The sequence below is a fragment of the Dromiciops gliroides genome, chromosome 2, assembly GCF_019393635.1.
Source record: "Dromiciops gliroides isolate mDroGli1 chromosome 2, mDroGli1.pri, whole genome shotgun sequence".
In the NCBI taxonomy this organism is placed as follows: domain Eukaryota; kingdom Metazoa; phylum Chordata; class Mammalia; order Microbiotheria; family Microbiotheriidae; genus Dromiciops; species Dromiciops gliroides.
The window spans coordinates 148519352-148663056 of record NC_057862.1 but is presented as its reverse complement, the minus strand read 5'-3'; the positions used below and the strand labels follow the sequence as shown (position 1 = coordinate 148663056).

The window sequence follows — 143705 nt, the reverse complement described above, 5'->3', positions numbered from 1 at the left end:
TAGAGATCATATTTAATCTAGAAATCAATTCCCTAAGGACTCATGACATCACTGAATGAGTATAGAGAGAAGGAAAAAGGAGAGGTCCCAGAACAAAGCCATGGGATATGCCCAAACATGGGAATGGATATGAATTACATTATGTGAATACATGAATATTAAAACTTCTGAGAGGAAAAACTATGGGAATTGGGAGAGAGAGATAAGGGTCATGAAGTGATGCTTAGGAAGCCTGCCTGAGAAGTATTTAGAACAAACATAGTATGAGAGTGCTTCTGAAGAGGCAGCACCCTTCCAAGGAAGGATCTTAAGCTAAGTTTTCATGTAAAATGTCAGAAGGGGACCTGAAATGAGGCGATGGAGGAACTAAGATAAAACACCAGAAAACTACAAGGAATGGGGATTTGGGTCCTTCCTATTTAAGGTTGGAAATGGCTTTGGGACAAGTGTGGTTAGGTCTCAAAATTATCATTATTGCTCAAGATGTGAGGGATTTCTGGTCCATCCCTGCCCCAAACTTCAAAGCACCTTCTTTTTTTTCCCCTTTCTTCTCCATCTGTCTCCCAAACCTCTTTCTTCTTCCTCTTCCCATTCTCCTTCTGCTTCTTCCCCTCTCTCTTCCTCCTCCCCATTCCCCTCTTTTTCTGTCCCCTTCTTTTTCCCCATAAGCCACTCTCTTTGTCTTCCCCTTCCCCTTCCTTTTCCCTCCCCCTTCTTCTCCAATGTCTGTCTTCTTCCCTACACCTCTCATTCCTCCCTTTTTCCTTCCAGGAAAGCTCTTCCTTTACTTTTTCCCTCCCTTCTCTCTTCTCCTTATACCTCTTAGGATGTAAAATGAAGTCTTCCAGCTTGGGAGAACAAAGGTAGCAAGGGATGCTGGGGGTTGGGGAGGGAAGTGATGCAATTGTCACCACCCCATCTTTCTTTGGCATTGCATCATCTCTGTCCTTGTATGCCACCTTTGCTATTGATGTCTTCAACAAAATAGCTATTATCATCACTGGCCCCAATCCTGCTCCTCTTCTTGTCGTCACTATGATCATTACTCATCATTATGGTCATTGCTATCATCAAGATCAATAACAATATTCTCTGCTGCTGCCATGACTACCCTCACCCCTGAGATGCCATGAGGGAAGGGCAAATCTCAACTTCAGCAGAGGCATTTCCCAGTTCTCCTCCTCCCACCACCCTCCATGGCTCCAGGAAGGGAGGGAGGGAGGAAGGAAGGAAGGAAGGAAGGAAAGAAGGAAGGAAGGAAGGAAGGAAGGAAGGAAGGAAGGAAGGAAGGAAGGAAGGAAGGAAGGAAGGAAGGAAGGAAGGAAGGAAGGAAGGAAGGAAGGAGGAAGGGAAGAAAGTTTCATGGGGGAAAAGATGGGGGTCCTTAGGTATTCCTCTGTAAAGAATTACACTCTCGAACACAGTCCAATTAGGATTGAAATAGTCTTTTATTTGTCACTAGAGAAAGTGACTGAGGGGTAAGTCAAAAACTTCACCCCTAGGGAGGAGGTGAATTAGAAACATCCTCCTCTCTGAACAGAAGGAAGGCAAAAGCTTTTATAGAGGATAGATGGGGTGCCCACCTGAAAGTGGAAACTTCTGGGAGGGAAATAGGATGGAGAGAAACACAGTTAGCAGTAGTAAATGTGAAAAAAAATTTGAAGCAGAGGCAAGAGCAATGGATGGTGGTGGTGGTGGTGATGATGATGATTGACTGATTAATTGATTGATGATGATTGGATGAAGATGAGGATTGATTGAATGGTACTTTGCTGGACTATTGTGAAGAAAATTGTCAGGTATAAGGTACTATATAAATGTTAACTATTACTGTTGTTGCAATCATCAACCTCATGGGTTTATTGTAAGGACATCTCTCATTAAAATACTATATGAATGTACTATAAAAAATGATGACCAGGATGCTATCAGAAAAACTTAAAAAGACTTACATGAGCTAATACAAAGTGAAATGTACTGTATACAAAATAACAGCAATATCATAAGATGATCTGTGAATGACTTAGTTGCTTTCAGCAATACAATGATCCAAGACAACTCTGAAGGACTTAAGAAAAATATAATCCATCTACAGAGAAAGAACTGATGGTTTCTGAATACAGATTGAAACATAATTTTTTTGTTAGTTCCTTTATCTGACGTTTTGTTTTTGTTTGTTTTCTTTCACAACCTGGCAAATGTGAAAATGTTTTGCAAGACTACACATGTATAAATTATACTGAATTGCTTGAGTTTTTAAGAGGAGGTGGGGAGGGAGGGAGGAAGAGAATTTGGAACACAAAATTATAAAAAAATCGATGCAAAATTTGTTTTTACATGTAATTTGGGAAAATAAAATCCTAAATAAATTATAAGACTTAAAAAAAAGAAAGCAGGAAGTTCCTTTTTGGGGTGGAGTGGGTAAAGCTTGGATACTTGTCATATTTCTGAGAGTCAAGGGCACTTTTTTTTGGAATGATGGTCCTGACTTTTGGGGTTATCTCCATCTACAAGCTCAGATCAGGTAATAGCCACACCTAAGTGACTTTCCTGCTATAGAATTTCATCTCCCCTTACTTTTTTTTGTGGGGCAGTGAGGGTTAAGTGACTTGCCCAGGGTTATAAAGCTAGTGTCAAGTGTCTGAGGGTGGATTTGAACTCAGGTCCTCCTGAATCCAGGACCCATGCTTATCCACTGTGCTACCTAGCTGCCCTCATCCCCTTACTTCTTAGGTATGTCTGTACTGATATCTAGTGGCCAATCTAAATTTTAATAATCCCTTGATTCCTCGATATGTCTGTCCTGTTATCTGGTCATCTTTGGTTTTGCTTCTCACAGGAGAAACATCTTTTGAGTTATACTAAACTCCATGCCAAAAGGAAGGAAAGAAAGAAGGAAGAAAAGAAGGAAACAAGTATTAAGTAGCTTACCATGCACCAGGCACTTTACAAATATTATCTCATTTGATCCTCATCATAACAAGCATTACAATTGAAGAAACTGAAGCAGAGGTTAAGTAATTTGTCTGAGGCTAGATTTGAACTCAGGTCTTCCTGACTCCTCACTATCCCCTGGGGTACTCTTACACCTATAGCATTATCCCTGCTGTTGCTGTTGGTTAAAAGGAGGATGAGTAAATTACCACACCTAGTCAACAAAGTTCGGACCCTCCCTGCATCCAGTAGGAGTGGGGAGGATGGGAGATGGCCCCACTCACAGAGCTGAGAATGATCATCAGGGCCACTCAGTAACCCCAGCCCCACCATGCAAAAGTCAAACAGCTGGACTTTGGAAGTCTGGGACACCAGCTGGGCTTTTCCAGCTGGGGCCCGGGTCTTGAATATATGCTCTGAAAAAAAAAATCTGAAGTCTCATTCCCTGGAGTGAATGTCCCAAGAGCAATATTTGGCTCTGTTTCTGTTTCTATTTCCAACTGCTCATCTTAGGTTTTGTAAATGCCAGATTTAAAAAAAAAAATTCAAATGGTTTCTAAGACATGGACCCCCCCCCCCACACCTTTCCTCTCCCCTTGATCTCTCAGATATCTGATAAGCCATTCCTCTCCATTCCCCATCATTGTGCAATCAGACTATGAAGATGGGGCCAAAACTGACATTTTCCCTAGTGCCCTGAGTTGTCCCCGCATGCAGCTTCATCTCTTCATGATCCTTATCTTTCTCTCCCAGTAATACCTAGGAGGAGACTAACTTTTTTTTCCCTCTCTGAGGATGCCTCTAATTGGCCTTTTAAAACAATATTAGCCCAGGCTTCTGGGCAGGTGTTGCTAAAAGGGCCCTCCCTCCTACTGGAGAGTTGACTGTGCTCGTCAAGAGAGAGCAGGAGAGAAGCAGGTGAGAGCTTTCTGGCAAAGCAGTGCATCTCTGGAGACCACCCTAATTGAGTGTTTTTTCCTCTGTTGTGTTGTTCTGTGTGTGTGTGTGTGTGTGTGTGTGTGTGTGTGTGTGTGTGTGTGTGAGAGAGAGAGAGAGAGAGAGAGAGAGAGAGAGAGAGAGAGAGAGAGAGAGAGAGAGAGAGATTGAGAGAGAGACTGACCAAGTGTCTGAGTGCTTTGTTATCAGCTGCTAGGCATCTTAAGGTGTCTTAAGAGAACACCAATGGGGGCAGCTAGGTGTCGAAGTGGATAGAGCACCAGCCCTGGATTCAGGAGGACCTGAGTTCAAATCCAGCCTCAGACACTTAACACTTACTAGCTGTGTGACCCTGGCCAAGTCACTTAACCCCAATTGCCTCACCAAAAAAAAAAGAAAGAAAAAAAAAAGAACACTGATGATGCTGTTGTCACATAGTCAGCAATGTCTGTATCCTGAACAAAACCTTCTGATCCCCTTCCCCATTTCCTAAGATCTGGGAAGGATTATGGATGCCATTTGGTTCAACCCCTTCTGTTTTTTACAGATGAGGAAACTGAGGCCCAGGAAGGTTAAGTGATCTGTCCAAGATCACACAGGTTAAAAAGTATGAGAGGCAAGGGGCAGCTAGGTGGTGCAGTGGATAGAGCACCGGCCCTGGAGTCAGGAGGACCTGAGTTCAAATCCAGCCTCAGACACTTAACATTTACTAGCTGTGTGACCCTGGGCAAGTCACTTAACCCCAATTGCCTCACTAAAAAAAAAAGTATGAGAGGTAGAATTTGAATTCAAGTCCTCTTACTCAAGTGAGTGATTTTTTTTTAATCTCAAATTTATGGTTTCAACAATATAAGGAACTGCTGGGAAGAAAGGCTTTCTACCAATACAGATCTGCCGCTGATTTATAGCCTCAGAGAGCTGTCTGGGGCACTAAGAGGTTAAGTGGTGTGCCCAGGGTCTCACTGTGTCTGAGGCAGGAACTTAGGCCTTACACATAGGCCTTCTTGTCTCCTAAGCTAAAGCTCGCTTGGTCATTGTTTTTTCCACTGTATCATGTGACAGCAGCTGTAAGACCCTGGCAATTAATTCTTGTTGTGTTCCTATGTCTTTCATTTGTCATTCCTCCTCCTCTCCCCCATTCTGTCAGGCTGACTCATTACCATCTTTATTAATGATAGGAAAACTAATTTGCCTGGCCTACCTCAGCAATGTTGTGAGGATTAAACGAGACAAATGAATATGAGAGTGCCTTGTAATGAGTCCTGCCCTATCCAAATGGAAAGAATTGTCATTTCAGCTCTTGACTAACATCGCTGTGCCTCCCCCACGGGACTAGGTCACTTTAGATGTGTTTAAATGTACTGACACAGTCTGATGGGAACCAGTCTGACCTTTTGGGGATGTACTGTGTTAAGGGTCTCATGTTATGGAGCCCCTGTTATGCAAGGACCCTAGGACATCTGTCTTTCTTTCTTCAGGGAGAAAAAAAAATAGTCCTTCTTCTAGAAACAATGGTTTAGGAAATTATAGACTGCTAAAGCATTAGCAGCTAGGTGGTACAGTGGAGAGAGTGCCGGGCCTGGGGTCAGGAAGACTGGAATTCCAATCTGGCCTCAGACGTCTGATCCTGGACAAATCATTTAACCCTGTTGGCCTCAGTTTCCTCATCTGAAGAATAAGCTGGAGAAGGAAATGGCAAATCACTCCAGTATCTTTCCCAAGAAAACAACAAATGGAATCATGAAGAGTGGGACACGATTGAACGACCGAAAAAACACTGAAAGGGACCTTAATTATCATTTAAGCAGACCACCTAATTATACGTTTGAGCCAGCAGAGAGCCCCAGAGAGATCCAGTGACTTGCCCAACGTTACAGAGTGAGTTCCTGGGCCTGTTTCCCATTAAATCACCCAAGCCTTCAGGCCCCACTTTTCTGCTCTCCAGTCTCCCTAACACAACAGGAGTCTGTCTGCTCTGCAGCCTGTCTGAGCTCTACCCAAGAGCAGGGATAGGAAGGACAGAGGGATTTCACATATAGCATCTCAAATAAAGATGTTTCAGAATGGGACCATAAATGCAAATGTTGGGGCTCACCCCCGCCCCAAGTAGAAATCTCTGACAACAAAGACACTATGATGTAAGGAACAGAAGATGTCTAGTGATTATCAGGACACTTGAATTTCAGCTCCAGATCCACCACTGGCTAGCTTGTGAGATCTTGGCCGAGTCCCCCTATAGGTCTCAGTTTCTATTTCTATAAAATGACTGGGTTGGCCTAGAAGAAGGGGAATCAGCCTTTTTCATATCATTAACCCCTTTGGCAATCTGGTTGAGCCTATGGAGTTCTCAGGATAACATTTTTAAATGTAAAAAATAAAATGCAGAGGATTACAAAGGAAACCAATTATAATAGAAGTTTTTTGGAGTTGTTTATTTTTGGTGAGGCAATTGGGGTTAAGTGACTTGCCCAGGGTCACACAGCTAGTACATGTTAAGTGTCTGAGGCCAGATTTGAACTCAGGTCCTCCTGAATCCAGGGCCTGTGCTCTATCCACTGTACCACTTAGCTGCCTCGGAAGTTATTTATTAAAAATGTTTTTTAATGTGGTCTTGGACCCCAGGTTAAGAACCTCTGGACTAAATGATCTTTAAGGCCCCTCCAAACTGGCATGGTGAAAAAAAAAAGGTAGCCCTCTTGCCCTTTGCAAATTCAAAAAGCACTAAGCACTTCTTTGAAGATAGACTCCCTTTTTTTCATGTCCCCCCCCCCACTTCAGCAATGTCAATGGTACTAGGTTGGGGGGGATTCAGATGGGCACAACAGATACTGCCTGATTGACATCCCCAGTTGGTATGTCTGCCACGTGGGCTGGGCACGAGTGTGTGTGTTTGCAGGTTCGTGCATCCCATGTTCTCCAGGCTCCAAGATGATTCAGCCAGAGAGGGTGACAAATGGAGTCTTGGCAGGCTGGTGGCTGAATTTCCTACTGCAGTTAATTTCCCTTGGCTTCTAAGAAGTGACAGCAATTTATAACAATGTGGTTAAGATGTAAAAAGAAAAAAGACCAGCAACTCAGAGCAGGAAAGAAAATAAGCAGAGCTGGTCTGTGTCTGTATCATCCCCACAGCAATACTTCACAAGGAATAATGAATATATAGGAGGAAAACTTTTCAGTCCTAGGTCTTCCTGTCTCCCACCCACTAGGAGAGAGGATCCATTTAGTTCTGAGTTTCCTGGTTCCCTATGTTCCCTGAGTTTGCTGATAATGAGATAGTTGGAGTTTCTCATTAAGGACCTTCTAGGGACCTCCCAAGCTGTCAAGATTCTCTGAGTAGGTCCCTCACAAGTGTTCTGGGTGGACATTTGGGTTAAAGACCCAAGATGCTTTGTGTCCATCTTTGGTAAATGAAAGTGCTGTTAATACAGAGATGCATTGGAGAAGCCCCCATCAGGCAGGTTGGCTAAACCATTGATAGAATTATGTCATGCAGAGCTGGAAAGGTTCTTTGAGGATAGGGCCTTATTTTATAGATGAAGAAACCAGGAATCAGAGATATTAAATGATTCCCCTCCCCCAAAGTCATATAATTAATAATAGACCCAGGGCCAGGACATAGCCACCCTTGCTTGAGGCCCCTATCTCTTCTTGCTTTGAAGATTGCAATAGCCTCCTTAATTGTTCTCCATTTCTTTAGTCTCTTCCCTCTTCAATTCATCCTCTACTGCACAACTTTCCAAGTGATATCCCTCAAGCACAATTATGACCATGTCATTCCTCTGCTCAAGAAGTTTCAGTAGCTCTCTATTGCTCCTGGGATATGACACAAATTCCTGTTTTGCATTTAAAGCTTTTCACAATCCTTGTGTCAGTCTACCTTTCTAGACCAATGATAGGGTCTCAAGAAAGGGCTAAGATAGCACGAGGCCACTGGAAGCTTGTGGGCATCAGGACAAAATCACTTTCAAACTCCAATCTAATTACTCTTGAGTCATCTTTGGACCTAGTCAGGTGGGTTCAGTTTTGTCCTGCTAATTAAGCTCTCTACTCTCTGGAGTAGAGAAACTCAAATGCCTTTTAGCAAGGCATTTCTTTCCTTCTCCTCAGTACATAAATGCTAAAAACCAAATGTGTGAAGACTTTCCCTGGTTGAATGGGCAGATGAGAAAAATTTGTTCCAACGGCCATGAAGGCGGTAAAGCAGTCGCTGTGTGACCAAGCTTAGAGCCTGGTCAGGCATCGAAGATGACAAGGTCACCCACTGAATCCCAGGCCATTGCCAGTCATCCTGACTTTTGTCTTACCCCTTGACTTCAATGGAAGCAAGAGTGAGGCTGACAACTTGTGCAACTCTGCCTCACTTAAATCCAATTCATGCACGCATCAAGACATCACCCACCACATTGGGGTCATTGGTCCTCTTCAAAAACAAAGGATGAACAACGACAACCAAAAGCTTTGTATGGGCATATATATTACTACATGTGACCAGAGCTGTTCCTCTTCCCTATGTGTCTCTTCTGATCTTCCTGGGGAGACATTAAATGGAATCAGGAGAAGTTGATACATGTAGACAAATGCACATCACTATGGTGGAAGAAGATACTGGAGACAGATTTCACCCACATCAGAATTTTCCAGAGGACTTATCTTCAGATGGTAACCCAAATGGATTTATTTTGTTTTGGTTTTGGGTTTTTTTGGCGGGGCAATGGGGGTTAAGTGACTTGCCCAGGGTCACACAGCTAGTAAGTGTCAAGTGTCTGAGGCTGGATTTGAACTCAGGTACTCCTGAATCCAGGGCCAGTGCTTTATCCACTGCGCCACCTAGCTGCTGCCCCAAATGGATTTATTTTGGACTGAATTTGATCCTATGGAGAATCATCTAGTAGCTATCCTCCCGAGTATTCACAAATTTAAATTAAAGTGAATTAAGATTAATTTTATACTGATAATCTTTGATGGATTTCTCTGTGTACTGTGGGCATGATTGGAAACACCTAGGGTTGTTGTACTACCTAAGCTGGGAGTCCTAAAAGTGGTTGAGAGGGCTCATTGTTTCCAGTGGTCAATGGAGGTCAATCCTAGACCCCAGAGGTGATTTTGGGTGGGAAATACAAAATTATGAGAGTTCTATTGAAAGTTCAAATTGTTGATGAGTTACATGAGATCTTCCAGTATCCTTTCATCCCTCTTTCCATCACCCACAGGAATAATACTCATGTTAGGGTAGAAGGGAGGCCTGACTAATTGGTTTCTTACCACTTGGCAAGAGCCTCCAAATTTCTGGTCAGTGTTTTACTTGACTGAAGGCTCCCAGGTTTCAAGGCCTACTAGACACAAAACTAAGAAATAAATGCATAGGTACATAGATTTATGACTAGAAGAGACCATAGAGGGCATCTATTCCAACTCTCTCATTTTACAAATGAGGAAACTGAGACTAAATGACTTATCTAAGGTTATAGAACTAGTAAGTGGCACATCCAGGATTCTAATCCAGTTTGTCTGATTCCACATCTAACACCCTCTCTAGTACAAAGGCAGCTGGTGGTGCAGTGGATAGATGACTTAGAGTAAGTAAAACCCAAGTTCAAACCCATTCTCAGATACTTACTTAGCTGTGTGACCCTGGGTGAGTCACTTAACTTCTGCCTCCATTTCCTCAGCTGTTGTGGAGACCAAATGAGATAATGTTTTTTTAAAAAAATAAGTGCTTAGGGGCAGCTAGGTGGCACAGTGGATAGAGCACCGGCCCTGGAGTCAGGAGGACCTGAGTTCAAATCCAGCCTCAGACACTTAACACTTACTAGCTGTGTGACCCTAGGCAAGTCACTTAACCCCAATTGCCTCACTAAAAAATAAAAAAAAAAATAAGTGCTTAGCACAGTGCCTGGCTCATATTAGTCACTATATAAAAGCTTATTCCCTTCCTTTCCCCATTTTGCTTTCTGTCTCCTTCTAGTTGGGACTTGGTCCAGGACTTGTAATGATTGGAATGATGCCACCTGCTGGAGACTTACTGTAGAAAAGTTCCGCCATGAAAGGAAGGTCTTTGAGGGCAAGACCATGCATCTTTTCTTTGGTGTCAGGAAGTGACATTGGCTGGTGGGAGGAGGAAGGGGAAGCTGGGTTCTCCGTCTCTCTCTCTTTCCTTTGGACTCTGGTGGAGAGCGGAGCTAGAAATGTGCTCTCCCTTTAATAGATATATAAATGTAGGCCTTTCTCTCTCTCTTTACCAAATTTTTATTCTCCTTAATAAATGCTTAAAAGCCTAACTCTTGCTAAAGCTTATAATTTATTGGTGACCTCTCATTAGATATTTTAGACAGACTAGCTAGAATTTTAGCCCTTAACAGACTCAAAAAAATGTCAATCAGGACAATAAAGAAGAGGGAATGAAAATCTCCCCAGAGAGAGAATGAATCTGTGGATCTTTGTCAACCCATGACTCAAGCTGGTGAACTAGACCAACCCCTATGTTGTTCTAGGGAAGAGGGCCCTGCACATAGACAGAATAAGAGGATGCCTATATGGTATGATTTGATGAGAATCAAAAAACTCTCTCACATGTTTCCAGTAAGACTATAGTCTTCATGGGTATTTTGGAGATGTGTACATTTCAACTGGGTTAGGGCAAGTAAGAGAAGAGAACACATTAGCTAGTTAGCACATTAACTGGGATTCATTTGTTGAATTAATTTGATCTATTATCACTCATTGCCTTTTGGCAGAGAGAAGGGCACTTGAGTGTCTGGGACACAGGACAGAAAAATGTCACTGTCCATGAAGGCACAGACCCTGAGCAGTCTTCAGGGACAGTAAGGTCACTGGATAACTGATGGGGTAGGACCAGGGAAAGGGGCAATGGAGTATTAAACAGATCCTGAAGATTAATTCTGCCCAAGACGCAGTTTTAATTTTGTTAGATGACTCAATGGATAGAAAGCTGGACCTGGAAGCAGGAAGACCTACCTGAGTTCATATCTGACCTAACTGTGTGACCCTGGGCAAGTCACTTACCCTCTGTTTTTCTTAATCCACTGGAAAAAGAAATGGCAGATCATTCTAGTATCTTTGCTTAAAAAAAAAGATGGTCAAAGAGATCACAAAGAGTTGGATACTCAACAATAATAAGTCATGTTTTCCCTGTGCATGCAGAATTCTAGAAAGAGGTGATGGTTCAGGCACCAATGAGTTCCCAGGACACTGAATACCCCATCTAAGGAGACTAGTAGGATCAGGCCAAATCACAACTAAGAAGGGGCTTTTCCCTGACTCATTTAACACTTTTGAAAGCATTAGTCGCCATATATTCAGAATTAATTACAAGACAGTAACATGGATTCTTAAACTTTTTTGTACCATGGACCCCTTTGGCAGTCTAGTGAAGTTTATAGATCAGGATGATACTTAAAAATAGATAAAATAAAACACATGGGATGACAAAGGAAACCATTTGTGTTAAAATATTTTTAAGAAACAAGTGGATGGGGGGGGCAACTAAGTGGCACAGTGGATAAAGCACTGTCTCTGCATTCAGGAGGACCTGAGTTCAAATGGGGCCTCAGACACCTGACACGTACTAGCTGTGTGACCCTGGGCAAGTCACTTAACCCTCATTGCCTCACAAGAAAGAAAGAAAGAAAGAAAGAAAGAAAGAAAGAAAGAAAGAAAGAAAGAAAGAAAGAAAGAAAGAAAGAGAGAAAGAAAGAAAGAAAAAAAGAAAGAAGTGCATGGACTCGAGGTTAAGAAATCTCAAGCATCAAAGGGCGATAAAGCTGTCCATACCCTTTGACCCAGCAATACCACTTTTGGGTCTTTTTTCCCAAAGAAATCATGGAAAGGGGAAAGGGACCCACATGTACAAAAATATTTATAGCTGCTCTTTATGTGGTGGCAAGGAATTGGAAGTTGAGGGGATGCCCATCAATTGGGGAATGGCTGGACAAGTTGTGGTATATGAATACAATGGGATACTATTGTGCTGTAAGAAACGATGAGCAGGAGGAGTTCAGAGAAACCTGGAGGGTCTTGCCTGGGCTGATGATGAGTGAGATGAGCAGAACCAGAAGAACATTGTACACAGTATCAACATTGAGTGTTGATCTACTGTGATGGACTATATTCTTCTCACCAATGCAATGGTACAGAAGAGTTCCAGGGAACTCATGATAGAAGAGGATCTCCAAATCCAGGGGGAAAAAAAAAAGAACTGTGGAGTATAGATGCTGAATGAACCATACTATTTCTTTTGGTTTTGTTGCAGATGTTTTTCTATTTTGAGGTTTTTAGTCATTGCTCTGATTTTTCTCTAATAACATGACTAATGCAGAAATATGTTTAATGTTATTAAGTGTGTGTATATATATATATGTATATATATGTATATATATAAAACCTATATCAGATTACCTGCTGTCTAGGGGAGGGGGGAGGGAGGGGAGGGAGGGAGAAAAATCTGAAATTGGAAAGCCTGAATAAACAAAAGTTGAGAACTATCTTTACATGTAACAGGAAAAAAATAAAATATTTTATTACTTTATTAATTTTTTTAAAAGCCTATTTCCTGCTACTGCAGAGTCTGGGGCTGACTAATCAGTGGAATTCAGAAGTCCTGAATGACCGTTGGTAGCCGCACTAAATCCTACATCAATATGACAGCTCCTGGAGTCTCTAGGCTGCCTAATGACGGATGAACTGGCCCAGATCAGAAACAGAGCAAGTCAAAAGGGGGGCATCAAAGCCAGAATTGACCACAGTGTATCCAGCCTGCTGAGACGGGCAAATCTAGTTGCAAAAAATCAAAAATCAAAAATCAAACTAAAAAAACAAAAAAAACCCAAAAACTTCAGGCATGAAAAAGCCCTAGTAGGAGTTCAACCTAGGAAAATGGGGTGCTGGTCCCTCTTTTGCCACTCCTTTGCCTCAGTTTCCTTATCTGTTAAATCCTATCCTCTTTATTGATCCGTTGGGGTGGGGGAATCCAATGAGATAATGAAACATGAAAGCATTTTGAAAACCACAATAAGCACAGAAATATTATGAGTCTTTTATTCATCAGACCAAGATACCCTGAATTCTGAAGGCCCCAGGACCATTTTTAAAAACTGCTTTGGAGTGATTGTTCAGCATTTCATTTTCCTGGTGCCTTCCCATCAACATCACTCAAGTTTTACTTGGTCTTAATCCCCGGCCACTCTCAACTCTCCCCCCATCTCCTGACTCCTACTCTGCCTCCACTCTACACACGTACAGCCTCTAAGGGAAGAGATCCATTGTGGCTGGCTCCCCAACAGGTGAGAGGCCAGAGGGGCCACTGGCAGGAGGTGCAGGTAATCAGAGAAAAAGCAAATCCTGCCATCTAGAAAAGCAACCACCTGCAGATCCCCAAGGGTTTATGAAGTCACCATCTGGAGACAGGATCCTGGATCTACAGGATTCAGATTCCTAATATAATTGTCCATATAATTCACAGGATCATAGATAGACCTAAAGCTGGAAGGAGGAACCCCAGAGGTCATTTAATCTATTCCCCTCATTTCACAGATGAGGAAACTGAGGCCCAGAGAGGTTCAGTGACTTGCCTAAAGCCACACAGGAAATAATTATCAGAGGCAGGATTTGAACCCAGGTCCTCTGACTCTAGTGAGTGGTCCTTCTACTGGTTCATTCATTCACCACTTGCTACCTTCGTAACCTTGGGCAAATAACTTCCATTCCTCTAAGTTTCCTCATCTGCAGAAAGGGGGAGTTAGATGAGATGATCACTGAAGTCCCCTCCAATCCTAAAAGTCTATGATAAAAAGCGAGTAGGGGGAAGGGTGCCTCATTAGGGATAGGGCAGAGTTGGCTGGAATGAAGGTGCTGGAGCAGGAAAGAGCCTGGCTAATAAGGGGACAATGAGAAGACCATCCTGGCTGGATTGGGGGGTTTATGTCAGCAATGACAGGGAGAACAGAGAGAAGGTTGGAAAGACAAGATGAACAAAGGTAAACGCTTCCCTTGACCCGTATGACTTGAAAACAAATGGCAAAGTGCTGGTTCTGCCCCAACTGGAATCTAGTACAATAACCAAGGCTGAGCCATGACCAACCACATGAGACTGGGCTTGGGGAGGAAGGGAAATGACGGTGGGGTGAGTCGGGGCAGAGCCTCTGATGGTACAGGGGACAGAGAACTAGACTGGGGATCAGGCAGACCCGAGGATGAATCCTGCCTCAGTCAGGTATTACAGGCAACACAGTCGGCATTTAATAAATGTTTGTTGCCTTAAATAATAGCACCTACCTTTAGGTTTACAAAGAGTAGCTATTATTATTGGGTGATTCTATAGCTAATGGAGGAAAACATTTTCAAAGACTAAAGATCCCTGTACTCAAGCATGCCCAGTGATGATAAGAGTCTTCTTTCCCTTCCTACCTGGGCAAGAGTGGAGTGGAGGGAGGGGGGAGAGAGACCCTGAAACATCTGGGTCACAGGGGAGGAGCTCCTGGGGATAGCTAGGCTATTATCTAACTAGTCCTCTAGATTAGCACAGCAAGCTCATTCCCAAATCCATGCTTCCCTTCAGGTTATTCCCCATACTGCCAACCCCTTCTACTACATTCTCTGTCCTACTACCCCCAGGACCACTCCAGCCCATAGTGAGCTCCTTTCCTTCTAAACTCCTACAGCCCTTTATCCACACTGCCCAATTCAACACTTAATTGGATACTGCCTTGCGTGGCTCTCCAGTTTTTTCCTTTAATGTTAGCTTCTTCTCCTCTCCTAGACTGTAAGCTCCTGGTGGTCAGCAATTGTCTTCTCCAATACTCACAGAGCATGCAATACAGCACTATACTTCCAGTAGGTGCTCAGTAAAACACTGATTAGTACCAGGCAGTCATTGCTTTCCAAGGATGTCAGAGTCCTTGACTCCATCACCCCACACGACGTCCTGCAGTGCCACTCCATGGGTCAAGGTGGCCATCTTCATTACTCAGTAATGTTAAACAACTTGCCCAGTAGACCAAATGTAAGGCAGTGATCCTCAAAACCTCCCTAAATTTAGAGCTAAAAGTATCCTCAGGGGTCACCAAGGCTAACCTCCTTATCTTTGGAAATGAGGAAATTGATACATATGAACAATAAGCCTCAGCATCCCTTCTTTGTAGACAAAATGGAGACAAAACCCCTGAGGAGGAGAGGAAAGAAGGGTACGTCACAACAACAGCTATAGGCAGACCCAGTCCAGGCAGGAGAGGTTTCAAGGTGGTATGTGGCCACAATGGAACTAGATGAAAAGAAAACTCCATTTATGGCTGCGGGCACCCCCAAGCCACGGCAGATAATGAAAAGTGGCCTTGAGTTCCAGCACAGGCCCCTTCTTAAACTCAAGCCTGCTGACTGCTCAGAGTTCAGTCCCATGGATTTCTCCTCAATTCCAACGTGTCATGGCTCTGGGGAGGAGACCGCAGGGGCCAGGGTCACATCAGGCAGCCGGAGGAGAAAGGTTTGCAGTGAGCCCGGCCTGGGGAACCCAGCCTTCTCCCTGAGCAGCTTCCAGGAGCCATTGCCAACACTGTAGAGCATGGTGGTCATCCGGTTGACAGTGTAGATGGTGTCCCCTCTCACCACAGCTGTGAAAAGCGCCCCCTTGCTATTGACGAACTGGCCCGGCAGGGCCGTCCACTGCCCCGTGGTCAGGTTCAAGCAGTCGATGGCGCAGTGGAGGAAGTCATCAGAGGGTCCGTTCCGGACCACATAGAGGTTGTCTCGATGCGCCACCATGCAGTGCCCATAGCTCTGGGGCCTCCTCAGCGATGCCACAGGAAGCCAGGCATCAGCCTGGGTCTTGTACTCGTACACGGCCGTGGTGTCTGCAGGCTGCCACAGACAGATGAAGAGGCGACCTAAGGTCTGGGCATAAGGGACCCCAGCGGCAGGCTGGGGGAGGTCTGCAATGAAGTTCCAGCAGCCAGAGACAAAGTCATATCGCTCCACTGACCTCAGAGGCACCCTCTGGAATTCTCCTCCAATAGCATAGAGGCTGCCCTCATAGCCCACCAATGCCACATCATAGCGAGCCTGGTGGGGGCTGGGGAACTCCTGCCAGGTGCCCCGGTCTGCATCATAGCAGAAGCCAGGCTCCACAACTTCCTTGTTGGCCCCCCGGACACCACCCACAATATAGAGTTTGTTATCCAGCGTGGTGACTCCGGCCAGCAAAGTGCTGGCCTCCACCGGCAGGGACACCAGAGTCCGCCACATGTCCTCCTTCTCATCCAGGTAGCACAGGGTTCGAGTCACATCCTCCAGGTACTGAGGAGTGGGTGTGTGGGTACCAACAGCCACGAAGCTGCTGGGTCTCAGGGCCTCCACATAGGCCCGCACTTCTGGGGACAGTTCATCAGCCATCTCAGGGGCACCATCCCGAATGAAGAGTGCCGCCCGGTGGAACACATCCCATAGGCCGAAGACAAAGGCGGCCTCGCACAATGCCCCACAGTTGTCTGAGGTGAGACTGTGGATAAGGTAGCGGGCCAGTGGGGGGGCCTGCAGGAAGGCAGCACATTCCACAGCTTGAAGCAGCTCCTCCTCATCCCCCAGGGCTGGTCGCTGACCACCCAAGACCTGCAATGTTGTCTGGAAGCCACTAGCGCTCAGCACCCCAAGGTGGATCTCACCTTGGGTGACCTCTTGCATCCCTGACCGGAACAGGCCACAGAAGAAGCCGCTGTTTTCCACCAACAAGGCCTTGTCAGCTGCAAAAAGCCGTCCCCCTACCCAGACTTGGACGCAGCCTGGAAGAAGCGACTGCATCGTGGGGGCTGCAGACGAGGGGCTGGGGTGAAGTCAGGACCCAGTGAGGAGGGCTAGGATAGGCAGGGTCTCAATCTGACTTGGTCACTTCTCACCCCTCTCCCAGGGATTTCCAGGCAATGAAGTAACTTCCCTGGGGGAATATAAATAGCTTCTTGACTAAAGATAGACCCTGCTCATGTGACCCCACAAACCCAGGAGGCCAAGAGCGAGCACGGGAACCTGGAGAAGAACAATCAGACAGTCCTGTCAAGCTGGTCACTCACAAATGGGGAAGATCGAAGCAAACTCTCCCTCCTCAGACAGCAGAGGGTCTAGAAAGTGCATGGAGTCGGATCCCAAGGCCCAGCTTGTTTTCTGGGAGAGAAGGCAGGAAGAATGAGAGGATCTGGCTAAATAAAAGAAGTCCTGTGATTCTCTCTTCTATAAAATAAGGGGGTTGAACAGTGGTCGTCGCACTCCAAAAATGGGGGCCACTGAACCACACTTAAGGACCCTGGCGGGCCCCATATTGTATCTTTATTTCTTTTGTCAAATATTTCCCACTTACATTTGAATCTGGTACAGGCCACTCAGAAGTGTTGCAGGTGACCTATCCTGCATTTGACACCTCTGAATTAGATGACTTTTAAGGTCCCTTACAGTTCTAAATCTATTGTCCTATAAACCTGTGTGATGGAAAGAACATTGGGCTGGGAATCAAGAGACTTAGATTCTGTTCAAAAGGTGGGAGGCTCGGGGGCTGCTAGTTGGCACAGTGGATAAAGCACCGGCCCTGGATTCAGGAGGACCTGAGTTCAAATCCAGCCTCAGACACTTAACACTTACTAGCTGTGTGACCCTGGGCAAGTCACTTAACCCTCGTTGCCCCGTCCCCCCCAAAAAAGGTGGGAGGCTATGGGTGTGGAATGTTACATAGACTGTCAGACTTGGTCTATTCTCAGTTAGTTTGGCTTAACTTTTTCCCCTTTTGTTACAAGGAAAGGTGGGGGAGAGACCAGGGAGGAGTATTTTTGGAAATTGACTACGCATGTGTAAGAGCCACCTCTACTGGAAGAGGAAAAGGACAGAGCAGGAGGTGAACACCATTCCAGGCTCAGGCACGAAAGGCTGTTGGTTGGTGAGCACTTTCCTCTTAAAACAGGGTATATATGGCATTGTGGAGTTTTCAGCTTGGTTTACCTGCCACTGGGTCAATGCTCTACTAACATTAAATGTACTCTACTACTACTACTACTACTAATAATAATAATAATGCTTACTGCCAAAAAAAAAAGGAAATTGAGTATGCATCTGTAAAATTGAATAAGCAAGGGACAGCTAGATGGCACAGTGTATAGAGCACCGGTCCTGGAGTCAGGAGGACCTGAGTTCAAATCCAGCCTTAGACACTTAACACTTACTAGCTGTGTGACCCTGGGCAAGTCACTTAACCACAACTGCCTCACCAAAAAAAAAAAAAGAAAAGAAAAGAAAAATTGAATAAGCATCCATATAACAGATTTTTTTTTTTAAATGAAGATAGGTTTGAGTGTTGATTCTGATTGAGACGATCTTGAACAAGTCACCACCTCTCTGATGAGGCTCTTCATGAAAAAGGACTAATAACCTGCCTCCTGAGACTACTGTGAGGATTAAATGATTACTAGATGTGAAGAGCTTCAAAAAAACGTGCTACCAAAGTGGTAAATCATTACTATCATCGAGCACATAAATTCAGCCCTTGCGATGTGTTTTCTCCTCATTATCTCATTTGCTGGGTGCCTTGATTACTGTCATTGCACAGATGAGGAGGCTGACATGATCCTGGGCAAGTCACTTTTCCCTGGGCCTCAGTTTCCTCGTCCATAAAATGGGGAGGTTGGACCAGATTGTGTCTAATGTCCCTTACAATTCTAAATCTATGATCCTAGAATTCATCCAGGGTCATACAGCTTCTGAGGCAAGATTTGAATTTAGGTCTTTCCGACTCCAAATCCAGAGTTAAATTCATGACATCAGTTATGATCGATGAAGGAGGGACAGGACCCAGCTCCATTCATTGCTCCTCACTGACTGGCCCAGCAGTGGCTAAGGCAGATGGAATCTAGGGAGAGTTTCAGAGAAGGAGCAGGCCTGGGGACCCCAAGTCAGAGACATCTCTTCACTGAACCAGTGTGCATGTTCATCATTGGCTCCAATATGGAAATAGGGGCAGCCACTGAGCTTCCAGGCTGCCCACCCCCACTGCAAACACAACAGTAAGGAAGGGCAGCTGGGGCTGGGAGTGGGAGTGGGGGTGGAGAGGAGGGCATAAGTCAGATACATGAGCCTGGGAAGACAGATTCCCAGAGGAAGGGAGCCAGGAATAGAAAGGATAATGGAGAGACCCCGGGGGACAAAGACAGAAGGAGGAGGATCTACAGAATGGCTGGAGGCCAGATTTGTCAGCCATTAACCATTCCTCCAGCATCCCTATATCTTAATAATGGTTGTAGTTTTGGACGCCATTTCCTTATTAGCTGTAAGGGCCCCAGTTCAGGTCTCACACTGGAAGCTCCAACATATTTTCTCTATTCAGCCCCAACCTGGAAGTCAAGATTCTCAGCCTCTAACCATTATCCCCATCTCTAACTCATAACTCCAGGGCAGAGCACACCCCTGAGCATTTTCTGGACTCAAGGCAGAGTGGAACTCCCCTAGAAACACTGGGGATTTGTGAATATTTGGTAGGGGGTCCTAGGGGGAAAAACAAAGATCTGGGAACCAGAGATTGGGGAAGAGCCAAAGTTAAACCCCTCCTCATATTCTCAGTCAGTCAACAAGCATTTATTAAGCACCAGGCACTGTGCTAAGCCCTGAGAATACAAAAAAAAAAAAAAAAGGCACAAACTAGCCCCTGCTTTCAAGGAGCTTATAACATAATGAGAATATTCTCTGCATGGAGGCAGATAGCAGTGGATAGAGTTTGGAGTCAGGAAGACCTAAGTTCAAATTGTGCCTTATATACTTACTAGTTGTATGACCTTGGGCAGGTCACTGAACCTGTCTGCCTCAGTTTCCTCAATTTCAGAATATGGATAATAATAGCACTTTACATCCCAGGGTTGTTGTGGGGATCAAATGGCTAATATTCGTAAAATACAATGTGTAAAGTGCTTAACACACAGCCTCCTGGCCTGTGCTGTAAGTGACTACATAGTAATGGTAGTTGTGGGTTTTTTGGGTTTTGGGGGTTTTTTGTGGGGCAATGAGGGTTAAGTGACTTGCCCAGGGTCACACAGCTAGTAAGTGTCAAGTGTCTGAGGCCAAATTTAAACTCAGGTCCTCCTGAATCCAAGGCCAGTGCTTTATCCATTTCACCACCTAGCTGCCCCAATAGTAGTTGTTTTTTAAAGATACCATGACATCGGGGTGATGTCATGACTTGTAACAAATTAGATTTAAGTAAGGGAGGGCTGTGCAAGGTCACCAACCTCACTCTCTTCTCCAGAGCCATCTGGGTCCAGTGGCAAGATATACATCAGGACGACTGGAGATGGCCCCAGATATTTAAGGCAATTGAAGTTAAGTGACTTGCCCATGGTCACACAGCTATTAAGTGTCTGAGGTGAGATTTGAATAAGAAGATACACTTGGATGGAACTATCCCATGGCCGTAGGAGAAATAGGTGGCCATCTACATGATGTGAATGATGTATGTTTAATGCTAAAACCTTATTAAGGTGTATGCTGGAATCCCATTAAGGAAACCTCTTCGTTTCATGATATAGGAATATAAATATATGCATACTATATCTATATATCTATATGTTTAAATGTTCAAAACCACTAAGATCTAGTCAATTGTATTACATTCCCTTAAACATATCCTAGGAAAGGAGTGGGGGGTCTGCACCACTCTGATTTTAATGGCCAAAGGCATTGACAGAGGCAGTAGTGAAATGTGCCTAAAGTCAGGAGAGACAAGGATTTGAATCTGAATCCCAACATCCATTAACTGAGTGACTGTGGATAAGTCACTTCACCTCTCCAAGTCTCAATTTCTCACCTGTAAAATGGAGATAATTCCTTTAGTATGAGCCTCACATGTATATCATGTAAAGTATACTATAGAGATATCAGCAATCATCATCACCATCGACATCTAAAAAGATGCCTAGAGTGGAGAAGGACAAGTCACCAGGTTTACAGAGTTTAATAAGAATCCTTTCAGAAAATCCAGCTTATCTGACTCTAAATTTATGCTCTGGGGATCACTGGTTCAGGAATCAGAAGACCTGGGTTCAAATCTCATCTCTGATGTTTACTAGCTGTGTAACCTTGGGAAAGTCACTTAACCTCTCCATTGGCCTTGTTTTATTCTCCTAAATAAGGGAGTTGGACTGGATGTCCTCTGAAGTCCCTTCTAGCTCTAGGCCTATGAAGCTGAAGGTGGTCTCCTTTAGGAAGGAGTAACAGCAATGGCATATAACCAGGTTGATTTATCCTATTAGATCCAATGCCCATTAAAAAAATTATTAAATTGTCATTCTGGTTTATAAATCAGTCTCTGGCAAACATAGGGGGTGTGAATTAATGCACAATGCCCAAGCACGTCTGGGTGAATTGATAAATACCTAAATCCCACACTTCCATAAGGGTCAGATTTCTATCTGTGGTGATCCTTTGAAAAGGTCCCACCATCCCATGAGTTCTCTAAGCAGCCAGCCTCTTTCTTTCTTGTAACTGAAACAAGTAGCCACAATATGGGGGGCAGGGGGCTTTCTGTGGTAGTGGGCAACATCTGGATCATATTGGGGAGCCCTAAGAGCCTAGAAGTTGGAGCTTGAGCCCAGAACGGGCTTCCCCTTCCCTGTAGCTTGTCACCCCCCCACACACACACATAGCCCCCTCCTTTCCCACTGCCCACTGGGAGCCCCTCCTTCCTGTCATTTGGCATTTTGCCAAAGATTTTCGTGGGGGAAGGGGGAAAGGGCCTCTGCAGCCCACAGGGGCCTCAAGCAGCTGGTTTGAATTTTCTCCCTGTTATTGATACTAGGAATCCCTCAGGGAGGGGCTAACTTTCCAGCTTCCCCCTCCCCTCCCCTCCCCTCTCCTTCTCCCTCCCTCCTGCATAGGGGAAGAAAATAGGAGGACGCCCAGCCTGTGACTCTGGACTGATAAGGAAGACAAGGTCGCTGCTTCCTATGTCAGCTCAACTCCTGGGGGCTGCAAGAATACCCAGGCCCTATCTCAGAGCCCAGAGGCAGCTGGATTTTGCCCGTGCTGGTTCCCATACATTCTTCCTTGGTATGTGTTTCAGACTGATCCTTCCAATTCCTGCAGTTCACAATCCACACCCAGACTCTGCCCACATGTGCTTTTCAAATGACCTTGGGTCCCTGGTGCACTGACCTTTGCTGTGAAATAGGATGCAGGAGTGTTTACTGTCCTTGTCCACCACAATCACAGGCAGACAGGGGCAGCACGTGGAGTCATGGAGAACCCTGGATTTGGAGTCAGAGGCCCTCAGTTAGAATTGGGGTATAGCCACTTACTATCTATAATGTTGGGCAAGTGTCTTCCCTTCTCTGGATCTCAGTGTTGTCATCTGTAAGATGAGGAGATTTTATAAATCAACAAACCAACATTTATTGAGCACCTACTATGTGCCAAGTGCTAATGTACCTGTACTATGTGTACAAGTGCTAAGTGCCAGGGGGATACAAAAAGAGGCAAAAGGCAGTCCCTGCCCTCAAGGAGCTTCTAATCTAATAAAGGAGACGACAAATAAATACAAACAAATTATATAAGGGATAAATATGAAATACTCCATAGTGAGAAAGCACTAGAATTAAGAGGGGTTGGGGCAGGTGGGATTTTAGATGAGTCTTAAAGGAAACCAGGGAGGTCAGTAGTCAGAGGTGAGGAGAGAGAGCCTTCCAGGCATGCGGGACAACCAGAGAAAATGCCTGCCAATGAGAAATGGAGTGCATGGCTCACAGAATAGCCAGTATTATTGGATCAAAGAGTATAAGTTGGGTGTAAGAAGGTGTGAGAAGAGTAGAAAGGTAGGAGGGGGCTAGGTTAGTAAGGGCTTTATTTTATTTTTATTTTTTTTGCAGGGCAATAAGGGTTAAGTGACTTGCCCAGGGTCACACAGCTAGTAAGTGTCAAGTGTCTGAGACAGAGGATCTGGATTCCTTCTGCAAGCAGTTGTGGGATCTTTGACAAGTCACTTTACATTTGTGCGGCTCAATTTTCTCCACTGTAAATGAGGAAGGTCCCCTGTAGCTTTACATCCATCTATGATTCTGTAACTCCTTCATGACAGGGGATTTATTGGGTATTTCTCTCTGTCTATCCAGGCTACAGGGCCATGCTGTCTCTTAGGATCAAGGATGACTGATGGTGCACCCAGCCTGCTTCTCCCCTGAGCACCAGGAGGCTGAGGGTGCACATTCCAGGGAGCTTTCCTGAAGAACTTACTAGGTCCCGTAGCCCATAGCCTGACCCATGGGTGAAGGGGAGTGAGGAGATGAAAGCCCTGGAATTTGCAGAGGGAAGTTAAAAAAAAAAAAAGCCTGTATTCAAAGAAGTCAGTTTGGAGGTAGCAGCAGTGTCTTAAGGTCCTGTTCTCTGCTACCAGCTCCCCACCTATATAACAACAACAACAACAACAATAATGGCTTATATTTATATAGTGCTTACTATGTGCAAGGGCAGGTAGATGGTACAGTTGATAGAACACCCAGCCAGGAGTCAGGAAAACCTTAATTCAAATCTGACCTCAGACTAGCTGTGTGACCCTGGGCAAGTCACTTCATCCTATTTGCCTCAGTTCCCTGGGCTAGAGAAGGAAATGGCAGATCACTGCAGTATCTTTGCCAAGATGGGGTCACAAAGAATCAGATACCACTGAAAGGTGCCAGGCATTGTGCTAAGCAGTTTACAATGATCTCATTTCATCCTCACAACAACCCTGGGAGGTAAGTGCTATTATTATCCCCATTTTTCAGATGAAAAACTGAGGTAGAGGTCAAAGGACTAGTCTAGGTTTATACAGTGTTTGAGGCTGAATTTGAACTCATTTGTAGGTCTTGTCCTCCATCTATTCCCAGTCTCATCAGCAGCCTCATTTTAACATTCTAAGTTTGTATTATTCTTATTTGTGTTTACACTTTGTCAACTCTACTAATAATAGTAATAATATTATCTAACATTTATATAGCACTTTAACATTTAGAAAACACTTTATATACTGTATATTATCTCATTTTATCCTCACAACACTAGGCTGGCTGTCCTAGGTTAAATGCCTTACCTAAGATCATATAGCTAGCACACTAAGTTATAAGTTCTTTGTGGCAGGAACAGTGTCTTATCTATCCGGATATCTCCCCCACACCCCACCCCACTCCAGCTCAAATAATGCATTAATAAAGAATCTGTTACTCTGAAAGTCAGGGTAGTATAGGAGGTGGGAGGCAGGGTGGGGAAGGGAACAGTGTGGGTAGGTAAATGGAAGGAACCAATGTGTATGGTGGAAAGGAATATAAGGAAGGGTCCAGCTTTTTTTCTTTTTTCTTTTTTTTTCCCTTTTTTTGAGGGGCAGTGAGGGTTAAGTGACTTGCCTAGTGTCACACAGCTAGTAAGTGTCAAGTGTCCGAGGTTGGATTTGAACTCAGGTCCTCCTGAATCCAGGGCTGGTGCTTTATCCACTGCGCAACCTAGCTACCCCTAGGATCCAGCTAATGGTAACTGGGTCCCCCAGTCTCTTTGAGCATCATCTGATAGTCACCTCCTCTACCTGCTCCTCCTCCTCCTCCTCTTCCTTCTTCTCTTATATCTCCTCTTCCTCCTCCTTCTTTCTTTTCCTCCCCTTTCTTCTCCTTTCTTCTCTTTTTTCTCCTCTTCCTCTTCCTCCTCCTGCTCCTGTTCCTCCCCCTCCTCCTTTTCCTCTTCCTCTTTCTCCTTTTCCTCCTCCTCCTCCTTTAATCCTATGCCTTCCTAAGAAAACTCATTCTGTTCTTTAACAAAAATGGGGTAGGGACAAAGAAGCACAGTGTGGTTTGTCTCGACCTCTCCACTCCCCAGATTGTGGGGATGAGCCAGCACTGGCTCACTGGGGCCTTGGGGAAGGAGGGATTCAGGTGTGTTTGGTGATCAGCTCACACTCTCGGCTTTTGAATGAGTGGTTTTTGATTGGGAGCTACAACTTTAGCAGCGATTCTCAATGACTCAGATAAAATCATAGGGCAGGTTTAGCTTCCTGGTTCTTGGTCTCAGCACTGGCTCCTCCCTCACTCACACTCACACTCACACACACACACTCATATGGCCCAAGGCAGTTTTTCCCAACTTGCAATGCAACTACCTATTAGAACTGCAAGCAGCTTTTAGAGATCAACTAGAGATTTCCCAACTTTCAGCAAGTGACTCAAGAAACACACAGGTAACAATAACACTAGCTAGCATTTACATACCCTTCAAGTGCTTTACATATGGTATCTTATGTGAGGGTTTCTACAACCCTGGGAGGTAGGTACTATTATTAGCTTCATTTTACATCTTCGTCATTATTATTATTAGCTTCATTTTACAAAGAAAGAAATGGACTGAGAGTTTAAATTACTTGTCCAAGGTCACTCAGCTAATAAGTAGATGAAGTGAGATTTTATCTAAGGTCTTCATGATGCCAGGTCCAGCATGCTCGCTATCCACTAGGCCACCTAGCTGCTTAATGTAAGTAATCCAACCAGGGAGGTAACGAATAACAGAACCAGGACTCAAGCCCAGATTCCTAATATTCCAAGGGATTGTACCATATTGCCTCTGGACTGGCATTCTCTTTGTTTCTCCCTTGTTGGGTCCTCTAAGTTTGTAGGTCCAGGCCTGAGACCATCTATGCTCATGGAGAATTGGTTGAAAGGACAAATGGAAATGGGTTCTCACTTCCCCTCCTCCTTCAACTCAAAAGGAAAATCCCTGGCTATTAGCTTTTTTAAGCAATCCCAGCCAGACAGTGAAATATAAACACATTCCTCCCAACACCTTACAGTCTTAATAACAGGGATAGTTTGTAATGATCTCCCTGAGACACAGTTAGATTCTATAAATATTCATGTAGCTCTGTCCAGGAAAATGGTTTTCCTTTTTGGATGAAAAAGAGGTCTTTACAGGAAACTCAGACAGATTCCCACCCTACCCCCTCCTTTGCCTGTGTCTCAAGATTGGTTTCCTCAGAAATAAAATGGGAGACTTAGACTGGACGATTCTCTCAGATCTCTTACAACTCAAATATGAGAGGGATACATTAGTTATTTGAATTTCCATTCGAAGGGAAGGTGTGTCTGCAATGAGGGAGCCCAGATTTTTATCTTCTTCTCTACCCTCCCTCTCACACCTTGCCACTCTTACCGCATTCCTCACTCTAACCACCCCAAGTTGGAGGAACGCTATCAGGCTAGCGTTACGGAATAAAAACTGGGTGGGGAGTCAAGAGATGTTCTAGTCCTGGTGACTTTGGGCAAGTCTTGTCACCTCAGTTTCTTCACCTGTGAAATGGGAACAATAACTCTCTCCAAGGTTTCCAAAGCCAGGGAGACCCAACGTGACCTCCTCCCCCCCGAACTCACCCAAATGCTTTCTCCGGGAGATGCGCCCCCCGCGGTGGGGGGAGTCTGCAGTCCTTACAAGGAGCTTGGCCACAGCTCAGGGGATGGCTCCGCCTGCCCGGTCCTCCTCCTCTTTCCCCCGAGGGCCCCAGCAACACCAGAGAGGGACGGGTCGGGCCGTATAGAGCTGGAGCTGGAGCCCGGAGCCACGGTGGAGACAAGGTTTGGGGTGGCGGTGAGGGAGATGGGGAGACAGCGAGAGTAAACCTCGGCATACGAGGTCCTGGCGCGGGCCCTTGTGTTCCAGCTCTCCCTCTCGGAACCCGCGCACACCCAGACGGGACGCCCCCGCGGCGCCCCGGGCTCCCAAGAGGCTGGTTCTTGTCCCCGACAGCCACCCGGCTAAACAACGTGGGGACCTGGGCTGGAGCCGAAGAGGGGGCACGAGCGCCGGGGGGTGAGGGGGTGACTTTACCTGCCTGCTCCAGGTGGCACCGAGGGACTCCCCTCGGTGCTAAGGGCATCCCCTCTTTGGCCTCTTTCCTCTCTCCCCACCTTTTCCAGGTGAGCCCGCCGCCCACCGCCCGCCTCTGTTATTCTCCTAGAGGCGACATTCCGCCCCTAGGGGTCCTCTGCCCTCCGGACCTGTCATGTCGTCGGTGTTTGGCAAACCCCGGGCTGGGAGCCTTGGTCCTGAGCGCCTAGTACACAGTTCCATCCCAGAGGTTAACGTGGCCATCCTGGGTTGCAGAGGAGCCGGGAAGTCTGGTGAGTGGGGTGGGGAAAGAGAGCGGGACTGTTGTCCTTCTGCCTCCCAGGGGCGCCCCCCCGCACAGGTATAGATAGAAGTGCCCGTCTGTGTTGTGCTTGATTGGCAGGTCACCTTTGTCCTTCATTCACACTTTTCTCTATACCAGTGGAGACGAGAAGCCTTTTCTCTTTCCTTCTACTCTTCCCTCCTCCTAGGGTCTGAGGGATGACACCTGGAGGTGACACCTACGCAGGCCCAGCCAAGGCCAGACCTCCTAAACGCACAGAGTCAGTCACAGACTGGAGATAAGAGTCCTGGGAAGACAAACAGGGAGTTTGAGTGGAGGCTTTTGGACAATGGGAAAATCAGTCAAAGCCAGAAGGAGGTTCACATACTGGCTGTGTGACCTTGGACAAGAGACTCTCAGTGCTCTAGGCAACTCTGAATTGCAGATAAATTGCTGCCCCATTGGCTTCATCTGTGAGTTCCCTACCACAAGGAAATCATGGGTCCAGTAGCTCTTTGCATTCCCATCCCCATCCCTATGGGAGGTTATAACCTGATTTAGGGCAGATCTGGCCAAGGCGGACACAGACAGTTTCATTTTTTTGTCTGTATCACTATCACTATGACCTAGCACAGTGCCTGGTGCATGAAAACTTAATAATGTTGGTTAATCGATTATTTGAGAGGATAGGGTTGGGTGTAGAGAGGAGGGGAAATCATGGAGGCAAAAAGCCTGAGTCTTGAGAAATCCAAAGCCCTCTCACTCTTGCAGAAGCAGTCTCTCCTTCCAGAGACTTTCCTACCTAACACTTTGTTTTGCTTTCTTGAATGCACTCATCATGTATTATTTACTGAGTATTTTAGTTATCTGGGTTTATCTTATCTCCCTACAGGACTATAAATCTCTGGAGGGCAAGCATCCTATTTTATTTACACTTTTTATCTTCCCAAGCTGTCAGTCAGTCAACAAACATTTGCTAAGCCACGAATATGTGCCAGGCACCGTGTATTAATTTCTAGGAATACAAAGAAAAAGCAAAAACACAATCTTTGCCCTCAAGGAGTTGATACTTAATAAACGTACCTTGAATTGGAATTTGGAAATGGAGCTAAAAGCAACCATGGCCTTGTAAATGACAGCTTGGACTTAGGACTTTGTTCTAATGTCTGTTCCCCCTTACATCCTGGCCAGGCCTAGTCAGCAGGGCTCTTTTTTTTGAGGTCTCTCTGCTTACCTTACAATTTGTGGCTGATTCAACTTAAGCCCGATTGGGTCCTTCCCTGCCCCCTGCCCCCACCCCCATCACATTCTTTTAGGCCTGTGATAGGTGAGCAGACTGCAACTTTAAAACTGGTACCCTGGTATAGAACAGAATTGGTACTCGGTTCTCCTGAAGCACGAAAAGTGGATAGGGAAATAGCATGGTATAATATATGAAGAGCTGGCCTCGGTGCTAATAATAATGATGATGTTGATGATCGCTACCATTTATATAGCACTATCAGATTGCTTTCTGTCTTGGGCAGGGAGAAGGGAGAAAAATTTGCAACTCAAAATCTTATAAAAATAAATGTTGAAAACTATCTTTATGTGTAACTGGAAAAAAATAAAATACTATTAAGAAAGGGGAAAAAACAATTTATATAGCATTTACTATGCTCCAGACACTGTGCTAAATGTTTTTAAATTATCATCTCATTTTATCCTCACAACAAAGCTAGGAGGTAGGTGCTATTTTATCCCCCTTTTACAGATGGGGAAACTGAGGCAGGCAGAGGTTAAGTAACTTGCCCAGGATCATACAGCTAATAAGCATCTGAGGCTACATTTCAATTCAGGTCTTCCTGACTTCAGGCATAGTGCTCTATCCACTCCACCTGGATTAAATGTTTTCTCTACTACCTACAGACTGTGTGACTCTGGATAAGTCATTTAACTTTCCAGTGCTTTTGGCAACTCACTAAGACTATACAAGTTGCAAAGAAAGTGCTACCCTGGGTTGGTAAAGGGAGTTTCATTATCCAAAAGTTTCCTACAACAAAGAAATCACGGGTCAAGTCCCTATCTCTTTCCTGCAGAAAGGGGTTATTCTCCCCCTCATTGGAAGTTTTGCCTGTCTGAGAGAATGTCCTTTATGTATTTGGGGGGAACTGCTCATTGTGTCAAGGCAGAACATATACATTTTTTAAATAGGAAGAGATTGTCTTCTTAGCATTAAAAATCAAGATATTAACTAAAGACAGAATTCAATAGCATCCTTTATTTCGCCAACAGCTATATAAACGAAAGAATTTAAATTTTCAAATATGTATTCCCTAGACAGTAGTTTGCAAAATCACAGAGCCTTCCAACCTTGGGAAAGAGTTTTAAGCAGCACTTAGAAAAGCACTTTTTAGTTAAGAAAATATACTGCTGCTTTTTAGAGACCAGCCTAACATCTGACCTTGCATGACTAATTTCAGTACCCAGAACGAACCTCTGTTGACTTTGCTAACTGATAAATGTGCTTCGTATGTTGAAAAAATCGTTCCAGAATTTTATGTTCCAAAATTTGTTCCAAATATTTTATATTCAATGAAAACACTCCGACAGACAAGAAGCTCTTCCCTTATTATGTTTTCTCTGAGCAAGGGACTGGGGAAACTTACAGCTTCTTGGCTTGTCCAACTTTTGCATAACTCTCACTGTAGCCATCATTTGCACTTGGTGTTTTAATCCCTGGCTTTTTGAAATCCCTGAGTATTACAGGAGGGACATGTGATCTCCTTGTCTCTGATTCCTTTGGAGTGGGCTGAGGATCTTAATGGTGCCAAGCCCTCTCTAGAGGCTTCTATCTCTTTTTTTTTTCCTGGAGAGCTGGGGGGAGGGGGGGCATCAGGGAAGGGTTAGAAGGATCAGAATGGTTGGTCCTTTCTCTAGAACATTTGTGTGCAGGCTTCCAGTGAAAAGAGCCCAAGATGGCAGAAGGAGATTGGAAAAACGATCTTTATTTGTCCTTTGCCTTTTGCAGCTTTGACCGTGAAGTTTCTGACCAAGCGGTTTATCAGTGAATATGATCCCAATTTGGGTAAGATGCTCATTTCTCACTTCCCTGTCCCCTTGTTTCTCTTTACAGTGTCTCCATCCCTGATTGTCCCCACTGAGGCCTGGTTTCCAGCCACCCCCAAGACTTCTCTAAAGCTATGATTAGGGAAGAGGAGAGGTGAATTATCAAGATAAAGTGGGTGTAGGGGAAGGAGTACTGGTTCAGGCATCAAAGGATCTCCATTAAAATCTTGGCTCTCCTGCTTTCTTACTTGTAAGACCTCAATTGATCAACCGCATTTAATGGGTTACTATGTGCCAGGCACTGGGCAAGGCGTGGGAGACACAAAAACAAAAAATGAAGCAATCCTTGTGCTTACAGGTTTTACAAGCAAGTCAGTCATGTTGGCTCTGTCATCCTCAGTCTCCTTACTTTTTAAAATTCCCTTCCAGCTCTAAATCTATAACCCTGTGACCCTGGCTATGACACTTAACAATTTATGTGACTTTGGGCAAGTCATTTCATTTCTCAAGTGGATTACAATTTTCTCATCTGTAACCCAGGGGGGTTAGAGTAGATGGTACTTCCCAGCTATAATATCTTATCAACAGATTAATTCACTAAAATTAATTTTTGAGGAAGGAATAAACTACCTCACAGTCAGTGTTGACTGTGTTGCTTCTCCTTCCCTGTCTGGGGCTGGCCCTCTTTTAAATGCTGAAATACTTTGCTTTAAAATACAAGACAAACTATACAGTAAAAAGAAGGTTGTTGGGTTTGGTTTTTTTTTTAAACCATATCAGAGCTTATCCATCCAAATGAGTGTGGTCTTGGAGAGGCTGATAATAGTATGGTAAAGCCCACTAGACTTGATGCAGAACCATAGGACTTTAAAGTTGGAAGGAACCTTAGAGATCATCTTGTCTAAACCACTCATTTTCCAGATGAGAAAATTGATGCTCAGAAATTCCAGCTATCATCTTATATTTCTGTTGCATTTTATGGCCAAACTTGTAGAGAAGCTGTCTCTATATCCCTAGCTTCTATTTCCTCACCTGCTACTTGCCTCTAAACCCGTCACAATCTGACTTCCAGCCTATAATTCCAAAGAAATTGTTTATATTATCTTAATTGTTAAATCCAATGACTCTTTTTTCTACCTCAGTCCTCATCCTTCTTGACCCCTCTTGAGCTTTTTTTGGGGGGGGGCGGGGGTTCGGCATTGAGGGTTAAGTGACTCACCCAGGGTCACACAGCTAGTAAGTGTCAAGTGTCTGAGGTCGCATTTGAACCCAGGTCCTCCTGAATCTAGGGCTGGTGCTTTATCCACTGCAGCACCACCTAGCCCTCCCCACTGATACTGACTACCCCCTTCTCCAGGATATGATCTCCCTTAGTTCCTATTACACTTCCCCCCTCTTCAGTTCTATGTCTCTGATTGCTCTTTCTCAGTCCCTTTTTCTGAGTCATCTTCCATGCCCTGCTTCTTACCCATGGGTATCCCTAGGGTGTTTCCTGGACCTTCTTCTCTCTCTACCCCCTCTTTTGGTGATTTTATCAGCTCCCATGAATTCAATTGTCATCTCTACACAGATGACTGCCAAATCTACATATCCAGCCCTGATCTTTCTCCTCCTTGCCAACATTGCCAACTCCCTGTTGGACATCTTCACTAGATAGCCCACAGGCATGTCCAAAACAGAGCTTATTTTCTCCTCTCTCCTTCCTAAAATTACCTTTCCTTCAAATGCCCATTTCTGTTGAGGACACTTCCAGTCACCAAGATTTACAGCCTCAGAGTCACCCTTAGCTTTTTACTTTCACTCACCCATCATGTCCAGTCAATTGCCAAGTCTAGTCAATTCAATCTCAACTCCCTTTTTTATATCTTATCTCCTCTTCACCCATAAGGCCATCCCCCTAGTTCAAGCCCTCATCACCTCTCACCTGGACTACTTCAATAAACAGCCTCCTTGCTTTCTCTGCTTCCATCAGACTTTCTCCTCCAATCCATTCTACACACAACTGCTAAAAACAATCTTCCTAAAGCACAGATCTGATTTGAAGACATCACTGCCCTGCTCAGGAATCTTTAGTGGCTTTCCATTGCCTGGAGGATAAAATGCAAATTCAGTTTGGCTTTTGAAACCTTTTATAATCTGATTCCAGTCTACCTTTCCAGATTTATTTCACACAGTCATGTATTCTGTCTTCCAGCCAAAGCGACTGACTTGCAAACTCCTCACTGCTTGTCATTGCATTGGCTTCCTTCAGGCATTCCTTCCTTAGAATCTTTAGTTTCCTTCAAGAGTCAGTTCAGGTGGTATCTCCTACTGGAATCTCTTCTTCTTCTTCTTCTTTCCTTCCTTCCTTCCTTGCTTCCTTACTTCTTCCTTCTTTTTCCTTCTTTTCTTCTTCTTTCTCCTCTGTCTTCTTCCTCTTTCCCCTACCTTATCCTTTCCCCTTTCCCTCTCCCTTTTCTTTCTCCTCCTCTTTCTCTTCTTCTGTCATTTTAGCCATGTCAAACTCTTCATGACCCCATTTGGGGTTTTCTTGGCAAAGATACTGTAATGATTTGCCATTTCCTTCTCCAAATCTTTTCTTAACCCTCCTAATTGTTAGTGCTTTCCTTCCTTTTTTATGTGTTTTAATTGATCTGTTTAACTGTTATACTGGCTGCTGTCCCCCTGGAATGTAAGCTCTCTGAAGGTAGGAACTGTTTTCCATTTTGGTCTTTGTATACTCAGCTCTACCACAGAGCCTCATGAGTAATGGGCTCATTGAAGTCTATGCCCAGCTATTTACTAGCTTGAGCCAGTTATTCAGCATCTGAATCTCCATTTCCTCAAGTGTAAAATGAGGGTATTAGACTGGATGCTGCCAAAGGTATCTTGCAGCTCTAACATTGCATGAATATAGAAATACATCTCAGAGTATTGTTGTCACAATCAAATGAGATGATGAAAATGAAAGCCCTTTATAACTATTATTTATAAGGTATAAGATCAAAGACTTAGAAGTCATCTAGTCTAAATTATGTCAACATATGACCTTCAGGAATCCTTATGTGTGAATTAATAGCTCCTATTTATAACCCCTCATTTTATTTTATTTTTTTAATTTTTTTTTTTTTTGGTGAGGCAATTGGGGTTAAGTGACTTGCCCAGGGTCACACAGCTAGTAAGTGTCAAGTGTCTGAGGCTGGATTTGAATTCAGGTCCTCCCGAATCCAAAGCCAGTGCTTTATCCACTGCGCCACCTAGCTGCCCCACCCCCTCATTTAAGAGATAAGAAAATTGAGACCCAGAAACTTGACTAAAGTCACACAGGTAGTAAATTGCAGAACTGAAATTTGAACCCAGGACCTCTCTCCTATTCTGATGCTCTCTCCATTTATAATCCTAATGGTGCTACCATCATTACTAACATTTTTGCTCTTCCTGTGAAATATCCTCCCAAATGAGTTTCCAAGCCACACAAGGAAATCAGTCATTTGACTTAATAGTCATACCATGGATCTTTTTTAATTGACCCTGAGATTCCCACCATTAAAGTCCTTCCTTCAGGTTATTAAGACATTGTTCACAAATCCCTGAATCTCACAAAGGATCTATGATTTTGTTAGTCCTCTTTGGGTGAAGATTCCCTCCACCAGTGGCAGAATAACCAGTCTTGGAGGGTTTATGACTTAGTAGATAAGTCCTAGGGATTGCTAGGAGATGGGTAGAGATGAAATGGCTTGCCCAAGGGTCACACAGCTAGCCGGTGTTAGAGGTAGGACCTGAACACAGGTCTTTCTGTCTCCAAACTTAAGCACTCCGCCCAACTCTTGGTGCATTTAAAATGAGGCTAAATTACTGGAGAAGGAGAATGTGTGAGCCTAGTGATGGGCGTAATACCTGTAGTGCCACTCTCATTGTTGTGAGGATGGATGGAGTAGTCCTGTTGCAAATTGTTTTTATTATTAGCCACCATTAACAGTAGCCTGAATTAGAAAGTGACAAAAAGGTTTTGTGATGAGAGGTAGTTTAGCAATCATCTCCCAACTCTCTTATTTGACAAGGGAGGAGACAGACTCAGAGATGCTAAATGACTGCTCAAGATTAATCAATAGAGCAGGACTCCAAGGAATGGGACATGGGATAAGCTAGTGTACTTAGCTTGTTGGGGGAGGAGAAGGAAAAGGTCTAGATGTGGGTTGTGGCTTGGAGAGAGCAGGCCAAGGTGGACTGCTGGGAGGTGGGAGGGAGAACAGAGGGAAATGTGAAGACAGTAGAAACCTGGAGTGAGGAGGATGCTGAAAAGGGAGGGGGGAACTCGGGAAGACAAACTGCCCGCTTCATAGTTTCACCCAAGAATAACTATGCCAGGAATGCTTCAATGACCAGGGCCAGTGACACACAGAGAGTTTTCCTTTTCTCCCCACCACAAGTAGGACCCCAGAAGGAGCGCAGTCTCAGAATTAAATTTTCAGCAGGGTTAAGTAAGGGTTTGGGGACTAGGAATGTGTGACCTTTGGGGGGAGTGGGGGGAGGCAAGAAGCGCACCCTGGGATGCTTTGAATTTTCTACCCTGACAAAAGTGTGATCTTGTTATTGCTGCCGGGGTGGACCTGAATAGCAGTGCAAGGGTGCCCAGAGGTGGGGTGGGCAGGGGAGTACAGAGCTGGGCAAGGGAGCAAGGGTGCCAGTGGATTAGCAGAGTAGTACGGTCAACCCTATCTAAATTATCCCCTTTAAGCAAAAGTCCCCCTGCCCCAACTCTAGTTACAGATCTCAGTCCTGCAGGGGTTTATTTGTACTTGGTGGTTTGAGCTTCCTTAAGTCTGTAGTTCTGAATGGAGGATGGAGTGAGTCATTGGAATGTGGGAGGGAATATTGACCTTGGTCCTTGGTCCCCTGACTCCGTGACTTGCTCAGCCTGGGCATGTACTCCTGTGTACTCTGTGAGGTCAGCACCGCACCATGGTGCTTCTGTCTGGCCATGCCAGTGCCGAGAAGGACCTCTGACATTCTCGCCTTCCTTTGCTGCCTAATAGAGCAGGGGGATGCAGGGAGCTGCTCTGGGGTCCTTGCTTCCCATTCCTGGGCAGGAGAGTCTGTGGCTTCAAGAGGAAGAGATGAGCTCTTGGCAGAAGTGAATAATAATAATAATAACAGCAACAACAATAATAATATATGTGTGTATAATAATTATATATACATATACATACATATACATACACATACACTTAGACACATGCACATGCACACATGCTTACACTTAAACACATATACATGCACATACATACATACATACAGGCTCAGACATATGTCATCCATGAAGGGATCCCCCCATGTGGAAACTCCCTCCACCTGTGCATGTCAGTATAGTTTTATAGTCTCACAGTAATTTTATAGTCTTCAAGAGTTGCCTACATAAGAATCTATGAGCCATGTGTTGACTTAATTTTAAAATGTGATGTTATCTATGTTTTGTTATATTTTTATTTACTTTCTTAAATATTTTTCAATTACATTTTAATCTGATTCAGGCCCACTCAAGAGCTATGGGCTGAATGCATAGCTGTTTGACACCTCTGATTCTATGTATTTGAAATGAACTTATACCTATCTCACTGGGTCCTCATACAGTCCCTCTAAGGGAAGGAGGAAGAGGTATTTTTATGCCCACTTCACAGCTAAGGAAACTGTTGATAGGAGAGAGGTTAAGTGATTTGCCCCCAAATCACAGAGAGCCAGAATTAGAGCCTGGTCTTTTTCCACTGAGTCATCTCTGAAGGGCTGTGACTCTTTAGATAACTATCTGCCTTCTGTATCAAAAAAACTTGTGGGAGTTCTCTGCTGGGAAGAGATCATGAAAGTTTGAAAAGCAGTGTTTATGTTACTTCAAGAAACTTTGCTAATATATGATTTTTTCCCCTTTTTTTGTTGTTGTTGAGGTAATTGGGGTTAAGTGACTTGCTCAGGGTCACAGAGCTATTGTCTGAGGCCAGATTTGAACTCAGGTCCTCTTGATTCTGGGGCCAATGTTCTATCTGCTGCACCACCTAGCTTCCCCAATATATGATAAGTAGATAAAGAACCATCCCTGGATTCAGGAGAATCTGAGTTCAAATCTGACCTCAGACACTTACTAGCTGTATGACCCTGGGCAAGTCACTTAACCCTCATTGCCCCACAAAAAAAGAATGAAAAATATATTAATATATGATATGATGGGCAGCTAGGTCATGCAGTAGATAGAGTATCTAGCCTGGAGTCAGGAAGACCTGCATTCAAACCCGGCCTCAGACACTTACTAGCTGTGTGATCCTGGGCAAGTCGGTTAACCTTGTTTGTCTCAATTTCCTCATCTGCAAAATGGCAGACTACTCAAGTATCTTTGCCAAGAAAACCCTAATAGGGTAATGAAGAATCAGACATGACTCAACAACAACAACAAAAATATGATATGAGAACTAAGAAATAGAAGGGCATGTCACTGGCCTCAAAGAACAAAGCAAACACCAAAAAGAAAACCAGAAAACAAGAGATGCCGTGGTATAGGAAAAAACAGTGACTCAGAGTCAGAGAACCTGAGTTCAAATCCTGACTCTGTTCCTCGTATGACCCTGGGCAAATCCCTTTGCCTCTCTATGTCTGTTTCTTCAACCTTAAAATAAAAGAGAAACAGAACATAAACAGGTGCATTGGAAGGAAGGGTAGCTTTAGGGAGGAAAGAGGGAGATAATCATGATGAATTTGAGATCTCAATGGGCTCTCTACATGTCCAGCCAGGACCTAGCAATGTAGGAGGAGAAAGACTAGGGCTGGACATGTGGGCTTGGCGGCCATCTGGGGAGAGATGATCATCAGCTTCGTGGGAGCTGATGGGATCACCAGAAGGGGAGAAGGGGAGAGGGGAGACTTGATCACTTCCAACTCTGAAGTCCATGGTCTTAATCAAAGGCCAAACTGTGTGGGAGAGTCCCTGAGTGTTCTGGGACTTCAGAGGACCCAAGAAAGGAACGGGGACTAGAACTGTCACAAAATGCTTCTTGGCAGACAAGGGATTTGAGTTTGACTTGGGCCTTAGGGGATGCATAGGATTGGAATAGGACAAAGAAAGGAACATCAGAGGGGAGACATTGTCCTTCCAGTGGCCCAGGGTTCTCACATTGCCTGATGTTTGCCTGGCCTCCCCCTTCCCCACCTCCCTTTCACTCTGGCCTTTCTAAAGGAAGGAAACATTTACTAAGCACCTACTATGTGCCAGGCACCGTGCTAAACATTTTACAGATATTATCCCATTTGATCCTTGCAATAATACTGGGAATTATTATTCCTATTTTACAGTTGAGGAAACTGGGGCAAATAGGGTTAAGTGACTTGCCCAGGGTTACACAATTAGTAAGTGTCTGAGGCTAGATTTGAACTCAGGTTCTCCTGACTCCAGGCCCAGTGCTCCATTCACCATGCCTCCTGAGCTGCCCCTGAGGTAGGGGGTCCTTACCCCAGACCTTCCCTTCTTTCCTCCCTACTTCAACACTTACAAGTCTTTTCTGATTTCTAGGGTACCTTCTTAGGTAACCATTCTCCAATCTAAGAAATTAATCAGGGCTTAGGAGTTAATGTGTGCTAATAGGGTCCTCCCTCCCAACATACTTTCTATGATACTATAAAGCTTTTTTTTGGGGGGGGTCTCTAATGGTGGGAACTTCATGCACAGGCCGTTGAAGGAAAACATTTGGCAGGATGTCCCTCAGATCATACTGGGTAAGCAGTTCCTACACAGTTCATACATGAGACTGGGATATCTTCTGGAGAGGAGTGATGAGATAGGAAGCGTTCAGGACTGGGTGATCTGAGTTTATATACCAACTCAGATACATCTTGGCTGTGTGATATTGGGCTACTCCATTAACCTCTCTGAGTCCAAGGTTTTTCATCTATAAAATGGGGTGAGGTGGACTAGATGACCTCTAAGATACTTTCCACCTTAAGATCTACGGTCAGATGCTGGATGCTGGGTCAGGTTCCTCCATGGACTTGTGGTTGGCTCTCCCCATCTCTCTTCTCTCTATCTCTGTCTCTGTCTCTGTCTCTGTCTCTGTCTCTGTCTCTCTCTCTCTCTCTCTCTCTGACTCTGCCTGTCTATCTATTTCTCTCTGCATCCCTGTGTCTGTCCCTGTCTCTGTTTCTGTCTCTCTATCTCTGTCTTTCTCTCTCTTTATCTCTGTCTCTCTCTCTCTCTCTGAATCTGCCTGTCTATCTATTTCTCTCTGCATCCCTGTGTCTGTCCCTGTCTCTGTTTCTGTCTCTCTATCTCTGTCTTTCTCTCTCTTTATCTCTGTCTCTGTCTCTGTCTCTCTCTCTCTGACTCTGCCTATCTATTTCTCTCTGCATCCCTGTGTCTGTCCCTGTCTCTGTTTCTGTCTCTCTATCTGTCTCTCTCTCTCTCTGAACATGTTGGGACAGATAAGGAATAAGCATCTCTGAGCAGGGTTGGCCCAATGTCTTTGCTGAGATTGCACAGGGCACCTTGCCTGTTTGGGAGGCCCCACGAGAGCTCATTGGGCCACTTTGGCAGGGAAATAAAACAAACTGAATGAGATGCGAAAATTTAGGGACAGCTGTTCTTGGACCAAATATAGTGAAGTATTTGGGGGCATTTTTTCCATTGACTTTCTTGTCAGATAATCATAGCTATTTATATAAGCCCCCAAAGCAGGCCACGGGTGAGGATTGTTAATGATTTATGCTGGATGTTAGCAAGGCTTGTCTGTTTTCCAGGGCCTGACTCAGTCCCTCATCACGCAAGTCCAAACAATGGCCTGAAGGATACTTTGCTTGGAGTCTCAGGGGCAGGCAGAGGGGATGGAATCATGGCCATCCTTCCCCTCTACTCACATGGGTAGAATCGATTCCAGCAAGGACTTTGCTCAATGGAAATGAGCCCAGTGTCACATGAAGTGGTTCTCTTGGTGATATGTCTGTGCAGGAGTCTGGAGGCAACGTGAACCTTAAGAGAGGTCCTTGCAGGGCTGGCCTTTTGGTTTGGACTAGGGCCTACCATTTTATTGGTGGAAGGAATGCCTGCTGTGGACATTCCCTTTCTGGCTGACTTGGCTGTTAGGGCCTTTCTGAAGAGCTGCATGTAAGGCAGAACACCTGTTTATGACAAACACGGTGACCATCACAGAAAGCCTTCAGGCCCCAACCGCATAGGCCAGATGACTCAGAGTCCTGGATGGTACCCCAAACCAACCCACAGGCCTCTGCTCAACATATGACAGAAAGTAAGAAGAAGTAAAGGTTTTCTACCTCCTTACAATCCTCTCCCCTCAACTAACATGCTCAATACTTCTGTATTTCAGAAGACACCTATACCTCAGAGGAGACTGTGAACCAACAACCAATCCTGCTGAGAGTGATGGACACTGCAGATCAGGTAATGCTTAAGACCCTCCTCTAAGAACCAGCCCCAGTGTCCTCAGAGTGGCCTGGGACAATAAATTCAGAACAGGAAGGGATCTCAGAATTGATCTAATTCAACCGTATTATTTCACAGGTAAAGAAGCAGGGCCCAGAGCAATCATCAGACCTTTTCTGGACAGCCTCTAGTGAAAGGGAACCCATTATCTCTAGAGGCAGTAGGGTGACTTGCCCAAAGTCACTGAGCAAGGATCTGGTCCCATGCCTTCTTGCCTTGGGCCCTGGATTAGGAGTGGGAGGGAGGAGTATCACAAAATTCATACTCAGGGTGAGGATTTCTTGGCCTAGCAATAGTGGTGGTCAGAGCACAGGATGCTGGTCCTTTTCAGCCTCCATGTGTGTGACCCTGAAAAAAGGACTGACCCTCCCTGAGCCTCGCTCATCTTCAGCAAATGAGGAGAATAGAGAGTTTCCCTCTCCTTTGTCTTCTGGGGATGCCGTGTGACACCATTTACGGGCTTCTGTTTTCACCTTTGTAAAAATGAGATAGCTGGATTACATGGTCTCTAAGGTCCCCTTCCAGCTCGACAGTCTACATTTAAATATGCTGGCCTTTTGACATCTAGCGTTCTAAGTTCTAACATGCGGTGTTCTAAGGACCCTCCCATCTCTACTAGTCTATGTTTAAAGGTCCCTTCGGCTCTAAAATTCTATACCATTTTAAGTGGAACATTGGCTGAATGGTTAGAGATCCCAGGGGTCATCAAGGTGGTGGTTACTGGGATGATGATGATGACATCGCCCGAGTGATTAGTAAGGTGTAAATAGATATTTAAGTTTCTCTTAAACCTCACTTACACATTCCTGTACCCACATACACATGATAATAAATGGCCGTACAGGGTGGGCACACCCACAGATGTGCATACATCCAACAATTACTCCCCTCAGCAAAGGTTGGCTTTCTCTGAATGTCCTTGAGCGATGCCATGAGAATTGAGAATGATTAACCCAAAGAAGAGAAGACTCAAGGGGGTTATGATGGGTGTCTTATAGTATTTGAAGAGCTTTCATGTGGTAGCTAGGTGGCTCAATGGATAGAGCATGGGACTTGGAGTCATGAAGACCCAAGAAGCTCAATGAGTTGGGTGACCTTGGGTGAGTTACTTACTCTCTCTATGCCTCAGTTTCCTCATCTGTAAAATGGGGATAATAATAATACCACCAACCTCTCAGGGTTGTTGTGAATATTTATCAAGGGTGTTGCAAACCTTAACCAGCTTTCTAAATGCTGGCTATTGTTATCATCATCAAATAGTCATACTCTGTTTGACCCCAGAAGGCAGCAGGGCTTGATGGAAATTGCAGAGAGGCAAAATAAGGCTTAACTTAAGGGGAAAATTCCTAACCATTAGAGCAAACCAAAAGTGGCATGGAGTAATTTGGGCATTAGTGGATTCACCTTCACTAGAGGTGAAGGCTGGATTCTACTTGGGTAGGTTGTAGTGCGAATTCTTGGTCAGATATGGGCTAGACTGTGATTCTGTGATTCTGCCGCCACACTCTTTTCCATACCCGTCAGAGGGACTTTTTGAGCAATGCAAGAATCATAAAAACATTCCTAAAACAAGCCAACGTTGCATGTTGTCCTTCCTGAGCAAGATTTCTAAGGGAACAAAGTTACCTACAACAGGGCCACCCGGTGCCGCCCGTGCATGGTCAGGTCTCGGGGTCGGGGACATTAGAGCCTTTGGCTGCTGGCCCTCAGGATCTGGTGTCTGCTCTTCTCTGGCAGGAGAGGGGACAATGGCCCCTTTCATGCCAAGCCAAATCCACATTCAAATGACCCTTTGAAATGGGCTCAGCTGGGGACAATGCACAAAGGCCTAGAGGGAGGAGAGAGAGGAAAGGACGGGGCAGCTCAGGTGAGGGCTGGGGGCTTGGCCTCTTCCAGTCTCAGACTGAAGCCTGAGACCACCTGCAGTCTCATCTGTTTTTCTTTCTGACCCCCAGGATGGTCCCAGAAACTGTAAGCGCTACCTAAGCTGGGCCCAAGCCTTCCTCGTTGTCTACAGTATCGATGACAGGAGAAACTTCGAGGGTTGTAGCCAATACCTGGAGATCATCGCACACCATGCAAAGGAGACCCAGCACGACTACCCTGTGCTGCTTCTGGGGAACAAGCTGGACATGGCCCAGTACCGGTATGGACCCATCATCTGTTTGTCTCTCCCCAGCAGCCAGACGGAAGGACTAGGTGGTAAATCTGATGGACTTCAGACAGAGTTTTACCACTGTTTTGCAGGGGCTACCCTGCCTCCCACCTCCTCATTGCTGGCTAGTTACTATGGGTATCTGAGTCCCTTAAACCCAATTGTCAGATAGGAAAGAGCCCTCTGACTTGGAAAGGACATGCTAAGTAATGTAGCGAACAGACTGCAGGTCAGATAGATATGGAGGTAAGAGATGAGAGCTCCACTTAAGTGAGTTTTTAAGTCCCTGAGCCCAGATGAATTATGTCCTAGGTTATTTCAAGAGCTTGCAAATACTCTCCCAGAACCATGGTAAGTATTCTTTAAGAAATCATTCATAAATTAATAATAATTTTTTTTTAAATCTTAATCAAACTTTAGAGGGAAATCCATAAATTAAAAAATAATCAGACCTTAGGAAAAAAATCCATAAATGAAAATTAACAATCAGACCTTAGGGGAAAAAAAGAAATCATGGCAAATGGGCAGACATGCTAGAAGGGGTGAATATTGTTCCAGTCTGAAAAAGGGGTAGAAGCTACAAATTGGTAAGCTTGAAAATTCAGTGGAACAATTCTTTAAAACTATTTCTATTTAGAAACCTTGCAGACTTTTAGAACATAACACAATGAGCACTGGGTGCCGATGTGAGTTCATGAATTCGCTTCCTTTCCTTTGAAGAGAGGGTCACCCGGTTAGGAGATGAAGGAGGCCGTAGACACAGTGTAACTTGATTTTAGCCAAGCATGTCACAAAGTCTATCATGTTATTCCCCCTGGATGTGAGCTAGATCGTACTATTAGATTTGCTGCCTGTCTTTCTGTGGAGAGGCAGCCACGGGGTACTGGCACAAATACGGAATTTGGAATCAGTAATTGGAGTTTAAATTCCAGGCCTGCTACTTACATAGCCTTGGGCAAGCCCATCTTCTCTGGGCCTGTTTCCTCACATGTAACAAAAGGAGGCAGAGTTAGACCAAGGGTTGGCAAACTCTGGCCTTAGGACGAAATCCATCTTGCCCTCTGATTTTGTACAGCTGGTGAGCTAAGGGTGGTTTTTACATTTTAAAATGTTTCATCATATTTTAAAGGGGCAAAGTGGATAGAGTGCCAGGCCTGGAATCAGAAAGACTCATCTTTTCTGAGTTCAAATCTGGTCTCAAGCTGTGTGACCCTGGGCAAGTAACTTGACCCTATTTGTCTCAGTTTCCTCTTCTGTCAAATGAGCTGGAGAAGGAAACGCCAAATCCCTACAGTAACTTTGCCAAGAAAAACCAAATGGGATCACAAAGCATCGAACACAATTGAACAATGAACAACAATTACATTTTAAAAGGTCAAAACCATCCTCAGGTTACCAGCCGTACAAAATCAGATTGCAGACTGCATCTGGGCTATGGGCTGTACATAGTCTGCCAACATCTGAATTAGAGAGTCTCTAAGAACCCTTCCAGATATAGAGCATATTACTTCCTAACCTGAAAAGAGGTTATTGGTAGAGTGCTGCAAAGCTCTTCTCTGAATAGATACATAGATTTTGAACTGAAAATATAGAAGTTATCTAATCTAAGCCCCTCATTTTACAGAATAGAAACTAAGACCCAATAGAGTAAATTATCCAAGATCACACAGGTAGCAAGTGTCAAAATCTTCCCTATCTTGTTCCTCTCCCATTCAGCAATTTTATCAGTGATTTGGATGAGAACGTAGAAGGCATACCCATTGAATTAAACATTTTATTGCTATTTTTATTTACCTTTATTTCTGAATATATCCTTACCCTTCTACCAGTGAATCTTGTAAAAGAATTAAAAAAAAAAACACAGCTCAGCAAAATTAACACATCAATCAAGCATGCCAGCATGTACATTGCTCCTTCATTTCTGCCAAGAAGGGAAGTCACAGTGGATAAAGCACCAGCTCTGGATTCAGAAGGACCTGAGTTCAAATACGAACTCAGACACTTGACACTTACTAGCTGTGTGACCCTGGGCAAGTCAGTTAATCCTCATTGCCCTGCAAAAAAAAGAAAAAAAAGAAAAGAAAAAAAAGAAAGAAAAGAAAAATATAAGGGAAGTCACACCCATAAAATTTTCAATTGAAAACAAATTTTCTTTTAGATGGCACAGAGCTGTGAAGGACTGCTGATAGAATGGATGTTGGAGTCATGATTAATAGGCTGAAGTTCTTGAATGAAACCAGTGATACAAAGTCCATTAGAGGAAATGTAAAGTTCTGAATTTAGAACCAAAAAGTCAATCGCCCAGGTTTGAGAAAGGGAGAGCTGACTTGGTGCCATGGCCACGCATTCATTACACGTCCCCGGTCCCCCTCCCATCCCAGGCCTTGTTGCTGAACAAGGGTTAGTGGATCAGTCACCCCCATCTCAGGCTCACAGTCCACTCTGTGCCCAGAACTGGCTGAATGTGAAAAAAAGGTTAAGGGGTCTTAGTTAACCTCAAAGTTAACATAACTAGCATTATGATACAGTCACTTAAAAAAAAACTAGGTCTTAGGCTCCATTAATAGAAGTATGGTGTGTTCTGATCATAGATTACAACAACAACAACGATGATGATGATAACATTTATATAGCACATGCCATGTGTCAGGCACTGTGCTAAATACTTTACAAATATCATCTTGTTTGATTCTTACAACAACCTTCCAAGGTAGGTGCTATTGTTATCCTCATTTTATGGATGAGAAAACTGAGGTAAACAGGTTAAGTGACTTGCCCAGGGTCATACAGCTAGCATGTGTTTGAGGCCAGAATTGAACTTGGGTTTTCCTGACACCAGGTCCATGCTCTAGCCATTTTGCCACTTCACATCGCATGATAAAATAGTCCTCTGACACTCTTTTCTGATCAGACCACATCTTAAATATTGTGTTTGGGTCTGGATTCCACCTTTTAGCAAGGACATTAAAAAATAAGCAGGCACCCAGAGGAGGGGAGAAAGATATTTAAAAATCATGTCCTGTGAAAAATGGTTTCTGGAACTAGTGATGTTTAGTTTGGAGGAAGGAAGACCAAAGAAAGGAAGACATTACAGCTCTTTTAAAATATTTGAAAAGGCCGTTTCATATAGAAGACAACTTTGGGAAAGGAAGTGTGGGAGAACACATAGAAACAGACAGAATGCTGGACTTAGACCTGGATTCAAATGCTGCCTCAGACATTTATTAACCATGTGACCCTGGACAAGTCTCAGTTTGGGTTTCCTCATCCCGGCACAAACTTTACAGTGTTGTGATGATCAAAGAAGGAGATATTGTTAACTGTTTTGGAAAGCTTAAAGTGCTGTGTGAATGAGTTATTATTAATCTGGAATAGACTTTTCCTGTCTGGGGAGGCCAAACTTAGAACCAACTGGTGGGAATTCAGGGGAATGAATTTTGGTTCAATATAACAAAGGGTGTTTCAAAAAAAGAAAGAAGGGGAGTAAGGAAGAGGAGTGAGTGGGAAATAGAGAGGAAAATTGAGGAAAGGAATAAAAAGGAAAGAAAAGGGAGACAAAAAAGAGGAAGGAAGGGAGGAAGGAAGGAAGGAAGGGAGGAAGGAAGGAAGGAAGGGAGGAAGGAAGGAAGGGAGGAAGGAAGGGAGGAAGGAAGGAAGGGAGGAAGGAAGGAAGGGAGGAAGGGAGGGAGGGAGGAAGGAAGGAAGGAAGGAAGGGAGGGAGGAAGGAAGGAAGGAAGGAAGGAAGGAAGGAAGGAAGGAAGGAAGGAAGGAAGGAAGGAAGGAAGGAAGGAAGGAAGGAAGGAAGGAAGGAAGGAAGGAAGGAAGGAAGGAAGGAAGGAAGGAATTTCCGATGTCAGGGCATGTTCTTGGCAGAGATCTCTTCAGTCTAACAGCAGGCACTCATTAAATGAACCTCCCTGCCCCGCTCCCATCCCATGTCTTTTTGCTGAACAAGGGTTAGTGGGTCAGCCCGCCAGATCTCAGGCTCCCAATTCCCTTGACATCCCAAATCGGCTGAATTTGATGTCAAGTGATAGAAGACATAAGACTTTTGAGCTGTTCTTTCTTGTTCCTTCTCTTCTCCACAGTCAGGTCTGTATCATTCCCATAGTATTCCTAGGGATCTTTCCCAGGCTGGGCTATGGGGGCTGTGTAGGATGAGCATAAGGAAGTCTTTAGTCATCACTCCGAGGAATTTTAACCTTGAAAACTTGGCTAAAAGACCCTTAGGGGTTTTCTCTTTGCTCACTTCTCTCTCATTTCTCATTCCCTCTTCTCATAGCTCTCGAGGCTCCTCTTCCATGGAAGAAAGAGGGGAGGAAGTTTGAGTTCGGCTCCATATGTTTTAGAGGGAGCAGAACCACTTCCTGTTCTCCAGGGGAAGGTCACCCCCTGGAGATGTGTTAGCCCGCTTATTAGGAGCACATGAGAGCCGTGTACTGTTTCCTCCTCGTCTCCTCCCGCCCTCTCACCCTCCCCACTTTGCCGCTGGTGAGGAGGATTCAGCTCAGACTTGTTCATTGTTCAGTCTGAGTTGATTTTTTTTGTCTTTGCTTTGGTTGTCGGTAATCAATCAATCATTCTCATCCTCCTCTTTCCCTTTTGCCCCATCCTCAGCAACTGCATACAGTAGAGGGACAAATAAGGGCCCAGAGACTGGGAGAAGAAAAATGGTGCAGTGGATCATGTACCAGGCCTGGAGTCAGAGACTCATCTTTCCGAGTTCAAATCTGGCCCCAGACACTTAACTAGCTGTGTGACCCTGGGCAAGTCACTTAACCCCATTTGCCTCAGTTTCCTCATCTGTAAAATGAGCTGGAGAAGGAAATGGCCAACCACCCCAGGACCTTTGCCAAGAAAACCCCAAATGGGGTCACAGAGAGTCAGACACAACTGAAAAATAACTGAACAAGAAGAACAGAACAATTCATAGAGGTTGTGGCACACTCTGCCTCCTCATTCTATTTTTTGCAGATATCTTTTGTTTTTACATCTTCATTTCTAAATATATTGTCCTCTCTTCCCTAGCCAGAAAGCCATCTCTTGTAATAACAACTAAAAAAGAAGACATATAAGGAATAAAAAGAGAGCTGTTCAGCAAAATTGACCAACTCAATGTGGTGGGGCGGGGGTGGGGGGTTGGGGGGGGTCTGACAGCCTTTACAGTATTCCACACAGTCCTTCATCTCTCCACGGAAGCGTGGGAGGTGCACTTTCTCATCTCTTCTTTGGGGACAGGCTTGGTCATCCTAATGACATACTATCTGTATCATTCCTATCTTATTCTTAGGGATCTTTCTCAGACCTGGGGTGGTGGGGATTGTGTCTTTGTTGTTTTTTTCCATTTATATTACTATAGTTATTCACCCTGAATCAGTTCATATAAGCCTTCCCATACATCTCTGAATTGTTTTCTTCTCTCACCATACCCCACTTCATTCATTCACCCCCTGTATATATACATTAGATACTGGTGACTCATCTTTGAACACTAAGAACTTTGTACGTAGCATGTTTAGTGGGAAGGGCATTAGATTTGTGGTCAGAGGTCCCATGACAAAATCCCAACTATGCCGTGTACTCTCCATGGGTCCTTGGACAGGTCACCTCACCTCTTTTGGCCTCAGTTTCCTTAGATGTAAAAAGGAGAGAGTGGACCTAGGTGACTTCTATCTATGATCCACAAATCATCTCTTTTCTCCCTCTTCCTCAACAGACTCAAAGGATCATAGATTTAGAGCCGGAAGGACCTTAGAGATCATTTAGTCCTTCATTTTACAGAAGGAGGAAACTGAGGCCCAGAGAGGTTAAGTAATTTGTCCAAGGTCACGCAGGTAACAAGCAGCAGACCTGGGATTTGGACCCAGGACCTCTGATTATAACTCCAGCACTTTTCCTTTAGGCTCTGTGGCCTCAGGATTCCAGTCTGCACTCACACCAGGGCCATGTAGTTAGGGTCCAGGTTTAGAGTTCTCACTTAAAGTAGAACCCGGACCCCCTCCCCACTGTTCCCCTTTGGGGAGGGTTGTTTGCCCCTGAATATTCTCACTCCTTTCTGTTCTGCTCACTAGGCAGGTCACCAAGTCAGAGGGCATGACTCTGGCCAGCAAGTTTGGGTGTCTGTTCTATGAGGTCTCTGCCTGCCTGGATTTCGAGGCTGTGCAGCATGTGTTCCATGAAGCCGTCCGGGAGGTACGGAGGGAGCAGGAGAGGAGCGCACCCACCCGGCCCCTCTTCATCTCTGAGGAAAGGTCCATTTTCCATCAGGCTCCTCTCACCGCCAAACACGGTCTGCCGAGTTGCACCTTCAACACCCTCTCAACTGTTAACTACAAGGAGATGCCTACTGTGGCCCAGGCCAAGCTCGTGACTGTCAAGTCATCCCGGGCCCAGAGCAAGCGCAAGGCTCCCACCTTGACCCTACTAAAAGGCTTCAAGATCTTCTGAGACCCCTGCCATCTACCCCCTACCCTGGGGGCACAACTGTGAGAGGCAGGAGGGGGCAGTATGAGGGGCAGCAGTCCTGGGGGCCATCAGTTCAGACTGTCAGGACAAGGCACTGAGCCCTTTCAGGCAGACCCTCCCCGACTGACTGGCTCCCACTCCCAGCCCACCCCCCAATTTACTTCTGGAATTAGAATTTCAAGGTTGTGGGCACTGAGCTAGTTGAGCTTGACTGGGGCTGCTCCCCACAAAGCAGTCAGAGCCCCCTTGCCAGGAAGGCAGACTCTATGTGTGTGCATGCATGTGTGTATGTGTGTGTGTGCTCTTGTTCCTGCAATCCATGAAATCCCCGTTTCCAAGGAGACGTAAGCACTGTGACCTTGGAGGACACCAGCGGGGGAGGGGGGAGGGGGGGGCTGGTGGAAGCAGAAGCTGAGGCAGCTCTCAGAGACACGCCCAGTGAAACTTGAGGACTCTGACTTAGTGGCAGAGTTCTAAAGCTCTGTACCTCCTCCCCAGCCCGGCCCCCACCCCACTTCCTGCCTCCCTCCCTAACTTCAGGAGTTACAGAGGCCTGATGTGGTCCCTGAAATACAACCTATGGGGGAAACTTTGGACGTTGAGGGACAATCCTGAGAACACAGAGACCCCTGGTGGAAGGAGAGGGAAGAGCAGCTGTTGAGTTTGGCCAGCCCCATTGGGAGCATTGGTTGGTGGGTCAGTGACCTTCATGGTCCACACCCATGAGGAAACAGTGCGGTGCCTGGCACATTGTAGGTGCCTGCTTGAAATACAGCGTGTGACCCTCCATTTGGGGTCAAAATAGACCTTCAAAGGTTGACTTGAAGAGAAAACAAGAACGCTCATAGAGATAACATGTAATCTGAAGATCATACATGGGAGGAGGACAAGCCTTCACTTTTGCTCAGGTGATGGTGGGAGAGTCTGCAGGCTGATGGTATATGCGTATTTGAAGCTCTGGTCTTTTTTTAAGCATCTATTTCCAAAGCCACCTCATTCTTTTCCATCCTTGAGTCACTCTCCAGACCACAAAGAGGATCTTCCAATAGCCTTTGTCAAGATAGAGTCTCCTGCTGAAATCATACTAGACCCTCCCCCCCCCTCAAAAAAAAAAACCTTAAAGGAAATAACAGCCAGAACTAAAAATAATGCATCAGGGGCAGCTAGGTGGCACAGTGGATAGAACATTGGTCCTGTATTCAGGAGGATCTGAGTTCAAATCCAGTCTCAGGCACTTGACACTTAACTAGCTGTGTGACCTTTGGCAAGTCACTTAACCCCAATTGCCTCACCAAAAATAATAATAATAATAATAATAATAATAATAATAATAATAATAATAATGCATCAGCAACCCAGAGGGCAAACACCTTACAAAGTGTCATTACCTAAATTTGTTTGGATTTAGATGTGTATTATTTCCAATCATAGCTGTGCTTTGGCAGAACTCTGATCCTTAAAACCTTTTTTTTTGGTCAATAAAACTATTATTTTTCCATAAGTTATTTGGCACTGCCTCTATAGCTTAAGGACAACATGAAAGAGACTCATCAGGAATGCATGTCCTGAGGGGTGGGGGTGGGGGTGGGGGTGGGAGGTGTTAGGCCACTTTGGGCTGTGCCTCTCTGTACATACGGTTCATTGCAGTTTTGTTCACATCTGTGTGCATTTAACCATTTGAATCCATATGCAAGTTTTGTTGAACACTTCTGGAAACATTTGAATAAAGAATTCTCAAAGAAAAATAACAACATTTTAGTTTGTTATTGATCCTTTAATTTTGCTTAAGTACAAAATATTTGGCCCATAGCTACTAGTTACTTTATGCCTTTGGCTATCCTCATGTCTTTGGAAGAACTTTGGTGGTTTTAACTAAACCCACCGTGCAGGCACTGCTGTTGAAAATAGTTCCCTGGTTTTCATTTGCTGTCTTACCATAACCTCACTCGATGCCATCTCCTGATGACACTGGGGAAAGGACTATATTGGCCCCTTCTTTCATTTCAATCATCACCTGTTCTGGGTCTTGGTTTTCAGAGAGCAACGTTTCCTTTAAAATATTCAAGGTATTATCATCCTTTAGTGACACAGAGTTCTTGTTGTTGGTTACAGTATCAAAAGAAGATCTGGATTCCACTGCTTGTCTATACTGGGAATTCATCTTCTGATTTCTAAGAGGACAGAAAAGAGACAAGGAAACTGAGATTGAATACTCATCCCCTGACTCCAGACACTAAGTCTGGGGGATGTTCAAGTTATCAGCTTAGAGGGCTTGGTGTCTGATACATGGAGAGGTTCCAGACTGGCTGAGTCAGCTAAGTTTCCTCAAGTGTAAACTCAACATTTTTTTTACCAGCAGAGAAAATGACAGGTGGGAAGTATAGAACTGTCACAGGTGGGGCAAGAGAGTCTTCCTTTGGAGGATCTTTCTCAACTAATTCCTTCCTTTCTATTCCCAATGCCAATACTGTAGGCCAGGCCCTTGGTACTTTTCCAAATTATTATAATTATCTGAGTCCCTCCTCCCTCCAACATCTAACATATATAGCTAAGCTAATCTTAACTAAATCTAATTTTCTCACATTGGTCCCTTGCTCAAAAACCTTCAATGGCTCCATGTGTTCAAGGAAAGGAGAAACTCTGGGATCCTGTGGCTAGATGGTGTGGGGTCCAGAATAGTCTAATCTACAATGAAAGAAACTGAGGCAGAACTCCAAGCCAATAGCGCTTTATTAAAGGGTTCATGGCTCCCTCTAATGAAGTGGATCTCAGATCTTCCTCATGATCTGAGATGCCCCCGTCCCCCTTCCTCCAGGGTCTTAGTTTTATAGTTCTTGATTCCCAGATGATACCGATGAAGCCAAAAGGGGCAGCTAGGCAGTGGAGTGGATATAGTGTTGGACTTGGAGTCAAGAAGTTCTGAGTTTGAAAACCTCTTCTCCTCTCCCCATCTTCCCCATAGCCTGGCATTCTTCCTGTCACAATCTGGAGCCAGCCTACCTCTCCAGTCATCTGCCACTAGTACCTATATAAATCCTATACTGTAGGCTAGCTTATTGATTATTTTTCAATATACCTTTAGGAAGATAGCAAGATTTTTCTGGCAGGTAAAAGATATACCCAAGGTGGCATATGGATAGAGCCCTGGGCCTGGAGTCAGAAAGACCTGAGTTCAAATCCTGCCTCATACACAGCTGTTTGAGTTTGGGCAAGTCACTTAACTGCTCTTGTTTTTATTGCCTCAGTTTCTTCAACTGTAAAATGAGGATAATAACAGCACCTACCTCCCAGGGTCATTGTGAGGATCAGATGAGCTACTTATAAAACACTTAACCCAGTTCCTGGCACATAGTAGGTGCTATCTAAATGCTTATGGCTTTTCCTCTTCCCTTATTGGGTTTTCAGAGGATAGATCTATCTGTACAATAAAGGTAGGAATATAGGCTAGATGGTTAGAAAATAATAGTGTTGCCTCCTTAATTTACCTTTTGTTTGGGCTTAAATTCATTTTCCTACTAAATCAAAGAGTATCTGGGGAATGTCTGACCCTAAATTAGATAATGATCTGGAACAGAAGTCTACAATCTCCATTCAGACATAGAGGTTGAAGAGAAAAGAATTCCTACTAAGACTTAGCTACTCTGCTCAATAGAATGATCCACCACAATTTCCAAGAACTCATGATGAAAAATGCTATCCACGGGGCAGCTAGGTGGCACAGTGGATAAAGCACCAGCCCTGGATTCAGGAGGACCTGACTTCAAATCCGACCTCAGACACTTGACACTTACTAACTGTGTGACCCTGGGCAAGTCACTTAACCCTCATTGCCCTGCCAAAAAAAGAAAAGAAAAGAAAAGAAAAATGCTATCCACCTCCAGAAAGAGAACTGGTAGATTCTGAGTGCAGACTGAAGTGTACTTTTTTCACTTGCTTTTTTCTTCCATTTTTTGGCAATATGGTCAATGTAGAAGTAAGTTTTTTATGACTTCACATGTATTTTTTTTTTTTTGGTGAAGCAATGAGAGTTAAGTGACTTGCCCAGGGTCAAAAAGGTAATAAGTGTCAAATGTCTGAGGCTGGATTTGAACTCAGGTCCTCCTGAATCCAGAGCTGGTGCTCTATCCACTGTGTCACCTAGCTGCCCCATGTATTATGGTTTTCATATTTCTTCATTCTCAATGGGTGGGGTGGGGTGGGAAAGAAGGAGAGAATTTGGAACTGAAAAAAAAAATATGTAAGACACACCAAAAAAAAAAAAAAAAGAGGAAGGGGGAGGGAGGGAAGGAAGGAAGGAAGGAAGGAAGGAAGGAAGGAAGGAAGGAAGGAAGGAAGGAAGGAAGGAAGGAAGGAAGGAAGGAAGGAAGGAAGGAAGGAAGGAAGGAAGGAAAAAACTTCAGATTAGTCTGGAGGGACTTTGGCTAGATTTTGTTAGCTGGATGTGGTGGTAATAAATAAAGAACCAACAACCTGCCCTTATTAGGGATTAGGGAGAAGTCCTTCCCATCATATCCTAATGGATTGGAGCTAAGATGTCAGTTAATTGGACCTGAAGACATGATGCCCAGAAACTGGTGGCAGGAAGCAATGCCCAGAAGTTTCTAATTGTGCCTAGAAACCGTCACAGCACCATGGAACAATGCCCAGAAGGGACTACAGGCCCAGCATTCACCATAAGACTGGTCTCTCTGGCCTTAACTTCTGTCTCCCTGTTTCCTCAACTATAAAATAGGGCCAAGGTTGCCGGTGAGGATAAAATGAATGAATATTTGGTAAAAACACTTTGCAAAGCTCATAGTGTTATATAAATACTAGCTATTATTGTTGTTGCTGTTATTCTTATTATTAGTGTTCCTGGAGAAGAATGGGAATCAAGTCTTGATCTCATTAAGCAATCTACAAGAATCCTAGAAACTAATTAATGGACCACCCAACAAAATCTGGGCTAACCATCTCAAGGCACAGAGCCAAAAGGATAAGTCCCAGCAACTGCCACAAAGTCCAAGAGCTCCAAGTCCTTGCAGCTGTTGCTGATGTCTTAGAGTTTACACTGGTGTTGGGGAGGGCGCGAAGTGGAGTGAGCATTTAATAGACAGCCCCTCCCTGGGTAGGCAGAGTCTAACAGTTATTCAACAAATATTTATTGAGTTTCTATTACATTTAAGGTGCTGTGGGGAATACAAAAGAGTGAGGAATATTTAATACAGAATGAAAAATAGGGCAGGTATAAAATAACAATGACACAACATTGTAGAAAATGAAAGAACAGTAAGTTCAAAAAGTTCTGTGGAGGTACAAAAGCAGGATTGGTGTAATAATAATGTAATAACAGTGCAATAATAATAGCAGGGTTACAATGGTCAATTATTGATGATAGTAGAATTTAATAAGCCATACCCCACCCATAAGTAAAGGTTTATTAAGTACTTATTGGATTTTTTTTTTTTTGCGGGGCAATGGGGGTTAAGTGACTTGCCCAGGGTCACACAGCTAGTAAGTGTTAGGTGTCTGAGGCTGGATTTGAACTGAGGTACTCCTGAATCCAGGGCCAGTGCTTTAACCACTGTGCCATCTAGCTGCCCCCAGTACTTATTGGATTGAAGAGTCGTTGGTTAATGACTTTATGGCAAAATTGTGTTGAACAGCTATAATATTAATTAATATGAACAATAACTGATATTTAAATAGCTCTTGACACTTCCCAAAGTGCCTGACATACATTATTATTTCATCCTCACAACAACCTCATCAGGTAAGTACCACAGGTATTAACCTCATTTTATGGATTCGGAATTTTGAACCCAGCTGTCTTGTGTTTTCATGTCTTGGCTTCTTTTTAACATACCAAATTGCTTCTAAAGCATCATCTATTGATGAGCTTATAACAGTTGATTGGCTTTTTTTTTTTTTTGGCAGGGCAATGGGGGTTAAGTGACTTGCCCAGGGTCACACAGCTATTAAGTGTCAAGTGTTTGAGGCCAGATTTGAACTCAGATCCTCCTGACTCCAGGGCTGGTGCTCTATCCACTATGCCACCTAGCTGCCCCCAACTGATTGGCTTTTTAAGGAAAAGGACCCTGGCTGTGGGTCATCTCATCTTTTCATTCTGCCTCCTCCATCCCCATCATTGAACAAAGTACCTTCTACGTAATCAGCTCTATTTTCGAATGCATGAGTTGGTTACTATAACCTTTCGATGACTCTAGTGGTTATTAATCACTTGCCACTAGACTCTAGTAGTTATTAATGAAGCTATAGAGTGTTATGATTTTTACAATTTTCTAGGAGTCTCCACTGAATTTTATTTTGAACAAGTAATAATAGTGAATATAAGCTTGGGAAACTCCTTGGTTTTCTCTTTAATTTTTCCTTCTCTTCCTCCTCTTACAAGGCTTTAGAGGTTGTAACTAAGGGCAATTTGGGTGGCAGCATTTCAGTTATCATAGGCTGAACCCTGAGAAGTCCTTGAGATGAGCATATTCCCAGTTCTGAATTATGGGCAGAAGTCAGGAGAGGCCAAACAGGGTTCAGAATTAAGATTTTCCCAAGAAAAGTCACCTTATTCCTCTTAAAACAAAATTAAAGCACATTATTCAAAGAGAGGCAGAGAATTTAAATAAATAAGTTTCTAACCTGTTTGCCATGATATTTCTCCCTAGAAGGAAGGCATTCAGAACAAATACCAAAGATGAAAGGACAAGGATAGCAATATTCCATGGTGTTGCTGTAGAAAGAAAAAATACAAACCATTTGCTACTCAGTCTTAGTACGGTCTGTGTTTGTGACCCAATACAGCAATACTTCCTGTTTGTTGGTCTTTCAGTCCCACTCCTATCCTCACTACTGGGCACTGGGCAGGGATGCTAAGGAAGGAAAGAAGCCTCTATAATCTCGGGGAGCTCCTAGGCTGATGGGAGAAACAAATCCCTGTGCAGAGTTTGAACCAGCATGGGCAGCTGGGGCTCTATCTAGGTACTGACACATTAGTGGGGTGGCATAAGGGAGGAGAGAGATACTTCTTCCTCCTTTTTCTTGATTTTTAACTCACCCATTCCTTCCACATCCTGGTGCTCACTGAAACTGAGTTTTCCCCTGAAAACAAACCTCCTGGCGTTTTTTTTCCAGGCCGGTTGCTTTTTCTCTCACTTGCTTTTATACAGGGTTAGGAGGGAGATTTGGCATACCCCCTGCTCCCATTGCCACCTTTAGACCCTTCCTCCACCACCTTCAGTCAGCAATTACATTTCCTCTTTGAAAGTTCATTCTGTCCTGTCCAAATACTTATGGTTGTCAACCATGGACCACCATCTTCTTCACTGGCTCCAGTACCTGGTTTCTCCACCTCCCCCACTTTCCACCTTTGTGTTCCCCAACCTCCTCACCTCCCAACACCTCTGTCTCCAGCCTACCTCAACTAAGCACACAGGATGGCCATAACTCATTAGTAAGAGTGAGCCTTAGAGCCTTTCCTGAGAGCAGAGGGAGAGGGGGCAGCTAGGTGGTACAGTGGATAAAGCACCGGCCCTGGATTCAGGAGGATCTAAGTTCAAATTTGGCCTCAAACACTTGACACTTACTAGCTGTGTGACCCTGGGCAAGTCACTTAACCCTCATTGCCCCTCAAAAAAAAAAGAAGTTAGGGGAAAAAACATGAAGATATGAAATGAGGAGTGGGTATCCCTGTATGGAAGTTAGGGGGAACTCTAAGGGGCAGAATGGACAGGCCAGGGGTTGCCCTGGGCATTTTCTCTGGCTGTCCTGCATGACTGGAATGCTCTCCTTCCTGGGCTCTGACTATAAACCTTCCTGGCTTCTGTTATTATGACGAATGTATGGATCACCTGGATGTAATGGCATTGCCTTATTATCCAAAAGGATTTTATGAACCCTGGATTAATAGGAGCAAAATGCCCTTTGACTGAACTCCAAACTGAACCCAAAGAGCTAGCAGATAAGTCCCTATCTGCTGACTTCTTTCCCCAGGATCTTGTAAAAACATCTGGGCCTCCTCCTCCTTGCCAAACCCTTATTTCTGGAATCATATAATCTTATTGTAATGATTCCATTAAGTCAAACCATCGAACTGATTGGTATTTCCTACATTCTTGTTATAGCTGAAATTGTTCAACTGATTTGCATTACTTCCATTGTCCATTCTTGTTATAGTATTTATATTTATAGTATGCTTTTAGGTTGATTTGCATGATGCTAATGAAACTGATAGCATCCTATAAACTGTGAGCAAAGAAACCTTATTATACCCTCAGAAAGGGGGAGTCTTTGAGCTCCTTCTTTGGAAGGGATCTCGGCATGATTCATGCTTGCTTGTCCTTGGGACAAATAAACTGGTACTATATTTTTCCCTAGCAGTTTTCTGATCTCTCTCTTTTTTTTCCGATAGGAGGACAGGTACAGAAACAAAATTTGACACCTTTAAGTCCCAACTCAAATCTTCCCTTCTACAGGAAGCTTCCCCCAACTCCTCATAATTCTATTACACTTCCTACTATTAATTATTTCCTATTTATCCTATAGTTAGCTCGTTTTGTATATGTTTGTTTGAGTTCTCTGCCCTATTATATTGTAAGCTCCTCAAGGGCAGAAACTGTTTGTTTTTATCCCCAGCCTGACACATTTGTGGTTGTTACTTTACAGTCATTCAGTCACACCCAACTCTTTGTGACCCCATTTGGGGTTTTCTTTTTTTTTCTTTTTTTGTTTTTCATTTGTTTGTTTGTTTAGGAGTTTTGGGGGGGTGGTTCTTAGCAAAGATACTGGAGTGGTTTGCCATTTCCTTTTCTGGTGTGTTCCCATTTTACAAATGAGGAATTGAGGCAAATAGGGGTTAAGTGACTTGCCCAGGGTCACAAAGCTAGAAGCTGGATTTGAACTCAATTCTTCCTGACTCCAGGCCTGCTACTGAATCACCTAGCTGCCCCAATCTGGCACATAGTAGGTGCTTAATAAATGTTTATTGACTGATTGATTCAAAGATAGGTGGGAATGCAGCTGAAGGTTTGCTTTGCCTGCTTCACAGTTTTTCCCAGGGCTGCTTCAGCTTGCTGGTGCAAGAGATAGACATCTTGAGTCTGAGAATGAACCAAATATGAGACATAAAATGGAAAAATCTCAAGGGGAGACAATGGCAAGTTGACTGCAGTCACTAAATGTTCTTTCGTTAAGCACCAACCTGGCCCAGTGAAAAGCAAAGTTGGGTTTTTTTCCCCTGCCTCTGGATTGTCATGGAAATGTGACTGAATTAGTCCCTGAAATCTTCCCTCCTGAGTCTAAATAGGAAAACTCACAGTCCTCTGCCCGGTAAAGCCACAGCATCTCCTCCAGATCTTCTTTTGACCAGCCTGTCCCAGGCAGGGCCCCAACTTGCCCATCACTACTGTCCATGTTGATATGTTCCTGATAGGGACTCCACAGATCCCTCAGGTCTTCCTGGTGCTCAATGGGCCACTCAGAGCTGAGACTAAAGACCTGAAGTTTTGCCTAGAAGAGGCTGAAGCTCCTAAGGAAAGGACAGCTTCGCAAGCTGGATCCTGAAATCTTTTCACTCTTCCATCTAAACGCCTTAGGAACAGGGACCTGGAGGAGAAACAACAAGAACAAACAAGTAGGTCTTAGCGTGATTTTGACTGACTATTAAAACTCTTACTTGCTTTGAGTCCGACTTCTTTTCTAGCTCCTGATTCCTTGCAGGGCTCTGTAGGAACCAGGTTGTAAAATCAATTCTAGCAGAAAGATCACAAAGCAAACCTGGCCCTGAATGGACTGTGTAATCAACAAATATAAGTACAGTTATCCCTTCCACATTGCAACTTTCCCCATCTCAGTGTCAAGGTTTGGCATAAAAAATTAAATGGGAATTTTGGGGGGAGCTTTGCAAAAGCTGCAGATAACACACAGAGGCCAGCAGATGACACAAAAAGATTAGAAACTAAGAAATGGGGGCAGCTAGGTGGCGCAGTGGATAGAGCACCAGCCCTGGAGTCAGGAGTACCTGAGTTCAAATCCAACCTCAAATACTTAACACTGTGTGACCCTGGGCAAGTCACTTAACCCCAATTGCCTCACTTAAAAAAAAAAAAGAAAAGAAAAGAAAAAAGAAACTAAGAAATACATAAGATATATGTATAGTACTGTAAACATACCCCATAAAGGAAAAAGAAAAAAAATTCAGACTTCTCTGGTACAAAGGGAGGGCCAAACATTTTTATGCAGATTTTCCAGCTAGAGGGGGCTGTTTCCCTAAGCTCTGAGGTGTGGAAGGGAAAACTATTTAGCTTTCCCGATATCTGGAGCTAAATTTAAATGTCAATTTGGGAGTAGCTGGCCAGTCTGACTGATATTTGTTCCCTATATAAAGGAAGCTATTCAATTCAACCAGCTACATGGAGTAGTGGATAAAGTGGAGTCAAGAAGACCTGAGTTCAAATGTGACCTCGGACACTTACTAGCCATGTGAGCAAGTCACCTAACCCATCAGTCTCAGTTTCTTCATCTGTAAAATGGGAATATTAATGTTTTACAAGGTCAGTATGAGGATCTAACGAGATAATATTCATAAAATGCTTTGTAAGCCTTAAAGTGCTATATAAATGTTATCCATTAAGGGACTAGTGATGCTAAGCACTGGGATATGTATATACATAAATATAAAATAAGGTAAATTAAGGAATGAAAATGCTTTAACAGCTAGGGAAGGAAATAAGGGGTAAGGGAAAATTTCAAGGAGGTGATACCTTATCTGAACCCTGAAGGTAGAAAAAATTATGATGTAAAAATGATGGCTATGAATGGACCTGTGCTTTTATTGGGACTCCCAGGAAGGAAACTCCCTTTACCAATGCAGATCACCACCTTCCCAGTAACTTCTAGTCTTAGAGCTGCCTGGGGGCACTGAGAGAATAAGTGACTTGTCCTAGGGTTATTCACCCAGTAAGTGTCAGAGACAGGGATATGAGGCAGAAAATAATACAGGAAGTAACAGACACATTTAGTTGAGTAGGAAGGGAATTAGTTGCTATAGTAGCTCAGAGATGGATATTATTCATATGTACCATCTGATAGCTTCCTGTCTTCACAACTTATTTTTGCTAAGTGAGTGCTAGTAGGCTAAATTGTTTCTCCATATCAGCTACGAAGGTGGCTCAGTGGCTAGAGTCCCGGGCCTGCAGTCAGGAAAACCTGAGTTCAGATGTGACCTCAGATACTTACTAAGTGTGTGACCCTGGGCAAGTAACTTAACCATGTTTGTTTGCTTCAGTTTCTTCATCTGTAACATGAGCTGGAGAAGGAAATGGCAAGCCACTTTAGTATCTTTGCCAAAAAGAACTTCAGATGGTCACAAAGAGTTGGATATGACTGAAAATAACAACTGAATGCACAAGCATGCTATCAACATGTAAATTAACATATTTTAAAATTGTACAATCTTAAAAGGCCATTTAAAGTAAAAAATTTTGTACCCTCTAAATAGAATGATCGATAGTCTGGCAATCAGGGCATCTGAGGTTCTAAATGCTGCATCTCAGGCTCAGAATCTTCATCTGTAAAAAGGAAAGACTGCACTGAACCTTTTAAGGCCCTTCCCAGCTTTAAAAATCTAGGATTTTATGATCCCATTCACAGATTGGAATCTACATTTAGCTTACTTGCCATCGAGGGCCCTTCCCAAGCTGCCACTTCTGATGAAGCCCAGAGGCAGGTAAGGGCTCAGCAAAGAGATAAACCCATCGCTCAGAGATCTTTGAAAGCACACCTGCAAAATGTAACTATAACCAGCAGGTGTCTCTGTGGAGGGCAGAGTTTGGCCAAGGAGGACTTTTACCTTTTCCCACTCTTAAAGGCTTGGGGCTCAATCTCCCTTATCTTGCTTATCTCCACGGATGAGGTGCCTCCTGTCCAGCTAAGTGGAAATTCTTGTCTCAGATATACACATTCTTAGGCTCACCTTGTCACCTTAGCTCAAGGACCCCGCCACTTTCCAGTTTAAACTCTGCCTTTAGAGAAGTTTATACAACTTCTAAATATACCAAATTGTAGTTCCTGAGTCTCTAAATCAGATGAAATGTCTGGCTGATTGAACTGAGGACTTTTCCAAATTAACTTCCGTGTATTCAAATATCCATTGCCATCCCTGCCTGTCCCCTATTTACACACTATCTCTGTATTTGTTGTTCGTTTTTTCAGTTGCATCCAACTCTTCATGACCCTATTTGGGGTTTTCTTGGCAAAGGTACTGAAGTAGTTTGCCATTTCCTTCTCCAGCTCTTCTTACAGATGAGGAAATTTAGGCAAACAGGATTAGATGACTTGCCCAGTGTCACACTGCTAGTCAGATTTGAACTCAGAAAGATGTGTCTCCCCGACCCCAGTCCCAGCATTTTGTCCATTGTCAACTAGCTGCTCTCTTGATATTTAAATAAAGGCAATTAAGAATGATCGTATATTTAAAAGGAAAGCCAATTTTAAAGTACAAATGAATCAGGGAGAAACAGCTTAACAAAAGGAAACTGAGATTTAGGATTTAAAACCTCCTCCCTTTCTCAGAGAAGGAGGAGAAAAAGGAAGATGGTTTACCAGCTGCTTGGGTTTCCAAGGGAAAGACCAGTCCCATTATTCCTCAGTAGGGTTCCCATTCACTAAATGGAGTTCTGTGTCAAAGCATCCAATCACTCACTGCTTATCATAGTCCCCATTCAAAGTGTCCTTCATCCCCCACAATTCAGCTGCCACAGCTGCTCCCCCATCTGTCACAGATACTCCAACTTCTCCAGCCAGCAGAACCCCACCCAGTCCATTTTAAACCAAATGATTCAATGCCTGTCTCTGGGCTGGAAAGACTATATTTTCTGTTCGAGACATTAGACTACATTTCCCAAAATCCTTAGCTAGGGCTTAGATTCTAGATCCCATCAACTGACAGTCAGAAACTTAGTGACATAAACAATCTATTTTAAAGCCTGATACTCTTCCACCTCACTTCTTACACATTTCCACTTAGAAAAATAGCTGAGAGATGGCCACATTTAGCAATATCGATCTGTTACCAAAGACTGATCTGCAACAACTTAACAGTAAGGCGGAATGACTTTAATGAAACTAGTGACTCATTTGTTGTAAGATCAGATGGTTCGTGCTGACATCATTATGTTACTTTCAGGTTACGGTGTGTCTGACTGTGACTGATCAGATCAGTGCGAGCTCGGAATGCTATCCCACAGATCAGGCACAAGTAGTCAATGTGAAAGTTTGGGTTGTATTCTCTAAAATTCGAGCTACTTCAGTTCTGCTTTGCTCATAAAGCCCCCCACCCCCTGATAAGGGCACACCATGACGGGGAATCGTGTACCAATGTCTCCCATATCTTGCAACTGATACCCAAATTCTTAAGAGAGACCTTGAGGGGCAGCTAGGTGGTGCAGTGGATAGAGTACTAGCCCTGGAGTCAGGAGTACCTGAGTTCAAATCTGGCCTCAGACACTTAACACTTACTAGCTGTGTGACCCTTGGCAAATCACTTAACCCCAATTACCTCATTTAAAAAAAAAAAAAAAAGAGACCTTGAGAGTGTCCTTATACCACTTTTTCTGACCACCATGTGAGCGCTTACCCTTTTGTGAGTTCTCCATAAAATAATCTTTTAGGCAAGCATATATTTGGCATTTGAACAACGTGGCCAGCCCATTGGAGTTGCGCTCTCTTCAGCAGAGTTTGAATGCTTGTGAGATCAGAATAGATGCATAGACTCCATGCCCAGCAGGTCAGAGCCCAGAGAAATGGGACTCACCAAAAGGATGGCTCATTCTATGTCGAGGGGGCAATACCAGGATTTCTGCTTTCTCTCTCTGAGGGAAAGGAAAAAAGAGTGGGGAATGACAGGATCAGTCTTTCCCTTGGAAACCCAAAAAGAGTGGGGCCCTGAGATCTGGGATTTCTCCTTTCTTCCTACCAAGGAGGACAGTTTCTTCTCCTGGCCATAGCAGGCAAGTAATCCATCTAACTCGGCTAGACTGGCTCTGCAGTCCACTGTGTACTCCAGATCTAATTCTGCCTCACTTGTTCTCCTATTTCTCTCACACACACACACACACACACACACACACACACACACACACACACGTGTCTATTTGACACCAAAATACACTGGTGAGAGGAAAAGGAGATTGAATCTACTGTTTGACTTAACTAACCATGTCTTTTTCTTAACCAACCAATCAACAAGAGCCATTAGCTCTTGGTACCTGGGGAAAGAAAGCAACGCAAAACACTCTCTCAAATCTGTTTTCTAATTCATAATATGAAAATAGCACAGGAGGTAATTAAGATAAATGTGTGGGAAGGGAAATAAGTTACTATAGTGACTCACAGATGGGGTAAATAATGAATATCATCTGTTAGTTACCTAGTTTAATTATTCTTGCTAAGTAGATGCCATGGTCAATTTTTCTATGTTGCTGAAGGTATGCATGTGCTACCAATATATAAATGTGACAGATTTTTAAATTGTATAACATATTAATATAATTTTTAAAAATGTTTTACACCCTCTAAATGTCTGTACTCTGTGGCAAAGCATCTGTTACTTACCCTAGATATGGCGCTGAAATCCATTGAATAGTCAGCTTAATCAAGAAGATAGATCCTTGGAGCTGTGTAGACCCAGTCTAAGTATGCTTTCTCTAGGGAGTGTCCTCTCTGCTCCATCCCTTTGTTCGTATTGCCCCATTCTTAATGTAATCTTGAACTATGAACACTCTCTGTGACTATGCAAGATCTTGAAGTTTAGATCAAAGAACCTGATTTTTCTTTACAAGTTTTTTTATAAGTTTCACCTATGTCTTGTGGAGAAGAAAATCATTCTATTTGTAAATTTACTGAAACTCAGGAAAGGGAGAAAAAAAAATCCTAAGAAAATTCCATCTATTGAACTGAACATGGCTGCAATTGTGGCTTAGTTGGGGTCAGTGTTCTGACCCTAAATCAATACATAGTCTTCTGCTTTAGCACAAGCAAGAAAAGGAAAAGTCATATCCTTTCACCTCATGCTGGAAAACTTAGTGTATTAGAGATAAGACAGAACATGGAACAGTAAGACATTTTTGAAGATTTATCTTACTAATATCATGGGATATCAGTGTATCTGTCTCACGTCAGCGTATATGGTATTTGTCATGGTCTATGGTTAGAAATGGCAAATATGGACAACTTACTAAAAAAAACAGGGACGTTATCTTGCTGACAAAGGCCTGTGTATAGTCAAAGCTATGGTTTTTCCAGTAGCAATGGAAGGTTGTGAGAGTTGGGCTATAAGGAAAGCTTGAATGCCTCAGAATTGACACTTTCAAATTGTGGTGTGGGAGAAGACTTTTGAGCAAGGAGATCAAATTAGTCCATACTTAAAGAAATTAATTCAAGCTATTCACTGGAAGGTCAAATATTGAAGCTGAAACTTAAATACTTTGGTCACATAATGAGAAGACGGGACTCATTGGAAAAGACCCTGATGTTGGGAAAGATTGAAGACAAAATGAAAAGGAGATGGCAAAGGATGAGATGGTTAGATAAAGTCATGGAAGCAATGAACATAAGTTTGGACAGATTTCTGGAAACAGTGGAGGATAGAAGGGCCTGGTGTGCTATAGTCTACAGAGTCACGAAGAGAGTTGGACATGAATGAATGATCAAATAAGAACAAAATGGTTGGAAAAAACTACTCGCACACCTAGACTTGACAATATGGCTAAGCACACTTGAAATTTTAGGTGGAGGGCCAATGTTTAGGGTACAGGCTTGGGAAGAAGGCATCATTGGTCCCAAGAACACCTTCTTCCACTTAGCCCTACAAGGAACTAAGTGATAAATCATGGGAGGTGGTCTCCTGTGTGCCCAAAGGAATCTGGGAAAGGGGTCACGGCAATTCTTCCAACTACCCACATCCCAGATCAGCCGTTTTGCCTTCTTTACTCCTGTCACTGCTTTCCTAGCAGACCAGACCAATATGGAAAATTTCTCCTCACTTCTAGCTGAGCAACACTAAATCATCACTACATTAAGAATTCAGGATTTTCTGGGTTTTAGACAAGTCTGAGGCTCAGAGGAGTTATGTGACTTAGTCACATAACTAGTTAGTGTCAGAGTCAGGATTTTAATTTAGGCCTTCCTGATGACAAATTCAGCACTATATCTATTTCACCAAAAGTATCAAACAGAGGCAGGGAGCCTCCTTCACACTTCAGGAATCTGACCAAACCAGATTAAAATGTAATTGGGAATTATTTAACAATAAGTAAAAATGCAATAAAACATAAATAATGTTAATTTGTGGTTTTCTCAGTCAATATGTTCTCTGCAGGGATCCTTATATATGGTTTAGTGGCCCTACTTCTAGTTGAGTTTGATACCACTCTCCTATACCACTGCTGCGTCTCACATGGCTGGATATCCCTGAAAACTAAAATGGTTCAATCAATCCATTTATATACTTCTTCTGAGTAGTAGTTGTTGTTCAGTTGTGTCAGATTCTTCATAACCCCATTTAGGATTTTCTTGGCAAAGATAGTGGAGTGGTTTGCCATTTCCTTCTCCAGCTCATTTTACAGGTGAGGAAACCAAGGCACAAACAGGATTAAGTGACTTATCCAGGGTCACACAGCTGTAAGCATCTGAGGCCAGATTTGGACACAAGAAGATATGTCTGAAAGAACTCAGGAAGATATTCTGGGCCTGGCACCCTATTCACCGTACCACCCAGCTGCCCTCTTTCTGAGAAGAAGATAATATTATTATCCCTGAATCTTAAGTTTTTTAAGAATACACTTGCATATAATAATTATATAATATAGCTTACTATAACACCTACAGAAGAATCCCATGCCCTCACAGGATCATAGATTCAGAACCACAAGAGGAGTGAGAGCACTGCTAGTCCATTTCAGAGGTTATTTTACAGATGAGGAAACTGAGGTCCAGAGAGTTTAAGCAACTTGCCCAAGATCACACAGATAAGTGGCAAATGCTAGGATTTTAACCCAGGGTTTCTGACTTCACATCCAGACCTCTACCCACTATTACTACTGCCTCTGTTAACATCTCTGAACTCCCAGGAAGTATACAATTAACAAAGAACTCACCTTGAATGCCCCGATTCTAGGAGAAACTACAAATTCTTAGAAGCAGCATAAGTCTTCTCTTTCTCCTGCTCGCCCTCCAGTCACCTATGCCGAGCAGTTCCGGAGGGAGGCAGGTGCACCTTTTAACGGGGAGTGATGACTATAGTCTTATAAAGCTCCAACCCAGGAGAGCTCCCTTAACAGTAACACACCCACTTCTAGAGTTTCCCTCGTACAGCTTAGAGGTGATTGAACTCTGTAACAAATTGACCTCTGAAATCTCTTTAAGGTGAATTCCTGTCAGCAGATATGGTTACACAATTCCAAAGGACATCTGTTTCACTTATTTCAAACTAAGAGTAAATAAAAAAAATGCTGACCCCATAATATACAGTAAGCTTTTTGACAGAGAGACACAGAGAGAGACAGAGACAAAGAGACAGAGACGGAGTGACAGAGACAGAAAGACGGTGGTGGGAGGTTCTAGCAGTGTATGACTCCAAATCGTTTTTGTTTAGCTGGGCAGCCTAATATCCACTCTTTCCAAGTACTATCAATATTTAACCAAGGAGGGGCAGCTAGGTGGCACAGTGGATAGAGCACTGGCCCTGGAGTCAGGAGTACCTGAGTTCAAATCCGGCCTCAGACACTTAACACTTACTAGCTGTGTGACCCTGGGCAAGTCACTTAACCCCAATTGCCTCACTTTAAAAAAAAAAATATTTAACCAAGGAGGGTTGCCTTTTTTTTAACTTTTGATTTGTTGTTAGGGTTAAGACCCCAAAGACTTTACTTATTCACGCATGTTTCACCGTCGAAACAGAAAAAAACTGAAATCTCCTGGAGAGTTATATACTTCAGTTGAACAAACATTAACTGAGTCTTCTGTGTTTTAGGCACTGGAGTACAAAGGCAAACACATAAGTACCTGCCCTCAGGGAGCTCGAGTTCTTCTAGAAGGATGTTGTTGTTGTTGAGTCAGTTTGCCAGACGTGTCAGGCTCTTTGTGATCCCATTTGGGGTTTTCTAGGCAAAGATACTGGAATGGTTAGCCACCTCCTTTTCCAGCTCATTTCACAGATGAAACTGAAGCCAACAGAGTTAAGGGGCTTGCCCATACAGCTAGTTAGTGTGTGAGGCTGGATTTGAACTCAGTTTTTCCTGACTCCAGGCCAGGTGCTTTATCCACTGTACTACCTAACTAGAGAAATAAGTTGTAGGAAGTAGTCTGCTTTATGTGCAAAGGAGTATGGGAAAAGGAGGGAATGCCATGCATATAAAGTATGTGTGTATGTGTGTGTGGAGGGCAGGGAGAGACAGTATGAACTCCTCAATTTGGTATTTTGAAGCCTTTCCCAATCTGGATCCAACCTACTTTTCCAGAATTATTTCACATTGCTCTACTTTCTACACTGTGGCTCAGGCAAACTGACATTTTTGCTATTTCTTGAAATGAACACTCTAATGTCCTGTCTCAGGCTGTGCTCATTGTATTCTCTCCTCATCTCCTCTTAGCTACCTTCCAAGGTCATTTCAGGTGCCACTGCCTATCTGTCACAGGATCACAGATCTAGAACTAGAAGCCATTTAGTCCAGTCCCCTCATTTTACACTTCAGGAAACTGAGACCCATGGAGACCCACAATTTACTTGCAGGCCTTTCTTTATATCCTTACTCTGGATTACTGAAGTCACCTTCGGCTGGGTCTGCCTGTCACAAGTCTCTCCCCACTCCAATTCAGCCTCCACTCAACTGCCAAAGTAATTTTCCTGGGGGGCAGCTAGTTGGCGCAGTGGATAAAGCACCAGCCCTGGATTTAGGAGTACCTGAGTTCAAATCTGGCCTCAGACACTTGACACTTACTAGCTGTGTGACCCTGGGCAAGTCACTTAACCCCCATTGCCCCACACACAAAAAAGTAATTTTCCTAATGTGAAATTCTGACCATGTCTCACCTGGCCACTCAATAAACTCCCCCCACTCAATAAACTCTAGTGGCTCCCTATTACCTCCAAGAACAAATATAAAATCCTCAGTTTGGCATTTAAAGCTCATCATGACCTACCCTCACATATACCCCCCACCCCCTCCATCTTTCAAGTCTTCTTTTTTTGTTTTGTTTTTTTGTTTTTTGGGTTTTGGTTGGGCAACGAGGGTTAAGTTACTTGCCCGGGGTCACACAGCTAGTAAGTGCCAAGTGTCTGAGGTCGGATTTGAACTCAGCTCCTCCTGACTCCAGGGCCAGTGCTCTAACCACTGCACCACCTAGCTGCCCCCTTTCCAGTCTTCTTATACCTTACACTCTCCCATATATTCTTTGACCCAGGGATACTGGGTTCCTTTCTCTTCCTTGAACAAGACATTCCCTATCTCCCCATGTCTGGAATGCTTTCCCTGCTTATCTCCTCCTCCTGGCTTCTTTGGCTTCCTTCAAATTCCAGTTTAAATCTCACCTTCTGCAGGAAGCCTTTCCCATCTCTCTTTTATTCTGGTGCTGACCCTCTGTTGATATTTCCTATTTATCTTATATATAGTTTGTTTCAACATAGTCATTTGCATATTGTCTCCCTTGTTAGATTGTGAACTCCTCAAGATCAGGGACTATTTTTTGCCTTTTCTGTATCCTTCATGCTTAGCACAGTGCCTGGAACATAGTAGGTGCTTAATAAATGCTTGTTGATGATTTGACCATTCTATAGAGCAATTTGGAACTATGCCCAAAGGGCTATAAAACCATGCATATTCTTTGACTTAGCTATACCACTGCTAGGTCTGTATCCAAAAAGAGATTAAAAAAAAAAACAAAAAGGAAAAGGACCTATATGTACAAAAATATTTAGCAGCTCTTTTCTGGTGGCAAAGAATTGGAAATTGAGAGTATGCCCATCAATTGGGGAATGGCTGAACAAATTGTGGTACATAATTATGATCGAATAGTATTGTGCTATAAGAAATGATGAGCAGGGGAAAACCCAGAAAGACCTACGTGAGCTGATGCAAAGTGAAATGTACTGTGTACAAAGTAACAGCAATATTGTAAGATGATCAGCTGTGAATGACTTAGCTGTTCTCAGCAATACAATGATCCAAGACAACTCTGAAGAACTTGTGATGAAAAATGCTATCCATCCCCAGAGAAAGAACTGATGAAGTTTGAATGCAGATTGAAGCATCATTTCTTTTTATTTTCTTTATTTTTCTTAAGTTTTAAAAAAATCTGTTTTCTTTCACAACCTAATATGGAAATGTTTTGCATGCCTACACATATATGACCTATATCATCAAATTACTTGCCTTCTCAAAGTAGGGGAAGGGGGTGGAAGGGAGAGAACTTGGAGCTCAGAGTTTTTTAAATGGATGTTAAAAATTGTTTTTACATGTAATTGGGGGGAAATTAAATACTAAATAGGAACAAAAATAAATAAGTGCTTGTTGGCAGACTGATCTGCCCAAGGTTAAGTGTAGTGAGACTCAGAGGCGGGATCTGATCCCAAGTTTTTGGGTTTAAGCCTAGTGTTCTGTCTACAGTATCACACAGCTTCCTCCTGAATTCCCTCCCTTCTACCGCCTTCCATATTATCATGTGCCTCTCCATATAAATGGTATATCCATCCTCCTTAGAAAATAAGCTATTTGAGGACAGGGAATGCTTCCCCTGTGTCTTTGTATCCCCAGAATCTGGCAAAGTGCTTTGAATATATATAACAGGCACTCAAAAGTTCTTGTGTCTAATCAAGTCAATATGCATTTAGTAAGCATCTACTAGGGATCAGTCATTGTGCTAAGGGCTGGAGATGCAAAGAAAAGGAGGGGATGACCCCCACTCTCCAGGAACTCATAGTTTAATGGAGGAGATAACAGACAAACAACTATAGACAAATGCCATCTATACAGGATAAATTGCAGAGAATTAGCAGAGAATTCAGGAAAATTAAAGGAATTGAGGAAAGGCTTCTTGCAGAAGGCAGGATTTTAGCTGAGACCTGAAGAAAGCCAGGAAAGCAAGAAGACAAAGGTGAGGAGAAGTTAAATTAAAATGAGAAATGACCTCCAGGGATTTTTTTTTAGTGATTGTTGACAAGTTAAAATGATAGAACTCAGTTGATGAAAAAATAAGATCAGATCCAAACATATCCTTGGGTTTCAACAGAATTATTTTTCTCTTCCATTATTCTATTCTTCATGAAGCTCCCTCATTTCTGAGCTCCCAAAGAACTGTAGTTTGTACCATATAATTTATTGACTGCTATATATTATTTTGCATAAACTTGTCTAATTATTTTTTGTGTCTTTGTCTTGTCTCCCTGCCTGGAATATAAGCCCCCTGAGGACAGGATCCATATCTTATACTTTTTGCCCCATATAATAATTTATTTTTTGTGTGTGAGGCAAATGGGGTTAAGTGACTTGCCCAGGGTCACACAGCTAGTAGGTATCAAGTGTCTGAGGCCAGATTTGAACTCAGGTCCTCCTGAACCCAGGGCTGGTGCTTTATCCACTGCGCCACCTAGCTGCCCCCCATATAATAATTTCTATGCATTAGCTCAACCAACACAATTAGGGACAAATGTTTTAGAGTGTTTAGACTTTAGGACCAGCTATTATCAGGTAAGTATAGTGAGAGGAGGTTTCTGGCATAGGGATGGCTATTCTTATTAACTATACAGTAATGATCAATTGAATATTAGTCTAATGATTTCTTGGGTTTAGCTTTTTTAAAATCTGAATTCCATTGCCTCTTTAGAAGTTCAACATTTAGCTTAAACAAGTATAAAACCTAGGGTAACCCTCCAACTCACAGGATGTGTACCTTAGTGGATGGCTACCCTACAGTCAAGATACTCTGTAGGTCAGCATCCATACTCCTGAATCTAAAGTTCATGAGCCCCTACCAATGTGTTTACCTGTAATCATCAGCAAGAAGACACAGTTAACTCAAAGCAAAGGCATTTCATGAAATGGCATAGTAAAAAAAAAAAAAAGTAGCAACAAAACACTTCACCCATAAAAGTGGGGTGTGCTCTCCAACAAATGCATATAACATCAGCTAGAAGAATGGATACACATAGAAAACACAAGGGGAGAAGTATACATTTCAGGACCACGTATGACTGGGCACACACAGTTAGGGCCATACATATAGGGAACACAAGTGGCCAAGGCACTTAGGTGAAGGTATGGCCAAGACAAAGGCAACTCATCCCTCTGATGCTGGGCCTTCATAAGCTCTGCTGAATAACCCACTCCCTATTAATCTCACAGTAAGCCCCATGGGGTGCTACTTTGCTGGCATTGTTCTCTGGAGTCTCTGCCATGTCCAGTTTATGGTTCAACTGAAATCACCAACTAAGGTATTGTTATGTCCTATTGGCTTTCTCTTTTAGAAAAAGCAGATGCCTTCCCTGTTTTGTGGTTTTGCTCTCAGAGTCTAGGATCTAAAATGTCCCGTCTCCTGGCATGAGATTCTCTGTCCCAGGTGCCAAGATCTTTAGAACAAAGAGCACTGTTGTGCAAACTAGCTAATGCCCTTCAGCTTGATCTTTTCTTTCTATGATTCATCCTAATTTGGTGCTTGGTCTCTTAGGTCAGAAACTTTACCCTAATTTATGGCAACTGTTCAGCAAATACTTTCCAAATTTTCATCTCTTTGATCTAGGATATAAAACAGGCGATGGCTATTTACCCAATTATTATGAAATAATTGGGGTGAAGTGTTGGGGTTCTTCAGTATGTAAACCAGAAATCTCTACCCTTTGGCCATTCAGATGAACAAAGATGGGGAAAGGTCAATGGCTCTACTACCATCTCAGCTCCTTAATTTGCAAATGAATCAAATCCAAAGCTGATACTATTACATAAAGATGAGCCAGGCCTTTGCAAAATTAGCTGAGGCTGTCTACTTTTACTGAAAATTGATTTGTATTCGAAAGCCAACTTTTTGCTTTTTAAAATTTGTACTGAGAACCATTGCAATTAAAATGGATCACCAAACTCTTTTCCCACCAAGGAAGTCTATTTAATAGTTTCTGTTCAAATTAGAAAATGATGTAATAAACAAAACAAAACAAAAAACAAATTAGAAAATGATATGTTGAACATAAAGATTTCCTGATTTTGTTCTGTCTTCTCCCTGGATTTACATGGGCCATCCTTCATGCCTGGAATCAACTTTCTCTACATCTTTACCTACAAAAATCTTTGTAAGGTGAAACTATTTCCCAGTACTCAGTGTGTTACCTCCTAGCTAAGAGGTAATGTATATATGTCAAGTACCTATGGAGTTTGGGGTTGGGTGGGGGCTGGTAGAGAAATGGGTTGTGATTTGTATCTTGGAAGGAATACCCACAAGGATGGGACTACAGATCTGTTTAAGTATCTAAGATTATTTGAATATTTATAACACCATATTGGCATAAACTTAATCTGGTCATTTACACTTTACATAAAATAGTCAATAATGCTACTTCCAACAAAAAATTGAACTAGTCGAGAATGTCTTATAAACCCATTGTTCAAGTCCAGTCTTAGTATGCAGATAAAGCAACCTAAGTTTTTCCTAGAAGAAATATCCCTGTATAAGATAATTACTGAATAAAAGAATAACTATTTTTTTGGGGGGAGGCAATTGGGGTTAAGTGACTTGCCCAGGGTCACACAGCTAGTAAGTGTCAAGTGTCTGCGGTCAGATTTGAACTCAGGTCCTCCTGAATGCAGGGCCGGTGCTCTATCCACTGTGCCACCTAGGTGCCCCTAAAAGAATAACTATTTAAGGCAACTAGGTGGCTCATTGGATAGAGCACCAGACTTGGAGTCAGGAAGACCTGGGTTCAAATGTGACCTCAGACATTTCCTAGCTGTGTGACCCTGGGCAAGTCACTTAACCCTGTTTGTTTCACTTTCTTCATCTGTAAAATAAGTGGGAGAAGAAAATGGCCAACTCCTCCAGTATCTCTGCCAAGAAAATTCCAAATGGGGTCACAAAGACTGACACAACTGAAAAAACTGAACATCTATTTATGTAATGAACAAGAAGTGCTCCATATGTAATGTGGCTTTGATGGCTCACTTTAAAGGTCAATTGCCAAGCAGGGTGGGGAAGAAGCCAGGGACATCTCATGCAGTGCAATCACTCTCCTGCATTCCATTCTCACCACTGGGCTTATAGTATTAGGTTCACGTTCTGTCTACAGGTGAATTCAGGTTCAAATTATAACAACTCTCTCTGGTCTTTATTTACATTTCCCACTTATTATTTTGAGCCAGCTTAAAATGAAGTAGTCACAGGTGCTGCAGCAGAACCTATTTCTCATAGACAGCTCAATATTTTCTCAGCTAAATTAACCCCAGGTCTGTCTGTCAAATCAAGCACTGGGTGAATCCATTCTTTTTATCTCAGACCAATTTTATTTACATGCATGCTTTTCTTTTTAAGTATGCAATAAATTCATCATGTAACTTTAAAGGATGTCATGCTCACTTGTGATTCTCTCTGATCTTCCATTTTACACACACACACACACACACACACACACACCCTCCAACACTTCCCAAATGATCACATAGTCAAGGCTACTCTGCACAGATTGTTTTTATGTATTAAGAAGGGTTCATCAGAACCTAAACAGGGGAGTAAACAACACAGTCGAAAGTGGAGTAGAAGCAGATCAGCAGGGCAGCTTGATTTCTCTGACTACAGGAGGCAGAAAGGGCTTCCTGTTGATATAGTGGGAAATGGGGTACGGGTTGGTGGGAGTTGGGGTTCTTGGGAATTCCTCTTTAAAGAATTACACCCTCTTGCACACAAAACTTAGTTAGAACAAGGTGATAGTTTATTTAGGAGCAAGGGAAGGGAAGGGTGGGGGGAGGGAAACCATGAAAGAAATCCTTAGACTTTTCATGGGGAGATTTGGCATAAAGCACATGGCTCAGAGGTACCAAATCTCCTCGAACAGGAGACCGGAAGGTACTTTTATAGATGACTGATGGGGGTGGACCATCTGCCTGTGGAAAGTTCCTTTAGTGAGAGAGGACCATCCCCCACTGGTGGTAGCTGGGGAATTGGGTGAGCAGTGGAGGACCATCCCCCACTGGTAGTGACTAGAGGAATTGGGTGAGGGGTGGCTACGGATCCCTCTTCAGAACACAAAGGCCGAAGCCACACCCAAACTTATCTCCCCAGGATAAGGGAGACCGGAATGAAGGGTAGGAATCCCAAGCTAGCTCAGTCTGATTTGGTTCCTCTAGGCCTTATCTGTCCTCTGGTTTAGTTTCTCAAGGAGAAGATTCCTCGGTGTGCCCCAGAGAAATTCTGGGGTGCTCTGCGCCCCATGACACTGTTTAGATCCTGGAGGGAGCAGTTCATCTATACTTTCCTCTTCATGGAAAAAGTAGGGGGAATGGAGGTGGGGGTAGAGATGTCTGTGATGGGTTGTCTCACCTAATGGAAATAGTTCAAGATGTTGTAGCTGTTTTACCAGCAGCATTCCTATGATCAACAGTTCTCACAGTCTTTCGGGAAGTAGGGGCTAAGGAGAAAACAAGTCAAACTTGTTTCTCTCCCACAAGATGGTGGAGCCCCACTCCTCTAAGATTCTGTTCCTCTCAAATTTCCCACCTCTTATCTCCTTCCCAGAATGCCCCGTGAATCAGTGTTAGTCTTATACATATGCACAACCTCTGGTGGTGGTGGTGGTGTTTGTCTTTTGTTCTCAGTTGGGGTGATGTCATGACTTGAAGTGAATCAGATTTAAATGAGGAAGGGCTGACAACCTCTGGAGTATTTTCCAAACATCTCACTGCTGTGCATTCTGGAATTGCTATGTCTTGCAAAGCCATTGTTTACATTTTGTATCCCCCTCAACAGAGTGTAAATGTGGGGGCTCTTTTTCAATTTGCCTCTTTATCCCTAGTGTTGTATACAGAGTAGGTGCTTAAATAAATGACAGGGAATTGGATTGGCTCATGATGACAACACTTTTGTTCCACATGTGTGAGCATGCCCAAGGCATTGCACCAGACTCAAGAGACACAAAAAAAGATGATAGTGAGGGCTGTCCCCCACATGGGGCATGCGGGGGGGGGGGTCATTGTGTGGCTCTAAGGGAAGCAGAAAAGACACCTCTAGCCCCTTCTCCCCATCCCTTTTCCAAGGAAGACTTTAATTCCTGCCAGGAGAGGAAGTAGTAGGTTGGATCTAGAAGTCTGACCACTCTGCTCTCTTCAGCGATATGAGGTACCAGGTTAGAATTATGACTAGCTGCTTGTTTAAATATGGTTAATCTATGGGTGGCTAGGTGGCGCAGTGGATAAAGCACCGGCCTTGGAGTCAGGAGTACCTGAGTTCAAATCCAGCCTCAGACACTTAACACTTACTAGCTGTGTGACCCTGGGCAAGTCACTTAACCCCAATTGCCTCACTTAAAAAATATATATATGGTTAATCTAGAAGGTGCAGTTTTTAAGTTCAGGCTAAACTGATCGCTGTGCATTCGTAAGAAAAGAAGGACCCCAAGCTTTATAGACAAAGCTTGACTCCCTTCCAATTCCACAATGAAGACACACATAGCAGATAGCAAAGAAACCCATTTATCTGAATTGATAGCAAAACAGAAACCAGAGAAAATCTATGTGGAAGAATAAAATCCAGACAACACAGAGTGAAGGAACTCTCCCTTTGGGAGAGTGGTGACTCCGCTCAACCAAGACAGAGTCCTAGTTTTTCCCTAGGAGGAAATCCCAGGAAGTCTCTCATGAAGCAAGCCAGGTATAGGGACATGATGAAGACTGCCAACTCCTCTCATGTCAGCTTCTTCCTCAAAACAACCCTGGGAGGTGGGTGCTGTTATTATCCCCATTTCACAGATGAGGAAACTGAGGCTGAGAAAGATTAAGTAACTTAAGGTCACATAACTAGTAAGTATCTGAAGATTCAAACTTTAGTTCTTCCTGATGCCAAGTCCAGCTCTCCCTCCATCCAGAGCTGTTATGAAGATTAAATGAGATAACATTGTAAAATGTTTTGCGGACCTCAAATGCTATACAAATGCTCACTATATCAATATACTATTTTCTTCTTCATTATTCGATTTGCCTCTTTTCAACTTCTATCCATTGTTCCCTAGGGACATCATCCACAGTATCCTCCATGCCTGGAATGGACTTTCCTCAGCCTCTTTTTTTTTTGGCAGGGGAATGAGGGTTAAGTGACTTGCCCAGGGTCACACAGCTAGAATATGTCAAGTGTCTGAGGCCAGATTTGAACTCAGATCTTCCTGAATATAGGGCTAGTGCTTTATCTACTATACCCCTAGCTGCCCAAAAATGTTGCTATAAATATTTTTGAATAGAAGGAATCTCTGTTTTGTTGTTGTGGGGCAATGAGGATTAAGTGGCTTGCTCAGGGTCACGGAGCTAGTAAGTGTCAAGTGTCTGAGACTGGATTTGAACTCAGGGCCTCCTGAATCTAGGGCCAGTGCTTTATCCACTGTGCCACCTGGCTGCCCTCCTTTCCTCAGCCTTTTACTGGCTTCCCTTAAGGGTTTACCTCAGGTGCTACCTTTTCTGACCTCAAATGAAAATGATTTCTCCCTCCAAAGTTCTGCCTTTTGCAAATCTGATCTTCTCTGACTGCCCTTGTGACTTTCAGTCTGTACTACACCATTTGGTCCTGAAATATATAAACTTGTCATGCAGGAAATTCCTCTGTAAAGAATCACACAGTCCAATTAGAATAAAATAGTCCTAAGATGGTGGAAGAAAGGCTGTGACTCTTAGAGCTCCTGACAGATCCATCCACATACCTCCAAAAAACACCATAAGACAACTCTTGGAGCAGCAGAACCCACAAAAGAACAGAGTGAGATCATTTTCCAGTCAAAGACCACTTAAAAGTTCAGCAGGAGGGGCCGGTTATACCAGAGTGAGAGAAAAACTCAGTACACAGTGCAGATCCAGCTCCAGGCAGGCTGAGCCTCCAGAGTCTCAGAATCTTTAGTGTCAGCAGCTTCTTCTGAATCTCGACCCATGGACTGGTGAGGGGGTCCAGCAGTTGGCTGGGGGTAAAAAGTGGGGGACTCTGTGGGGGCAGAGGCAGAGCATATTGCCCAAGAAGTGGACTTGAGTGGCAGAAGCCCAGTGGGGGAGGGACACAGGCACACCAAGCTTGCAAACCACAGAGAATCAGATTTAAATAAGATTTCTGCTTCCAGGTTAAAGAGCAAGCAAGCCCATGGTTACTTACAGACCAGGTGGGCTGAGAAATGAGCCTCTCCTTAAATCGTACCATCTGGGATCCCCTGAAGTTTGGGACAGTGCATCCTGGAAGCAGTGCTCCACTTTAAGGAGTTAAAAACCAAGAAATAGACAGGCAAGATGAGCAGGCAGAAAAAACAGCAGACTATCGAAAGTTTCTTTGGTGACAAGCTAGATCAAAATACACCCTCAGAAGAAGATAATAATAAAGTCAAAGTTCCTATATCCAAAGCTCCAAGAAAAATATGAATTGTTCTTAGTCCATGAAAGCATTCAAAAAGGACTTTGAAGCCAAAGTAAGAGAGGTAGAGGAAAAAATTGAAAGAGAAACAAGAGTGATGCAGGAGGGTCATAAAAAAAAGTCAACATCTTGAAAAGCCAAATTGGCCAAATGGAAAAGGAGGTGCAAAAGCTCTCTGAAGAAAATAATTGCTTAAGAATTAGAATTGAGGGGCAGCTAGGTGGCACAGTGGATAAAGCAGTGGCCCTGGATTCAGGAGGACCTGAGTTCAAATCTGGCCTCAGACACTTGACACTAGCTGTGTGACCCTGGGCAAGTCACTTAACTCCTATTGCCCTGCAAAAAAATAAAGAATTATAATTGAGCAAATAGAAGCTAATGACTTATGAGAAATAAAGACACAATAAAGCAAATCCAAATGAACAAAAAAATAGAGGGCAATATGAAATATCTCCTTGGAAAAACAGCTGACCTGGAAAATACACCCAGGAGAGATAATCTGAAAATCATTAGACTACCTGAAAACCATGACCAAAAAAAGAGCTTAGACATCATCTTCCAAGAAATTGTCAGGGAAAATTGCCCTGCTATTCTGGAAGCAGAAGGTAAAATAGAAATTGAAAAAATCCATTGATCATCTCCTGAAAGAGATCACAAAATGAAAACTTCCAGGAATATTATAGCTAAATTCCAGAGATCCCAGGTCAAGGAGAAATATTTCAAGCAGCTAAAAATAAACAATTCAAGTACTGTGGAGCTGCAGTCAGAATAACCCAAGATCTAGCAGGGCATGGACTATGATATTCCAGAGGGCAAAGTACCTGGGATTACAACCAAGAATCACCTACCCAGAAAAACTGTCTATAATCTTTCTGGGGGAAAAATGGGACTTCATTGGAAAAGAGGACTTGAAGGTATTTGTGATGAAAAGACCTGAACTGAACAGAAAATTTGACTTTCAAATACAAGACCCTAGAGAAGCATAAAAAGGTAAACAGGAAAAAAGAAATCATGAGGGATGTTAAAAGGTTAAACTGTTTACATTCCTACATGGGAAGATGATACTTGTAACTCATAAGAACTTTCTCAGTATTAGGGCAGCTGAAAGGAATATACTTAGAGGACACAGATGTGAATTGCATATGAAGGGATGATATCTGTAAAACATTTATTTTTTGTTTATACTTTTTTTGTGTGTGTGAAGCAGGCAGGGTAGAGTGGCTTATGTCTGGGCCCAGATTTGGGCTCAGGGTCTCATGGGTCCAGGGCTGGTGCTTTGTCCACTGTGTCACCTAGCTGCCCCATGATGACATCTTTAAAATAAAGTTAAGGGAGGCGGGCAGCTAGATGGCACAGTGGATAAAGCACTGGACCTGGATTCAGGAGGACCTGAGTTAAAATCCAGCCTCAGACACTTGACATTTACTAGCTGTGTGACCCTGGGCAAGTCACTTAACACTCATTGCTCCACCAAACAAAATAAAGTTAAGGGGTAAGAGGAATGCACTGGAAGAAAGGGAAGTGGAGAAGTGGAATGGGGCAAAATAGTTCACATAAAAGAAACAAGAAAAAGCTTATGGAGTAGAGGGGAAGATGGGGAAGGAGTGGGGGAGTGAGTGAGCCTTACTGTCATCAGAATTGGCTCAAAGAAGGAATAACATACATGCTCAAGTGGGTATAGTAATATATCTTGCTCTGAGGGAAAGTGGGAGGGGAAGGGGATAAGGGAGGAGTAGTGAAGGAAAGAAGGGCAGATTGGAGGAGAGAGCAGTAAAAAGCAAAACACTTTTGGGGAAGGATAGGGTGAAACAAGATAGAAAATAGAGTAAATATCAAGGGGAGGGAATAAAATAGAGGGCAATACAGTTAGCGATAGTAACTGTGAAAGAAATGATGAGCAGGATGCTTGCTATAAGAAGGACATATGAAAAAATGCAATCCATCTACAGATAAAGAACTGATGGTATCTGAATACAGATTGAAGCATAATTTTTTTTTGTTAGTTCCTCTTTCTAAAGGTATTTTATCTGTTTTCTTTCACAACCTGACTAATGTGAAGATGTTTTGCATGACTGCACATGTATAACTTATATTGAATTGCTTGATTTCTTAGGGTGGGGATGGAGGGAGGAAGAAAATTTAGAACACGAAGTTTTAAAAAATCAATGTGAAAAAAAAAGAATAAAATGGTCTTCTATTGCAGTACTAGAAGGCAGTCAAAGACTTTGTCTCAAGGGAAAGAGATGGCTTAGAAATCTCCTCCCAGAACAGAAGAAAAGCTTTTACAGAGGATAGATGGGGTGACCACCTGGCAATGGAAAGTTCCTTTTTGGGGCTGGGAGAAGCTTGAATGACTGGTGAGATGGGAAAGGCTTGACTTCTGGAGGTATCTGTTTCCTAGTGAAGCTCTGGTTGTAGCAATGCCTAATGAGCTCCTTCAGTTTAGCTTCTCAAGGAGAAAACCTCTGAGTTACCCCAGACCCATATCAAACTAATCATTGCTTCATATCATATGTGTCTGTGTTAGCCTCGTGTCCAAGAGCTTCTTAAGAGTGAGAACCACTTCTTACAACTTCAATTCCCTCACAGTGACTAGCACAGTGCAGGACCCATGGAAGATATCCAACAAATATCTGTTGATTCTTTATTGGTTTTCAGCTAGATTCACACTGATAGCCTGAGTTGTTCAAAATGAAAAAGGTAAATGCTCTAGGGAAGTAAAATTTGTGTACATGGGGGTTTTAAGGATAAAATGAAAATTAGTATATGTGCTGGTCTGTTGGGAGAAAATCACCAAAGTTGCTTGTGTGACCTTATGTGACCTTAAGCAAGCTGCCTAACTTCTCCGTGCCTCAGTTTCCTCATCTGTAAAAGAAGATAGTTGGTAACCTTTAAGGTTTCAAGTCAGTGGTAGAGTAGAAAGAGCACTAGGTAGGCACTCTGGGGTCCAGATTCCAGTACTGCCCTTTCCTACTTGATTAACCATGGGCAAATTGCTTAACCTCTCTAGACTTCAGCTCCTCCATTTGTTAGATGAGAAGATTGGACTAAATGACCTCTGAGGGCTCCTTTAGTTCAAAACCTATTTTCCTTTGAACTGTCTAAAAAGCTAAAGTGTTGCTAGAGTCTCTTAGAAATTTTTGTACAAATGTGGAGCTTTTCTAATGGCAATTACAAAGTACAGCCCTTTGTTTCTGTGAAAAATGGCTAATCTGAGCCTGCCACCTTAGTCTATTTTATCTTATCTCCAGCATCAGATTGGTGTCATTGACCCCTACCTGTGTTTCTTAATCCCTTCCTTGTCTTTGACCTCCCCTGTTCCTGGTTATACAATAACAAAACATCTTCTTCGTTCTTGAGTAAACCAGAGTTTGAGAGCAGTATAAATCCAAAGTCTACAAAACTTTCATTTAATGGTAATAAAAGGGGGCACTAAAAGTTAAATAATCAATTCTCATGTGGTTTCTTCAAGCAATTTTTTTTTCAATGAATTGCACAAGTAACAACCTAGCAATGAAAATATTTAGGGAAAAGACATTATAAACATAAAAGACTGTGTATTTACTTTTCTGTTAATTAATCCTTCTATATTTGATGAGTATATAAGACTTTTTGGGGGGTGGAGGAAGGCAATCAGGATTAAATGACTTGTCCAAGGTCACATAGCTAGTAAGTGTCTGAGGCTCATTTTGAACTCAGGTCCTCCTGTCTCCAGGGCAACTGCTCTATGCACTGTACCACCATACATAGACTTTTTTTTTAATTATAAAAGTATTTTATTATTTTCCAGTTACATGTAGAGATAGTTTTCAACATTTGTTTTTATAAGATTTCCAGTTTCAATTTTTTCCCTCCCCTCCCTCCCCCCTCCCCAAGAGAGCAAGTAATTTGATATAGATTATATATGTACAATAACATTAAACATATTTCTGCATTAGTCACATTATAAGAGAAGAATCAGAGCAAAAAGGAAAAACCTCAAAAAAAGAAAAACAACAGCACCAAAAACTAAAGAAATAGTATGGTTCAATCTGCATCCATATTCCATAGTTTTGTGGGTTGTTGTTTTTTTCTGGATTTAGAGAGCCCTTTGGAACTATCTTGTACCATTGTATTGCTGAGAAGAATCAAGTCTATCACAGTTGATCAACACACAATGTTGATGATACTGCATACATATACTTTTTAAGGAGCTCATACAAAAAGGAATTTGCTTTCTGTTAATATCTTAGTCTATCAGGCAGTTATGTAGCTCAGCAGATAGAGTGCTGCACATGGAGTCGATAATGCCTGAGTTCAAATCCTGCCTACTATACTCACTTGCTATGTGACCTTGGGCAAGTCACTTAATCTATCTCAACCTCAGTTTCCTCATCTGCAAAATAGGGATAATAATAACACATGCCCAGACCACCTAAAATGGAGGCACTCATGTGGGAAACATCAAGAATCTGCTCTGGGTGAAGACATTTTACAATAGCCTACCACATATCTGGGTGCAGCCTCTTTCTATTGGCTATGTAGCTGGAACTGCCTGTATTTTTATATCTCCCTCTGAGGCACAGTTGCTTTCTTTGCAGGGGTAAAGGACTCATTCAGTCACAGTAGGGGCACTATGCAGTAATCTGGGTGGGGAAAGGTCCTCTTCCCCTTTGGTCTGTCTTGTGGCCCCAAGAAACAGGTTTTGTTTTGTCTCATTTGGCCTATTCAGTTCTACATCAGTCAGTGAAGGGGTCCTAAGAACCAGGAGCTCAAGCTATGGAGGTCTTAGAGCCCAGGATTCCAGGTCAGATGTTGGCCCCAGCCCAGCAGGGAAGCATTGAGAAGCAAAGGTCCCCGGGAGCTTTGGACTTGGAATCTAATGGGACAAATGAATGCTTTCTAGGAACTGAGCTAGACTATGGACAACCTCAGAGTTTGAGGTGGCCTTGGGGGGGATTAAGGCTCTCAGGTGCTGCAGGGAAATCTGTGCATGGTTGTTCTTGCTATACACCTGAAGTTAATATTCCTTTTTTAAAAAGCTAATGTGATCATTAAGTGGTTAAATGGAACTGGAATTCCATTCATTAAAATTTGGGAAACACAGTTGGTGGAGGCTTAGGTTCATGGTAGAAACAAGAGACCTTCTAATCCATGTAAGGCTACTTGGAGAGTCCTGGAAGAGGTATGAAATGTAATATGTCTGGCCTTCAGGCAAAGGTGGGAAGGGAGGCAGAGTTAGGAATTGCTCTACAGTCACTGTTACACATGTGTAAAGCAAGTTGTACATTTTAAAACACTATCTAAATACTATTATCACTGATAAAAAACAAAACAAAAAACCTTCCATTATAAAGAAGTGTCTTGCAGTTGTTATTGTTTCCATACATGCCTCTCTTCTGTTAAAGTACTTCTCCAATGCCTCATCCTGATGTAACTCTGGGCTCTGCAAGGCTATGACTGTGAAGCCCAAGACCTAGAGGGTCACAAAATCCAAGAGGAAAGGACCTCAAAGGCCTTCTAATCCAATCAAGACCTGAACAAACAAGTTGTTTACCATGTTCTATGACAAGTGATCAGCCATCCAGCAATATCTGTAAAATGTTTGTACTGAAAAGATGGGCCTTTGCTTTCCTAGGAACCTCGGATCAATCAGTAAAAGGATTTTACACATTCCAGAAAGCAATCAAGCCTGATCTCTTTCCCCTGTTCAACTCTGGGTACAGCTCATTGTCCAGCTGTATCTTCTGTCCCAAATATACATTATTGCACAAGTTCTATAGGGCATCCCTTCAGATACATGTTAAAATCTGAGCAATAGGCATTCTTTTTTTTAAGTGAGGCAGTTGGGGTTAAGTGACTTGCCCAGGGTCACACAGCTAGTAATTGTCAAGTGTTTGAGGCTGGATTTGAACTCAGGTCCTCCTGAATCCAAGGCCAGTGCTTTATCCACTGTGCCACCTTGCTGCCCCCATAGGCATTCTTCATACATTTTGTCTTCCCTGTATGGATGGATAGGACAAACTCCTTTGAGTGATTTACCAAGATCTTCCAAGAGACTCATCAATATCCTAGGCCTTGATGTGATCAGCACAATATCTTCCACAGAGAGCACCTGGAGGTCCTCACCATTCACTGGACCACATAACCCTGATTGTATACTTGATCTCCATCACAATGGCAATTATATTTGACAAGCATTCATTTCCTGTTTTATACAACATTGGATGCTTATTATCAGAAGGTCATCGAAAAAGGTTATGATGTCGTTGTTACACCTTCCATGACCATGATATATGAATAAGAGACACCTTGTTGTAAAAGATCCTGTAAGGCAAGTTTTTGTTTATCTGAACTCACACAAAATGAAATAAAACCTATTCATTATTTCATTGCTCCAAATCAGTTTTTATGTTATTTTAAAAATACCTACTCAGTGGGATGGGTGTTGCAAATAAAGTAATTCTTACCATTTATTTTTTATAAAGTTATTCTTTTAATTTTATTGGGTTTTTTTCAACTTAAGCACCAAAAAAGAGCAGAGTGCAGAAAGTTGTATGTGAATATGTGAATCTCCATTTCAAGTTCCATTTTTTTAAAGCACGTAAGAATTTCACACATTATTTTCAAAACTGTCCTACTTGTTTGTGCTTACTTCTATTCCCTTCTGTGCATTTAAAAAAAAAAGTTTCAAAGGTCATCTTTTTTTTTTTGCGTGAGTATAGCCAATCATCCCTGTCTCCTTCCAACTAAAAACCAAGAAAAACAAACAAAATGAAGGAAAAAAAAACTTGTAACAAAGAAGCATATTCAAATAAGATTGATCCACACATTGGCCATGTCCAAAAATATATGTATTTTTCTTTACCATGAGTCTATCACTTCTCTGTAAGGAGATGGGTAACATGCTTCATCGTGAACTCCAAAAGCATGTTTGTTTGTTAAATTAATCAGAGTTCTTAAGTCTTTCAAAGTTTCTGAAAATCTTGTATTTTTTTACATTATTGCCCTTGTATAAATTGTTCTGGTTTTGCTCACTTCATTCAACATCAACTCATAAACAGTTTGAAAAACAAATAACCCCTCATAAAATTCTTTCTTTTAAATAAGTAGGGCAAATTAAAATCAATGTGATTCAAACAAAAATTTAAAATCAGAGGACTTCCTTGCCTGCCAAGCAAGTGAGCATTAATTTATTTTGTAATTTATTTACTCAACTATGTGAGAGTATTATAACCAGGGGTCCCCTGCTAAGAGAGCATGGGTTGACCTTTCTACAGTTCACGTGAAACCACTCTCAACCAATCAGCCTGAAGCAGTGTGGAAGGCTGTTCATTTTGTCAGTTGGTGGTTGGAACCTTGTGAGAGGTGGAGCTATGATCACTCTTGGAAGGTAGTTAGGTTTTCCTGTTCTTTCAGAGACACTTGTTCTCTCTTTGCTAACCTCTAATATATATATATATATATATATATATATATATATATATATATATATACACATATATATACATATATATATATATATATACACATATATATATATACATATATATATATATATGGGGGGCAATTGGGATTAAGTGACTTGCCCAGGGTCACACAGCTAGTAAGTGTTAAGTGTCTGAGGCCAGATTTGAACTCAGGTCCTCCTGAATCCAGGGCCAGTGTTCTATCCACTGTACCACCTAGCTGCCCCAACCTCTAATATATTTTAATAAATGTTTAATACCTAAACTGTTAAACTGTTGTCCTAGTTAGCTTTCCCCACACTGGGGACAGGAGACCACACACATTTAGTTTTACCCTTCACAACTAGGAGTTGAGATGCATACAAAACTGACTTTAAATATTGTCTCTGTTTCCCAGGAATTAGGTGAGGTCAGACATAACACAGTTAAGTAAGAGTGAAAGACTGCACATAATTCAGTAGCAAACAAAAATCAATGGTACAGGAATTGGGGGAAAAAGAAAATCTGTTAAAAACTAAACAGTTTTTAAAAAGGGCGGGGTAGCTAGGTGGCACAGTGGATAAAGCACCAGCCCTGAATTTAGGAGGACCTGAGTTCAAATCCAGCCTCAGACACTTGACACTTACTAGCTGTGTGACCCTGGGCAAGTCGCTTAACCCTCATTGCCCTGAAAAAAAATTTTTTTTTAATTTAGACAGGGAAGATTTCTTGGAATAAGTAGGATGTGAGCTGAACAGATGGGAAAGTGATTCCAGGGAGAGGGAATCATATGCAAAAGAAATGAGCACACAAGATTTATTTTATTTTTAAATTATAGTTTTGTTTTTGTTTTTTGCAGGGCAAGGGGGGGTTGACTTGCCCAGGGTCACACAACTAGTAAGTGTCAAGTGTCTGAGGGCGGATTTGAACTGAGGTCCTCCTGAATCCAGGGCCAGTGCTTTATCCACTGCGCCACCTAGCTGCCCTAAATTATAGGTTTAATAAGTATTGAAAGACAACTGATCAAATAAATCTATAAAAAAGGAATAAAATTTCACATAACTCCCTTAACATTTAGCAAAGTAGAACCAAATGATCAGCAAACAAAAATTTCATTTCCTTTATTTCCCTTTCTAAGGCTATCTTGAGTAACTTAGGTTTTTTTTTAATAGCTGTAGTGAAACGTTAATTGATATTCAGTTCTGTTTCTGCTGATCATGCTTTTCATGACTCTGTATGAGTTGTTCCATAAATACTTGTATACTTCATATTTATCATTTTTATGGCACCGTAATATTTTATTACATGAATATGCCATCATTAATTCTGCTATTCTCCAGTTTGTAGCTGTAATGGCAACTATGAATATTCTTTGTACAGATAGGTCCTTTTTTTTCCTCTTTTTTATGATCTTCTAAGGATAAAGTCCTAACAATGAAATCACTGGGTCAAAGGATATGATCAATTTTGTGACTCACTGTATATGATTATAATGTTCTCCAAATTACTGAACCAGTCTACAGACCCATCAACGATGTGTTAAAGTGCTAGAGGGAAGGAAGGAAGGAAGGAAGGAAGGGATGTGTTTATTAAACACAGTGCCAGGCACTGTGCTAAATGCTTTATAACTATGATTTCATTGGGGGCAGCTAGGTGGCACAGTGGATAAAGCACTGACCCTGAATTCAGGAAGACCTAAGTTCAAATCTGGCCTCAGACACTTGACACTTACTAGCTGTGTGACCCTGGGCAAATCGCTTAACCCTCATTGCCCCGAGAAACAAACAAACATAAATAAACAAAAAATGAATGAATGAATGAGTAAAAATAGATACAGTCTCATTTAATCCTCACAACAATTCCTGGGAGGTAGGCCTAATATTATTCTCACTTTGAAGTTGAGGAAACTGGCAAACAGATTAAGTGACTTGCCCAGGGACACCCAGTTAGTAAATGTCTGAGCTTGGGGTGAATTTAGGTCTTCCTGACTCCCATTCCAAAACTATCACTACTGCACCACCTAGCTGCCAACTCCAATAGATATAGATTTCATCATTTTTTGCTACTTTTGCCATTCTGATTGGGTAATATTTTCATACTGGCTTGGTTTTGAATTTCTCCAGTGACTAGGGAATTTGAGCATCTTTTCATGTTCATATTTCTTCTTTTAAAAACCATCCGATAGTGGATAGAGCACCGGCCCTGGAGTCAGGAGTACCTGAGTTCAAATCTGGCCTCAGACACTTAACACTTACTAGCTGTGTGACGCTGGGCAAGTCACTTAACCCCAATTGCCTCACTTAAAAAAAAAAAAAAAAAAAACCCTATCCGATAGGGGCAGCTAGGTGGTGCAGTGGATAGAGCACCGGCCCTGGAGTCAGGAGTACCTGAGTTCAAATCCGGCCTCAGACATTTGACACTTGCTCTAGGGAGTCACTTAACCCTCTGCCCCACACAAAAAAAAGAAAAGAAAAAGAAAGTTACATGTTGAATTTATTATTACATATTATTACTTGTTATATTATTATATTATTATTACATGTTGAATTTATTATTAAATGAAAAAGTGAAGCACAGTATAGAGATTGAACTTACATAATCCTCTTCTGTTCTACTTTGTATATGGAAATGTTCATTTTATTTGGTGTTTGTTGTTGAGAATTTTTTAAAAGATTAAATGTTTGGGGCACATATTAAGTACTTAAAATGTTGGGGCTTTTTGTTCCTTAATCCAATCCTTGGCACTATAGCAGCAACCTCCAGTGGTTTCTTGTTACCTCCAGGATCAAATAAGAACTGGCATTTAAAGTTCTTTACATCTGGTCACCTTCCTTCCTTTCCAGGCTTCTTAAACCTTACTCCCTTGTACTGTAGAATGCAGCTCTAGAATTGTTTGCCATTCCTAGACCACTACACTTCATTTCCCATCTCTACTCCTTTGCACTGGCTGTTCCACATGCCATGTTCTTCCTTTTCACATCAGGCTCTTAGTTTCTCTGGTTTCCTTCAAGACTCAGCCCAAGTCCTATCTTGGAGGTGGCCTTTCCCCATGCAAGGACCACCTCCCCTTCTCAGATTCCCTTCTGTCTACTTTGTAGGTATCTTATATGTTGTTGTTTGTTCTCAAAGAGGCCTATGACATTGAAGTAATGTCATGACTTGAAATGAATTGTATTTAAGTGAGGAAGGACTGTGCAAATTCACCAGCCTCACTCTCTCCTCCAGAGCCATCTGGGTCCAGTAGAAAGATATACATCAGGAAGACTTGAGATGGCCCCACATGTTAAGGGAATTAGGGTTAAGTAACTTGCCCAGGGTCACACAACTAGTAAGTGTCTGAAGTGAGGTTTGAACTCAGGGCCTCCCAAATTCAGGGCCCGTGCTCTCTCCACTGTGCCACCTACTTGCCCTATCTTATATATGCCCAGAGGTTCACATGCTAGAAGGCAAACTTCTCAAGAACAGGGCTTTTTGCCTTTCTTCATATGTTCAGCGCTTAGCACAATGCCTGGCCCGTAATAAGCGCCTAAGACACTTTATGATATTCTGTGAAATAATGTCCACGAGCGTCGACTGATCACTCTAATGGCTCAGGCAAAGGTCCTCCCAGTGCTGCCGGGGTTGTTGAGGATTATTGATGCCACTAGAGAGCGCTCCAGGGCAAGGGAACGCCCCCGCCCCTGGAGGCCACGCCCCCGCCCGGCCCCTCCCCCAACGCACGTACGCACGCGCAGTGTGGGCCGCGGGCCGACGTCCGTACCATGCGGTCCCTGCTACCGGCCTGGCGCTTGCCGGTACCTGCAAGGGCTCTGTTGCCGGCCTGTAGTTTATGCTGCGCTTCCCGGAGGAGACCGGTGCACCAATGGCGGGGAAGGGCCTCCAGCCCCGGCCTAGGCGATGGCCCGGCGGCCCGGCCCCGAGCCCGGGAGCGGCCTCCCTGGCGGGTGCTCTTCTTCGGCACCGACGACTTTGCCCGGGAGGCACTGCGGGCGCTGAGCGCGGCCAGGTACCTGGAGCCGGGACTCAGGCCTCCGCTGGCGTGACCTCGGGCGCGGGGCGGGAGGGGGGGGGCCGGCGGGGGCGCTGGGCCCTGGCTGAGAGAGAGAAAATGAATGAGAGAGTGTGTGTGTGTGTGTGTGTGTGTGTGTGTGTGTGCGTGTGCGTGTGCGTGTGCGTGTGCGTGTGCGTGTGCGCGCGTGTGCGCGCGCACAAGCCGAGCCCAAAGTCTTAGTGCAGTTTCAGGCTATTCAAATTTAAATGAATAATATAAATATAAGACATCCTATTTCATGCATAGCCTGTCGACCCATCCCTCCCATTACTGCTAGGCACACTCACATGTGGCCGCAGTTCGCAGAGGTTCTGCCCCTTAGATCCGTGAACATTTTTTTAAGTATGTTGGTAACTATTCCAATAGAATTTGTTTCCTTTGGAGCAGTAGACTCGATAGCTGGACCCGGTGTTAGGATAGCCAGAGTTCAGCTGCAGGCTGTGTGATCCTGGGCAAATCACTTAACCTCAGCCTCTGTTTCCTCACATGTAAAATGGGAATGATAAAGCCCCAGCTTCCCAGGGATGTTGTGAGGACCAGATTTGTAAAGTGCTTTGCAAACCTTAAAGTGCTGTATAAATGCTAATCATCATTATTATTAATTCTGTGTTTTATGCATTTAAAAATATTCTGAGAAGGGGGTCCATGGACTTCACCAACCTGCCAAAGGGGTCAACCCCATGACGTGAAAAAAAATTGAGATTTCTTGCTGACACATACTCTAAAGCCCAATACAAACCTTCTGTGTTATCCTTCTGTTCCCTACACTTTTTACATTCCTTCTAAGACACCTGCCTCTACAGGTAATAATAAGTGACATAATATCTTGCAGTTTATGACGTATTTTTTTTACATATTTTGTTTCATCTGATTCTCACATCTTCCCTGGGAGGTAGATACTATTAAGTTTTATCTTCATTCTACAGATGAGGAAAAAAGTTAGACCTGAAGATCTTAAGGTTACTTAGGTAGTAAGTAGCACAGTGGGATTTAAATCCAGGTCTTATTGACTCCAAATTCAATACACTTTGCACTGTATCATGCTACGTGCCAATCCCCATCAGTGGAGTCAGACTCAAATAGAAGCAAGTCCCTGGGCATACTAAGAAAAGTACAAATTAACATTATCTATGTTAAATTATATTTTTATTTATTTCATTAAACATTTCCCAATTACATTTTGGGGGGTGGGGCAGTGAGGGTTCAGTGACTTGCCCAGGGTCACACAGCTAGTAAGTATCAAGTATCTGAAGCCAGATTTGAACTCAGGTCCTCCTGACTCCAGGATTGGTGCTCTGTCCCCCAATTACATTTTAATCTGGTCTGTGCTCCACTGGAAACACACTCAGAAGCTGAGAATTTGACACTACTCCCATAATTCTCATTGAATAAAATAATCAGAACCTATTAGGAAATTTATGATTACATAATGTTTTATAACATATTCTGTGATCCTAGTGTAAATTTTTTTGGAACTTATTTACTTACTAGTGCAGTAAATGTAGAGATTGACTTATATTGTATGCCATAGTTGAAAGTATGCTTCTTGGGCAGCTAGGTGGTGCAGTGGATAGAGCACTGGCACTGGAGTCAGGAGGACCTGAGTTCAAATCCAGCCTCAGACACTTAACACTTACTAGCTGTGTGACCCTGGGCAAGTCACTTAACCCCAATTGCCTCACCAAAAAAAAAAAAAAAGAAAGTATGCTTCTTTTAAGCTATTCAGACATTTTCACTGATTCATATGGCTTTTGGTTTGTGTCTAATCTTGAATCTTTTACCAGTTCAATCAAAAATGTATATTCCATATGTATAACAAAATATAGTATTTTTATTCTGCTATATTACCTGTCTTAAGAAAATCACTCACTGATCATGTCATTTTCCTTCTTGCCTTACCATCTTAAGGGAAAATAAAGGGGACCAGCTAGTAGAAAATTTAGAGGTGGTCACAGTGCCTTCGCCTTCGCCAAAAGGACTACCAGTGAAAAGTTATGCCCTTCAGGCTCAGCTTCCAGTATATGAATGGCCCAATGTGGGATCTGGGGAGTTTGATGTTGGAGTAGTGGCTTCATTTGGTCGTCTTTTGAGTGAAGAACTCATTCTTAAATTTCCATAGTAAGTCTTCTCTTAAAGAAATTTAGAAATTCGTAGTCATTAAAGATGAACTTGGTGTTTTTAAGGTGTAGTAGTTATTATTTAAACTTTAATTTTGTTTCCTCTGATATCAGGGAATCTGCTTATCAAAAAACAAACAAGGACTTGTTATTGGTATGAGTCATCACCACCAAAAAGCAGTAGATGTTTAATTTTGGGTGGGACTTAGCTGGGCACTATTAATAGAATAAATTAAGAATAGTCCAAAACCTCAAGGATTTTGCAAAAACAGATAGACATATGCAGTAACTGTAGAACAGAATAAAATCATTAAACATTCCTGAAAGAGCAATAAAATATTTACTCAAGGATAAGAATATAGAAGTGAATAGGTAATATGGTAGAGATTTAGAAAGGTTGTTTGGATGAAGTGAGGGCAACCAGTGTCTGAATAGATTATCAACATAATTCACATTGTCCGTGATTTTGATGGGAATAAAATGCATACTAGGGCTTGAGATCTTTTCCCTCTTATTGTAATAAATCTTTTTTTAAAAATTGTTTATTAAATTCCCAGTGAACTATTATGGAACACTTTTGAAACAATAAACTTATATGGTTTTATATAGAAATCAGTTTTCCATAAATCAGAAAAAGTAAGCATTATGTAAAGTCATATAACAGGTTCCTAAGAGTAAGTTATAAACCCATATATATATATATTAATTTCCAAATTTTCTGATCCAGTGGCATATTGAATGTCCATCCCAGTTATCTCCCGAGATGGCGAGGTCCTGCCCCTGTAGTTCATACAGTGCTTAATGGAGACACAGTTACTGGGGTAACTATTATGCAAATCAAACCTAAAAGGTACAGCAAATTTCCTTTTTTTTAAATGTCAGTATCCTTATATATGCTTTTATAATGGTGCTAGTTATTAACCATTCTTTCTAATTTCACTGTTAAAGTTAACTTTTTAACTCCACAAAAATGGATTTTTTTTATCCTAAACACCAAACCTTAAGTTATGGAGCATACAGGCCCTTCCTGAAATCCTTGTACAGTTTTTAAACTTTTACATTTAGACTGTTGGAAATTAAATTCTAATTAAGTGCCCTTTTTTGGGTAGTTCTCTCAGATAATATGGACTTAACTCTTCTGATCAATTATTAATAATTATTATGCGGGCAGCTAGATGGCGCAGTGGATAGAGCACCGGCCCTGGATTCAGGAGTACCTGAGTTCAAATGTGGCCTCAGACCCTTAACACTTACTAGCTGTGTGACCCTGGGCAAGTCACTTAACCCCAATTGCCTTACTAAAAAAAAAATTTTTTTTAATTATTAATAATTATTATTAATACCAGAACTTAACATTCTTATTTGTGATAGCCATTTCTTGTTTCTCACGGGATAAAAAAAATAATAATGTATAGTTGTGTAACATAGTTGTTATAAATTTTAGTAAGTTTGATTTTGAATGTTAGTTACAGATTTTATATATACCACAAAACTGAAAGTTAAATATAGCAATTTTGCATATGTTACTATCAATATCTGTTGCAGTAAAGAACAGTTTAAAAATTCACAAATTGTCATTCTGTTTAAACTTTTGTTCTTGAAGTTAGGTCTTAAGGCTTGTGCCTGATATCAGCATATATGAAGGTATATGAAGTCATATTTATGTATATCTATACACACAGATATATATACATACACACTATATATGTATATGTGCATACATACATACTATACACATACATATGCATACATACATACTACCTTGCTCCCTGAAGCAACACTTATAAAATATGAACTTGGAAGTTTACATGAGTTTTATTGGTGATCCTGATGATTTATAATTAAGGCAGAACTCTTAGGTAAACAAAATGTAACCTTTGGGGAAAGAAATATAAAAAAAAATAATGCCCTTTCTAATCTTACTTCCATGGAAGATAAACATTTTGCTTTGTATTTTTAATAAAGATAAATGTTTGTAGTGAAAGAGCATCTTCCCCATGCCATTAGGCTAAAGGTTATTTCACTTTTGTTGTATTTTCATACACATCATGCTTTTTTTCCTTTTTTAAAGGAAATGTAAATTTTAAAACAGATTTACAGACTAGTTTCTGGTTATCTATTCTGCCTCTCAATTCTGTATTTATTTTTGTTGTCAAAATCAGATTATCTTTTAAACTTCTGTATTTCTCCTCTTATTTTTGATGTTAGTTATTCGTCAGATTGGCCTTGTATGCTAACCCCAAGAGGGCAGCAGTGTGATTATGATGTATTGTTCTTTACGAGTATTGTCAGTAAGAGTCGTTTTCCATTTAATTTTTCTGTTAGGTTTGATATAGGCCCAATTATTAAACAAGAAGCAATTCCTGTACCACCTCAGTGCACAGCAAAGGAATTGGAAACAGTATTATCAAGATTGGGTGCCAACATGGTAAGTTCTCCCACATCACATTGTAATTTCTTTTCATCAGTAAAATAGATGTCTTCTAAGGTCCCAACGTGAGGAATGTTTTATCAAGCTGAATGTTAGCTCTTTGAAGGCAGGGACTATTTTCATTTTTGTCTCTGCATCCTCTATATAGGCATTTAATAAATACTTCTTGAACTGAATGATGAGGTATTTAAGCTTCTTTTGTGGAGGGGGTGGTCCTTCAGTTTTTTGGTGCTTAAATGTTAGGCTGGTATTTATGGTACTCTATAATCTAGTCTGTCTATTTTTCTAGTCTTCTCTCATTTTTTCCCCTATATGTTGGTCTAATTAAGCATAATTAGCATTTTTCAAACAGACCCTGAGTTTTGCTGCTTCATCCCCTCTGCATATGCTGTTCCCAATCCTTGAAATCCCTTCTTCCTTTCTTTCATCAAAGGTGTACACTGCCTGTACAACTGCAGCCCCACTTTCTCTGAAGTATTCCCTGACCATCCCAACCTTCCGTGATCTCTCCTTTCTCTAGACTTCTTTAGCACCACTCATTTAATACTTAGCTTATTCAGTTAGAAAATGCATGCAACAAAGCACTGACTACGTGCATTGTACTTACTAATTTGTATCTTTTTATTGGAGGGGATATGGAGGGAAATGTAAAGAATACTTTACTTGGATTTTGGAGATGGGTTCAAATCCCAACTCTAGTACTTACTAGCTATAAAAGCAAGCCACTTAACCTCTTCAAGACTCAGTTAGCTCATCTGTAAAAAAAGTAATGATAGGGGCAGCTAGGCGGCGCAGTGGATAAAGCACTGGCCTTGGATTCAGGAGGACCTGAGTTCAAATCCAGCCTCAGACACTTGACACTTAACTAGCTGTGTGACCCTGGGCAAGTCACTTAACCCTCATTGCCCTGCAAAAAAAAAAAAAGTAATGATAACACTTGCATTATTTACCTCACAGTGTTGTTATAGGGAAAGCACTTTATAAATGAGAGTTGCTATTTTATGTGTGGTATTAAAGGAGTAGCTTGTAAGTTCTTAGAACAGGAAACTGGGTAAAAGCAGGTGAGGCAAGAGCAAGTTAAGTTAGACTAAGCTCATTTCCTTTTTTGGCAATGTTATTAGAATCATAGAGGCAATATAGCACAGTGGATAGAGTGCTTCACTTGCAATTGGGGAGGCTTGGGTGCAATTCTGCCTCTGACACTTCCTTGTTGCATGACTCTCAGCAAGTCATTTGACTTTTGTGTACCTCGCTGAACTCCCTAGGACTTATGTACTAAATCATAAATGGATTCCAGTCTGCTTGGTTGGAGAGAATTTCTATGCCAAGAGTCTCATGCTGATGAAATTGCTGATCTCTCAAATACTAGAGTGGTAGACCCACTATATGGACAAGAAGGAGTGATGTGATTTGGGTGATAAAACAGTTAAGTGACTTTAGAACTGGTTAAATGAGTTGTTAAACAAAGAGTTGTAATTATTGGCTTGGTTTTGGCTTGGAAGGAGGTCTCTAGTGGAGTGCCACAGGATTGGTTTTGGTCCTGTTCTGTCTAGTGGATTTTATCAGTGATGTGGGCACAGGATGCTTCTCAAATGATACAAACCTAGGAAGGATAGCTCACATGCTTGATGACAGAATCAGGATACAAAAATCTCATTGGGATAAATCTTAATATAAAATTCAGTAGACATAAATTAAAAATCTTATAATTAGGTTCAAAAACTCAACTATACATATACAGAATGGGAGAGATGTAGACAGACTACAATTCATATGAAAAAGACCTACGGGTTTAGTTGACTCTGAGCACATTGTGAATCAGTAATATGCCAGAGCAGTCAAAAAAGACAATGTAGGGCAGCTAGGCAGTGCAGTGGATAAAGCATTGGCCCTGGATTCAGGAGGACCTGAGTTCAGGTCTAGCCTCAGACACTTGACACTTGCTGGCTGTGTGACCCTGGGCAAGTCACTTGACCCTCATTGTCCTGCAAAAAATTAAAATTAAAATTAAAAAAGACAATGTAATCTTTGACTGAATTAATGGAAGAAACAAAGAGAGGTTCTAGTTCCACTGTATTCTCTCAGACCACATCTAGAGTATTGTGTTCAGTTCAACTATGCTAGAAAGACATTGATAACCTGAAGGGAAGAGCACTGATGACTAGCATGGTGAAGAGACTCAGAATTGAAGAAACTGATTATGAGCTGACCTGCTGATTGATACAGTGACCATTTATGACTTCAGCAGAGTGATAGTAAAGCATGCCTCCCTAGGTGCAGGATGAAGCATGGATTGTCACGTGTGGACAATATGTCCGTGTTTTTTGCTTAACTTAATTTTTTTATTAGAAGGGAGTTTTATTGTTGTGATCAAGGGGAGTTACTGGGAAGCAATGGCAATATAATAGAGCATCAAAAAAGTCGGGGATATTTTGCTTTAAGAAAAGGGATTAGACTTGATTAAGAACAATGAATAAAAATTGCAGCTTTGGGCTTAATATAAGGAAAACCTTTTTACCAATTGGAGCTGTCCAATAGCTGAATGGGCTGCTTCAGGAGATAATGACTTCCCCATTACTAAATGTTTTCCAGCTGGGTAAATGATTTGTTGGGTGTTGTAGAGAGGGTTCCCTGCTCAGATGAGGAGGACTGTATGACCTCTAAGAACTTTTCTAACTCTGAAATTCTAAGATGCTATATTATTGTTGGTCTTTCATTGCATTTTGTTTTTTAGTGAGGCAATTGGGGTTAAGTGATTTGCCCAGGGTCACACAGCTAGTAAGTGTTAAGTGTCTGAGGCTGGATTTGAACTTAGGTCCTCCTGACTCCAGGGCCGGTGCTCTATCCACTGCGCCACCTAGCTGCCCCTCATTGCATTTTTTTTTTGGGGGGGGGGGGGTGTGTGTGTGTCTGGCAATTGGGGTTAAGTGACTTGCCCAGGGTCACACAGCTAGTAAGTGTTAAGTGTCTGAGGCCGGATTTGAACCCAGGTACTCCTGACTCCAGGGCCGGTGCTCTATCCACTGCTCCACCTAGCTGCCCCCCCCCATTGCATTCTTGATGGCCTTTCATCTAAATGGTGTTGCCCTCTTCAACCATGACTTACTGCCTTGTATGCTAAGTGCCTATTCCTTTACCTTATACATGGCAGGTGCCCAATAAATATTTGTTCATAAGGATAATTACAAAAGAATTAAAGGGTAGAAATCTGAATCATAATAAAAATACGCAACAGATGCGTATTAACATCAGACAATACACTTGGGGCGTGTTAACTTTTCAAGGTCTTCTGTTGTTCTGCCAACTGAGTAATACCTTTCCCATATTGCCTGTACAACTGCAGCCCTACTTTCTCTAAAGTATTCCCTGACCATCCCAACCTTCCGTGATCTCTCCTTTCTCTAGACTTCTTTAGCACCACTCATTTACTACTTAGCTTATTCAGTTAGAAAATGCATGCAACATAGCACTGACTATGTGCATTGTACTTACAAATTTGTATCCTTTTATTGGGGGAGGGGGATATGAAGTGAAATGTAAAGAATACTGTACTTTTATTTTGGAGATAGGTTCAAATCTACTCCCATCATTCCAGTTACCAATCCCAATCTTCTAGTCTTTGTTCTTTAGAGAAATGCTGCATGTCCATATTCCTTCTTCCAAACCCTTTGCCACATTTTGATAAGTATCTGTATACTTGCTTCACCTATCTTCCAACCTGTTCCACCATGCTTGCCAAAGTAGTTTGGATCGTGGCCCTGTTACCAAGTGTGTTAAGTGTCCTCAATTTTGTGTAATCTGTAAATTTAAGTGACCATTTTTTGCCTTTAAGTCAGGGGTCAGCAAACTATAGTTCAAGTGCCAAATCTGGCCAGAGGGCTGATTTCTGGCTGCAATTCCAGCAGAGAATAGGACTTTTTTTTTTTCAGCTTTAAATACAAAAAACATTTGTTTTAAAATGTAAAAACTGAACTATTCCTTACTCCTGGGGGCTTACAAAAACAAACTGGCAATGATTGGTTAGATTTGGCTAACCCCAATCTAAGTTATTGATGACAAAGAAGCATTATGCTATAGTGTTGGGCTTGAAGTCAAGAAGGCCTAGATTCTATTCCTATCTCAGACATTTATTAATTGTGGGACTCTTGGCTAGTCACTATTCCTAAGCCTTCTTTTCCTCATCAGTAAAATGAGATAGTAATAGCATACTTAACAAATACTAAATTCTTCATATGTGTCTGGCAGTGTGCTAGGAACATAGAAAAAAATAGTCCCTCATAGAGGAACTCACATTTTAATCAGGGAGACAGGAAGTAGGTCTAGTCAGGCTATATACAGAGTAAATAGAAGATCATCTTAGAAGAAGGCACTAGTGGTTGTGGGATTGGAGAAAGGCCTCCTGCATAAGAAAGCATTTGAGCTGAATCTTTCTTTTAAATTCAGTTTTATTGTTTGTTCCAAATTCTTTCCCTCCCACTTCCCCCTCCCTCACCCACTAAGAAAGCAAGATACAGCACTCATTACAAATGTGTATAAGTTCAACAAAACAAATTCCTGCATTAGCCACATCAAAAAAAATCTGCCCTCTGAATTCATCACCTCTCTATCTGCAGGTGAATAGCCAGTTTCACTATGAATCTTCTAGAACTGTGGTTCGTTCCATTGTGTTGATCAGAGTTTCTAAGTCTTTCAAAGTTGTTTGTCTTCATAGTATTATTGTTATTGTTTTGATTCAGCTATCTTGAAATGAGCCAGGGCTTCTAAGAGGTAGAAATTTGGAGAGTGAGTATTCTAGGTATGGAAGGCAGCCAGGGCAAAGTCTTGGGGATGGGGTACAGAGGTTTCTTTGTGAAGAAGAACAAATAGGTATATGTGGCTATACTGTAAAGTGCTCAAAGAAGACCAGTGTGCAAGAAGACTGGAAATATAGAAAGGGGCCAGGTTGTGAAGAGCTTTAAATCCCAAAATATTTGATCCTGGAGGTAATAAGGAGCCACTGAAGGTGATTATGAGGATCAAATGAGATGTAAAGGACTTTTCAGACCTCGAAGTGCTATATAGACTTATCATCATCATCATTATGACTGATAAAAATGTTCCCTGGAATTGGGCCAAGCAATGATCTCTGAGTTAGTTCACTAGAGAACTAAAGTTGATATGTGTGGTAAAAATTATTTGTGGTAAAGATTAATATCGAAAGTTTGCTCATGCTACTGAGCAGCTTTTGAAGGACCTCCCCTTTTGGGGAGGAAAATGTGAGGAACTTCCAGAACACCAACTCAAAAGTGACGGTGGGAAGGGAAGTTCACCCTCTGGCAGTTGACTTAGTCGTGGGCAGCGCTCTGGTGAGGGGAGTTCAGAAGCACGAATTTGGTGTTCGGTCTTGGGTGCACTGGTTCTCGGCCTGGCGGGCAGTTTGGGATTTGGTGAGTTTTGTAAAGGAAAATCCTAAATTCCTTTAAACTAGCTTAATCTCTGGGATCGCATAGACTAAGCTTAGATCTGACTATTCATCTGTGTTTCTACTTCCTTATTTCCTTAATTGGTTACACCTTTGTGGTCTAATTAATTCCCAAGCAATAAAACCTGATCCTTTATGAACTAAAGCTTAGAGGCTCCTTTTCTTATTGGCCTGGGAGATATATAGAAAGATATAGATGTTGATGTAGATGTAGATATAGATATAGATAGATATATAAAGGCAAAGTATAAAAGGGGGAGATTAATGCTCCATATATCCAATTTTGACTCTCACATATGGAACCATTGATAACTGCTCTTTGTGTCCAGCAATTCAGCAACTTCAAAATCCACTTAACTGTTCTATTTGTCCAGCCCACATATCTACAACTTGTCCATAGACCAGCACAAGGTACTTCTTCAGATGAGTAGCTAAAATCTAGGCATATTATAGCCAGTTTTCCCCTAGTCTATTATTCTAGAAATCCTATCATAAAAGGAGATGAAGTTAGTCTGTCCTGACCTATTCTTGATGAAACTATACTAGATTTTCTATAATTCAACTACCTGTGTTCAAAACCTTGGTGACCATGTCACTCCTCAGCTCAAGGAATTTCAATTTTCCCACACTGCCTTTAGAGGAAAATTCCCGTTTTGCTTTTAAGGCCCTTTCCAGTTGACTACAACCTCTGTCTATGGAATGACTACATAATACTCCCCTTGACACACTCTTTGTTCTGGCCAAATGGATTTCCTTACTATTCCCTTCAGTGGTAAGCCATTTCTGTACAGTTTGTCCCTGGTATTTGTAATGCTCTCCCCTCTTCCTCTTGGAAACCTTGCTTCCCTTCCAGGCTTAGCTAAATTGACATCTCCATCTAGAGCAAGAGTTCTTATCCTTTTTTGTGTCATGGACCCCTTTTGCTATCTAGTAAAGACTTTCTCATGTGAGATTTAAAATTGCATATACGAGCATTAAACTCCCCCTTTAACTTTTCCCTTATATATCTCCCAGACCACTAAGAAAAAGAAGCCTCTAAGCTTTAATCAGTGAGGGATTAGCTTTTATTGTTTGGGAATTAATTAGACAACAAACAGGTGATAGCGATTAGGGAAATAGGAAAGTAGAAATACAAATGAACAATCTTAGATCTAAGCTTAGTCTATATTCTTTTATAAAACTCACCGAATCCCAAAACTGCCTGTCAGGCCGAGAACCAGAGCCGATCACCAAAGCATGCACCATTACTGCTAAGCTGAGAAGCCAGAGTGAGTGAGCCAGAGAGCGAACTTCTGTTCTCCTCCCAGTTTTAAGTTGGCATCCCGGAAGTATGGCGCGCTTGGCCACGCTCTCCAGGCAGCAGCAGGAGTACGGCTGTTCATCACGGTCTCCTCCCCAAAAGGGTGGTCCTTCAAAAAGCCGCTTCAGTAGCATGCGCTCAACTCTTAAATGATTCAGCTAAAACTTCTGTTTTTTTACCACATACCCCCTTTGTTTCATTTGAAAATCGAATGAGTTTGCTCAATGAAACAGCCAAAAATAATATCTTATGCTAGCTAATAATATGTTAATATCAATATAGAAAAAGGGAGAGAGAAAAGTTTTGTCCAGACGGGCAGTCCCTCATGAACGCGACACTTTGACATTGGTCTTACAGAGGGAGGGCCTCTGCAGAGAGTACATGTTACAGATGGTATATAATATAACAGAAGGAGATAACAAAAACTAGCAAAACAAAACTGTTCATATAAAGTCTCTGAGTTTTCTTGTCTTCTTGAAGTGGTAAGATGTCATCAGGAGGAAGCTGGATTCTGGTCTGGAAAAACTGGACTCTGGACTCTGGTCTGGAAAGCTGCATTCTCTTCTTTAATTGTTTGAATTGCTGGATTTTTACTAAACCTTAGCATAGCATTGTCAATGATCAAATTAATAAATTCCATTACACTCAGAATATTATTTTAAATGCATAAAATAAAATACATAGGACTACAAAGGAAGCCAATTCTATCAGAATACCATTATCAAAATATTTCTAAAAACAATCTCATAGATCACAGGTTGAGAACCCTTGTTATAGCAACTTTTGCTGATTCCCCCCAGTTGTTAGTGCTATGTATGTCACTATATACTTTTTTTTTTTGGCGAGGCAATTGGGGTTAAGTGACTTGCCCAGGGTCACACAGCTAGTAAGTGTTAAATGTCTGAGGCCAGATTTGAACTCAGGTCCTCCTGAATCCAGGGCCGGTGCTCTATCCACTGCACCACCTAGCTGCCCACTGTATACTTTTAAAATAAATATTCTACATTTATTTACTTGTGAACATGTCTTCCCCATAAAATGTAAGTTCCTTGAAGGTAGAGACTGCCTCCTTTTTGTTTTTGTATTCCTATCACCTAGCACTGTTTTGGACACTTAGTAGGGGTTTAATAAAGCTTATTAACTGATTGACTTATCTCTTAACTCTTCCCTCATTTACATTTCTCTTATATAATAGTTTATAATGTCCTGTCAACTCTACAGTATTTCTCGTACCAACCCCTTCTTTTTCCCACTGACACCACTATAGTAAAGGCCCTCATTTCTACCTGCCCATACTGTTGTAGAATTTTATGTTGCCTCTCTCTCCCTTCTCCAAGACAGCCTTTACACTATTGTCAAATTAATCTTCCTTATGCATAAATCTGATCATTTTGCTCCTTTCCTCAAAAAACTTTTTTTTGATAAATTTTTTTAAGTAATTAATTTTTATTAACATTTTTATTTATAGATTTGAGTTCCAATTTTTATCTCTTGTTCCCTCCCTCCCCTCTGAGGCAGTAAGCAATCAGATATGGGTTATACGTGCGTGATTATGTAAAATGCTACCATATTAGTCATTTTGTACAGGAAGACTTAAATAAAAGAAAAAAATTAAAGAGTGAAAAACACTCTTCAGTCTGTGTTCAGTCAATATCAGTTCTTTCTTTGGAGGTGGATAGCATGTTTCATCAATAGTCCTTTGGGATTGTCTTGGATCATTGTATTGTTAAGAATAGTTGTCATTCACACTTCTTCATCCAATAATATTACTGTCTCTGGGCATGGGGTTCTCTCTTGGTTCTGCTCACTTCACTATTCATACACGTTCATACAAGTCTTTCTAGGCCTTTCTGAAATCAACCTGCTTATCATTTCTTATAGTAGAATAACATTCCATCACTATCATAAACCACAGCTTGTTAAGCCATTCCCCAATTGATGGGCATTCCATTCCCCAATTGATGGGCATTCCATTCCCCAATTGATGGGCATTCCTTTGATGTCCCATTCTTAGTCACCACAGAAAGAGCTGCTATAAATATTTTTGTACAAATAGGTCTTTTTCTCTTTGGGGGGGGGATGAAAAATTGATCAATTTTAAGAACCATTAACATATTATTGTTGTTCAGACGTTTTCAATTGTGTCCAACTCTTCGTTGACCTATTTGTGGTTTTCTTGGCAAAGAAACTGGAGTGGTTCCCCATTTCCTTCTCCAGCTCATTTTGTAGATGAGGAAGTTGAGGCACACAGAGTTAAATGACTTGCCCAGGGTCACACAGCTAATAAGTGTCTGAGGCCAGATTTGAACTCAGGAAGATGAGTCTTCCTGACTCCAGGCCTGGCTTTCTGTGCATTGCACTACCTAGTTCCCCGCCTCTCCATTAATATATAAAAATGTTGAAATATATGGATCAGAACCAGAGAGACAGTACAAGCAAAATCATAAGCTTTTGTTTATTAACAAACACCCTAAACTTCCTAAGAAACTAATCATAGAATTTACAGAACATAATTGGGGTGGGGGGAGGGGAATGTCCCCAAACCCCAGAAACAATTCATCAAAACAACATTAAAAACTGGTTGTAAAATATTGCATCTGACACTTTGCCTCTCGGTTATTTACCTGTGATAAAATAGACGAGACCTTGAACATTAACTTAAACAGGTCAGGTACACACCAGGGTTGCCTCCTGTATCAAGGATGAGATTTGTTGCTATGTTGTCTTCCTTTACATAATTGCAATCAGTATGTGTTCTTCACAGTCATTATTCCAAATGGCTCAGAAGTCTTCCATGCCCCTTTATTGTTAATGCCAGTCTGGCATTAACTCTTCCTTTCCTACCTCATCCTAGACTCTGTGCCTTAGCCAAACATCATTGCTCTTTACCTGGAACACGCCTACTACTTTTCTACATTGATGTCTCTGATTATACTATTTTCTGTGCCTGAATTATCCTTCCTCTCATTTTTACTCATTTGGGGGGGGGGGGGACGGGGTGGTACAGGGCAGTGAGGGTTAAGTGACTTGCCCAGGGTCACACAGCTAGTAAGTGTCAAATGTCTAAGGCCAAATTTGAACTCAGGTCCTCCTGACTCCAGGGCTGGTGCTTTATCCACTGCAGTGCCACCTAGCTGCCCCCTGTATCTACTCTTAAATTTTTGCGTTGTGTTTACTAATAGAATGCAAGCTTTCTTTTTTTTTGCGGGACAATGAAGGTTAAGTGACTTGCCCAGGGTCACACAGCTAGCAAGTATCAAGTGTCTGAGGCCGGGTTTGAACTCAGGTCCTCCTGAATCCAGGGCCAGTGCTTTATCCGCTGCGCCACCTAGCTGCCCCCAAGCTTTCATTTTAAACTTCATAACCTTAGTACCTGGCATAAAGCAGGTGCTTAAAAAACGCCTGTTGGTTAATGGGTGACATGAACCGTCTGAGATGAGAGAGGGCTTCCAGCTTCAGGGACTGCTGTGAGCTAAGGTACAAATCTGGGAAAATGAAAACACATAAAAGGAGAGCCGGGAGATATGTTTGACCCTAGCGCTGAGAGCATGCAAGAGAGTCCCATGGAAGGACTACAAAGGCAGTTTGTTGAGGAAGGCCTTCAGGACCAGACAAGGCATCTGGAGCTTTATTTGGTGAGCCAGTGTTTCCCAAACCAATTTGTTGGCAAAGCAGTCTGGGGCTTGACATTGACAGAATGTTAAGTGCGAGTCATCGGGGTCTGGGGATGTGGAATGCCTTTAGGATAAAGGGGGTCCAGGAAACTTTGGAGGAAAAGAGAGAAAATTAAACCTATTTTCATCCAAAAAATTGTTACATGTGAAGAGTATTTTATAAGATTTTAAAGGAAAAAGGTTGTTCGCATTGACATTTCTCTTGAAACTTTTATTCACCTTGTATAAAAGAGTGTTTCTATGGAGCACAGCTTTGTGAGCTGGAGGAAGCTGCTGAAAGATGTCAAAAAGGTTGTCATGAGAAAGGCCATTCTGGCAGCATTGTGATGAACGGGTTTTGGAGGAAGGTGAAGAAAATGGAGGCAGAAAGACCCATCATTAGGCTTTTGCAATAGCTCAGGTGGATGGCAATCAAGGAGGGTACTAAGGAGCTCTTACTGAGATTAGAGGAAAAGACGTGCTGAAATGAGAAATGTAGCACGGCCTGGTAACTGACTGTGGTAGGCAGCAAAGGAGAGACAACTACATCTTCAAGGTTGTGAGCACAAGGAGACTTCTGGAAGTGGTGGTACCACAAACAGAAGTAATGAAATCATAATGAGAACAGGCTTTGGAGGACAGAGTTCTGTTTTGGATGTGTTGAGTTTGAGGAAGTGCCTTGGCATAGTGAAGAAGGAGGAGGATGGATTTGTCAAAGATCCTGGGTTCAGATCCCAGCTTTGCCACTTACTATCCAAGTGACTTCTCTGGGTTTCCCTCATCTGTAAAATGGAAGGACCAGAAGAAAGGTTAGAACTAGATTAGATTAGATAATTTCTTAGGTCACTTCCATCCCTAAGCACACTGGATAAAGCACTGAGCCTGGAGTCAGGAAAACCTCAATTCAAGTCTGGCTTCAGACTCATCTTAGCTATGTGATCCTGGGCAAGTCACTTAACCTCCGTTTGCCTCAGTTTCCTCATCTATAAAATGAGAATAATAATAGCAACCAACTCTCGGTTGTGGTGAGGATCAAATAAGTTAATATTTGTAAAGTACTTTACAAATCTTAGAGTGCTATGTAAATGCTACTTATTGTTATTTATTATTATTATTACATCAGTGATTAAGTACTTGAAGGACATTTAAACAGGTATGTCCCATGGGTGGTTGGAGATGTGGTAATAGAACTCGGGTTCTAAGATCGTGGGTAGAGAATGGCTTTGGGGATCATCTTAATAGGTTAACATTTGTTAATATTTCTAGAAAATTGTACTCTGTAACCAAAGAGCTAGAGAAGCTTTGTTCTTAGACTATGTAAGGTCTTCCTGAAATTTGCATATTGAATAAGTTAGCAAATAAACATTTAGGCTTTAGCCTTTAGGATCCTTTAAAGCCCGCTTGACCAAGTTGAGTAGATCATACTGCTTTAAGGTCAACATGGGTTTATGACATTATATTGTATATGGTGAGTACATAATAATACCTTTCCAGTAAATGAATGATTATTTCCCATGTGGAGGAGCTAGCTCATAGAAGAAAAACTTTGCCTGAACTACACACTCTACACTCTTCATCTGAGCCACTGACTTTGATTCTCAAAGTTGTTGGTTCACCAGCCCAGGGACCTGGGATGACTGACACAGCACAACCTTACTAGAAAAACAGTAGTTCCACTGGTGTCATTGTCAGGTCGAGTGCCTTATTAAAAATTTTTGAGATAACATTTCAATAAAAAGCCAGTGTAGTAACTGACTCTTCTTCCTCATTCTCAGTTCTTTTAAAATAAAAATAAGATATGCAATATCAGAATTTGATGTTTTTATTGTAATATTAATTTTAATCTCCCTTTTTGTAGCTTATTTCAGTTTTGAGAAACTTGCCTGAAAGTTTAAAAAATGAAAGGCAGCAACCCACTGAAGGAGTAACATATGGTAAGTGCTAATTGCAGAAAATGCCACCTTGGACTGAACTCATCCATTGGTTTACTTGCTTGTCTCCCTCATTTGTATAAAAGGGTAAAGTTTTTTACCTTCAATAAATTTATACCTGGGCTGCTAACATACTGAAACCCCATAACCAAAACCTGCCCCAATGACCACATACCATAATGACTGAGTAGTCATTTCTTTATTCAAAACTTTATAATCTTGTTTTCACTCACAGAAGAGAAAAATGTGGTATTGTGGGATGAACTATATCCCAGAATGTTTTATTCTTGTTTAATTGTTGTTCTTTTTAAATTCACTCTTCTCTGAAGTTCAGCAGTTTGAAGGTGTATTTTTGTTTTGTATGTTTTGCAAATAAAAAGGTTGAATTTTAAATGACATATCCAATATCATGACAACTAAAATTTAATCAAGAATACCATTTCCCAGATTGCACTATCAAAGAACTGAATCAAACTGGCACATAATCTTATGATTTCACAGAAGAATTGTGTCCCTATTTACTTTTTTTGGGGGGGGGGTAGGCAATGAGGGTTAAGTGACTTGCCCAGGATCACACAGCTAGTGTGTCAAGTGTCTGAGGCCGGATTTGAACTCAGGTCCTCCTGAATCCAGGGCTAGTGCTCTATCTACTGCGCCACCTAGCTGCCCCTCTATTTACTTTCTCTTTAATTTTGTTTAAACAGAATCATTTATTGCTTGGTATATATGTCACGGTGATTGTTACCCTTGAGGACTAGGGTGTTTTGAGAGAAGTGGAATATATATGAATTGAGACAGTTCTATTCATAAGCATGAAATTCAAGAGTTAAACAAAATCTCTTTAAGTGCCTACAGTGGCAGAGCACTAAGCTACACCAGAGGGAGATCCAAAATTTAGATTAGACTTAGTCCATGCTCTTATAGACTTTATAGTCTATTAGGTGTGAAAATAACAATTTTCATTATTGGCATTGTTTTTAAGCTCCCAAGATCTCTGTTGCTATGAGCTGTGTAAAATGGGAGGAACAAACTCCAGAGGAAATATTCCGGCTGCAGCGTGCCATTGGCAGCATGGTAAGGCATCTTTTGATAGTTATTTGTAAAATCACTCTTTCAGATATTTGAATGAGGACTGAACTGTGCATAACTAAATTCAGGAATATAGTATTAATATATAATTATATGTGATAATATATAATAACAAATATCTTTTTTTTTTGGTGAGGCAATTGGGGTTAAGTGACTTGCCTAGGGTCACACAGCTAGTAAGTGTTAAGTGTCTGAATCCAAATTTGAACTGAGGTCCTCCTGAATCCAGGACTGGTGCTCTATCCACTGTGCCACCTAGCTGCCCCATGAATATCTTAAATATAAACAGAAGATTGACTTGTTTTCATACTCAGTAAAGTTATTAGATCTCACACATTTCTGTAAGTGTACTGAAGTTATAATACGTTACTTTTCTATTTGTTTTTTTTGTTGTTTCTTTTTTGGGTGAGACAGTGAGGGTTAAGTGACTTGCCCAGGGTCACACAGCTAGTAAGTGTCAAGTGTCTGAGGCTGGATTTGAACTCAGGTCCTCCTGAATCCAGGGCCGGTGCTTTATCCACTGCTCCACCTAGAATACATTACTTTTCAAACACTTGAATTCGATTACCCAATTTCTGCTCGTTCTATGCCCATTTTCCTATCAAAGGTGTTCTAAAGCTCCCATGAAGGCATAGCCTAAAATGTGAATTTCTAGAAACTTGTCTCTGCATATTCTGAATATCCTTTACAGTGCCTAATGCATTTAGAGCTCTTAGTAAACTTAAATCTTAATCAGTAATAATGTAATGAAAACAGTAATAAATTAATAGAAATAATGTTTCAGAAACATTTTGAGGCTCCAAAAGAGGTGTTTTCTAGATGAAAATATGAAATGGATAACCAATTTATATTCAGTCTTAGTGTAGTTTTAAGCTATTAGAAGAATATTTAAATAAGACTTCTGGGATACCCTAATTTTTTTTCATGAGTGGGTAGAGAAAAAATGATAATAATAGCCAATATTTAAATAACACTTCAAGGTTTTCAAAATGCTTTATATATATATCAGCATCTGAGTCTCACAATAAACCTGTGAGGTAGATGCTACTTTACATGCCATTTTACAAATAAGGAAACTGAGGCCAAGACTAAGTAATTTGTCCAGATTCATACAGCTAGTAAGATCTCAGACAGTATTGGAACTTGTTTTTTTCTGACTTATATGTCTGTCAATACATAGTGACTTAGAAAACCACACATTAGCATTATTTCTATTTTTTTGTATTTTTTATTTATTTTTTAAGCTATTTCTCAATTACATTTTAATCTGGGCTGAACTCCTGACCCCCTGCATCATACCATGTAGCTTAGCTACCAAAGGTCAGAAATGACCAGTTCTCAAAGTGTGAAAGTGTGTTGTAGAAATCAGTGTTATACTGTTGGAAGTGGGGGGAGGAGATGAGTATTTATTAGACCTTCAGCTTTTCAGATATCTTTGGTTTACTTAAATTCCTAAGTGTTTTCAGAAACTTAAGTTTTCTAAAACCTTAATAAACTCTATTGTGTTACACAGAAGGAACCAAAAAAGCTGTTTTTTAAATCTTAAAAAATCTTAGCCCCACAGTGTGTGAAATTGAATTGCGATTCCTTTAAAAAGTATTTACTACCTTAAAGAAAATCTGTGGTTTTTACTTTAAGAATTTGTTTTAACAGAACAAAGAATTGGTCTTTCTAACATCCTAAATCAGAACAGGTGGCTATTGAACTTAAAGCTGTCTCAGGGCATGTGTGTCTCCACATGCTCTTATTACCACCTGCTCTACGGCATGAAACAGATGTAGGTCCTTCAGCCACCTGTTCTGATTCAGTGTATTTGGGAGATAAAGTCTTTCTATATGTTCTTTTAAATCCTAGAAATAAACCAAACAGTTTATTATGTACATATGCAATTAGTCCAGTGCCCATAGCACTCATCACCATCCTATCCCAGGTGTTCAGCAAATGCTTTTTGATTATTTTTCTTGAATGGGGTCTTATATATCCTATAACCCAATTCCTTGTGTTAAAGAAGGATTGACTACATTTATAACCTATTCAAAAAGGCTTAGGTAACATTTAGATTGATTCTCTGTTTCCTTCAGTAAAAGAAGTAGAATTAGATAAACATCTAATAATTGATGAGAAGTTTTGGAGCTGTGTGTTCCTTCTTCATCCCGATTTTGCATTCTTTTCAGATTCCATTGCAGACACTCTGGATGGGTAGCACCATTAAACTTCTGGATTTGGTGGAAGTTAACACTTCAGGCCTTGCGGGTACTAACTTTTAAATCATGAAAATAAAAATGTTTTCCCTTGGTAACCTAACTGAAAATGTATTATCTTCAGGTCAGACTTGCCTGAAATGTAATTTTTATAGGAAAATCAAGTTTGTCTCATTATGATTTCATTAATTAGACAGAGTTGGCAGTATTTTCCTTGGAGTGAACAAGTGGTCTGATAAATTTCATCCTGGTGAATGGCATAAATGAAAATCCATGGGCAGTTTGTTGAATATTTTGGGGGGGAGGGCTTTTCAGCCACAAATTATACAGTCCTACTGTCCTCACTTTCAGGCCAGTTCCAGACCCATCAGTACCTTCCTCCTACATGGGTCTCATTTGAGATTTGCGGTATCATCCCTTTTATCTCCCTTTCCACAAGTCAGTAGTTATATCAAAAAATGGTCTCTTGGCCTGGTCACTAATTATATCTTTAACAAGAGACTCATGGGGCAGCTAGATGGTGCAGTGGATAGAGCACCAGTCCTGGAGTCAGGAGTACCTGAGTTCAAATCCAGCCTCAGACACTTAATACTTAACTAGCTGTGTGACCCTGGGCAAGTCACTTAACCCCAATTGCCTCACTAAAAAAAACAACAAAAAAACCCCAAGAGACTCATTCTGTCCTTTGTATTAGAAAACTTCTGATTATGTTAATGAATCACACAGGGCCCATACTTTCAGCTCTTGGTATATAAAATGGGATTGTTGGGCCAACACGGAGAGCTTTTCATATCCAGTGTCAGGTCTTTGAAGACCATTTAAAAAACTTTCCCCCTCATGTTCATTAAGCAGCTATAAAGCTGCAAGAATATTTGCTCCTTTTATTTTTCTCTCTTTCCTTTTTCAGATCAGAAAGTAATGGGACAGTCTGTTCTTCCAGGAACAATAACATACCACAAACAGTCACAAATACTCTTGGTTTGTTGCAAGGTACAGTTTTCTTTCCTCTTGTGATATCTCACTTGGTTATCTTTATCATCTTGGGCATGTACACACATAATTGCTTATCCCTTTTGTTATATCAAATAGTTTTAAACAGTAAAGAAACTATCTTCAATTTTCTTCAAAGCCATTTAATCAAAAGCATAATTTGTTAAATGACATTAACCAGTACAGTTTAGTTGAGCACTCACTGCTAACTGAAAATCTGAAAGGCTATACAACAACAAATTTAATAAACATTAAACTAGATTCCTTTTATGTAATGCACTGTGCTAGATTCAGGGGAAGAAATGGCCACCACTATACTTCAGGCTCAGCATACCTTTTGCCTAGACTATTGACCTCGTGATTTCTTTACCTATTTCTAAGCTTTCCCCTCTCTCACCTATCTTCCTCCTATATATCTACCAAAATAATATTGCAAGATACTCCCCTGCTCAGAAACCTTCACTAGCTCCCTGATGTTTCTAGGATAAAATATAAACTACTCATCTTGACATTTAAGCTTCTCCATTCACCTTTACAACCTTATTTCACATTGCTCCCCTTCATACATTCCATTTTCCAGCCAAAATGGACTGTTGTTCCCTTAACAGTCAATCACTCATCACTCCATCTTGCCTGTCTGCATTTTTGCAAGCTGTCCCCCATGTCTCTATCTCTGCCTCTCAGAATCCTTAGTCCTTCAGCACTAAGCTTATGTGCTACCATCTCTTCAGGGAATTCTTCCCAAGAACCCCCAGTTGTGAATACTCAGCTTATTGTTTATTTCTTATCACTGTACATATCTATCCACTAATAGAAAGTGAGCTTCCACAGGTCAGGTAATGTTTCGGCTTGGTTTTTATATTCCCAGAACCTCTCATAATATCTCTTTTTTGGGGGGTGGGGGTGGGCAATGGGGGTTAAGTGACTTGCCCAGGGTCACATAGCTAGTAAGTGTTAAGTGTCTGAGGCCAGATTTGAACTCAGGTCCTCCTGACTCCATGGCCGGTGCTCTATCCACTGCGCCACCTAGCTGCCCCTATCATAATATTTCACATTGTAGAAATGTAATAAAAGTTTGTTGAATTGTATGTTGGGTGCACAAGGTACAGTCCTTTCCCATGAGGAGTTTTAAATTGTATGAAAGGGTGGCAAGCATCTAGAATACGATAATGGAGAGTATATAGAATAGTTCTTTTTGATACCTAGAGGAGAAGAGATGATATTCACTGATTTAAGTTCTTTCTCAGGGAGGAAAATGCTTTTTGTTTTGCATTCCTAAATAGCATAGCTTTCATTCATAGCACAAAATTACAGTCATTTTGAAATCTGTAGTTGTTTTATTCTTGATTGACTTGCTATTTAGGATTGGTGGAGACATGATTCCTGGACATTTTAATACACATTTAGGTTAGGCTCAGATATGAACCTGGCATAGTTACCCTGAAAGACTGCTTGGAATTTTCACTTAATTATTATTTCTGATCTCCCCTCAATTCAAATAGACTTTCTCTTGTTAAGGGTTAAAATTCTAGCTAGTCTGTCTAAAATATCCAATGAGTGGTCGCCAATAAATTATAAGTTTTAGCAAGAGTTAGACTTTTAAGCATTTATTAAGGAGAATAAGAATTTGGTAAAGAGAGAGAAAAGGCCTAGATTCCTATCTATTAAAGAGAGAGCACATTTCTAGCTCCGCTCTTCACCAGAGTCCAAAGGAAAGAGAGTGAGACCGAGCGCCAGTCTCTTCCTTCCTCCTCCCACTAGCCCGCCTCACTTCCTGACGCCAAAGAAAAGACTCCTGGTCTTGCCCTCAAAGACCTTCACTTCATGGGCGGAACTCTTCTACAGTAAGTCTCCAGCAGGTGGCGTCATTCCAATCATTACACTCTTGATTTTATTGACTATATATACCCTGGCATTTATCCATGTTTTGGTTTAACATTTTTTATTCTACTATCTGTATGTTATGTGTATGCATTCTGGTTTTGTACCTGTCCCTCCTGCCTTTATTAATACACTCATGTAGGGTAGGACTGTATTTATGTAACTGGGCTGAAGCATTTAGGGCTGAGCCTTACATGGTTAGACACTAAGGAAATAATTGTTTAAGAATATCTATCAAGGGGCAGCTAGGTGGCGCGGTGGATAGAGCACCGGCCCTGGAGTCAGGAGTACCTGAGTTCAAATCCAGCCTCAGACACTTAACACTTACTAGCTGTGTGACCCTGGGCAAGTCACTTAACCTTAATTGCCTCACTAAAAAAAAAAAAAAAAGAATATCTATCAAACAAAGCTTTGCTATTCTGCTATAACTGCCAGGTCTTACTGCCATGTATCTTATCCTTTCTGCAGGGTGGCTGGATTGGTGTACGGTCAATTATATTCAAGAAAAAACTTACAGCTACTGATTTCTACAATGGTTATTTGCACCTTTGGTTCCAGCAGAATTCCCATGCCCAGTTGAAGGACTGCAGATTTCAAACTCTCAACCTTACAAAAAAGAAACATGGGGAAAAATCTAAATTGTTGCTGTGCAACAGTGCATTGAGTATTTAGGGAAAGGATGGACAAAAAAAAAATCTTTCTGTAATTTAAGAAATCTCATTTATTAGGAAACACCACTTCATTTGCTAAGGCAGCACTGTTCTGGGAAGAGAAGGTTGTTTGCTACTTTGGATTTTAAAACCATCAACAGCTTTTTCTTTACAAAAACCTTGTCTACTTTAATGGCTAAGGTAATTTATTAATAAACACATTTTTGTTTTATTCAGGAGTAAATAAAATTGTGTGCTATTGCAAAATGGATAAAATTACCTATCATTCCAAGAGCATATACAGTTCATTGATATGTTTATGGATATAGGTGTGCCATACTTTACCCACTGAATGTGTGCTTTAAAAACTGTTTGTGGGGCAGCTAGGTGGCGCAGTGGATAAAGCACCAGCCCTGGATTCAGGAGTACCTGAGTTCAAATCCGGCCTCAGACACTTAACACTTACTGGCTGTGTGACCCTGGGCAAGGCACTTAACCCCAACTGCCCTGCAAAAAAAAAAAAAAAAAATTAAAAAAAAAAACCTTTGTAAACTCAATTTTTGAAAATTGAATTATTTCCCCTTTAAGATGTTTTATACTTTTAGAGGCTATGCTTTAATTCCATTTCTCAGTGATCTTTAGTTAGTAGTGAACTTTAGGTTTCTCTCCCCTCCTTCACCTCCAGCTTCCTTACAGGTAACTAATATATAAGTAAACATTTAAATACATGAGGAGAGCTCATTCACTAAGAGCTTGTTTCTTTATGAATCCTCTTATAAAGCAGAAAAATCCTTCTGTAATATGAATAATTACTGAAAATTAGTTTGATGAATTCAAAATTGAAGTATCTATATCTTATCTTTTTTGCCTCCAAGAATGGAGTGGAAGGAGCTTTTATCACCTTTTGGATTTCTGTTTGGTGACATAATCAACTTCCCAGATTTTCCTTTCTGAGTTCCCATCAGATAAATCCTATCTCACAATACAGAGTTATCACTTTGTATCTATTTACTTATATTCCCAAATGAAGAGGGACTGGTAGATTTGATGCCTTTGAGGGTTAAATTTCCAGAGTGGTGATTCCTGGAAAGTATCTGCAAGATGAGGTGAAGTCCCTTATCCAAGGCCATACAAGCTGGTAGCCAAGTTGGGAATTTCTAGAACCCAGATGTTCTGACTCCAACTCAGTGCTCTTTCTATCACCACAATTGATTTTTCCAATAAAGTAAAACAAATTATATTAAGTACCACAACTCCTATTTTTCTGAAGTGAGGAATCATATTAAAAAGGTAGTTAGCAAATTCTCTGCCCCAAAGTGGCCTTAAATCTAAAAAGAGAAATTGAGCAAATGCTATCTAGGGATATAAAAGCAAATGACTTAAAAAGAAAACATATTAAAAGGCTATAGCATGCACTGAAGTATATTTGGATGGGAGGAAAGGAAGAACAAAAAAGAGGTAAATGATTAGGTTAATATCAGGTTATTGGGGGCAGCTAGGTGGCGCAGTAGATAAAGCACCGGCCCTGGATTCAGGAGGACCTGAGTTCAAATCCAAACTCAGACACTTGACACTTACTAGCTGTGTGACCCTGGGCAAGTCACTTAACCCTCATCACCCCACCAAAAAAAAATCATGTTATTAAACTCCAAAACTCAGACTTGAGCAGAGTTCTAAAAGCAGTTTACCTGAGAAGGAATAGGGAAGGAGTTTCCACACATTGACTATATACAGTGTGAGTATCTCACTTGATGAGACCACTGGTTTCAGACAAAATTGAAATGTTATGGGAGAGGTCAGTGCACCCTACCAAGTGACCTAGCATATTCCTTTATCATTAGAGAGCAGTCCCTCAAACAGTTACAACTTAAAATGATGCTCAGAAGCTCCCTAACAGGGAGCTAACTTGGGCAGCCTTTTAGCCCCATCACATAATTTACATTTACCAAAGGTCCACATTCTGCCTTAGGCCTGAAGAGAATTCACTGCCCAAATTGTAAGGGAATTTCAGAATCTCTGAATTAAACAGGCCCTGAAACCATGTAGTCCCACCCACATCTGAACAAGAATCATTTAGGCCTGACAATTGGTCCTCTAATCTTTGTCCATTTCACTTTTGGATAGTTGTCATTCTTAGGAAATATTTCCTTACATTAAGCCTAAATTCATCTCTGCAGCTTCTGTCTATTGCTCCTAGTTCTTTCTTCTGGTGCCAAGTAGAACAAGTTCAACATCTCTCGGAGCAGTCCTTTAAATATTTCAAGAAAGCTATAATAGCTTTCTCTGGCCTTTTCTTCTATCCTGAAAGAAATCCTGAAAGACAGTTCCCAGCACCATCCATCTTATTAGCAGGGCTACCATTTGCCAAAAAATGGGATCAATGGCCTTTCAATGACCAAACACCCCAAATTAGGGATGATACCATCTTTTATAGTGATCAACAAGATGACTGAACAAAATCTCAAGCAACACAGGTGTGTCTTCTGATTGGCTAGACATTTTAATGAGGAGGTATGATGAATGTTAGCTCCCAATTCCATCACAGGGCGGTGAGAGCAATTCTCAGGTGACTGAAGTTGCTACAACAGTTTTAAATTGAGATTGACTTTTAGGTCAAGATTCTCTGAAAATTGGATGATTGGTGAAATTACAAGTCACGAGAATAGAATTGTTAGCCAAGTGACCAGAGGTTACCTGAATGAACTTGTGAGAACAAGGGATTTGGGCACATACAGTGAAGGAGAATATTAAATCTATGCTAGCTTGATTAAGTATTAAAATGAAATTAAAATCAGTTTTCAGTTTCACACTTCTCCAGGTTAAACATCCTTAGTTCCATCAACTCATCCACGTATGGCATCATTTCAAGCACGACTCCTAAAATGTGCCTCCCTTACCTCCAAACTTAGTGATATTCCAGGTGCGATAGGGCCAGGGCACCTGTCAATACAGACTTCAGATTCTACTAATTCTCTTGGTTGCCATATTATACATCACTGCCATATCAGTTTGAAGTCCACTAAAAACCTTAGTCCTTTTTCAGACACACTGCTGTCTCATTATACCTTCCATCTTGCACTTGTCAGCTGGGTTGTTTTGTTTTTTTTTTTTAACTCAAGGGTAAGAGTTGACATTTATCCCTATTAAATTTTATCTTGCTATATCTGGCCCATTGTTCTTACCTGCCAAGATCTTTTTTAATTTTGTCATTCTTCCAGTGTATTAGTTATTCCTTCTCCCATCTGAGAGCAAGCTTGGTGACTCAATGGATAGAGTAGGGTGCTGGGCCTGCAATCAGGAAGACCTGAGTTCATATATGACTTTAGACACTGTAGCTGTGTGTTAGTTCAAATCCAGTCTCAGATACTTACTAGCTGTGAACAAGTCACAATCTGCCTCTCAGGGTTATAAAGATCTAATGACATAATATTTGTGAAGCACTTAGATATAAACTTTAGCTATCATCATTATCATTAGATTTATATCCTTTGCAAAATACATAAGAAAGCTATCTGTGCCTCAAAGCATTGATGTTAAATTATACTGGGCCAAGCAAATCCCTGGAATACCTAAGAGACCCTCCACGTTTACATGGAACTAATAATGACAGTAATTTTTGTTGTTCAGTTGTGTCCAACTCCTCGTAACTGTTCATGGTATTTTCTTGGCAAAGATACTGGAGTGGTTGGCCATTCCCTTCTCCCATAGATCTGTTTGTCAGGCAATCAGGATCACACAGCTAGGAAGAGTCTGAGGCTGAATTTTAACTCGGGTCTTACCTGACTCCAGGTGCAGTGTTCTATCCACTGAGCCTCCTCTAAGTTCTAAGCTTATCTCTTTTTATCTGGAACTACAGCTCTTTTGGTTGTCACAGTAACACCATCGAGCAGTAGTTTCTGAACTTTGTGTAATAGCATCCTTTTTTAAAAACAAAAAAATATTTCCCCCATACACCTTTCATAAAACATTCTCAGTTTTTATTTTATTCAGATTAAATGATAAATCTATTGCAATTTTTATAGCACAAAAATTATCCTTTCCCCTGGACACTAACATTTGCTTTTAGATAGTAAGGAACCAAATAAACTTGTAAATAAACTTAAGAATATTTTCCTTGAGGAAATATTTCAACGGTATTTTTGTAACTTTATATCCTTTATATTTTATATATATATATATATATATATATATATATACACACATATACATATACCTTATTTTAATTGTTTCTATTATTTCTCTTCCTCAAAAGTTAAAAAAAAGTTTCAATTTACTGCTTGTTCTTTAGCCAGGGAACTTGGATTGCTGGGTAGTTATTCAGTGTCATTCTGCTTTATTATTTGACATTCCATAGAGTTCAGCAGATAAAAGTTGTACTAGAATCCAGGCCTCCTGAATCCATTAATATGTGTGTGTTTGTATGTATATGTATAAATGTGTATATACATATATGTTTATATATGTATTTGTGTAATTACTAATTTAATTAGGAATGAGAACAGGACCTGAAAATTTCAAATACATAGAAAGTTCCTGGTGTGGCTCTCCCTCTACTCATGCAGGTCAGCACCTTCTCCATAACATAGTATTAGTGAGTTGCCTAGGGTCACACAGCCAGTGTATAAGAGATTCTATTTGAATCCAGCCAGTTCTCATACATTACAGCAGGGCTTCCCAACCTTTCTCCATCCCTATGACCTTTGGCTTTCAGTAGTCTTCTCTGTACTCCCCATTCAATGTGAGAATAAAGAAATTCTTGAGTTCACCATGCCTACACACATAAAAAAAAACATTTATCTCAATAGGATAATACCATTATTTACCAAATATTCCCTGGATTCCTTTGATAAGCTCCTATCCCAGCTTGGGAACATCTATGTTATGGCATGCCACCTCTATGCATTGTAATGAACTATATATAGGACCTTACATGGTGTTTTGTAGTCTGTTTTGTATGCATCCTTGTTAAATAGCATTTCCTTATGACAGACTAGAACAGCCATCCAATTTCTTTTTTTAGTTCTACAACTTCTGAACTTTGTGATCGATAGCACAATGCTACGTTGGTGTATGCAAATGAAAACAACTGCAATTTCACCTCATGTGATACAAATTGGCAAAGAGGATAAAAAGGGAGTCACGAGCATTGGAGGGATTATGAAAAGCCAGGCACACAAATAACAGCACTGTTTGGAGCTGTGAATTGATCCAGAAGACAATTTGGAATTATGTGAGGAAAGTGACTAAACAGTTCCTATTTCTTTGACTCAGCAGTCCTACTAATGAGCATATATCCCCAAAGAGGTAAGAACCCAGAAAGAAGAGCCCTATATCAAAATATTCACAATAACTATTCTGGTAGCAGGAAATGGGAAACAAAGTGGGTGCCCATCAACGAAGGAAGAGCCGGACAAACTGGTATGTGAAAGTAATGGAATGTCATTGTGCAGTAATGTGAGAAATTCAAAGAAACATGGGGAGATTTTGTGAACTGATGTACAACAAGCAGAATAAGAAAAATGTACATGGCCATCAATGTGAATGAAAATTGAGTAACTGAAAAGGTTACAGATAATGTAACATGCCCTCCCCTCCTCTTGATAGAGAGGCAAGGGACTAAGAGAGCAAACATTACCTGTGTTGTCAGATGCAGTCACTATCAGTAATTTGCTTAACTCTTTGTCACAAGAGTGGCAGGGGGGCAGGGGGACGAAGAATGACATATCCAGAAATTACTCTTTTAAAAACAAGACAAAAATGAATTTTTTTTCCCCTAAAAACAAAAATCCAACACAATGTAAAGGGAAGGTTTGGTTTTGACAGTGAGGAATTGGCATTTGTATTCAGTGTTGGGTCTGACATATGTACTTTCATAACACTGCAGTTGTTTGTCTTCCTGGGAATCTCTCAAATAGTGACAGCTTTAAATTGAGATTACTCCTTTTAAAAAAAAATACAAAACAGGTTTTCTGTTCCTTGTCTTTCACATGCCTATTCATCAGGAAGTTTTTTACTGTATGTGGGGTTGGCAGTAAGACGTACTGCTTTGGAAATTCTGAGAATCCATAGGGTTGTTTGTTAAAAGCATACATCATGGACATTTCAATTTTCAAGTGAGTTTCTAACAGATGACAGTATTGTGAGAGCCATCTGGTGGACCCTACCCACAACAGCTGCCAGCCCTCTCACTAACTATTTAAATCAACAGTGAGTGATTTTTTTGTATCCCAGCCACGAAGTCTCCTCGTGCTTAAGTGGGCTTCTGTCTTGAAAAATATGCTACAAACAGTTGTGATTTAGGGGCAGCTGGAACATACAGATAATAAATATATCTTATTCTTGTAAAGAATTAGAGAATATGCCTACCATTTGTTATTGCATAATTAAAAATACAAATGTCAGCACATCAGTAATGTCATTTCAAGGAAATACAATCAAATTAATGTATTTGGTCCAAATGTTATCTTTAATATAATGATAAAAGACAAGGACAGTTTTTACAGTATATATAGATAAGGCTTGGCAAGTATGGATGTACCAGTAATTTGTGTCCTGAAGGTTTAGTTGTAGCTGGCAGAAGGGGTGGGTAGCACTAGGTTTAAATGATATGTAATTGTGATACAAGATTGATCCTGGAAAAGAGTTGAGAAAAGATAACCTTTCTTTGCAGAGGTGGGAACTCCTGTAGACATTGGCAGATGCAGTTACCAAGTTACCTGATTTTCATGAACTGCTTTTTTTCCTTATTTTTTCTTCTTTGATATAAGGGCTTGGCTCATTGAGGGTGGGTCGAATATGTTAAGGTAGTTAAAGCCAAAAGATATTTTAAAATATATAACTTTATAGTCGGAAGAAAAGTTTAAGATTATCTCATAAAATAATAGACTACTAATAATAGTTCATATTTATATATTAGTTTACAAATCCATTTTCTCAATAACCTTGTGAGGTAGGTTTTGCAAATTAGGGATGTGGAAATTGAGGCATAGTTTGATTAAGTGATATGCCTAGTAAGTATCTCTAGTAAGTATTGGAGCTGGGACCTAAACCCAGGTGGTCTAACTCAAAATCTAAGTCTTCGTTCTGGACACTATGATTAAAATTGTATTAGCTTTTGGGGGCTGCCAAGTTATACCACTGACTTGTATTGAGTTTCCAAGTCCTATGTCCTCAGCAGATGAACTGTTTTCTAACGACTTCTTGACCTTGTACTCCTGTAGTTAAATTTTAACCTATTCTGTTTGGGCCATAATTGTATTAAAAGTTATTTTATCTTTTGTTTTTTATATCTGTATATCCCATATATCCCTCCCAGAGACCCATCCCTTATAACCAAAAAAATTTTAAAGGAGAAAAATTTCAATAAAACCAATAGTTTTTAAAAGTTTGGCATTATAAGTAGTGTTCCACACTGGTGCTTTTTGGCTTTTTATATCCTTCCTTTGGGGGTCAAACTTGGTTATTATAGTCTCACAGTATTCAGGTTTTTAAAAAATTATTTTGTTGTACTTCTTCCATTTTCTTTGTTGTAATTAAATACTTAAATATATCACTTGCCTAGTTGTTTCACTTTGCATTATTTCAGATGTCTTCCCATGCCTTTCTAAAATCATCAACAAATTCATTTCTTACAGCATAGTAATATTCTATTACCTACATGTCAAGTTATTGAGCTTTTATTTATTAAGCACCTACCATGGGCCAGGCACTGAGCTAAGTTCTGGAGAAACAAAGAAAAGCAAAAATCACTCACTTACTCTCACGGAGCTCACAGTCTAATGGGGAGGACAAACAAAACATATACAAGATATATTGGGGGTAATCACAAAAGGTAGCTACTAAGAATATGGAAGACCAGAAAAGACTTCTCAAAGAAAGTGGGACTTTAGCTGAGACTTGAAAGAAGCCAGAGAAACCAGGAGGTGATGGGGAGGAAGTGCATTCCAGGTATGGGGTGGGGCTCTAGCCTATGAAAAAGCCTAGTCAGGAGATGGAGTATGTGTATAAGGAACAGTAAGGAGGCCAGCATCACTTGATGGAAGTGTATGTGATGGGGAATTATGGTTTAAGAAAACTGAAAAGGTAGAAGGGTCAGGTTTTGAAGGGCTTTGAATGCCAAACAAAGGATTTTATATTTGATACTGGAAGTAATGAGGAATTACTGGGGTTTATTGAATGGGGGTGTATGTGATATAATCAAACCTGTGGTTTAGGAAGATCAGTTTGAAAACTAAATGTTGACTGGACTGGAGTAGAGGGAGAGATCTGAAGCAGGGAGACCAACCAGTAGGCTACTGCAACCGTCAGGCATAAGGTGACAAGGGCCTGTACCAGGGTGGTGACAGTATCAGGAGGGAAGGGAACATATATGAGAGAGGTTACCAGTGCAGAAATGACAGGACTTGTCAACTGATTGGGTATGAGAGACAAGTGAAGAGCCAAAGGGTAACAACTAGGCTGTAAGCCTGGGTGACTGGGAGAATGGTGGCACCCTTGACAGTAATAGGGAAGTTAGGAAGAGTGAAGAAGAGTTTGGGAGAAATTTTTGTCTTGGGGGATACATACGAGAGAGAAGAAGAAGGGGGTGATCAGTGAATTCAGAGAGGTCAAACAATTAGAATTGAGGAAAGACCATTAGCTTTGGCAATTGAGATCATTGGTAATTTGGGGGAGAGCAGTTTCAATCAAATGATGACTTCTGAAGTCATACTTACCGAGAGTTCAGACTTGTTTTGCCATTCTTCAATTGATGGTGTCTAGTTTGTTTCCAGTTTTTTGCTTTTACAAAAAGTATTGTTACATATATTTCAAGGTACATGGTGCCCTCCCCCCTTTTTTTGGTGAGGCAATTGGGGTTAAGTGACTTGCCCAGGGTCACACATCCAGTAAGTGTTAAGTGTCTGAGGCAGGATTTGAACTCAGGTCCCCCTGACTCCAGGGCAGATGTTCTATCCACTGCGCCATCTAGCTGCCCCCATGGTGCCCTTTTGTCAGTTTTGGTTGGTCCATAGATCTTTTGGATAAAATGCTGGACTGGGAGTCTGGAAGGCCTGGTTTCAAGTCCTGGCTGCTACTTGGCCATGTTATTGGATAGAGTAGTACAATGGAAAGAGGGCTAGATCTGTAGTCAGGAGTAGGGAGTGGGGGCTTAGGCCCCGCTCCGGTCACTTGCCGCTTTATCTTGGATTGTCACTTCACTTATAGGACCCAGTTTTGTCATCAGCATAATGTGGAAGAGGGTACCTTCCTTCCAGCATTACGCCTTTGATCCTTATTCCTACACGGCATCTTTTAAACACTCGCCATCAAGCATAGGGGTAATGGGTAGTTTGGGGAAGACTTCGAGGAGTGAGGCGAGGCCCTGGGATCCAGGACTCTTCGCGCCTAGACCTAGATTTGATTGATTAATTGATTGACTGACTGATTGACTGACTGACACCTGCGGCCAGCCCTCACAAGCGATCCTATACCTTGGCGTCAGCCTCAGACCGGAGTCTGGCTGGGGGCACTCTGATGCTCCCTCGGGGGCCGGGGATCCCCAACTCGCCGGTGTCTCCCTTGGCGCCGGGATCCTGGGGCATCCCGCAGCTGTCCCCGTAGTTATGGAGACAGAGGCCGCCTCGCGCGGACTTCCGCCTCACGTGATGTCACCGCCCGACGTGGTCCCGCCCCTCGTCACCGCCCCCGGAAGCGGCTCGACCCGGCGGCCCGGGACTGTTGGACGCTGAGCAGATCGCGGCCCCGGCCCTCGCGGCTGCGCGCTCCGCCCCCGGAGGCGGCCCCTCCCCCTTCGCCCCGCCTATCGGCTCGGCCTCGGGTACGGACGCCGAGACAAATCCGCGGCTCGGGCCCCCGGCGGCTCGCTACGAGAAGCCGGGGCTGGGAAGGGAAGTGGGGGCCGGGCCGCGGCAGGTGAGGGGCCTCGGGCAGAGGGGGGTGTGGCTGGGGGCGCCGGCGCGGAAGTGGCTCTGTGACGAGGTCGGGGGCGCGTCCGGAGCCTGAGTCCCGCAGGGGGCCCTGGCTCCATACAGATTGGGGAGCCTAGGATAGGCACGCGGGGCCGCATCTTTGGTGGGAAAGAATCGGCCTTGGAGTCCGGAGGAGCTGGGTTCGAGTCCCGCTTCTGACACCTACTGGCTGCGGGACCCTGAGAAAGTCACTTAACCTCTCTGTGGCCCACGCAACTCTCTAAGACCGTAAGTTGCGGGACTGCATCGGTAGCAGGAATTTCACAGGTCCTGACCCAAAACGAACAAAAGTGATCCTGAACGTAAATGCATACATGTCCGCCCGTGGGAGTCTGCGGGTGCCCACACAGTTGTGCGCTTGAGGAGCCCGGGCATCTTGCCCCTCAGTCCGGTGTTCGTTTCCAGGGACTCGCAGGCTGGAAATGCCTTCGCCCGGTCAGCGGAGACACTGGTTCTGATTGAAATCAGCCCACAACCTTCAGTTCAATATCTTCATCTCTGTAGCAGGGCTGGGCTTGTGCCAAGTGGGATTTGGGAAATGACTAAGGCTGCAGAAATAGTCTCTTAAAAATCACCTCTAGTTTTTCACGCGTGTTTTTTCAGAAAGGTTTTCTTATCCTTACAATGCATTTTGCATTGCTAATTTGCCGCCGTTTGGGCACTTTTTACTCCTGTAGACACAAAATTCAAGTAATCCTAATAGACTGAAGTAACTTAATAGCCGTTTGCAAAGTCTCTGAGGTTATTACGCCATCTGTTCTGTCTCCAAGTGAGCCAAAGAACAAGAGGAAATGGCCTTAAATTGCTGAAAAAAGAAAATAAAAAAAAATTTAAGGCAGTCAGTTTTCTGGTTATAAGTTTTGGTAGATGTTAAAATGGGTTTACTGAAAAGTGGGGGGAAATTTTCCCTGGCTATGACTCGGGATAGAATAGCTGGCCTATTTACATTGGTCTAGTTTGATTTGCAGACCTGCCAATAATCCCTAAAGCAAAGAGACTCTTATTAATACGATTATTGTTGTTATTGTTTATTTCACCCATTTATTTGTCATGTGTAGTCTTAGAGACACTATAGATTAGGATAAGAGACTTACTATAAATGAGGAAAGTGTCATCTCACTGCATATGATAAACTGATAACCATTATTTGGATTCCTTTGAGACAGGTGCTCATCATCCTTGAAAGCCAAGCATTGTTAAAGAATAATTAGCAAAAGAATCTAGGATTAAACAAAGAAATATAAGCTTTGATGTTTACATACATAGAAGATATTCTGAGTAGGGTTGGGGCCAAAAAAATCAGTGCTTTACTCACCAAAATGTATAAGCGTTTGGGGTTTTTTCCTCCTTTAAGTTGTCTTAAATTTAACCATGTTGTAACTTGTACTCTTTGCTGATTAAACCTAACCTACTTGGTCAGACTGTTAAGCTTTCTTTGCCTCGTGGTTTATCCCTCCTGTGAATTGGAAAACTTAAACCCCCTCTAAAGGGACAAAAGGGATCTATGAAAACAAACTTTCCTTTTTCACACTGCTACTACCCAGTTGTTTTCCTCTGTCAGCTGTGAGGCTTTTTCAATAAGCAGTCAGTTGCTCAGTCAGCACTTGGTATCTTTTTTACCTTTCATATACTGCCAAACCAGCACAAGTGTTAAACATCACTTGTCTTGAGCAGTCCCTGTCCAGTGAATCATTAAGTCTAAAGAGTCTAAAGTTAGAAAATGAAATAATTTTTCTACATTACTGAGAAATATTGGTAAGAAAACTTTTGTTTATAGTGATATATATATATAATTATAATGATTTGCTATGGGAAAGAACTTAAGAATGGGTATAGTGTTTTTGTGTGTATATATATTTCTGCTTTTTGTATCTTTTGTTTGTGCTTTGTGGTTCCAGACTTAAGAAGGGTTCATTTTGCTCTGTTTGGTGATTTGCTCATTTATTTGTTGGCCTTATTATCTAAAATCAGTTTTATAAATCTAATAAGTAGTTTTCTGTTTCTAAGCAAGATTAGAACCTTGCCTTCTCTGAAAAGACAACTTATTTATTGTAATGTAATTTAGTAATGGTAATTTAAAATCATTGTAAACTAAGTAGATTTTTTAAAAATGACAGTAGTTTGATTCCATCCAGATAAAAATAACCTAATTAGTATGCCAAATGCCTTAATTTTGATAAAATGACTAGCCCAAAGGATAAAGATTGTAGTTAGGGACTGATGATGGGGATGGATTTTTTTTCACCTATAAATATTCATTCTTTGGGGGGGGGGGCAATGAGGGTTAAGTGACTTGGGCCCAGGATCACACAGCTAGTAAATGTCAAGTGTCTGAGGCAGGATTTGAACTCAGATCCTCCTGAATCCAGGGCCAGTGCTCTATACACTTCGACACCTAGTTGCTCCCCATTCTTCTTTTACTAAACGGGTTTTTTTAAGTTTTGAGTTCCAAATTCTATCTTCATCCCCCCCCCCAAGTAAGCAGATATAGGTTATACATATGCAACTATGTAAAACATTATCATATTAGTCCTTTTTTATAAGACACGAAAGAGAGAGAAAGGAGGAAGGAAGGAAGAAAGAAAGAAAGAGAAAAATAGCTTTGTTCAATCAAAAGTTCTTTCTTTGGAGATGGATAGTATGCTTCATCATTAGTCCTTTGGGATTGTCTTGGATCCTTGTATTGCTGAGAAGAGTTGTCATAAATATTCATTCTTAAGGAAATTAGAAATGAATCCAAAAAGAATGAACTTTCTTTTGCTTAGTACAGATTTTTAGTGGCCACATTTAGGCACCAGATAACCTTTTGGGGTTTTTTGTTTTGCAAAATCGTTCATGTTCTGTCCTAATTGATTTGCTTTAAAAATACCCCTGGAGATCAAATTGAGATGGTAATCTTTGAAGTGTCTGGATTGCCCAGCTTTAAATACATACAGTTTGTTGATAGAATCCTAAAGTGATACTTAGGGGTTATCAGATGTAGCATATACTTTGTGGAAATGAGCTGCTATAAGTGCTCTGGTTTTTTTGAAGGCTTGTTCAGTTCTTGGCTACTCTGTGGTTACAGATTTTGGATTGGGAAGAAGGATTTCTGCTTACATTTGAAGTATAGCAAGTTATTTAGAGCAAGGCTCCCACAGTCCAAAGACCCCGGAGATTACAAGACCCATCTTTCCAGGTCTTAATTGATTTATGGCATTGTAGAGAATCGTAGAGGAAAATAGTTATTTGGATTACATAGTGGTGCAGGTGGTAATATTGAGCTTAATTAGAATGCTGCTTACCATTATATCTGAAACTCCCTCCAGCTGATGAACGTGGTGAAAGTTTTTGCTAATTAATTAGAACATAAAACCAGGAACTATTTTCAAGGTTTCATTGTGAACCAATGAAGAAGTCAAGGCTGGCTAACCTAAACAAATATCGTAGAATAATGGCAGTAGAAGGGATCTTAGAAATCATGCCTTTGACCAGACAAGTGAAGTGACTTAACCAGCTCACATAGCTATAAAGCCAGAACTCACTAATCTCAGTGGTACAGATTTATTTCAGTAGTTCCTTGGATCTGTAATCTTGTTGGTGTTATCCCCTCCACTAACACAGATTACAGCCATTCCATGCCTTAGTAAAGATGATTTTGGTGAATTTCTGTGACCAGAAAAGTTAATCACTAAATGGTTAGCCGTGAACCTTTCTGAATGTAGCTAGACTTGTCCTGCAGATGAGTTAGAATCTTTCACCAAACCTCTACTCAGTCTTTCCAATCTCATTAGTACCTGCCAGAGATTGCACTACCTGAAGTGACTTTTTGGACATCTCACACCACAATGAGGCATCAAAGTAGGACTTTTTTGGTGAAAAAAGGACAAGTGATTTTAAGTAATATTTCTCTTTTGCTGGTTTGGTAGTGTGCTTATGGGACTGTTGTGATGCTATGTTTGGCTTCTCAGAGTGTATGGTATGACTTTTAATCATCACATCAGACATTTAGTTGACTAGCATTTATTGCTTACCATGTGCCAGGTATTTCTGGGATAACAGACAAAGGCAGAAAACAGTCCCTGATCTCCAGGAGCCTACAGTCTAACAGGGGAGACAATATGCAACAACCATGTACAAATAAGCTACATATGAGATAAGTTGGGAGTAATCTCAGAGGAATGGCACTAAGGTTAAGGATGGGGAAAAACTTCTTGAAGAAGGTGGGACAGTAGTTTATATAATGGTACTTTTCCCTGTATGTAGGAGGCAGAAGAAAGGACAGTGGATTCAAAATCAGGATCTGGGTTTAAAGCCTGCCTTTGACATTATTACTGAGACCTTATGTAAGTCGCTTACTTTCTCTGGGTCTCAGTTTCCTCATTTTTAAAATTCAGGGGTTGAACTAGGTCCCCTTTTGGTGTCCCCTTCTGTCTCTGAATTTACGATCCTGTGACATGTTTCTTTCGAATAGCATAGAACTATGGAGGACACATCCAATCTGGGCATTTTTTAATAAAAAGCAGCTTTATAAAAAAGCAGCTAGGGGGTGCAATGGATAGAGCACCAGCCTTGGAATCAGGAGGACCTGAGTTCAAATCCAGCCTCAAACACTTGACACTTACTAGCTGTGTGACCCTGGGCAAGTCACTTAACCCCAATCGCCTCACCAAAAAAAAAAAAAATCAAAAAGTAGCTTTATGGTAGCCCCATCTCTGTTGATGATAAAGACTATCCCACAGTTATGTTTTTATTAAAATTAGTTTTAAAATACTTTTCTCAAATGTTTACCTTATACTGAATCATTAAAGGCAACATGCTGACTCGAAGTCAGGAGACTGACTTCTAGCCCCCAGTATTGCCACTGATTAGTTGTGACCTTGAGCAAAAATCACTGAGCCTCTTGGTTTCCTTATCTGGAAAAATGAGGAAATTGGCCTAGCTTTCTAAGATCTCTTCCAGTTGGGAATCCTTTGACTAGACGATGTCCAAGTCACCTTCCACCTCTAACATTTTTATGATAGTTGGAATTAGACAACAGTGTGTTCTTTATAGCCCCCCCCCCAAAAAAGTGCACTAACAAGGTAGAATAGTTATCATCCTCTTACCTAAAACATTATTTGTGTAAATAGTAATAGCTTTTGTGTTTGGTTTTTGTATAAGCATGAATTCTTGGTATAAAACATCACATGTTTTTATTTCAGGGTTAACCGCTGTTTCAGCAAATCATGGGAGAGATTAAAGTCTCTCCTGATTATAACTGGTTCAGGAGTACAGTTCCCCTTAAAAAGGTATGTGTGGTTTTGCTATATCTGTTTTGTATCTTTCCCCCTCCCCCTGTTTCTTATCATGGAGCTCTACATGTATAGGCATTTAATAATTATCTATTGGACCGAAATGTTTACAATGCCCTGGTTTGGTTTTTTTGTGGTTTAGATGCCATGCCAGCGTAGCCTGCCTCATTTCCACTCTTGCTAAGTACTGTGGCTTATTGTTCAACAGAAAGGTTACATAATCTAGGAAGTCCAGTTATATTTGGAGGTTAATTCAAGATTGAAGGTGCAGATAACTAGCCTCTTTATGTTCTAAACACATTTTTGGTAGTAAGCCCCTGCTGAACTCATGCTTCTCTAATTGGATTACATGTTCATGCAGATAGAATTTGGTTCTGGTGCAAGGCTGTATTTTTTAATATGGAAGACATGAGTCGTCATCAAAGTTCTATAAAGTACAGTAAAAATTTCTTATAAAGCACTCGCCCATTCCCCAGATTGTTTCATAGTACTTGGGGCCAACATGGCTTGTTTTTCACATGTTTTGGGGAAGACCTTTTATTGTGATGACTTAAAAATCTCAAACTCTTTAAAAATTGTTTAGGTATTGATTTGGGGTCCCAAAAATAATCTTTAAAAACACTTTGGCAATCATATTGGAGAAAAGGGCCTCTTTAGTTACAAAGTAGCATCAAAGTTGAAACCTTCACAGAGGGGTCAACATACTATGTGCTTAAGATTTTTTATTGTGCATATATATTCTATACCTTTATTACAGCAAAAATGATATTCACAGAGGGTTTTTTTGGTCACGCCAAATAGCAGTTAAGGTGATACATGTTTACCATAATTACAAAATAATTTTCCATAATGAAAGTCAGAGGCACATTTCTCTAATTCATCAACCTACAGGTTTCACTGGCACAGAGCAAATAACTTTAGAAGGTACTCTTTCCCTTCCTTATTTGTTCACCCTTTGGAGGTCAATGTGTACATCCTCATTTCTTCCCCACCAGACCCCACTTAAGCTCACTAGAAGAAGAAAAGTCAGGACTGTGGCCAGCAAAAGTCAAAAAGCCCTTTCTCTTTGTGTAAAAGTAGAGGATAACTAGTGCTTCCTTTAGTGACTTCCTGTTGCTCATAAGATACAACCTCTTTAGCCTAACATTTAAGGCCTTTCAGAATCTGGCCCCACTATACTGTTTTCAGATTTCTCTTAAGCTGTATGCCTCCTCATATACAATATTTTGCCAGCCATCCTGGACCATTAACTGTCTCCGATCTGATCCTTTACTCTCCTGTCTCAGTACCTTCATATAGGCCATTCACCATGCTGGGAGGGAACTCACCCCCTCTTATCTCTGCCTTTTGAAGTGCTTCTCTTTTCTTCCAAGCTTAGCTTGGGTATCATTTCCTTTGTGAAGCATTCCTTTATCTTCTCAATTCAAAAATGATCTTTTTCTCTGAAACAAGACTTTTGATTTATATATCCCCAGATCCTAGCTCAGGGCCTTGCACATATTAGGTGTTTTAATAAATATCTGTTGAATCGAGTGAAATACTTTAGGAGTTCCATAAAATTATTCAATTCAATAAACATTTGTTAAACACCTGCTATGTGCAGCACACCATATTTAATGGCATAATTATTTCCAGTTACCAGAATGCTTAGTATAGAGTTCATGGCAAGTTTGCTTAAGAATTTATGATAGACATTAATGTCAGTAGATAATATGAACACCTCCAGTTCTCTTTTTCTCTAACATTGTTTTCTGTTGCTTCCTTAGAAAGGATCTCCTAAAAAAAGGTGAAGTGAAAGTGAATGTTTAAATAGTTATGGGACAGTATGAGTTATTTGAAAGACCATGTTTTTGGTTTTTGGTTTTTATGTTAGCGCATACCATCTTGTTTTATTTCCCCTAAATTTGTGTCCTTGAAAAAAATCTCGATCTCTCAGAGCACATGCTTCAGGAGCCTAAACTTTTAGACCATATTGGCGTCTCCTGTAAAACACCTTGGAACAACCTTCATTTTTAGTAGAAAAGCAGGAGTTTATTCTAAAATATGTGCTTGAGGCTGGGGAAGTATGTCACCATGTGAGTGGAAGCACAGGGAAGTATGTTATCTGTAGCTTGGGTCAGTAGAGAGGCCTTCCTTTCAGGTTAGGGGGAAGGCCCAGGAAGACTGGCCTGGCCTGGTATGGCCTCTCTGCCACCAACTTTTCCTTTGTTTTGCTGGTACCAGACTGAGCTGGCACTTTTGGTTAAACAGTGTCTCTCTGGCCCTTGGGAAATTTCACATTGCTGTTAATGTTTTTTAAATTATAAAAGCAAGATAAAATTTTATTTCCTACCACAAAGGAGTTCTTCAAGTAGAAACTGAAGGACCACTTGTCAGGAATGTTGTAGAGGGGATTCCTGGTCAGGACCACCCATGAAAATAATTCATGTACTTTTTCCAAGGTAACAAGGTCAAAATACAGAATAAACAAAAAGGGGACCAAGCAAGCAGAATGGTGAACTCTTTCCCCTCCCCCCTTTAACCTGTAACTAGTATAGGCACTAATACCTCTTTCAAACAACCCACCCCCAACTGATTATAAATTTATAAGTGACCATTTGTAATTCTAAGCTAATGTTTCTTCTTGGTCCTCTGTGAGAAAGCCTCAAGGTCACAAAAGTTAACCCCTCTTTCCTCCCATGTGAAACACCCATCTTTCTCTCAGTGGTTCATTTCTATTAGCAGGTCTCTCTCTCCTTGAGATTCTCCCAGGAGCAAATCTCAAACAGCTTCTGAGCATCATCATTATCATCATAAGTTATCAAATTTCTTCTTGTGCTTTTCCCCCAACTGTTAACTGCTTGTTTTTACAAGAGGCCCACAGTGGTGGCAGCAACCCTTCTCCTGGCTACCATCTCCGACCGGCCCCAGGCTGAAACCAGTGAAAGATTCTGCAATTTCTGCCTTCCCTTTCTCCCCACTGCTCCACCATTTCCCCTATGCCCCACAAACACATAGATACAAAGGGCCACCCAGACTTAGTTTGCTACAGAAGAGAGGTCATAAACAATTTGACAAAATAGATTTCTTCACATTGCCTTTACAGAAATGAAATTTGAATAACATTAACACTACTAAAGGATAATATTATTCTTTGGAGTAATACAAAGCCATCTTCTAAAATTTGGTTATTGGCATTAACACTAAAGAAAACAAAAGACACCAATCTAACTATTACAAATGGGAATTTGGCTTTAAGGTTTGGATCCCCTAGTTCTACCTTTTAACAGGACACTGATATTAATAGTGTCAGTGACATTCTGCTTCTGTAAAATAAGAGCTATTTTAAAACCAAATTCATTACAAGAGACTTCATATTTTTTTAAACTTTTTTTTTCAGATTATAGTAGATGATGATGATAGTAAAGTGTGGTCACTCTATGATGCAGGCCCTAGAAGTATCAGATGTCCCCTCATATTTCTTCCCCCTGTAAGTGGAACTGCAGATGTGTTTTTCCGGCAGATTTTGGCATTGACTGGATGGGGTTACAGAGTGATAGCTGTGAGTATTATTGACCTTACATCAAGGGACTGGGTTTTTCTTTTTCTGCTATCATTTCAGACCATTTATAAAAGCCAGGCTTCACGGTTGATTTTTCAGCAAGAGAGAATTTATTTTTGGGATGCTTAAAAAAGTTGTCAAGGTATTTGAAGAGAAGTAGCATGTATACTCAGATGTATAATATAGGCATGACCTATGGTCATATTATCATAGTGCCAAAGACATAATTATATATAGGGATTGATAGCACCAATGTAAGCTTATTTGTCTCCCTCTATAAATTGACTGATTTTTGTTCAAACTTTTTCTGGATAATGGAGATAGAGTGAGATAATTCAGTGTTGGGTTTTACATGACCTTTTGGGAAGGGATAGTCCAGCTGTGAATTTGGGATCTCCTTCCATATTCCTGCTGAAATAGCTGTCTATATTCCAGCTAGTGAGATTAAGTATAGAAAGTTTCAGTGTCAAGTAGGGAATTGAAATCAAAGCCAGCTGCCCTATTTTGATAACTGAAAGTTGACTATATGTTTATATCTCTAAAACCATAGTATAAATTACATTTCTTGTATCTGCTAAATGTTAATCTGTGATTGGGTTTTTCTCCTTTTCTTTGGAATTATGCCTAAATGAAAAGCTAGATATTATTAGCTACATATGTGTAGATAGCTTCCCTGGGTTTTAGCTATTAACTTCTTTAATCCTATTAGCTAGATGGACTTTGAGTATATATTTGGTCAGAATTCTTTAACCTATGCACATATCTTTTCTCTTTCATTGTCCAGAAAGGAAATTACATAGTTGTGGGGTTTTTTTTTACTTCAAAACAGTATTTCGGGGTCATCACTAATCCATATTCTTTAATTGCTTAGCTGTTCAAATCTTTTTCTCCTCTTTACAAAATAGTAGAAATTATACTTCTTTGTGGAATTTAATAAAAGTAGCCTTTATTATATAAAAGCCATAAATTGTCATTGATTCAACTCAGCCTGATGGCAGTTAAAAGACAAGATGAATATAATTAATTTAGAACAGCCAACCAGTGTAGGCAGGGTTTGCATACAGATGAACTGCTCTCTCCCAAGAATCTATAGTTACTAACTTGGATTTGTAATGATTGGAATGACGCCACCTGCTGGAGACTTACTGTAGAAAAGCTCCGCCATGAGGTGAAGGTCTTTGAGTTCAAGACCATGCGTCTTTTCTTTGGCGTCAGGAAGTGACGTTTGCTTGTGGGAGGAAGAAGGGGGAGCCTGGCGCTCTGACTCGGACTCTTTTTCATGTGGACTCTGGCGGAGAGTGGAGCTAGGAATGCTCTCTCCCTTTAATAGATAGATGAATCAGGCCTTTCCTTCTCTCTTTACCAAATTCTTATTCTCCTTAATAAATGCTTAAAAGCCTAACTCTTGCTAAAGCTTATAATTTATTGGCGACCACTCATTAGACATTTTAGATAGTTTAGCTAGAATTTTAGCCTTAATACATTTCTTCTCTTTTCATCATCAGTGACCACTAATTGAGAATTTTCCTGGTCCATGATGCTATAGTCAGTTTCACAGATAAAAAGACTAGCACAAAATTACACAGTATGACTCAACACCATAAAAAAAGAGAAGGAAGATTTTGTTCAAAAGCTCCATAAAGATATGTTGTGGCCAGAAAACACAGTGGAAGCTATATAGCTACAGCCCTCATTGATTTTCAGGCCTTTACCTAATGTAGATTTTATTTTCAGTTCTATTAACTCCCAACTTAGAAGAAAGTTTGATTTGAACAAAGTCATCATTTCTTTTCAAAGAAAGGTTTTAGGGGGCAGCTAGGTGGTGCAGTAGATAAAAGCACCGGATTCAGGAGCCCTGGATTCAGGAGGACCTGAGTTCAAAGCCGGCCTCAGACACTTGACACTTATTAGTTGTATGACCCTGGGCAAGTCACTTAATCCTCATTGACCTGTTCCCCTCCCCCCCCCAAAAAAAGCAAGGTTCTATTCTCTATCACCCTCACAGTTACTCAAGTGTTTGTGATTAAAATTGATCAGCATTAAAATTGTCATTGATATATCAGTAAACCTGTCTATCCATTCTTTAGCACCAACTTAATCTTTTTTTTGTCTTCAACTACATTGTTACCTCTGATATTTAAAAATTATTGTTATCTTTTGTTTTTATAGCTTCATTTCTAGATATATTACTTCCATTTCTGCCCCAAAGAGACTTCACTTCTAGCAAATAAAAAAAAAGAAAAAAGATTCAGCAAAAGTAGCCAACATTGTTCCACATGCATTGTCTCCCACCTTTGCAAAGAAGTATAATGTTAGCTCTAATTTTTATTAAACAACAGAATTAACCTTTTAGATTAATTATTACATTAAGCTAAAAACTAAAATCTTGTTATTATAGATTTTCAGTAAGAAAAAAATGATCAAATGATAAATGCTATTGCATATTGAGACATTTTCCAAACGTACATGCATTAGGTTTCGTTGTTTTAATACATTAAATAGCTTATTTTTTTTAATTCTTCTTATTACAGCTTCAGTATCCAGTTTATTGGGACCATCTTGAGTTCTGTGATGGATTCAGAAAACTATTAGACCATCTACAACTTGATAAAGTTAGTACACCCAAATTTTAAAATCACATAATTTTATCTTACCTTATATTGAGAGGGTCTGGGCAAATCACTTAACCTTCTAGTGCTCCAGGTAACTATATTAAGTTGCCTAACAGTTGACAATATGTATTGGTCGAGAGTGTTTCCTAACATGCAACTTCCCAAGCCAGTAAAATCACAGGTGCAGATGTGTGTGTTTTATGCAGTTTTTTAAAACCTGTTTTAACTTGGTAATATTACATTTCTTGCTGAGATGTTTGTTTTTAAGGCTATACTTAGAACTAAACAAAAAGTATCTTATATTTCCTTTCTGTTTAAGTATCTCAAGTGGCAGAGAATAACCACAGCTGATCAACTTTGTTTAGTTTTGTTTTTAAATTAAATTTGGGATGGGATTTCCAGACATTTTACTGTTATTTTTTGCTAATTTATATGTGATTCAAATTAAGGTTCATCTTTTTGGAGCCTCTTTGGGAGGCTTTTTGGCGCAGAAGTTTGCTGAATACACTCACAAATCTCCCAGAGTTCATTCCCTTATCCTCTGTAATTCCTTCAGTGACACCTCTATCTTTAACCAGACCTGGACTGCAAACAGGTAAAAGAATTAAACTAAAACTGATATTTTACTCAATACTAAAATACTAGACAGTTTTGGGGGGGGGTGTGAAGGAGACGGAAAAATAATTATATCTCACAGTCATGTTGCTTTTTCGTTGTTGTTCAGTTGTTTCAGTTGTGTCCAATTCTTTGTGACCCCATTTGGGGTTTTCTTGGCAAAGATACTGAAATGGTTTGCTATTTCCTTCTCCAACTTATTTTACATATGAGGAAACTGAGGCAAACAGGATTAAGTAACTTGCTCAAGGTCACTCAGCTAGTAAGTGTCTAAGGCAAGATTTGAACTCACAAAGATGAGTCTTCCTGACTCTAGGCCCTGGCACTCTATCCACTGTAGCACCTAGCTGCCTATGGTCATATCCCTTCCCCCTTTAAAAAATTTTTTTTCAGAAAATTTAACTTTAGGGCAGCCAGGTAGCGCAGTAGATAAAGCACTGGCCTTGGATTCAGGAGGACCTGAGTGACCCTGGGCAAGTCACTTAACCCTAGTGCTCCCCTCCCACCCCCCAAGAAAAAGATGTGAATTAGCTCAAGGCTTCTTAAACTTTTTCTGCTTGCGACCCCTTTTCTCTGGAGATTTTTTTTTGGGGGGGTGGGGCAATGAGGGTTAAGTGACTTGCCCAGGGTCACACAGCTAATAAGGGTCAAGTGTCTGAGGCCAGATTTGAACCCAGGTCCTCCTGAATCCAGGGCTGGTACTTTATCCACTGCACCACCTAGCTGCCCCTCTGGAGAAATTTTTATGTGACCCAGGGTATATAGGTATATAAAATAGGTATACAGAACCTTTTACTGTTGCCATATTTTTCACAACCCCAACATCTAATTACATGATCCTATATGGGATCACGGCCCACAGTTTAAGTTTTGTTTTGGGTTTTTTTTTGTGGGGCAATGAAGGTTAAGTGACTTGCCCAGGGTCACACAGCTAGTAAATGTTAAGTGTCTGAGGCCAGATTTGAACTCAGGTACTCCTGACTCCAGGGCTGGTGCTTTATCCACTGCACCACCTAGCTGCCCTTCCACAATTTAAGTTTAATAAGTTCTGAACTACTGTATAGTGCTACCTACAACAATTGTGAGCACCCACATCCTGACCAGGATTAGGTTTTGTCATTTTCACTTATTTCTTTTAATTTAACAAGTCTGTGGTATTTTTGCTGGTGAGGCTAGGCTACACCTTTTTTTTTAAATGTCCAGTAACTTAAACATGCCTTTGTGATTGATCTAGTTTTTAAGTTTCCTCATAAGGAAAACACTGTTGGCATGGTTTTCACAATCCAGGGAGTATTATGCTATTATATTTTGAAATATCCATCTATGTTATCCCAGGATTATCTTTCTTTATTTTCAGTACCTGATCCAATATCATTCTTTTTTTTTTTTTTTGGCGAGGCAATTGGAGTTAAGTGACTTGCCCAGGGTCACACAACTTAAATGTCTGAGGCCGGATTTGAACTCAGGTACTCCTGACTCCAGGGCTGGCTCTCTATCCACTGTGCCACCTAGCTGCCCCTCCAATATCATTCTTAAAATATTAAAGAGCAAACAGGAAAGAGCTTGGTTATTATTGGAGGAGATAACATTGGCCCTGGCGCAGAGTGATACAGTAGAAAGAGTCTTGGAGCCAGAGGACCTAGTTTTGAGACTGGGCACTGCTACTTAACTAGCTGCACCACCCCTGGGCAAGTTGATTCACTTCCCTGGGCCTTAGTGCTCCAATCTGAAATGGGGATGATCATATTTGCAGGACCTCCACGTAGGATTGTGGTGAGAAAACCACTTGGTCAATCTGAAAGTAGTATTTAACTGTAAGTGGTTCTTACTCTTCTCCCAAGGCTTTCCCAATTTCAGCATGAGCCAAAAACCATTTTGTACCTACTGTAAGTGATTCTTACCATAAGTGAGAAAGAATTCGTTTAAAACCATAAAATGTGTCGTTGGTAATCATAAATGTTCCCATTCACAGATTACTTGCTTTGGGAAATGCATTCTTTCAGATCGCCAGGAGGGAAGCTCCTTTTCTTTGAAGCAGCACTTTTTCAAATGGTGCCCTGACAAAGGGAAGGGGTTAACCCATGTCCCAAAGCAACCAGTATTTTCTTTTTTTTTTTTTTTTAGTGAGGCAATTGGGGTTAAGTGACTTGCCCAGGGTCATACAGCTAGTAAGTGTTAAGTGTCTGAGGCCGGATTTGAACTCAGGTACTCCTGACTTCAGGGCCGGTATTCTATCCACTGTGCCACCTAGCTGTCCCAACAACCAGTATTTTCAAAGGAAACAACTGATTTGTTGGCAGGATTAGGCTGAACTTGTAATGATTTTCATAAACTAGTATTGAAGTGAAATCATCAACTTTTCTACCTTTTTAAAGTGTTTTGAATTATTGTTCATAATTCTTTGAAATATTCTCATAGTGGTTTAATAACAAGAAACATACTGCCATCCTTTATGATTTAGAAGAAGGCACACAAGGTGTTTATTTACCAAAAGGCAAAAGAAAAAGGCATATGCCCAAGAATAATTTATTCTGCACAAGAATAATTTATTCTGCAAAGTTGAGTGTAGTCATAAGGAAAAGGACCCCCCAAAATCATTAACTTCCTAGTGCTGCTATTGAGAACCATAGTTTAGAAGAATCTTTAAAACACAAAAGAAAAGACAATAGAAAACCTATCATGCAACTGCCAATCACTCCTGACTTGTTTTTTTGTTTGTTTGTTTGTTTTTGTGTGGGGTTTTTTGCAGGGCAGTGAGGGTTAAGTGACTTGCCCAGGGTCAAACAGCTAGTAAGTGTCAAGTGTCTGAGGCCGGATTTGCACTCAGGTCCTCCTGAATTCAGGGCCGGTGCTCTATCCACTGTGCCACCTAGCTGCCCCCCTGACTTGTTAATAGTGAAAATCTGGTACAAATGATAGAGGGTGGGAAGGGCCTGGTAGAGATGGACTACAGGATTCTTAAGGAAAACACCATGTTCTTCTCTAAAGGACTTTCCTGATTTTCCCAGCTACTTGAGCCTTCTTTCCAAAAAAAAAATCACTTTGTATTTATCTTACATAGTTATTGATGTGAATTTTGGCTTCCTACTGGAATGTAAACTCCTGCATCCCCAATATCTGGTACAGTGCCCAGCATATGGTATACACCTAATACATGCTTGTTGATTGATTGAATATGTACTATTGGTGTGCATACTCCAAATACTTAGTGTGTGTCTGTGCATTGCAGCTTTTGGTTAATGCCAGCATTTATGCTCAAGAAAATAGTCCTTGGAAACTTTTCATCTGGTCCTGTGGATCCTGTCATGGCAGATGCCATTGATTTCATGGTTGACAGGGTAAGGGGTGTCTCACTGTGAATGTTCTTTGCTATTGAATGCTCCCTTCTGCCTGTGGCACTGCATTCCTAAAGCTGGATGTCAAGGGTTGGGTTTGGTGGGGGTTTTTCATGCATATAATAGGTGATCATGGAGCATTAATTTTTTCCATACATCTGAAGAGGTATTACAAAATTGCCTAAGACTCCTTATTTATGAAGTCTATCTCTCATTTCATACTTGTTAGTTTCTTGTTATTTTGTCATTACTAACTCATCTGTAGATCAGAGACTTTCAAGAAATTTCATGACATTCCATTTAAATTAAAGAAGCTTAGGTCCCTAAATAACTGTAAAGGTTAATCGATATTCTCCATGTGTTGCTTCCTCTGGATGCACTGAACCCATTGAATTTCTGGTTTCCATTCACAATTATAGTTTTCAGTGCCTGGAAAACAGTATTCTCCTGTTGGGTGAGGAGGGAGAGAAGAAAGAACGGGGTATGTGTAGTTTTAGTAGGGTGTGAGGGAGGTAGCCACAAGTCAGACATTCAGAAGAATAATCTCCGTGCAGGAATTCTCATGTGCCCCAGTGCAGTTCATAACAGGTATCATTACACTTATGGACTTTGATCTGGTCTTACACTGAAGTACTTGTAGGTACAAAGCATGTTACTTTTATAACAGTATCTAGCATTTGTCTTAGTTTTCAGTTCTGGTTTTTTTGTATAGTTGCAGAAGGATATAGACTCATAGTCCTACCATTTTGTGTTCATCTGATTTATTAAATACTTATCAAGTAAATAGTCTTTTGGAAAATATTACTTTGAAGAATTATCTGCCGACCTTATACATCATGAATGAAGTTCCTCATTTGAGGGATTAATTGAAGTTGCCTGTTGAAGCTTATCTTTTTTTTTTAGCCATCACCAAATGGGGAGGGAGACCTTATGATTGTTGGGGAGAAAAATGAAGGCTGGGAGGCTTGGTGCAGGTGACTGAGAGGCCAGATCTGTTTTCTTTCTTGTTGAGCACGTTTCATCATCAGTGATATTTGTTGGAAAGCCCTCTGGGTGACATGCAGTGGAAGCACTGACTTTCTCTGTTGATTTAAATTTCAGCTAACAAATAAATCTTTATCTTTGTTTTCTCCTGCAGCTAGAAAGTTTGGGTCAAAGTGAATTGGCTTCTAGGCTTACCTTGAACTGTCAGAATTCTTATGTGGAACCTCATAAAATTCGGGACATTCCTGTGACTATTATGGACGTAAGTTTTCTTTTTGTATGTTAAAAGTAGATATTTTGCCTTCCTCTACATAAAGGTAGAAACCTTTGTGTCTTTTTTTATTCAAAATTTTCCTTGAATCCTAACTTTGCTTTTTATGGATATTTAAAATCAGAGGTAGTTTGTTGGTCACTTATCATAAGGTTTGTCTTGGGAAACAGCCCCATTGTCAATTTGATTTCTCCACTGAAGTCCTACTAGTGTCTCTCTAGCAATAATATCAAAACACACCAAACTTTATTTATACCTACTAATTAAAACTATACTTTAGCTTTAAGGGCAGCAGGGCCAAGCCACTGACCACAGATGGCCAGAACACACCTTATTCCTCTCATAGGAGGCAGTTTTCAGGAGAGCCTTATGGCCAGCACAGTGTTTGGGCTTCTTATATTCCTTCTTTTTGAATTCTAGGATTCCAGTGAAATTTAAATCAGGGTGGTAGTATAGAGACCAGGTGTCCAGAATGTGGCCGGTGACAGTCACACTATGCTCTGTCCTGGTCAGACCACATATAGAGCTTTATTGTCAGTTCTAGGGCACCAGATTTCATTAAGGATGTTGACAAAGTGTAAAGGTTCCAGGGAAGAGAACTTTTACCATATGATTGAAATTGCTTTCTTTGAGAGTACCTATGACCTCTCAAGTTCTTACTTCAGTGGCCTTTTCTCAGTCAATCTTGACCTTTCTGCAGCTTTACATGGTTGGCCATGCCTTCCCACTAGACATAGCAGCATAATCTCTGTTCCTTTGGTTTCCATGGCACTGCTGCCTCACTTCTCTTGCTACCTGTCCAACCACTTCCTTTCCTAGATCATCATCTGTTTCCTACCTTATAATGCTGAATATTCTCCCAAGGAGCTCTGTCCTGTGACTTCTCCTCTTCTGTGTCCTTTCTTGGTGCTCTTCTTATCTCCCATGGGTATTTAATTATCAATTAGATATTCCTAAATCTTTATTACAGCCCTGATTTCTCTCCTGAACTCCAGACCCACATTGCCACTGCCTATGAAATATTCCTGCCCGTTGGTATCTCAAACTCAGCATGTTTAAAATGTTATCATTATCTTCTTCCCCAAACCTGCCTTCCCTGTCTCCACACTTCTACATATATGTTGAGGACGCCATCATCCTTCCAGTCAATGAGATTCAAAATCTCAGAATCATCTTTAACTCTCTCTATATCCAGGCAATTGCCAGGTCTGCTTAATTTTCTCTACATAATTTAGTTCAACAAACATTAAGATCCTTCTGTGTGCAAGATACTAGGGACACAGTTAAAAACAAAACAGTCTCTGGCCATCAACTCATTTATTTTGTCCTTGGGGAGTATTGGGGAGGGAGAGAAGAAGGGAAGGAGATTACAACAGGTCACAAAAAAGGAAAGTGGAAGGAAAATTGAATAAAGAGAAAACTAACAGCTGGGGAAATCAGAGGAAGAAGTGGCACCAAAGTTGAGCCATGAATTAAGCTAAGGATTTTGAGAGCCAGAGATAAGCAGGGTAGTGTTCTCCTTGAAGCTTGTGAAAATTAATGGAATCAGAAGCTGGAGTATCTGTGGCTTGGCTTGTAGTTAATTTTATTTAGAGAGAATAACAAGATAAAATGGATAATTTTTTTTTTAATTTTCGTTGCCTAGCACAGTACCTTGTCCATACCTTATGTTTTAAAAATACAGTTTTTTATATTGATTTTTATATAACCTGTATCTCCCACTGTATTCCTCCCCAAACCCTCACCTAGAGAACCATTCCTTTTAATAAAAGAAATTTTAAAAGGAGAAAAAAAATCAACAAAACTAATCAACATGTCAAAAAAAAAAGTCCAACAATATGTGCTATTTTCCACACCCTTGGTCCTTGACCTTTGCTAGAAAGCTGGGAGGTGATGTCTTCTCATATCTTTTCTTTGAGGCCAAGCTTAGTCATTATAATTTTGGAGCATTCAGTTCAATTTTTTTTCAATGATGTAGTCCTTTGCTTTTAGTCAGTTCACATAAATCCATACTTCTGTCTTCATCATATTCATGATTTCTTGCAGCACAATAATAATCCATTACATTCACATACCACAGTTTGATAGCTATTATCAACTTTATTTTTACTTCTTTACTACCCCAAAAAGGGCCACTTTATATAGGGCACGTATGGGACTTTCTTTTTATTACTGACCTCCTTGGAGTATATGACGCAGTGAAATTTCTGAATGTACTTAACTTCTTAACAAATATTTAAGGTGAATTGAGTTCACTATAACTCCTCTGGAGAGAAGGAGGAACCAGTGGGTAGAAATTATAGGGAGACAGATTCTGTATAAGAAAAAAACTTGTCACTAGTTAGAAATGTCTGAAAATGAGAAGCTAGCTCATGAGGTGAAGTGTTCCCTTTCACTGGAAGTATTCAAAGAACAGACAGCTTCTTGTCAAGGATGGAGTAAAAGGGATTCAGCAGCAGCAAGAAATTTGAGTTGATGACCTCTCATGACAGAGCCTGTGAGTCTCTGGTTCTGGCCTTACTGTCCACATGATAACCACCAAATTTGTAATCCATGGCTTGTTTTTATGAGCACAAAGAAACGATTCAACCTGGTCTCTTTAAGGTTCCATAAAATATTCAACAAGCATCTCTACAAAAAAAAAAGTGCCAGGCCCTAGGGACATAAAGACAAAAACTAATCTCTGCCTGTCCCCAAGGAGTTATCATTCTACTGATAGAGAACGGTGTGTACACAGACGAGTAAAGGCCAACATTTTACAAAGTAAAATCAGAGTAATTTCAAGGGAAGGGTGGAAATAATCATAACCAGAGATAACTGTAATCATATAGTTATGACTGGGGAAATCAGGAAAGAGCTCTTGGAGTAGGTAGCACTGGAGCTGAGCCTTGAAGGGAGTTAGTACTTTCAGATGAGATGAAGGAGAACATTCCAGACAGAGGAGAGCCTGTACAAAGGCAGCCGCGTGTGGTTTGTAGGCCAATTTGATGGGAATGTAGAATGCTTCAGAGAGAAAGCTGCAGTGTCCCATTTTGTGATAGTTCCCATCATCTGAAGAGACCTCATTAAATACCACTGTATTTTTAGCTTTTCTTCTTTTTTCTCCAAGGTATTTGACCAGAGTGCCCTTTCAACCGAAGCTAAAGAAGAAATGTACAAATTATACCCCAATGCTAGGAGAGCACATCTTAAAACTGGAGGCAATTTTCCTTACCTTTGCAGAAGTGCCGAGGTGAACCTTTACGTACAGGTAAGTCCCAGCTGGAGGACTTCTGGAACATTAGGATGTTTTCCTCATTTTAATGCTTCCCTAATGTGGGAGTGGAGGCCAGCCATTGGAAGTGTTGGATTATTTTGAGGAAATGATCTGTCCTGAATAGATTTTCTGATACTTGGAAAGCAGCTGTCTACCCTAAGGCTGTTGTTCATTGAACACTTTAATTGTAAGGTATAAATCAGGGACTCTGGGAAAACTTTTTTTGTAAAATCTAATGTGATAATAAGTAAATAATATCTTTTTCTTTAAAAAAAAGTAATCCCTATAATACAACCATTTAAATAGTTTCTCTCTGCATTTCTACAGATCCATTTACTGCAGTTTCACGGAACAAAATATGCAGCCATTGATCCCTCTATGGTCAGTGCTGAAGAACTTGAAGTACAAAAGGGAAGCCTTAATATCAGTGGTCAAGAAGAGCCATAGGTTGAGCTGTTTGCAGCTCAACAATGAATCGATCGGCCAGGCTTCCTTCCGGTACAATCAGGGCTTTCCAATCTGCCTTTTTGTTTTGGGGTGTGGTTTTTTTTGGTTTTGTTTTTGTTTTTTTGTTAGCCGGTCATCACTGGGCTTCTGAAACTAGGACTTATTATGAAATAGGATTATTCCGTAAAATTCATTACTGGTGACAGCTCTCCAAGCCAGTGAAACTGCATCTTTTTTGGTTTGACTTTTAGCTTTTGAATTTAAAGGTATATCTTTGAAGCCTCCTATTTTAAGGATTGTAAAAATTTTTGCTACCAAAAGTCTTCACCTCTGCATTTAAGGGAACATTAATTTGTGGAGTTTTGGGGGTGTTTTTTTAATGCTTTAGCTGTAAATACTGCAAATCCAGATTGTGAACTAGAAGCTTATTGATTATTTTTTAATCTATTTTTGTTTAAAACGTGTTAAGGTGCCAAGGCTATCATCTGCTTCTTTGCTTTATTTCTAATCAAAACAAATTGTTTGGGCTTTTTTAGCTGTCATCTTGCCAGCTGCCATAGTCATTTTGAATAAAACATCAGTTTCAATAAGTGGCCTTCTTTATCATAATTGTTACTCCTGCCATATAGGTACAGGGCTTTTGGTCTGTTGCTATCTGGTTACCAGATGATCTTTGTACTTGTGTCATGTAGGAAGTGCAGCATGATCATCCATATTGGTGAGCTTTGTCTTTACAAGGAACTGTATATGGTGTCAGTGTTGTTGAGAGAACTAATTTAAATGGCTTAATTTTTGTCTTCTGACACCCACTTTCTTTGTGAAAGAAGAGGGAAGGTGCCCCTCCCTACCAGTGCTCAAACAGTGGGAGACAGACAGGTTGAGTCAGATCTGAAGAGGCAGGTCTTCCTTCAGTACCTGCAGGCCTCAAAGCCCGAAAAGTTGATTATAGTCATGCTTGAGTACACTTGACTTTCAACTTCTTGCCCACTTCTGCCATAATGGATACACTTTAGGAATCAGAGTACTCCTAATTAAAGGAAAGTTTGGGTTAGGTTTTCCCTCCTTATTAGAACATTGTGCTTCAGAATCATTGTGGAGGGGCTCAGTCTGTTAAGAGGGCACATAAAGCACATGATTAAAAATGGTACGAAAGAGCCACAGAGGTTATGAAACGGAGCCCCTTGTGCCTTCTTAAACACAGGGATGATCAACACATGGGCTCTTACACGGCAGCTGCCGAATTCTGTGGTGTTGGGTTTGATAGCCTATTTAGATTTGCACAAACTAAAAAGGGTTCCTTTTTGTGGATAGCCACTGAGAATAATGCGCAGTTTTTATTGTGTTACTCACAGGTTTCTGCTTTTAGCAAGCAGTGACTTTTCATTTATTAATACAAGGTGAAGAGAACTAAAGAACTAACCGAGCTATCAGGAGATGTGAATTGTGGATTTCTCTCAGGAATAACTAATATGGCTACA

At 41.4% G+C, this 143705-nt stretch overlaps 5 protein-coding genes across 8 annotated transcripts; 3 read left to right on the top strand and 2 right to left on the bottom strand.

Annotated features, from left to right (window-relative positions):
- Positions 1-15303: 15303 nt before the first annotated feature.
- KBTBD13 (kelch repeat and BTB domain containing 13) lies at positions 15304-16680 on the bottom strand. The gene has a single exon (XM_043987744.1). It carries the CDS (start codon positions 16672-16674, stop codon positions 15304-15306), a length of 1371 nt encoding a protein of 456 aa, XP_043843679.1. The 5' UTR covers positions 16675-16680.
- A 9752-nt stretch (positions 16681-26432) lies between these two features.
- RASL12 (RAS like family 12) lies at positions 26433-49378 on the top strand. Its single transcript, XM_043987123.1, has 6 exons — positions 26433-26474; positions 26858-27020; positions 30021-30077; positions 39394-39467; positions 41465-41655; positions 47736-49378. Exons 2-6 carry the CDS (start codon positions 26903-26905, stop codon positions 48109-48111), a joined length of 816 nt encoding a protein of 271 aa, XP_043843058.1. The 5' UTR covers positions 26433-26474; positions 26858-26902; the 3' UTR covers positions 48112-49378.
- A 504-nt stretch (positions 49379-49882) lies between these two features.
- SLC51B (solute carrier family 51 subunit beta) lies at positions 49883-65537 on the bottom strand. 2 transcript variants are annotated; one of them, XM_043986900.1, is made up of 4 exons: positions 65274-65537; positions 57435-57723; positions 54763-54853; positions 49883-50300 (listed from the first exon to the last, which is right to left on the bottom strand). In XM_043986900.1, the coding sequence occupies exons 2-4, from the start codon at positions 57529-57531 to the stop codon at positions 50072-50074; spliced, it is 417 nt and encodes a 138-aa protein (XP_043842835.1). In that variant the 5' UTR covers positions 57532-57723; positions 65274-65537; the 3' UTR covers positions 49883-50071. The 2 variants fall into 2 exon arrangements, with proteins under 2 accessions (XP_043842835.1, XP_043842836.1); XM_043986901.1 differs by lacking the exon at positions 65274-65537 and adding an exon at positions 61754-61903.
- Positions 65538-87914: 22377 nt separating this feature from the next.
- On the top strand, positions 87915-119481 carry MTFMT (mitochondrial methionyl-tRNA formyltransferase). Its single transcript, XM_043988744.1, has 9 exons — positions 87915-88176; positions 90130-90339; positions 91066-91188; positions 92664-92766; positions 105042-105117; positions 106097-106188; positions 108378-108456; positions 109312-109394; positions 111744-119481. The coding sequence occupies exons 1-9, from the start codon at positions 87932-87934 to the stop codon at positions 111945-111947; spliced, it is 1215 nt and encodes a 404-aa protein (XP_043844679.1). The 5' UTR covers positions 87915-87931; the 3' UTR covers positions 111948-119481.
- A 2188-nt stretch (positions 119482-121669) lies between these two features.
- SPG21 (SPG21 abhydrolase domain containing, maspardin) lies at positions 121670-142817 on the top strand. 3 transcript variants are annotated; one of them, XM_043979999.1, is made up of 9 exons: positions 121670-121837; positions 127077-127163; positions 130546-130707; positions 133239-133319; positions 133769-133914; positions 137164-137272; positions 138408-138515; positions 141634-141774; positions 142108-142817. In XM_043979999.1, exons 2-9 carry the CDS (start codon positions 127101-127103, stop codon positions 142225-142227), a joined length of 930 nt encoding a protein of 309 aa, XP_043835934.1. In that variant the 5' UTR covers positions 121670-121837; positions 127077-127100; the 3' UTR covers positions 142228-142817. The 3 variants fall into 3 exon arrangements, with proteins under 3 accessions (XP_043835934.1, XP_043835936.1, XP_043835937.1); XM_043980001.1 differs by lacking the exon at positions 121670-121837 and adding an exon at positions 121894-122121; XM_043980002.1 differs by lacking the exon at positions 121670-121837 and adding an exon at positions 126118-126218.
- The last annotated feature ends 888 nt before the right edge of the window (positions 142818-143705 follow it).

Bases quoted from the DNA above. Each gene is read 5' to 3' on its own strand.
- KBTBD13 (XM_043987744.1), bottom strand. From the start codon at position 16,674: ATGCAGTCGCTTCTTCCAGGCTGCGTCCAAGTCTGGGTAGGGGGACGG.
- RASL12 (XM_043987123.1), top strand. From the start codon at position 26,903: ATGTCGTCGGTGTTTGGCAAACCCCGGGCTGGGAGCCTTGGTCCTGAG. The intron at 27,021-30,020 runs GTGAGTGGGGTG...TGCCTTTTGCAG, and splicing joins CAGAGGAGCCGGGAAGTCTG to CTTTGACCGTGAAGTTTCTG. The intron at 41,656-47,735 runs GTATGGACCCAT...TCTGCTCACTAG, and splicing joins CTGGACATGGCCCAGTACCG to GCAGGTCACCAAGTCAGAGG.
- SLC51B (XM_043986900.1), bottom strand. From the start codon at position 57,531: ATGGACAGTAGTGATGGGCAAGTTGGGGCCCTGCCTGGGACAGGCTGG. The intron at 54,854-57,434 runs GTGAGTTTTCCT...TTCTTTCTACAG, and splicing joins GCTTTACCGGGCAGAGGACT to CAACACCATGGAATATTGCT. The intron at 50,301-54,762 runs GTTAGAAACTTA...CTGTCCTCTTAG, and splicing joins AGAAATATCATGGCAAACAG to AAATCAGAAGATGAATTCCC.
- MTFMT (XM_043988744.1), top strand. From the start codon at position 87,932: ATGCGGTCCCTGCTACCGGCCTGGCGCTTGCCGGTACCTGCAAGGGCT. The intron at 91,189-92,663 runs GTACAGCAAATT...TTTTTCTGTTAG, and splicing joins ATGCAAATCAAACCTAAAAG to GTTTGATATAGGCCCAATTA. The intron at 106,189-108,377 runs GTAAGGCATCTT...CATTCTTTTCAG, and splicing joins AGCGTGCCATTGGCAGCATG to ATTCCATTGCAGACACTCTG.
- SPG21 (XM_043979999.1), top strand. From the start codon at position 127,101: ATGGGAGAGATTAAAGTCTCTCCTGATTATAACTGGTTCAGGAGTACA. The intron at 130,708-133,238 runs GTGAGTATTATT...TTCTTATTACAG, and splicing joins GGGGTTACAGAGTGATAGCT to CTTCAGTATCCAGTTTATTG. The intron at 133,320-133,768 runs GTTAGTACACCC...ATTCAAATTAAG, and splicing joins ACCATCTACAACTTGATAAA to GTTCATCTTTTTGGAGCCTC.